At 43.2% G+C, this 121896-nt stretch overlaps 1 protein-coding gene across 1 annotated transcript; it reads left to right on the plus strand.

Moving 5' to 3' along the window:
* The first annotated feature begins 53467 nt into the window (after positions 1-53467).
* SMPX (small muscle protein X-linked) lies at positions 53468-104284 on the plus strand. The gene is made up of 5 exons (XM_059051157.2): positions 53468-53687; positions 57767-57823; positions 68617-68703; positions 74792-74940; positions 103855-104284. Exons 2-4 carry the CDS (start codon positions 57785-57787, stop codon positions 74924-74926), a joined length of 261 nt encoding a protein of 86 aa, XP_058907140.1. The 5' UTR covers positions 53468-53687; positions 57767-57784; the 3' UTR covers positions 74927-74940; positions 103855-104284.
* The last annotated feature ends 17612 nt before the right edge of the window (positions 104285-121896 follow it).

A 121896-nucleotide genomic window follows, 5' to 3' on the forward strand; every position in this document is an offset into this window, starting at 1 on the left:
TAGTTGCCAATAAAGAGCGGACAAGAAGGCCGATTAAGGAATTGAAAGTGATTGGCTGGTGCGTGGTGTGGTGTGGGAGGGTAGCGGGGTGCATAGTGGGGATGGGAAAAGTCATGGAAGAGACCCAAATCTTCCAGGGTCCCAGCATATGGATTTGTTTACTTCGAGAGGTAACTGCCAGCTGAGGCCCATGTTCTTGCAGCTCATTTCAAATTCTGATGATAGAGAAATTATTCCTTTTTCTGATGATGAGAAATCTGATCCAAGTTGCATAGGCTTAGAAATGTCTCTGCTAGTAATTTGCTAGATTAAAGGATATAGGATTTCACAATTAGAGTCTCATTTAAGAAAAACCATCTTGCTTATTTAGAGAATTAGTCTTTTATTAGTCAAAATGGATTTGCTTCTGAGGCCTAAACTACTTGGACTCATTTCAGGCAAATGTTTTCGAAGAGCTGAATTCTTAAATTGAAAGAGAAACATAAGCCAACACAATAACATATTTCATGAACTGCATGAATGCCTTGGAAAATTCCCATCCTGGCCAAACAGTAGAACAGAAATCACAACCGAAGGTGCCAAATAGCTCCCATTTTCCCCAAAGGCCCAAATCATCCTAGCTCACGGCACCGACTCATGCATTTATTGATTTTTTAAAAATTTTCTGCATTTCTTACATAAAACCTGATCCTTTAAAAACGTGGCCTGGGGCTTCCCTGGTGGCGCAGTGGTTGGGAGTCCGCCTGCCGACGCAGGGGACGTGGGTTCGTGCCCCGGTCCGGGAAGATCCCACATGCCGCGGAGTGGCTTGGCCCGTGAGCCATGGCCGCTGAGCCTGCGCGTCCGGAGCCTGTGCTCCGCAACGGGAGAGGCCACAGCAGTGAGAAGCCCGCGTACCGCAAAAAAATAAAATAAAATAAATAAAAATAAAAACGTGGCCTGATTGTTCTAGGCATGAGTGGCAACACTGAAATGTTTATTTCTCAAATGAGATCAGTAATCCCTTTGGGCAGAGCGTGTCTGTTCGTGTTTATGTTGGGGGGTGGTGGAGATGGTTATGAAGAGACTTTGAAAACTTTACCTTATACGCAGGAGCAGGGATCTGGAGAACTCTAGACTGTATGATTAGCCTCTTCCTAAATGTATAATACCTCGCATCCTTTGTGTTACGACCCTTCATCTCCCAATTATTTCAAAAATGACCGCGAAACTCTCCGCATAGCTAGCTAACAATGGCCTTGGGGAACTCTGCCCATTTACTCACCCACAGGACAGTGAACCCTCAAAGTGGAGGTGGGAATTGTTCTGGTGTCCAGAGAGAGGAGCCCAGCAGGACAGGGCCTGGGTGAGGAGTGGCGGTGAGGGAGAGTGGGCTGAGGGCTGGAGGGAGGGGGCAGTTCTGGGAGGATCATCATCTGTAGGGTGAAGAGATGACTTCTCAACACACACGGTACCTAAGTTCCGGGGAGAAGCCCTGGAAGAAGAATGTCCAAGGATGGATGATCTGCTGCTCATGCTGTTCTGACTCAGCCCCCTAAATATGACCTAGTCCTTGGGGGTCTCTCCCCAGCACTCTTCGAGCTCTTGTAAATGAATCTAAGCCAGTGTGGCTGCTCAGACATTGCCAGGTTTTGGGGGTAATATAGGAAAAGACTTAATGATCAGACACAGATGAGAGTCCTGGATCTCCTCCCCTACAACCAGGCGGGATATTACTGTGAAAGCATGTCACAGACCAAATTCTGCCAAACGTACAAGTAACCTAGAGCCAACAGTCCCCAAACAGGCAACCTGTTCCTATGAGTTCCATGACCTTACTGTCGGTTCCTTAGTCATTCCGACAAGCACCTGGCCTCAAAGGTTTAATCCACGTGGACTCAGCACTATTCCGAAGACAGGTGAGCAGGTCTTTTAGTCAGATCAGGCCACACTGTCCTTTCTGAAGGAAGCAGGACACCAGTTCAAGCAGAATGCTGTGCCAACATGTTAGGCTGCCGGGTATATGCTGGCTTCTTATTTTCTCACTACGCAAGAGCTGTGAGCCTCATGCAGTCTTTCTAGCCCATCACGTATCTCGAAGATCACTCACTTCACCAATGAGAAATTCTTTCTGACACCCCTTAAGTTAATATAAAAGCCCCAGTGCAGATTCACATGGCCATGTCTGCATAGCTACCCCAGAGGGTGGATTATTGATTAGAGCCTTTCAGTGTTCACTGACGGTCCCTAGGGTGCAGATTAAAGAACATTTTCACTCACAGATTTAGCAATTCCTGTGCTCCTCCCCCCGCCCCCCGCTAATCCCCATAAGTGATGTTATAATCTACGTTCATTGAAAGACGGTAACTCAGTAGAACCCCTGCCACTCAGAGGAGAGCAGTGTGCAGGTTATTAAGCCATTGTTTCTCAACTCCGAACTCTTCTTTGTGATGCTAGGGCCGGGGGGCGGGGGGCGGGGAGGACTCTGCAAACATCTCTGCTTTGCCAGCTGTCCCTGTCAGGCTCTGTCCGTAGGGGCACTGGAGAGAGACTGCAAAGCTGGAAGACTGATGAGGGACTGATCCTTCTGAGTCCAGCATCAGCCGGCGACTATACTTCACTTTATCAGTAGCCGTGGCTTCCAGCACCAACTGGTTCCACTTTCTAGGTTGTTTATAGCACTCCTGGAGCCTCTCGTCATGCTCTCCTCAGTTCCACGAGGCTGTCTTCTCACACATCTGAGGCACCAGCACCAGCCAAGCAGCTGCCCACTCAGGGTCCCAGCTCCTCTGAGCTTGGAGGCTCCAGCAACTCTGACGTCTTTCCTTTGTTTCCTCAGCCCCAGGGCTGGTCCCTACTTCTTGCAGTTATTGCCTTTGTGTTACCTCAGTGTTCCCCTTTGGCTTTTCCAACCCTCCAACACCTGCTTGATTAAACCCCTATATTAAATTTTCCCTGTTAAAATAAGTGGCCTGGGTTCTATTTTCAAACTGGATGCTGAACAATACCGTCAGGGTCTAAAAATAAGAACAGAAGCAGAAAAAATATTCTAAGAGCTTTACAAAGAAAATTTCAAACCAAAAGGTTGGTTTACAAGGAAAGGACTAGTAGAATATGATTATCTTTGGATAGCCCAAGATCTAAAGTGTCAATATCGTAGGCCTGCATGGATAATTAGAAGATTTTCCAACATCTAGTTATCACAGTGATCTGACAGCAGATACTGGGGACGCAGGCACTAAGTGCCTAGGAGTTATAGACAGTGTGCTAGCTAGTCTCCAAAGACGGCCCCAGTAACTCCTTCTCTCTCTCTATGCACATGCTACTCTTTACATCAAGGGTAGAACTTATTTCCCCTCCCTGTGAATCTGGGCTGGCCTTTCAACTGGCTTTACGCTGACATTCTGGGAATTCTGAGTCCAGTCATTAAGAGGACTGGCAGCTTATGCTTCTTCTGGGGTGGCTCATTCTTTTTTTAAAAAAATAAAATTTTTGATTTATTATTTTTATTTTTGGCTGCATTGGGTCTTCATTGCTGCATGCGGACTTTCTTTAGTTGCGGTGAGTGGGGGCTACTCTTCGTTGCGGTGCGCGGCCTTCTCGTCGCGGTGCTTCTCTTGTTGCGGAGCATGGGCTCTAGGCGCACGGACTTCAGTAGTTGTGGCACACAGGCTCAGTAGTTGTGGCTCACGGGCTCTGGACGCGCAGGCTCAGTAGTTGTGGCGCACGGGCCCAGCCGCTCCGTGGCATGTGGGATCTTCCCAGACCAGGGCTCAAACCCGTGTCCCCTGCATTGGCAGGCGGATTCTTAACCACCAGTGAAGCCTGGTTGCTCATTCTTGAGACACTCCCTCTCATAACCCAGTCACCATGCTATGAGAAGCCCAAGCCACATGGGGAGGCCATGTATAAAGGAGAACTGAGATATGCTGGTCAACAGCCCCAAATGAGATCCCACTGGACAGCCAGCATTTACTGCCAGCCACATGAATGAGCCATCTCAACTGTTTCAGACCACTTGGGCCCCCAAATGCCTGCAGTCCCAGATGACACTATGTGGAGCAGGAGAACCACCCAGCTGAGCTCAGTCAACCAAGGGACTGGTGGTGAAAGAGAAAGAAATGGTTATTTAAGCCCCTAGGTTTTGGAGTGTATTGTTCGCAGCAGGAAAGAACCAAAACCGATAGGAAACCCATTCCCCAGATACTGGGAGGCTAAGATCACTGATACGAAATTTGATGACACGGTTACTAAGGTTGGTCAAATCCATCCTAGCAGGAGTATTTGTACCTCTACCAAATGATTCCTTTTAAGCTAGCACAGCAGGATGAAAATTTGATTATATCAGCTGCTACCAGAGTGTAGGGAAGGGTCTAAGTCCTCTGATAGGCTGTTTGGGAGACGGAAGATGAAGCATGTGGACTTTGAGTGAAAGGAGATAACAAAGAAAATTGCCTACATAGAAATGGATAGGAATTCCCGGAACGAGTGAAGACAGGGAAGAGGAGAAGGGGAAGTTGAGAGCGGGAGAGTAAGTGAGCAAGTAAGCAAGGACTAGGCTGAGAGTGAGGCTGAGAGTGACGGGCAGGGCGAACGGGTCAGGACGCAGCAGGCTGGATGCTTGAGAAATTCCTGGTGGTGGAAGGGGGATGACTTTTAGAACAAGGTCATCCAGTACTTGGTATTTGCTGTAAACTTAGGCTTTTTTTTTTTTTTTTTTTTTTTTTGCGGTACGCGGGCCTCTCACTGTTGTAGCCTCTCCCGTTGCGGAGCACAGGCTCCGGACGCGCAGGCTCGGCGGCCATGGCTCACGGGCCCAGCCGCTCTGTGGCATGTGGGAATCTTCCCGGACCGGGGCACGAACCCGTGTCCCCTGCATCGGCAGGCGGACTCTCAACCACTGCGCCTCCAGGGAAGCCCTAAACTTAGGCCTTTGGGGAATGTTTTCTTTTGAAATTGATATGGCAATGAGACCACAGACTCAGAAATTTTTGAAATAGAAACATTTGACATTTACTAAAACATATTCATGTGAGAAGAAAGAAGAGCAGCTCCAAGCCAGAGCCAGAGATCAATTTGCCTCAGTTCTTTTTTTTTATAATTAATTTGTACTGGAGTATAGTTGCTCTACAATGTTGTGTTAGTTTCTACGGTACAGCAAAGTGAATCAGGTATACATATACATATATCCCCTCTTTTTTGGATTTCCTTCCCATTTAGGTCACACAGAGCACTGAGTAGAGTTCCCTGAGCTATACAATAGGTTCTCATTAGTTATCTACTTTATACATAGAATCAATAGTGTATATGTGTCAATCCCCATCTCCCAATTCATGCCACTCCCCACCTTTCCTGCCTTGGTATCTATAAGTTTGTTCTCTATGTCTGTGTCTATATTTCTCTTTTGCAAATAAAATCATCTGTACCATTTTTCTAGATTCTGCATATATGCGTTAATATACAATATTTGTTTTTCTCTTTCTGACTTACTTCACTCTGTAGGACAGACTCTAGGTCCATCCACCTCACTACAAATAACTCAATTTCCTTTCTTTTTATGGCTGAGTAATATTCCATTGTATACATGTGCCACATCTTCTTTATCCATTCATCTGTCGATGGACACTTAGGTTGCTTCCATGTCCTGTCTATTGTAAATAGAGCTGCAATGAACATTTTGGTACATGACTCTTTTTGAATTATGGTTTTCTCAGGGTATATGCCCAGTAGTGGGATTGCTGGGTTGTATGGTAGTTCTATTTGTAGTTTTTTAAGGAAACTCCACACTGTTCTCCATAGTGGTGCCTCACTTCTTAACAGTTTTACCATTTCTCTTATTCATGAGTACAATTCAGGATGCCCACCCCGCCCCTCCCAACCCTTTCCAGAAATTGTGTTGGGATCCACAGGGAATGGAGACTCTTGTATTCATAAACAAATATATATGACTTTGAAAAGCAATTCAAGTATACATTTTGAAAACAAAGAGAGTCACAGCAAATAGAATGATTGTTCACCTTGAAAAATATTCAGGTGACTATTGAAATAGAAAGAATTACAGTATTCACTCAGAAGAACAGAGGCATTAAATGTTGAGGGAACAGGACTTCCCTGGTTGTCCAGTGGTTAAGAATCCACCTTCCAATGCAGGGGAAGCTGGTTCGATCCCTGGTCGGGGAACTAAGATCCCACATGCTGCGGGGCAACTAAGCCCACACACTCTGGAGCCTGCGCACCACAACTAGAGAGCCTGTGTGCCACAACTAGAGAGCCCATGTGCCACAACTAGAGAGAAGAGAGAATCTCGTGTGCCACAATGAAGAACCCACACGCTGTAACTAAGATCCAGTGCAGCCACATACATACATAATAAATCTTTTAAAAAAATGTTGAGGGAACAAAGCATTAAGGATCTATTTTGTTACTTGGGTTCTTAACTTTTGGGACACATGACATACAGTTCTTTTGCTTTTGCATAGCTGATTTCCTTCAGCTGAATGAAGGACAAGGGGTTGTACTTCCCTCTTGGACCGAGAGGAGAAAACAGAATAGGAAGAAATGTGTGAGTGAGGCTCAGGAAGAGCTGGAAATCTTACCAAGAAGTGGTCAGGAAATTATGAGCTCCAAGGAATTTGCAGACATTTGGGGACAGCACTGAATTTGTCACAAGGTTTGGGGAGACCTGAGCTCCTTCAAAGCCAAATAACGGACCCAGGTGACGATTATAAGAGAGTTTCAAGAGAGAATTAGACCAGGTGTGCTATGGGCACTCATTCTATGTAATGAATTATCTTTCCTGTGCATCTAGAATGATACTTATCAACTCTCTTTGGGAGAAATGAGAACAGAGTCACTTGCATCATCTTCTGTGTTCTGGGGGTTCAGATATGGAAAACCAGTTGAGATATCAGGCTTTTTATAGCCAAATAAGGTGCCTTCTGATAGAGTCCGAAGAGTTTTAGTCTTTATTTATTGATTGATTTTTATCAATTTATTTCATTTATTTATTTTTGGCTGCGTTGGGTCTTCGTTGGTGCGTGCCGGCTTTCTCTAGTTGTGGAGAGCGGGGGCTGCTCTTCGTTGTGGAGCACAGGCTCTAGGCGCACAGGCTTCAGTAGCGGTGGCACGTGGGCTTCAGTAGTTGTGGCTTGCAGGCTCTAGGGTGCAGGCTCAGTAGTTGTGGTACACGGGCTTAGTTGCTCCACGGCGTGTGGGATCTTCCCAGACCAGGGCTCGAACCCGTGTCCCCTGCATCGGCAGGTGGATTCTTAACCACTGCACCACCAGGGAAGCCCCTAGAGTCTTTAGAGAAAAATTTTGGCGATGCGCTCCAGGCCCTGGCTGGTGAGAGGGTCCCTATTATAGCCATCAGGAACCTCTGGTCTCTAAGGTGGATGGCACTTTGAGAGTCATGGACTTCAGTCCCTTATTTTCCTGATTGTAAAAGTGAAGCTCAGAGAGGTGAAGTGACTTGGCCAAGGTCAAGAGTTGGTCAGGCAGCAAAGTTGGAGAGGGAATCCTGCTTTTTGACTCTAAGTCTAGGGCTTTTCTGAGAAATAATTCCATGTACTTGTGGTAGATTGTATTACTGTTCCCCCCAATACTCCCCTTTTCTCTCCCTTCAGTATCCCTCCCCTGTGGTTCGTGATCTCTCTTTTCCTTTTGCCTCAACAGCCTGAGTGAATATGACGTGGAGCAGAGCTGTGATCAACATAGAGTGTGAGTAGACATACCCTTTGCTGGTTGTCAGCCACTGACGTTTTGGAGTTGTTACCACAGGCTAACTTAGCTGACCCTGACTATTGCAGCTTTCTTCTGCCTTGTAAGCAGGCTGTGCTGCAAGTGAGGGAATGTCTTATCCATTGGTCTGCTTGGAAATTACATTTCCATTGTAAGCTATTAATCTGGAATGCTGCTACAAATTCACTTCCTAAGAGCCTGGGTTAGATCTGAATGGATCTAATCAACCTGGTTAACTGAAACATCAGAGCCGGGAGTTTAGATAAGAGACAGTGACCTTGAGGCCTTCCCTGACCATCCCTTCCTCCACTAGAGAGAAAGCAAGGGAGAGAGGAAGGAGGGTGAGGAGAAGGGGACCAGGCCAAGAAAGGGATTTGGGGGATTGCAGATGGGCAAAATTTCCTGACTTCATACTTTTGCTGAGGGCCAATCTTGAGAGTTAACTCTGTACCTGAGCCTTAGAAGTTTCTTCCTTACCTGGTACCATTCCAGGTACCCTACCCTCTCAGAGGAGGCCATTCCTTATCCCTAATTGGGGGCAGAAGGAAATTTTTAAGATGGTGGCTATTGGACTGTATCCTAAATGTTAAATTCCGATTTCCATCTTAGCAGTGCCAAACAGTCTTTATTCTATATTGCTCATTTTTTCATAATCAAATTTAAAATGATCAAAGAGGTTGACTTAGGGTATTCACTGGTTATTATTTATTGCATTATATCATTAATGTCACCCGCTGTGTGTCATTAAAGTGAATCAGCTTAAGGTGAGGTAATGGCAGCCCCAGAATTGGATTATGTCATTAAAGAGTCACCCTTTGGCTGAAAATATTGTATACCTGCCCTGTGATTCACACATCATCCAGAGGCAAATCCCAAACACCAGACTTAGGTGAAATACTATTTCTGAGCTTTTAGAATTTTGGCATTCCCCTCGTCAGACGCTGAGTTACCTAAAGGTGTTGCCAATAAACAGTCCTCATATTTTAACCCCAATTTTATATATTTTATGAAGTCATGAGTAACCTTTCAAAGGAACCCTGAAGGAAATCTATATGTATAAAAAGCCTCCTTAAAATGAATTTTGTATTTAGTACTTCATGGACAAGGAAGGCACAAAGTAATTAAAACAGATAGGAGCAAGCTTTGTGTTTCAAATACTGTTACCTCATGACTCTGGCAGTTGAGACAAAAGCTATTTCATGTAAGCATTCAGCAGGCAGCCATAAAATCTCTCTGAAGTAACTGTGTGAGAAACAAGATGCGTTGTTTATGTATTGTCAGAAGTTCACAAAGACTCCATTATGTGGGAATGTTAAGTATAACCCAAGTGGCAACTCCACCCTAACATATGCCATGTCTGATCTTGCCTGGCCAAGAGCAGCCCAGCCACGGGGACTGCTCTTTTCACAAATATTTGGATTAGATACTGTCTATTTAGGCTTCTTTTTTTTTTTTTTTTGCGGTACGCGGGCCTCTCACTGTTGTGGCCTCTCCCACTGCGGAGCGCAGGCTCCGGACGCGCAGGCTCAGCGGCCATGGCTCACGGGCCCAGCCGCTCCGCGACATGTGGGATCCTCCTGGACCGGGTCATGAACCCATGTCCCCTGCATCGGCAGGTGGACTCTCAACCACTGCACCACCAGGGAAGGCTTCTTATGAACACAGCGTTTCCCTGTCCAGGTGGAGTAGTCCTCACTGCCCGATGGGTGCCACCACAACCTACCACCACAGCACTGGGGAAAGGCACCAGAGCCTGGGGGCCAACGACTGAATGAATGACAGTGCCCGGCATTCCTCCTTCATCCACGTGCTTCCTACTGCCTCCATGAGCTGCACTTTTCAATGTTTGGTCCAAAGGACTGCAAAGTTGACATGGGTAAGAGGCAGTGTGGTAGTTAAGAGCATGGATTCTGGGACCAGGCTGCCCTGCTTCAAATCCTGGCTCTGCCATTTATTAGCTGTGTGACCTTAAGCAAGTTCCTTAACCTCTCTGTGTCCCATTCCCTTGTGTATAAAATGGGTATCATGATTAACAGTATCTACTCACAGGGTTGTTATGAGGATTAAATGTGTTTGGGCATATAAAGGACGTAGAAAATGCTGTTCTTGGCGCATGGTAAATGCTACCTAAGTGTCAGCTGTCACTGGGTAGCTGTCATTGCCTCTGGTTACAGTTGCTGTGATTTGGAATTGCATCTGTCAGGAGAGGGTCGATCTGCTTTATCAGGACATTAGTTGCCAGGACACCTAGAAAGCCTATAAAAGGAACTAATTTGAGGCCCTGGCCTCCCCAGGGATGCCTGAGGAGACCAGTATCTTACGGGACAGTTTTACAAAACTTTGTCACTGGGTAGAGCTTGGCAGCCCCTGCCTGGTAAAGCCTCCCTTCACCTGAGTGGAGTCAGGGCAGGAGTTCCTGACATCGATGCAAAGATGGACAGTGAACTGGTGGCAGCAGTTAAGCTCCTGGAAGGGCGTGATGACGGACTTTGCCATTATTTCTTACACGAAGGGAGTATTTCATGCACATAGTTTTAGGTTAAGAGGATTGTTCCAAAAACATTTGTCTATGCTAAAGACCTTCAGCCAAAGGTTTAGTCCCATACAGGCCCTAAGCCATCTGAACAAGAGTGTTAGAAGCCCCATCCTTACTGGAAATGGGGATCTGGACTTGGTCTGATTGCCCATGCCTGGTGCCTGGGATGCTGCTGAGTGGGGAGACCACAGGCCCCGGCATATTCCGTTAAGCTGCAGCCTACTTGCCATGCTGTGGCAGATGCTGTTGGCTGGTTATCCTATAACCATTCCTCTCTTTCCTTTGCCTACCTCACACTGTAGAAGTGCAAACTCAAATACCATGTGTTCTCGTGGGTAGTCATGTGACACAGCTCTGGCCAAGGAGACACAAGGAGAACTTTTTGGAGAAATATTTTCCCCTGCTTTCCGCCTTTGGGGACAGTTATGTGAGGATATGATGCTTAGAGCTGTGGTGACCATTTTGTGACCATTAGATAGCAAGTCCAAAGGCAAGAAAGCCAATACTACGAGGAATGGTACAGGAGAAGGATGGAAAAAAACCTGAAATCTCTATGCCCTTGTTGAGCTGCTGAACGAATCCTGGGACTGCTTATCTCTGGACTCTTTATTTTTTTATTTTAAACAACAGATGCTCTTAAGGTTTAAGCTACTGTTAGCTGTTTTTCTGTCACTTATAGCCAGAAGCGTTTCCAAGTGATCCCTTAACTCTCACCCTGTATGTCTAGTTTGTGTACATGAACTGCTGTCTTTTCTCCTGATCGCACACCCTTTGGCCCCGAGTCAGGCCCTTGTGTGATCAGGAATTAGTAGCCTTACCAGCTCTTGCATTTCCCGCTCTCCAAGGTGCTGGAGTTGACTATGCTGAGCCACTGGCCAAGACCCAAGGACGCCCCACTTTCTGGCACTCAGATGGAGAATGTGGCCAGAGATTCTTGCCATGGTGTCCCATTCACTGAATTGCACCCCTTCTGTGTTTTCCTTCCAGACCCAAGGCTTCCCTATTATTTGAAACATTGTGATTTGAACTACAGGCCACCCAAGGCAAGGTCAGCTCCCTTGGTCTCAGGCTCGCCCAGTTCTGCCTTATGCATGTCCCCTGATAGACCTTCAAGTTGAGGTGACATTGCAGCATGGCTGACAGGTGGGCCCACGCTGGCTGGGACTCGCACAGCCTGGAAGGTTAAAGCCCAGAAACAGCTCCTCTCAGTGCTGAAAATTTGAGTTCTAAGTGCCTCGCTACTTCGATTTTCTCATGCTGCTGACGTCACTTTGACCTTGGCCAATAAACCTGATCTTAATCCCTGCACTGCATCTGTTCAGCATGGTATTTTGGAAAAGAGGCCTGGATTTTAAGATTGAGGAGGTTTTGGCTCTAGTCCCGTCTCTCCCACAGACAGACCAAAGTAGGCTGCTACTGTTCCCTTCTGGGCTTCTATTTTTTTGTGTACAAAATGGAGTGGCGAACCCTTGCCTGACACTGCTATTTATGTATTTTAGGAAGTGAATTTTAAACGTGGAGATGACACAATAAAAATTACAGAGTACACCTTAAAGAAATTATTTAGACCACTGAGGGACATTTTCATCAGTACTCACGGTGTCTTTCTAAATTTGAGGTTCGGGGAGTATAATGAAAATTTCATTGGAGCCCATCTTAATTTTTTAAAAAGCACACTAATTCTGGTGCCCCCCCCCCTTTTCTTTTTTTTTTTTTTTGCGGTACGCGGGCCTCTCACTGCTGTGGCCTCTCCCGTTGCAGAGCACAGGCTCCGGACGCGCAGGCTCAGCGGTCATGGTTCACGGGCCCAGCCGCTCCGCGGCACGTGGGATCTTCCCAGACCAGGGCACGAACCCGTGTCCCCTGCATCGGCAGGCGGACTCTCAACCACTGCTCCACCAGGGAAGCCCCCCCCCCCCTTTTCTAACACACCAGAAATAAATTACAGAAAGGAGAGGTTAAAAAAAGCACTAAACAGTAATTCTTCCCAGCTGTAAACCTTGTTTCCCATGTGAATTAAGTCTTTGATCCCTAAAAATCCATTTGCTCTTGGACAAATTCCAGAGACACTGCCTTCTTGGGGAAGCACCAGTGCCAGGGACAGAATGGCTGTGTACGGATGAAGTTTCTCCTACGATTGTGCTGATCCAAGAAAGAAGCTTGAGGAACGGGGGTGGAGGAAGGAGCTCTGTGTTCCCACTTTTTGGCATATGCAAGGTGCCTCATCCCTTTTTCAATGTACTCTGCTGCTTCTCTCCGCTGTCTTAAGAAACGCGGGCCCTGATGAGTATATTTGTCTTTGTAAGTCTGCAAGGCCGTGGCAATCCAGCTGAATGAACTCCACTGGAAATGGCAAGGCCTTTAGTGTATAGTCGATTCTATCCTTATGTAAGCTCATCTGTTTTTTAACATCTGAGCATTTCTATGTGCCAGCTACTGTCCACGGATGGACTGAGAGGCAAAGTGGGTGCAGGGCACCAAAAGGAGAAAGCCCATTTGGGATGGCTCATGCTGGGACGGGGACTGCTTTTTTTAAAAAACAGTTTAAAAAATTGTGGTTAAATATATATAACATAATATTTGTCATGTTAACCATTTGTAAGTGTACAATTCAGTGGCATTAATTATATTCACAATGCTCTGTACCCATCACCATTATCTATACCCCCAAATTTTTCATCATCCTCAATATAAACTCTGTACCCGTTAAACAAGGGCTCCTCATTTCTTCCTCCCCTCAGCCCCTGGTAACCTCTGTTCTGCTTTCTACCTATGAATTTGCCTATTCTAGATATTTCATATAAGTGGAATCATATAATATTCATCCTTTTCGGGCTTCCCTGGTGGCGCAGTGGTTGAGAGTGTCCGCCTGCCGATGCAGGGGACGCAGGTTCGTGCCCCGATCCGGGAAGATCCCACATGCTGCGGAGCGGCTGGGCCCGTGAGCCATGGCCGCTGAGCCTGCGCGTCCAGAGCCTGCGCTCCGCAACGGGAGAGGCCGCAACAGTGAGAGGCCCGCGTACCGCAAAAAAAAAAAAAAAATTCATCCTTTTGTGCCTGACTTCTTTCACTTAGCATAATGTTTTCAAGGTTCATCCATGCTATAGTATGTGTCAGAACTTCATTCCTTTTTATGGCTGAATAATGTTCCATGGTATGGACAGACCACATTTTGTTTATTCATTTATCTGTCGATAGACATGTGGGTTGTTCCTACCTTTTGCCTATTATGAATAGTGCTATGAACATCTGTGTACAGAGATCTGTTTGAGTCCCTGCTTTCAGTTCTTTTGGATATACACCTAGGAGTGGGACTGCTGAGTTATACGGTTTTTACATGTGGATACGGTGTCAGTAGTACCAACACAGGCAGTAAGTGTTTGCTAAGACAGGACACGTAGCCACATCCAGAGGGCTAAGGCAAGGATCAGAGCCAAGTGCAAGGAGAAGAAAGGGTCGGAAGATGGACCACGTGGCTCTGCTGTGAGGTGCTGAGATTCATTCAGGCCCACAGTGAAGCCAGAAGTCGGGGCCAGGAGCCAGGTGAACTGTCCCTTTGTAGAAAGACTGCAGGAGCTCCAGGGAGGGGGGAGCAGAGCAGACAGATGGGGAGACTGAGCTGTCACAAAGGCGAGAGGCAGAGGGTCAAAGGGTGGCCATGTAGTAAAGAGCCAGAGAATCCACAGAAACCAAGTGGCAGGGAGAGTAGTGGTCAGGGGCCAAACTACCCATCCAGGAAGCAATATAGGTCCTGGAAACCAACAAGCCTTGATCCTGTGGGCATTCCCCCCAAGCTCGAAAGCCTCTTATATCCCTCCTGCTGATACAGAGAGAATACACTGATGGCTCTTGGTTTGAAAGGGAGGGTATCTAGATAAGGGCCGATCTTGAGCCAAGCCTACTAGTGGGAAAGGATCTTGAATCACTTCCCTTTTGGAGACCAAAGTGAGCAGCTAAAGGCTCAGGGTGATCCATCACCCTGGACTATTACATGAGCAACTATTACAAAACAATACAGTTTTATTATATGTTGCACCCAAGGGTAAATACGTACTGGGCAAAGTTTTCTGCTAGGAGGCCAAGAAACACACATATTAAATTCTAGGTGATGACTAATTCTCAACTACTTGGCTTGAGGGCACAAACCAGGTGGCCTCCTAATCCCCTGTCCTATGGCCTGCTGGGAAGGGAGTTTACACCTCATCGCCAGGTTTATCCCTTGAGCAGGGGCAACAAGAGAAAACGTCATCTAGTGAAGACAGGCAGGAGAACAGCTGCCTGGGACAAATCCCGGGTAGGTGAGAGCGCTCAGCCCAGACCTGTACAGCTATCCACGTTCAGGAGCACCGAACAAGGCTACACAGATCTTGGATGGTACAAAACCTGGTGGCTGGAAACCCCAGGTGGTTTTAGAAGCGGCCTTCTAGACCAAATTACTTCTGGGGTCAAAAGTTGCAAAGCCCAATCAGGCCTAATCTGAGAATCTTCATTGGGACTAATTTATACTATCATTAATAGCACCCAGCTATGATTAGGAAAGGGTCCTCTGCCGCATCTCTGCTACAGAGAATCATACCAGTGCTTCCAGAAAGCAAACAAATACCGCTTTGAATTTGCACAATGTGTAACCCAAGCAGAGAACCTACATTATGAGAGAATTGAGTTCATGTTGCTTCCCTCAAGCATTGTAACATAGGCCTCAGTAGTAATAGGCTCAGCTGTTGCCATTCTGACACTTGGAGAAAAGTTCTGTGTTTCTGGCCTCTGATGTGTTTATTTATGCCAGCCCCTTTCTCTGGTGGGGTCTCACACCCTCCCCATTTGTGCAAATCTGAACTCCTCTAGGGTCAGAGATGCCCTTGCTTACTGCTCCCATGGTCCTCCCCCTCCTCTGAAAACCTAAAGTCACTTTCCATGTTGTTTTAGTTGTGTACCTTAAAATCTCCTCTACTCTGGGAATTCCCTGGGGGTCCAGTGGTTGGTTAGGACTCGGCACTTTCACCCCCGTGGGACCAGGTTCAATCCCAGGTCAGGGAACTAAGATCCCACAAGCCACACAGTGCGGCCAAAACAAACAAACAAACAAACGAACAGTCTCCTCTACTCCATGGTAAACTTCTTCAGGTCACATGTTTTTTTCTTCAGTTTTCCATTTCCCCAGTGTGTCTTGCAGTTAAGACACATGCAATGGATATTTATAGAAATATTTCATGAATAAACTCATGAATATAGAAGGAAATTATATTTAGCACAATTTTTTGGAACCTCTACTCCATAAAGTTGTGTTAGTATATTTTGGGAAAGTGTTCCTAAGTATCTGATTTCGATTTGCAGTGTTTCAAGATGTCTATTTTTCCCTGTCTTTTTCTTAGTAGAAAAAGCACCATCTGCTGCATAGTATTGCTTAAGTAATTAATTAAAGGATTAATTCTGCCCTAAATGCCTCTGCAGCTCCTCCTTCTTCAGGCTGGCCGACTCCTATTCTTTTTGTCCTCCATTTTCTACCCCCGTGCCGTAATTTCTCGGCAGTGAACTAGGTCTGTATGTCACCTCACCGGGTTGTTGTGAGGGCCAAATAAAACAGTGCCAGGAGAAATGATACTGGACCAGGGACTTTGCAAACCAATGTGTAGAATGACACATTTGATCGTATGGGAGAGGACAGCGCCATAGGACGAGTTATCGGTCGTAATGAGCTCCGGGGAGACTGTGCACTGCGAAGAGTGTAGGGAGGAGCAGGACCAAGGACATTTTCTCCATTGACCACGGGACCGAGAACAGAGCTCTCCTGTGTACCCACCTAATCAAAACAGAAGCCAGTAGCTAAGCCACACAAACGAGTTATTTCAAAGTCACAGGAGTCGCCTTACAGAACAAGACAGCCTATTAAAAAATGAGTAATGTGCATTTCTTCCTGGAAAGAGCAAATCAATATCCCTCAGTAGGCCCAGTGCCACCCACCAGCCTCCACAGAGTAGTTAGCCTTTATCCAGAAGACGCGGATGCAAAGGACAGCTTTTCCTTCCCCTCCCTTTGGCTCACCAGTGAAAGCAGCTCACATCTCTCCCCTCAGAGGCTGAGTCTGACGGAAAAGGAGCTTACCTTCCTCCAGTAGTACATTATACACTTCAACTATGATGGATACTCTGGGGGCAAATATTTTCTCCTAAACTCCATGTAGCCTTTAGGCTCAGATCACTCAGAGAAGTACAATTGTTCATTTTGTAGATTCAGCTATAACCCCTTTACAGCTCAATTCAGTTAAACAGATATTTATTTTTAGGCTAATACTTTTGAGTTTCTACTATGCATCAGACACCGTGCTAAGCATTTTCTATGAATTGTCACTTAATTCTCTCTTTGTATAAATAAGGGGATTGACATCAGAGAGGTTAAGTTTTATGCCCAAAGCCACACAGCTGGTAAGTAGGGCAGCTGGGTTTTGAACACCTGAGTCTCTGTGGCTCCAGAGTCCTTTCTTTCAATTATTAGGCTATACTTTCATTTGCTGTGTGGCAAGTACTGTATTAAGTACTTAGGACACAGGAATGAATCAGATTTGCTTCCTGCCCTCAAGTGTGAGACACTGGCATATTATACCTAAATTTAATTTAGAGTTTCCTGGCTATCATAACCCTGTGAGGTGGAAACTGAAGAGCCACAGAGCTGAAGGTCTTGCCCAAAGTAGGGTTAGTAAGTGACAGAATAGGGATTCAAACCCAGGCAATGTAATCTGACTCCACAGCCCACATGCCTAAGCACTGTGCCATATTTCTCCCTGCAAATATTTGTAAATAGATATTCACCCAAGGTGTGATAACTTCTTTAACTGAGGTAAGTAAATGTAGAGTATAACATAACCCCGGCTTGGACTGAGGAGTTAGGGACACCACATTTGGAGCTTCAGTGCTGCCACCAAGGGCAGGAAGGTGTATCAGTGTCCATCACACACCACTCCTCACTTCAGTGCTGCATTCAAAATGACTCGATAGCCCAGACATTGCAGAGTGGTCTCCCAATACCAGAGGTTCGGTTTGTCATTTTTTGGTTTTGTTTTGTTTTTTACTTTTTATTGAGGTTTCCCTTACATGTGGTAAAGCGCTCTAATCTTACATGTAGAGCTTGAATTTTCACATAGGTATACACCCACGTAGACACCACCCAGAGTAAGATATAGATCATATCCACAGCCCCAGAAGGCGCCTTCCTGCCCTTTCCCAGTCAATACCCATACTACTCTCCTGAGATGATCAGTATTCTGACCTCTATTACCTCTATCGGTTAGTTTTGTCAGTTCTTGCATTTTACGCAAACAGAATCATACAATATGTATGTGTTCTTTTGTGTCTGGCTTCTTTTGCTCAACAAAATGTCTCTAAGATTCCTCTGTGTGGTTGTGTGTAGCAGTAGTCAGTTCTTTTCATGGCTGTGTCGCTTCCATTGTATGAATACACCTCAATTTACTCATCCATTTTAATGGTCATGGATATTTGAGTTGTTTCTAGGTTTTGAATATTATGAATAAAAGTACTATGAGTGTTCCTTTACAGGTCTTTTGGTGGACACATGCTCTCATTTCACTTGAGTATATACCAAGGAGTGGCGCTGTCAAATCAAAAGGTGTGTGTGTATGTGTGTGTGTGTGTGTGTGTGTGTGTGTATACCTTTTGGCTACACACACACAAACACACACACACACACATTTAGATTCAGTAGGTATGGCCAAAGTGTTTTCCAGAGTGATTGTATCAGTTTATACTCTAACCTTCTTACTGACATTTGATATGGTTCAGTCTGACCATTAAAAAAATCTTTTTATCTTGAAATAATGATTGATTGAAAGAACTACAATCAAGATACAGAGCTGTTCCATCACCACAAAGATTTCCCTCATGCTATTCCTTTATAGTTCTACCCACACCAGCCCTAACCTTTTGGCAATCACTAATTTGCTCTGCCTCTATACTTCTGTCATATTGAGAATGTTACATAAATGGAATCATACAGTCTTGTGGCCTTTTGAGATTCATCCAAATTGTTGTGTGTATCAACAGTTTGTTTCTTTTTATTGCTGAGTGGGATTCCATTGTATGGATGTAGCACGGTTTGTTTAATCATTCACTTATCATAGAACATCTTGGTTGATTCCAGTTTTGGACCATTACAAATAAAGTTGCTATGAAAAATCACGTATAGATTTTTGTGTGGTAATAAGTTTTCATTTCTCTATGATAGATGCCCAGGAGTAAGATTGTTGGGTCATAAGTTAAGCGTATGTTTAGCTTTTTAAGAAACTGTTTTGCAGTGTGGCTGTACCATTTTACATTCCCACCAGCAATGTAAGAGAGATCCAGTTACTCTACATTCTTTTTTTTTTTTTTTTTTTTTTTTTGAGGTACGCGGGCCTCTCACTGTTGTGGCCTCTCCCGTTGCGGAGCACAGGCTCCAGACGCGCAGGCTCAGCAGCCATGGCTCATGGGCCCAGCCGCTCTGCGGCACATGGGATCCTCCCGGACCGGGGCACGAACCCGTGTCCCTTGCATCGGCAGGCGGACTCTCAACCACTGCGCCACCAGGGAAGCCCTACTCTACATTCTTGAAAGAAGTTGTTGTTGTCACCTCTTTTGTTGTTTTCTGTTTGGGCTCTCTGTGGTTTTTTTTCCTGTCTTCCTATGAGTTACTTGAACATTGTTTAGAATTCCATTTTGAATGGAATTATTTGTTTTTGTGATTAATTTGTATTTATTTGATTTATTGTTTCTGAGTGTATCTCTCCAAATAACTTTTTAAATGGTTGCTCTAATTACTATGTTACGTGTATATAAATTATCACACTCTACTAGTTTCAGCGTTTTACCAGTCTGAGTGAAGTGTAAAAATCTCACTTCCCTTTATGTTCCTTTATACTCTCCCATTGATAATAAAATCGTGTTAAATATTTCCTATACATACACTGAGAACTCCAGGCAGTATTATAATTTTTGCTTCAACTGTAAAACGTAATTTAGAAAACTCAAGAAGAAAAGGAAGGTGTATTGTATTTATCCATATTTTTATTCTTTCCATTATTCTTCCTTCCTCTCTGATATTCCAAGATTTCCTTCTTTTATCATTTCCTTTCTGTTTATAGAATTTCCTTTAGCTATTATTTTAGCATAGGTCTGCTAGTGACAGATTCCCTTATTGTTCCTTCATCTGAGAATGTCTTTATTACCTTTTTTATTCTTTTTTTTTTGGTTGCGTTGTGTCTTTGTTGCTGCGTGCAGGCTTTTCTCTGGTTGCGGCGAGTGGGGGCTGCTCTTTGTTGCGGTGCATGGGCTTCTCATTGCGGTGGCTTCTCTTGTTGCAGAGCATGGGCCCCAGGTGTGCGATATTCAGTAGTTGTGGCACATGGGCTCAGCAGTTGTGGCTCACGGGCTCTAGATGCGCAGGCTTCAGTAGTGGTGGCTCACGGGTTTAGTTGCTCCGCGGCATGTGGGATCTTCCCGGACCAGGGCTCGAACCCGTGTCCCCTGCATTGGCAGGTGGATTCTTAACCACTGCACCACCAGGGAAGTCCCCTAAGTCTTCTTATATTTGTTTTATATATAATGTTCAGGAGTTTTCAGCTTTACTTAGAAGGTGGGGTCATGGGGTTCTGGGGTGTTACCTCAGAGGCTTCCATGGTGAGGGGAGGGGGTGGCAGAGGGGGATGTGGAGTGGGAACTCCCTCACCTATGATTTAATAGAGCAGCTTCACTTTCATTGATTTTATATATTTGGGTTCTATCTAAGATCTCAGGGACAAAAGTGTTCTGCTGCTTAAAAGAAGTTAGAAACTGCTACCATAAACTATTGAAATGTCTTCAAATTCCAACATTTTGGTTTCCTAATTACGTCTCTCTCACTGTCTTTCACACCTGAAAGAAGTGCAAAAATCTTTTGTCGAAACCATGTGTCTATGTTTTTAATTTGGGCAACATGGTAGCCATAACCATATGCCATGAAAGCAAAGTGTCTAGGAAAGTCCCAGATATCTGCACACCTAACACAGATGTTCCATTTTGCTGTTTCTTTGGGTTTTTTTTAGCTAGTGGGACAGGGAGAAGGATTCAGCCTCTGGAGTCAAAATGCCTCGATTTGAGTCTTAACTAATTCCTAGCTGTGTGATCTTATATAAGTGATAACTTCTCAGAGCCTCCATGTCTTCATCTGAAAACAGGCGTAATAAGGTCTAACTTATGCAATAACTTGTTAAATGCTAATAGGCCATACGAAAGACACTCATTTAAAGAGCTGGCCTCTGCAATGCTGTCTGATACAGCGGCCACTAGCCACATGTGGCTATTGAGCATTTAAGTATGACTAGTGCCGTGAAGAATTGAATTTTATTTTATTTGAATTAAAATTTTAAAAATGATACTTGAGGCTTCCCTGGTGGCGCAGTGGTTGAGAATCCGCCTGCCGATGCAGGAGACACGGGTTCGTGCCCTGGTCCGGGAAGATCCCACATGCCGCGGAGCAACTAAGCCCGTGAGCCATGGCCGCTGAGCCTGTGCGTCCGGAGCCTGTGCTCCGCAACGGGAGAGGCCACAACAGTGAGAGGCCCGCATACCGCAAAAAAAAAAAAAAAAAAAAGATACTTGATTCAGTTATTGGAAAACTTTGTAGTATATTTGGAACAATTTAGATGTGGGTAGTTAGAACACCTTTGAGTATGGAATAGCTGTAAATGTTATGAAATCTAAACACACGTCAAGTATTTCTGATGAAAATTTAGTGCCTGAATTGTGATATGCTCTAAGTGTAAAACACACTGGAGTTTGAAGACTTACAAAAAAGAGAATGTAAAACTGTAATACTTTTTTATATTTACTACATGTTGAAGTGAAAATATTTTATTGGATTAAATGAAATACATTATTAAAATTAATTTCACTCAGTTATTTTTATTTTTTTTCTTATGGCTACTAAGAAATTTAAAATTACTTAAGTGGCTTGCATCATATTTCTATTGGTCATTTACATATGAAGTAGGTAAATTAACATCACATGCTTTACACATTGGTGAGACTGAGTGACTCCTTTAGGTAGTTTTATCTGCTTAAGCTATTAAAATATATTTTTAAAAATAATTGACCATTTATGGAATATGTAGAATTCTTGCCTCAAAGTTAGCTGACTGAGGTTATGAGAGCTCTTTTCATTATTGGTGGGAATGCAAACTGAGGTAATCCTTACCAGATGATCATTCATTCATTTATTCAAGAAGTAGTTTTTAAGCTTCTACTATGTGCCAGATGCTACACTGTGTCTACAGACACAGAGGTAAGCAGATATGAGATGCCTGCCCTTGTAGAAGTTACTGGCTATAGGGAACATCTGTGTTAGGTGTGCAAATATCTGGGACTTTACTGAACACTTTTGCTTTCATGGCATATGGTTATGGCTACCATGTTGCCCAAAGTAAAAAGATAGACACATGCTCTTGACAAAAGATTTTTACATTTCCTTCAGACTTAAAAGACAGTGCGGGAGATATAGATTGGAAGCCAAATTGTTAGAACTAATTGGGAAGTCAGTCATTTGAAAAATAATTACAAGAATTGTCATTTAGTTATACTTGTGGCTGGTTCTACAAAGTTAAAAATGCCCTTTTAAAAAACCCTTTTAAAGTAAACATACTAGGCTTCCCTGGTGGCACAGTGGTTAAGAATCTGCCTGCCAGTGCAGGGAACATGGGTTCGAGCCCTGGTCTGGGAAGATCCCACATGCCGCGGAGCAACTAAGCCCGTGCACCACAACTACTGAGCCTGCGCTCTAGAGCCTGCAAACCACAGCTACTGAAGCCCAAGTGCCTAGAGCCCGTGCTCTGCAACAAGAGAAGCCACTGCAATGAGAAGCCTGCTCACTGCAACAAAGAGTAGCCCCTGCTCGCCGCAACTAGAGAAAGTCTGTGCGTAGCAACAAAGACCCAACGCTGCCAAAAATAAATAAACAAATAAATCAATTTTAAAATAAAATAAAATAAACATACCATTTGTATAGAAACTCCCTTCTTAGGAATTTATCCTAGAGAAATAAATAATCATGTTTGTGCCCAAATGTATATATAAGAATGTTCCCTGGGCTTCCCTGGTGGCGCAGTGGTTAGAGTCCACCTGCCGATGCAGGGGACATGGGTTCGTGCCCCAGTCCGGGAAGATCCCACATGCCGTGAAGCGGCTGGGCCCGTGAGCCATGGCCACTGAGCCTGCACGTCCGGAGCCTGTGCTCCGCAGCGGGAGGGGCCACAACAGTGAGAGGCCCATGTACCGCAAAAAAAAAAAAAAAAAAAAAAAAGAATGTTCCCTGAAGTGTTAAAATAGCAAAAATATCTAGAAACAACCCAAATGGTCAACCATTTGAAACTATCTAAATTAACCATTTGATGGAATACTATGCAGCCACTAAAAATCATATTCAGAAAGATACTGAATGACTTTAAAATGTGATCACAAAACAATAGGTATACTATGATTCTGATTAAATAAAACACACAAATGTGTAGAAAAGTATAGGAGTGAACTTCAGTAACATGTTAATAGTGTTTGCTTCTCTACTGGGGTTATGAGTGATTTTTCTTTCTTCTTTGGCCTTTGTGAAATTTCTACATTTCTTCTACAAGGAACATGTATCAGTTTATTATTCAGAAAACAAGATAAATAAAGTGAGCTGATTGAATCATGCTGTATATATCATTTCATAGTTGTGTTTAATTGGGACACAAGACATGAAATGGAAAATGGAAGTGTTAGCCCTGTAGGATTTAATAGTTAATTTAAAAAAGTTATGACATGTTTATTCTATATTCATTGCTAGTTTTGAAACAATTAACATAAGGCAAAAGGAAATTTAAGATAAATGAAAAAGATAGGAACCTCAGCAACCTGAGTGGAATAGGAAATGACTTTTTCTTCTTGGATTTGTCATCATGAACCAGCTTTCTCTGCACAATTTACTTCCTCAGGAGCCGTACTTTGTAAATGCAGATGCTTCATAAATTCACAATAAAGGCTTTTAAGCAAAGCTGGGTTTTGTTCTATTTCAGAGATTAAAGGTCCCCTTCAACAAAATGGAGATTACTTGGGGTTGATACAGAAGCTCCAAAATAAGAAGCAGTCTCTGTTTTTTACCACCTGCCGGGTACCACTTGGCTCAACCTGTATTTTTCGGGACCAGGATTTTGGTTCGCCCCCATTTCACGCATTCCTTGGGTCGCTCTTTCGATTGTCCAAGCAAAAGACTGAACAGCCTGTCTAGAATAGAGATTTCACCACAACACGATCTCCTAAAGCAACTGCTTGGAAGACTTTGTCTTAAGCAATGATGCTGCTTCCTTCCCTCAGATAAAAATACTTGTATTTAGTCAATGACTTAAAGGAGTTGGTAACAGTTAAAGAGTGCCAGTGGGGGAAAGAGTGCCAAAGGAATCAGGGAGAGAGAACTTACAGTGAGGACCAAACCAAACCAGTGTGCCTATCTGCTGTATTATGAGGATGATAAACATTTCTAATTGCATGTCATGTGCCGTGGGGTAGAGAGATAACTATGGTCCACTGACTGAATAGTTGACATGATTTTGAGGACATGTCTAGTCAGTGGGGACAGGGATCAGTGAGGGAAGGTCATGAGGTCCTAGGCAAACAATAACACACCAATAACAATAACAACTATATTAACTGAATACCTCCTTTCAGCCAGACACTGGCTTAGGTATTTTAAACGTTATTTCATTTGCAAATTTATTCTCAAAACCCTCACAAGGTGGGTATTATTTTTCACACTTTACCAATGAAGAAAGTGAGGTTCAGAAAGGTTATTAAATAATATCAGTTAAATTTAATAATAAATTTAATAAATAATAATATTTTAAAATAATATTACTACTGCTACTACTGTGACTGCTGGTTAATTTGAGCAATTGCTATGCCCTAGGCACATGCACTGTATTTCTTTATCTCATTTAATCCTGGCAACAACTTAATGAAGCAGGCACCAGAACACACACCTAGTAACCCGAGATTCATATCCAGGTGTGTTTGACTTCTAAGTCCATCTCTTTTCATTGCACCATACAGTGTTGTTCACCACCGATCGTCTTTAGAATGGTAATCTAATGATACAAGTGAAGAATAACTGAAGAACGAAAGTTAACGTGATTTTTCTTCTAGTTCTAAATTTGCTGTGGATTTCTTTTGGGGGGGTGCTAATATGTTATATGTGCCATTGATTTTCATCCTCCTCTTCAAGGAGATGAAATTTGGGGGACTTGCATTTGTTGAAATGTTTATTTCTATCCCATTCCTTAAAGTAAGAACACTTGGCTCACTCAATGATGATTCCTGGGGCTGAGCCTCTATCTATTCCCATCTTGAGTCTCCCTGCCAACCCAGTCCTCAACAAATATTGACCAGTGTCATTATTTTCCTTAAAAGTTTGTCCAAAGTCAAAGAGGAAATTAATTTCCACCCCAAATCAGGACAATAGAGATCATGAATACATGTCTTGTGGTCTACTGGATTTGGCCCCAGTGAGGTAATCAGAATTCCCAGAGCTAGCCATATGTTCTCTCTTAGGCGCATTTGTTCTATTCATTTCTCGTGCAAATCCTGAAGATCAAATGCTTATAAAAATTGTCTTTTGCAAAAACTAGACCACCCTGAGGCCAGCCTCAGCATAGTTATATATTTAAAAGAAAAACCCAGTCTAACCCAAAGCCTTCAAGAGTAATGTAGATCTAAATGATATGACTGCTGAGGGATTAATATCCAACATATATAAACAGCTCATACAACTCAACATCAAAAAACCAAACAACTCAATTAAAAAATGGGCAGAAGAGCTGAATAGACATTTTTCCAAAGAGGAAATGCAGATGGCCAACAGACGCATGAAAAGATGCTCAATATTGCTAATCATCAGGGAAATGCAAATCAAAACCACAATGAGATATCACCTCACACCTGTCAGAATGGCCATGATCAAAAAGAACACAAATAAGAAATGTTGACAAGGATGTGGAGAAAAGGGAACCCTCTTACACTGTTGGTGGGAATGTAACTTGGTGCAGCCACTGTGGAAAACAGTATGGAGGTTTCTTAAAAAACTAGAAATAGAACTACCACATGATCTACCAATTCCACTCCTGGGTATATATCTGGAAAAAAAACAAAAACAGTAACTTGAAAAGATACAACCACCCCAATGCTCATAGCAGCATTATTTACAATTGCCAAGATATGAAAGCAACCTAAGTGTCCATCAACAGATGAATGGACAAGAAGATGTGATATATGGAATACTACTCAGCCATAAAAACGAATGAAATTTTGTCATTTGCAACAACATGGGTGGACTTGGAGTGTATTATGCTAAGCGAAATAAGTCAGGCAGAGAAAGACAAATACTGTATGATATCGCTTATATGTAGAATCTAAAAAAATACACCAAACTAGTGAATATAACAAAAAAGAAGCAGGGTCACAGATGTAGAGAACAAACTAGTGGTTACCAGTGTCTGGTGGGGGAGGGGCAGTATAGGGGTAGGGGAGTGGGAGGTACAAACTATTGGGTGTGAGGTAGGCTCAAGGATGTATTGTACAACAAGGGGAATATAGCCAATATTTTGTAATAACTCTAACTGGATAGTAACCTTTAAAAATTGTATAAAAAATAAAAATAAATAAAGTAACCATTAAAAAAAAAAGAGCAATGCAGATCTCTATTTGTTACTCAGTTAGCTTTCCTTTTGTTTCTCCCTCCTTTCTCATTCATTTTCAGCCACTCACTCTTGCAAGTATACATTTCTACCTATTCCACTGATCTCAGTGATACAAATACCAGAGCAGCACAAAGCAGGAGTTGGAGGTTCAGAAGAGTCAGGAGACAGGTGCTATATATTTATAATTGTTAAGTCCCTGTCACTGTCTTGAACAGTGTCTTTGCCCCTTCAAGGCAGTGGTTCTCAACCCACTGCACATTTGAATCACATGGGGAATTTTTATAAAGCACCAAATGCCTCCCAACCCCACCCATACCAGTTAAATAGGAATTTCTGCCTGGGTCCTGGGTACTGATTGTTTGTCTTTTAATCCCCTCAGGTGATTTATATGTGCAGCCAAAGTTTAAAACCTCTGCTTTAAGGGATCTATGGTTGGATTCTTTTGTTTCATCTCTTCCAGTATTTAACAAGTTTCCTTTTCATCTTTTCTTTTCTGCCTGTTATTCTTTTATTTTTCATATTCACTTTTTAACCTTTTACTTTTCCATTCTCCTTTATTCCCTCACAGCTACTTTCTTTCTAATCAACCTATGGGACAAGGATTCAAGTACAAGTTGTTTCTTTGGGAGGTGATCCTAAGAAATTCAAACTGGGGAGTGGGGAAGTAAGACAGGGCAGGGAAGTCAGCTAATAAAGGATGTGTTATCAAGGGTGCCCCCTCTGGGTCAACTACAGCTTAATCTAGGTGGGAAGGTAAAACACATATCTCAGAGTTATCCCACCCAAGGAGGAAGGAAGCTAGAGTATTTATCTACCAATTCCTGCCAGTCTTTGGTTGAGGAATGCTCCCAGACATTCTTTGCCATTTCTAGCCTGCAAGCAGAGTGGGCTATAGCAATCAGAGCAGGCCCTGCAGTGAAGGGGTTAGGTGCTGACAGTTGGAAGTCTGGCCAGTATCCAGCAAAGTTAAGCTTACACCAGACTCTTGCTCTCAACAACGGGTAAACAGATTCAGGTTCAGCACCTTTACAACTTCTTCAGTGTCTGCATCTACTCTATTCTCCCTCAGCTTTCACCTATTTTTCGCATTATCTTACTTCACACCCATGATACCTCATACTTCCTCTTTCCTTATATTTCCTCTTTCCTGCCTGGCACTCTCCTTTGATGTTTAAGGCAATGATCTTCTCCCTCCTGGGCAAATCTGCATGCACACAGTGGTTGGGGTTACTGTAAAGAATGAGGGAATGGGCATGATCCACACTGCTGCCAGACCTAAACACTGATGTGTTTCCAAAGCACATATTTAATCACATCATTTTATCAACTCTTTGTCCTCAAGATCTAGCCTTTCTTCCCTTCATGCCTTTACCAGATTTTGCATCTGGCTAACTCATCCTTCAATACCTAGCTCAAATATCACTTCCTCTGTAAAGCCACCTTGAAAAGCCAAAGTAACCTCCCCTTCCTCAGTGTTGTCATAGTGTTGTGTGTAAACCTCGGTGACAGTATAGTGCTCATCACAAAACATCCTAAGTATTTATTTATATGACAGTTTTCTCACACAAAATATGAATTTTAGGAAGACAGAAGTTATTTCTCTTTGTAATCCTTTCCCGAGTGTTCCACAAAAGTATGTGTTCCAAAAATGTTTGGAGGATTATACCAAATTCATGTTGACTTGAAGTTTGTTTTGGAATATGGACATTGTTTTACACGTGTGCTCACAAACTAATCAGAGAAGCTTTAATCAGAAATGAGACTTGGTAATTGTCCTGATACTGGAAGAGTGACAACAAAAGTTAGGAAGGGACTGAAATTTGAGGAAATACAATTATATATAGCCAACCTACACCTTGGAGGACAAATAATGAGAACATTCATTATGTTAGAATCATGGTCACAGTGAACTCTTATTTGTATGATTAACATAGAATATTAATCAAAGGTACATGAGTCATAACAGTTTTCCACAGCACAACAAGGTAGTGGTGCTGGAGAGAGGTACTGGGAAGTCTTTGACTGAAAGAATGGTGTAAAAGGAACACCACAGAGAAGAATTTGAGTCAGATTCTCCATTGAAATAAAGCTATTTTCATTTCAGTCCTGTCCTATAATTTTGCCTCTGGAATTCTACCTTCTTTATTTTATCATCAGCTCATTAGTAATTTAGTGTAATACTTTGCTTCCCCAAGATGTTATTTTATTTATCTTGGGATTTTTTTCAACATTAAGAATTTTTTTTTGTTTATTAATTTTGTATCCTGCAACCTTACCAAATTCATTGATGAGCTTTAGTAGTTTTCTGGTAGCATCTTTAGGATTTTCTACGTATAGTACCATGTCATCTGCAAACAGTGACAGTTTTACTTCTTTTCCAATTTGGATTCCTTTTATTTCTTTCTCTTCTTTGATTGCCGTGGCTAGGACTTACAAAATTATGCTGAATAAAAGTGGCAAGAGTGGACATCCTTGTCTTGTTCCTGATCTTAGAGGAAATGCTTTCAGCTCTTCACCATTGAGTATGATGTTAGTTGTGGGTTTATCATATATGGCCTTTATTATGTTGAAGTAGGCTCCCTCTGTGCCCACTTTCTGGAGAGTTTTTATCATAAATGGGTGTTGAATTTTGTCAAAAGCTTTTTCTGTATCTATTGAGTTGATCATATGGTTTTTATTCTTCAATTTCTTAATGTGGTGTATCACATTGATTGACTTGCGTATATTGTAGAATCCTTGCATCCCTGGGATAAATCCCACTTGATCATGGTGTAGGATCCTTCAAAATTAATACAAAGAAATCTCTTGCATTTCTATACACTAATAATGAAAGATCCGAAACTGAAATTAAAGAAACAATCCCATTTACCATTGCATCAAAAAGAATAAAATACCTAGGAATAAACCTACCTAAGGAAGCAAAAGACCTGTTGTCTGAAAACTATAAGATGCTGATGAAAGAAATCAAAGATGAAACAAACAGATGGAAAGATATACCACGTTCTTGGATTGGAAGAATCAGTATTGTCAAAACTACCTAAGGCAATCTACAGATTCAGTGCAATACCTATCAAATTACCAGTGGCATTTTTCACAGAACTAGAACAAAATTTTTTAAAATTTGCATGGAAACACAAAAGACCCTAAATAGCGAAAGCAATCTTGAGAAAGAAAAACAGAGCTGGTGGAATCAGGTTCCTTGACTTCAAACTACACTATGAAGCTACAGTAATCAAAACAGTATTCTACTGGCACAAAACCATAAAGATAGATCAATGGAACAAGATAGAAAGCCCAGAAAAAACCCCACACACCTATGGTCAATTAATCTACAACAAAGGAGGCAAGAATATACAATGGAGGAAAGGCAGTCTCTTCAATAAATGGTGCTGGGAAAACTGGACAGCTACATGTAAAAGAATGAAATTAGAACATTTTCTAATGCTATACACAAAAATAAACTCAAAATGAATTAAAGACCTACATGTAAGACTGGATATTATAAAACTCTTAGAGGAAAACATAGGCAGAACACTCTTTGACATAAATCACAGCAATATATTTTAGGATCCACCTCCTAGAGTAATGAAAATAAAAACAAAAATAAACAAATGGACCTAATTAAACTTAAAAGCTTTCGCACAGCAAAGGAAACCATAAACAAAACAAAAAGCAACCCACAGAATGGGAGAAACTATTTACCTCCAAGGGATTAATTGCCAAAATAGACAAACAGTTCATGAAGCTCAATATCAAAAAAACAAACAACCTAATCAAAAATTGGGCAGAAGATCTGAATAGACATTTCTCCAGAGAAGACATACAGATGGGCAAAAAGCTCATGAAACAACATCGCTAATTATTAGTGAAATGTAAGTCAAAACTACAATGAGGGGACTTCCCTGGTGGTGCAGTGGTTGGGAGTCCGCCTGCCGATGCAGGGGATATGGGTTCGTGCCCCGGTCCGGGAGGATCCCACATGCCGCAGAGCGGCTGGGCCCGTGAGCCATGGCCGCTGAGCCTGCATGTCCGGAGCCTGTGCTCCGCAACGGGAGAGGCCACAACAGTGAGAGGCCTGTGTACCGCAAAAACAAACAAACAAACAAACAAACAAAAAAACCTACAATGAGGTATCACCTCACAGTGGTCAGAATGGCCATCATCAAAAAGTCTACAAACAATACATGCTGGAGAGGGTGTGGAGAAAAGGAAACTCTCCTACACTGTTGGTGGGAATGTAAATTGGTACAACCACTATGGAGAACAGTATGGAGGTTCCTTAAAAAACTACAAATAGAACTACCATATGATCCAGCAATCCCACTCCTGGGCGTATATCCAGAGAAAATAATAATCTGAAAAAATACATGCACCCCAACGTTCATTGCAGCACTTTTTAGAATAGCCAAGACATGGAAGCAACCTAATGTCCATTGACAGTGGAATGGATGAAGAAGATGTGGTACATACATACAATGGAATATTAATCAGCCATAAAAAGAATGAGATAATGCCATTTGCAGCAACATGGATAAACCTAGAGATTATTTTACTAAGTGAAGTAAGTCAAACAGAGAAAGACAAATACCATATGATATCACTTATATGTGGAATCTAAAAAGATGATATAAACAAACTCATTTACAAAACAGAAACAGACTCACAGACATAGAAAACAAACTTATGGTTGCCAAAGGGGAAAGGTAGGGGGGTGGAGGGATAAATTAGGAGTTTGGGATTAACATATACACACTGCTATATAAAAAATAGATAATTAACAAGGACCCACTGTATAGCACAGGGAACTCTACTCAATATTCTATAATAACCTATATGGGAAAAGAACATGAAAAAAAAGGATATATGTATGTGTATAACTGAATCACTTTGCTGTATACCTGAAACTAACACAATATTGTAAATCAACTATACCCCAATATAAAATAAAAATTAAATTAAAAAACATTTTTCAACATTCTTGATTCAGGAGGTGGAAGTTGGAGGGGTGGAGGTGGGTGTTCTGAGAGGGAAAGCATTGTGTTGTCAAATGGTTTGGAGGTGGCCTAAGTAAAATTTCAGGATGTCCTGGTAGAGACACAATTTATGAGTTAGGAAATCTTTTTGTATAAGGAATGGATAAGATTATCTCTGTCTTTCTTCTAATTGAATTTATTAGCTACCTTAACCATCTCCACTTTAGATTAAATAAATTCCTTTACTATTTATTTACTTTTAATTTTGACAAAATTTTAGAGATATAGAAAAGTGCAGAGACCAATATAATAAATACCTTTGTAGCCATAAGCCATAATTGCTAATCTTATCAAATTTATTTATTATTTATTTATTTATTTAATCTTATCAAATTTATTCTTTTACACAGAAGTAAGCATTATGGATAACCTTGAAATCTCTTTCCCTGTTTTTTTCTTCCCCTTTCTACAGGCAGTTATTTTCATACATTTTATATGCATCTTCTCATCTAATTTTTGGATTAATATATTTAGGTTTACTTTTCAAATTTTTAATTAATTTTGTTTTCTGAAAATTGTATATCTCTAAGCTGGAGTGTCTTCTTCCAAGCTTCTCCACTTGGAAAACTACTCATCCTTCAGGACCCAGTTCAAAAGAATCATTATCTTTTTGAAGTTTCACCTTAATCCCTTAAACAGATTAATGGTGGGTTCCTCATTACTTCTACAGCTTTCAGTTCCTTCCTCTATTGTACCACCAGTCTGGTTAGGCTTATCTGTCTTCCTCACTATGAGGCCCTCAGGGATCAGAACAGGTCTTATTTATTGTTGCATCTCCAGGTTGAGTTCACTGCCCATTAGAGAACGGTCTCAGTAAATATCTGTTGAACAAATAAATTGAAGTTTAGAACATCTGAGCAGGTAAGGATGGAATAAAAAATGCTTTTGCTAGAGGAAGAGACCTTATGGAGTGGGAAGAAGGAACTTGATGTATTAGATGGTCTTCAAGGATTGGGACTCATTTGACTAGAGTTTCATTTGAGAATTAAAAATGTTTACACAAAAATCAAAGAAGAAAACTAACCTAAGTTTGGTGAAGTTTACAATACATTACCTGTTTGAAATTTACTGTGCCTATTTCCTCCATGATAAAAATGGAATTTTTAAGCTGTTTCATCTAAGGGAGATATGTAAAAACATGGAGAATGGAGAAATTATGAATATTCATGAGGGAGTATTATTATATTAATAGAAAAATGAGTCAGGCCCAAATTTTGTTCAATCTAGGTCATTATTGCCTGATGACATAAAATATGAGCTCTAAAGACAACTGCCATTAAAATTTTTATGAAAGCACATTATCCTTCAAAATATTTTAATTAAAAGTACTCAGGATAACACTTAGAGCAAATTCAAAAGTTTTTTCCTCCTTTTTTTTTCTGGTGGGGTGGTCAGGAAGAAAGCAGGTCAGAAACAACTCTGGAGATGAAGGACAACACATCTCACACCAGCCTCAGAAGTGCCACTTGCAATTAACATCTCACAAACCACACAGTTCACACTGTGTTCGCAAGTGATTTTTTACAGCTGAACTTTCACATTCCAAATTTGTAGGGAGTTTAGGTGTTCCTGAAATGTTCCCGAAGATGCTTTATTTTTACTTTTCAAGGAGATTCTGGGCATCTGTCTAATGTCTGACCCTGTTCCCAAAGACTGTGAGATGACCTTGGACCCTGAAAGAGACAGGAGCCACTGGGGCTTCCTGGGAGTCAAGTCATGGCATTCCACTTCATGGAATGTGGCACAAACGTGTCATTTTTGTTGTGTGTGTATGTGTGTTTGTACGAGCTATTTAACAATTTGTGTGAGTGACATGATAACTATCTTCTAAATTCTATCTTCACCAGGGCTGCTTCTTATCCTGGAGTTCACTCAGGGGGCTTAAGGACTTCCATCTTTCTTTTCACTATCCTCTAACTGAAACTTAGTAGCTATTTCAATTATGAATATAGGCAATGAACCACAGTGATATGAGGCATTGATCTGTAACTTCACCGCCAATGGAACAGATATTTCCCAAGGACATTATCATTGTTGCAACTGTTGAAATATTGTTTATGCTCATCACTTGGCAATTATGATAGTTAACAGAACTACCTCTAGACTTTAGTTTTTAATGCACTAATAAGCAAACACATATATTATTATTTCAGATTGATTTTAAATATTTTGATACCTGTATTTCAAGATAATCGACTAGCTTTATAGTACAATGTATTTTATTTTATGCATTAAAAACATTCTGAGGGCTTCCCTGGTGGCGCAGTGGTTGAGAGTCTGCCTGCCGATGCAGGGGACGCGGGTTCGTGCCCCGGTCCGGGAAGATCCCATGTGCCGTGGAGCGGCTGGGCCCGTGAGCCATGGCCGCTGAGACTGCGCGTCCGGAGCCTTTGCTCCGCAACGGGAGAGGCCACAACAGTGAGAGGCCCGCGAACCACAAAAAAACACCAAACAACATTCTGAGAAGGTACCCATAGGCTTTACTAGATGCAAAAGGATCCATGGCACAAATTTAAGAATGCTTGGTCTACAGAAGGATTCAGCTTCCTCAAATAAAACACTGTGCATGCAACTGTGGTATAGACACCAGTGTTTCTGAAACTTTGTAAAGTCATTGAGCCCCGTCTTCAAACAGTAGCTCATGTGGAAGGCCAATATATACAGAAGATCAAAGCATGGCTGCCCTGTTTGAGGGACCCTTAGCCGAAAGCCCCATCTTCGTGGTCTGTCATTTTGAAGTTGACCCTGGGCAATGTCAGAAAATGGAAGTCCATGAAGGACTGTGGCTGTAGCCTCAGATGGAGTCAGAAATAGCAACAGAGAACAGAAGTTGGAGAGAAAAAGAAAGCAGACTAACAAAAGATAGGGGGAAAGACTGGAAGAAAAATTATTATGCCAGTGGATAGAAGGATATCTTTGACATAGCAGAGACAGCTAGCCCTCCTTTCAGTTTTGATATTAGTTGTAGTTTTATTATGAGAAGGCTGTTTGCTTTTAGAGTCAAAGGGAAAGGCACAAAAGTTTGGTCTTGCTGCATGAGAGCAGACTTAGAAAAGATGGGGAATTCTCTCAGACCCACACTGGAAGTTCAGGGGAGGATTCTTGGTGGAAATAACATCTGAAAAGAAACTTGTTGTAGGACAACCTATTTAAGCCTAGTGGGTGCTGTTGGTGCCCCTCCCAGATCTTCTTTACTAGTCAGTGCACTAGTCTCCCAGCTGCTGTGAGTGTTGGGGACCCCTTCTCCAAGGAGTTGCCCTTGGCCCAACAGTAGCTTCTCCCACCCCCAACCTCCTAGAAAAGAAATGGGGGTGACAATGCTGATGCCTTATTGGCATGGTGCCATTTGTACTCCAGAGCTCTCCACTGCATCAGGCTAAAGCTTGTCTCCAGCTGAGACCACATCTACCCCTTCCTATCCTGCTTCTCTCATGCCCCTTTCTCCCCAGAGCACTCCCACAAAAGCCACATGAAGAAGAATCCTTGTCTCAGGCTCTGTATCTAGGGAACCCACACTAGGATTCTTCATCTCTCTCTCTCTCTTTCTTAACTCCTAAGGTTGGTTTTATTGAAGAGAGGATCATAAAACAAGAGACACCATGACATAGAACCTAAGAATCACTGGCTTCACAATTTTGCCTTGCATTTGGGACAGGGATTAATCTCTTTTTGTATAATCAGTACCTTGCCCTAAAAGCTGGTCAGTTGCCTTGAAAAGCAAGAAGTCTCTCCTACTTATGTCATATATTTCCTTGGTATCTGATCTTATTAATGTGAAGTACATCCAGAATCTTTCCTCATGAATTCTCCATCTTTAAAAGCAGATAACTCCTACCTCTCAATTGCAGCAAGAATTTTAAAAGATGGTGGACCTATTAGAAAATATGATAATTAAGTGCTTCTAAGAGCATTAAAAATCAATTTCCTCAACTCTTGACCTCCAATGTCTTTAAATGACTACAGGTTTTTTGTCTTTAAAAAAAATATTGCCTTCCACTTCCCACATGCAGAAGGAGAAAAGTAAAATATAAATGTGTATGTGCCGGAATGTTGAGAGGCTGTATCAAAGAGGAGTTAGTGTGTAGCCTGTGGAGTCAGGCTGCCTAAGTGTCACTCCTGCTCCACCAATTATTAGCTCTGTGACCTTGGGCAATTAATTTCTTGATGTCTCAGTTTCTACATTTATAAAATGGGGAAAATACTAGTACTACCTACCTTACAAGATTGTGCAGTGGAATAACTGACGTCACTAAAGCACTTACCACATTCAATATAGAAAACATTATTATGTTTTAATCATATTATATGTACATTCTTTTCCTCTTTACTCATGACTCATGGATTTGAACATAGTCAAAGTCTCCAAATCATTTTATCTCACAAAGTTGACTATTATACTTTTGTTAGGATTCTTTTAGTACCTCAATTTTATGTTTTAAGAGAGAATTTGAATAATTCACATTTGAGGTTTTTTGTTTGGTTTAGTGGAACAAAACTCTTCAAGTATAGAGATTTGGTAGGTCCTTGTATATTAACTGTTCATCAAGAGAAAAATAATGAAACAAATTGAGATCGTATATTACAGGTAACTGTACATATCCTGATTTAGAAAAATATTCAGTGAGTATTCTGGTTTTTTGTATTTTGAAACTAACAACTTTATTTTAAGGTATTATGTTTATTTTAATCCAATGAGGGGTAAAGAAAGAATGTATGCATTGTTTTTTTTTTTTATTACTTTAGTTTGGAAACCAGAAGTGAAAAACTGATAAAGCTAAGGAATAGCTGCTTTAGTAGAGAAATGGAAAAGTGAACTGAATGTTGCTATAAAGAGGAACAATAATCTATATACAGTTGACTGGAGTTTTCTCCAGAGTGGTCTACAGAAGGAATGAACCTGGGGGAATACCTGTGATCTAGAGCGGTGCTGTTACAGATGTATAGATGCTGACTGAGAGTTTGATGGGGACGCTACTGTATTGGTTTTCTAGGGCTGCCATAATGAAGTACCACAAATTGGATGGCTTAAACAACAGAAATTTATTGTCTCACAGTTCTGGAGTCTAGAAGTCTCCAGATCACGATGTGGTCAGGGTTGGTTCTTTCTGAGGGCTGTGAGGGAGAATTTTTTCCATGCCTTTTCTCTAGCTTCTGGTGGTTTGCTGGCAAACTTTGGCTTTCCTTGGCTTGTAGATATATTACCAGGATCTCTGCCTTCATCTTCAGATGGCATTTTCCCTGCATGCGTGTCTGTGCCCAAATTTCCCCTTTTTATAAGGATGCCAGTCATACTGGATTGGAGGCCTACCCAACTCCAGTATGACCTCATCTTAACTGATTACATCTACAACGACCCTCTTACCAAATGAGGTCACATTCTGAGGTACTGGGGGTTAGTAGTTCGACATATGCATTTTGGGGGAGACACAATTCAATCCATAACATTTAATGGGAAAAGTGCCAATTATGGTTTTAAAGCTTGGCTGTGCCCCAGAAGTAGATTGCTAGTGGGTAAACTCTTCTCTTCAGATAAAGTGTGGACAAAAAATATATATTTTAAAAAAAAGAAAGAAAAAGAATGATAAAACAAACAAACAAAAATATATTCAGAATTAGCAAGAATCTTTTTAGCACTTTTCTCTAGCTAAACAGGATTCTTCCTTTCTTTGGCCTGAAGATATTCCTCTTACCGACTTTCCAAAATCTTCTCATGTTAATGCATATGTTTCACTCTAAGCCCTTTCTTGGCCTAGGCTGCTTCTTCACTTCTATTTTGGGACAACATCAGCCTTCACAGCAGGTGACCTAACACTTCCAAAACCACTCAATAGATGGTGACTAGAAGAAACTATTAGAAGAGAAGCCAAGGACTAGGGGAGTGATGTGCCCAAATGGCAATAATGAAAAAGACTGTGAATATTAAGTATGACTATCTTTCAGGTTTTCAAAGCTGACATTTGCCTAGTTCTTATTTCTTCAGAGCCTCAGAAGTGGTTTCCTAAGGTCTAGTTCAAATAAACCAAAGGCTTTTTCTCCCTAAAACCTAATTCAAATGTTAAAAGATAGCAAACCTGTTGGTCTTAGGTGGAATGATGATTTTTAGAGTATATATGAAGTAATTCTTGGCAGGGCAAAGGAAAGTTCATGTTATCATCTTGATTAGGCCACAAGGTTATTGCTGAAGGTTTTTGATGATCACAAATGGCTATGTAGGATTAATCCAAGCCAACTAATACCTTAGTTTCTCAAAGGGTTTTTCACTGCTTGATATTTACTATATTCAAAGATTAAATGGTAACTGAAACCAACCTTGGGTCTGATGCAGCTGTCCCAGAGTTATATTTCAGTGTTTGTGTGGGCTACATTCATAATACACTTTGTAAGAGCTTAATATAAATTCCTGGAACTCAGATAATACCTCTATGTCTATTAAAAGAAGTTAGAACTTTGGGATTTAAGGTGATGTTGCTTGGCAATAATAAAACAGAATAAAGCAAGGCACCTTAACATAAAGCAATTATTTCTTCTACAAAACAGACTGTCACAATTTAAGGAAAAAAAGCTTTCATTTTTAAAAGACTCGAAAGAAGAAAGTTACCACATTGCAGAATACATTTTTCATGAATAAAAGCAAAATTTTACTTCTAATAATTCAGTAAAATAGAAAATAATAAATAATAATTATAATTTGTGTTAATCATGCTATATAATATATAATTGTGTTTATATATTAATATAATATAAATATATTATATTGAGAATATACCATGATGCTTTTCACATGATGTTAAAGAACATTTTGAATGAGGGTGGTCATTTTTACACATGAAAACAGTTAGGGACTTCCCTAGTGGGGCAGTGGTTAAGAATCCGCCTGCCAGTGCAGGGGACACAGGTTCGAGTCCTGATCTGGGAAGATCCCACATGCTGCAGAGCAACTCAGCCCGTGCGCCACAACTGAGCCTGCGCTCTAGAGCCCGTGAGCCACAACTACTGAGCCCTCACGCCACAACTACTGAAGCCAGCATGCCTAGAGCCGGTGCTCCACAACAAGAGAAGCCACCGCAATGAGAAGCCTGCATACCGCAACAAACAGTAGCCCCTGCTCCCTGCAACTAGAGAAAGCCCGCCTGTAGCAATGAAGACACAACGCAGCCAAAAAAAAAAAAAAAGAAAAAAGAAAATTGTTATTCCCCACCAAGGAAAAGAAAGAAGATTCAAGAGAATTGAGTGACTCGGGGAATATTGGAATAACATTATGTATCAGGAGTTGGCACACTTTTGCTGTAAAGGGCAGGTAGCAAATATTTTAGGGTTTGGGGGCCGTGCTGTTTCCACTACAACTACTCCAGTCTACCTTTGTGGGTGAAAAGCAGCCACAGACAATATGTAATGAACAGGGGTGGCTGTGGTCCAATAAAACTTTATTTATAAAAACAGGCAGCAGGTCATAGTTTGCCAACCCCGTCTATACATCATTAGGGAGACCATCGTGATCAAGTAATAAATAGTGAGAATCATATAGAATGCAGTGCTTTATAACCTTTCAAATAATTCTACATACATTTTTTTCATTTGGATCACTCCAGATTTCAACTCTTTTCCTACCCCTGAGGGGGAAAGCTCTAGTGAACATTGTATGAAAGCCTCTATAAGCTGTGAGTGCCTTGAAGACATGTTTCATGCCTTATTCTCCAGCGCCGGGCAGTGTATACTGAATTGACTTAGTGCATTTCCTCTGACTTCAATGTACATACTCTGTTTCCCTGCCTACTTCACTTTCCCTGTCTCAATGCATTTCACCTTTCCAACAGCTGTTCCCTTGACCCTTGTACACATTTGGAATCTTCCATATTTAAGCTGAGTATTTATACATGTTCCTAAGGACATTTCAGTTGACCCAAAGCATTAGGGTGGAGTCAAAGGCCTTTCCTCCTCGTATCTAACCCATCTGCGTGGATGAACCTAATTGAGCATCCATCACTACACACATAAAAAGGAAACAAGGACTATTCATTTGGGCACAGTGGACAGAGAAGGAAAAGATAGAATCCCTTATTCTGCTATTCCCTTGACCTTGAAAGCAAGGCAGAATGCTTTCTTGGTCTGGTCATGCCCTTGAGATGCAAGAGGCTGGACAGAATAAGATGTTAGTGATCATTTTTGGACCAGGTTGTGACTGCTGCTGGCCCCCACTTTGAGTCATTTATTCCTAAGCAGGACATATTTGAGCTCACTAAACTGGATCTCAAAAGCATCATCTAAAAGAGAAGATATGTTCTGCAGCAGTTTCTCTAGGTACCTCCCTAGGCCTTTCTATTTTTTGCCTTCATAGTAAATTGAAAAACATGGCCACACTATTTTGCAGCTTCTTCCATCAAGAGGTAGTCTTAGGGCTAAGAATTTTCCTCTGACTGTGCACTGTTTTCACTGTGGTTAATTTATAAAGGGGTTATAATTGTAATTTTGATTTTTTTCTTTGGCCCTCAAGTTATTCAGAAGAGTACTTTATTTTTATTTTTTATTTTTTTGGCCATGCCACACAGCTTGCAGGATCTTATTTCCCCAACCAGGGATTGAACCAAGGCCCCTCAGCAGTGAAAGCACGCAGTCCTAACCACTGGACTGCCAAGGAATATCCTTGAATAGTATTTTAGTATTTATTTTCCTAACATTTCTATTTCTTTCTCTGTGTTGTTAAATTCTAGTTTTACAGCATTCAGGTCAGAGATTGTAGAATATGCAATTTCTAAATTTGGAGATTTAAGGTTTTGTCTCATAGTGCCTTAAGCCCTTCTGTAAGTATTTTGTGGCAGTAAGAAATGAATGTTGAATTAAAAATTTATGTGTGTACATAACATGTAATATATTATACATATACATCATGTATTATACATATATAATCATGTATGTATGTACATCTATTCAATAGAGTTTAAAAACTGTAAAATTACAATATTTTATATCCATATTTAACTAGATGGTTTTCCAAATTCTGAAGAGGTGGGTTTTTTTTTGTTTGTTTTTGTTTTTTTTGCGGTACACGGGCCTCTCACTGTTGTGGCCTCTCCCATTGCGGAGCACAGGCTCCGGACGCGCAGGCTCAGCGGCCATGGCTCTCGGGCCCAGTCACACCGCGGCATGCGAGATCCTCCCGACAGGGGCATGAACCCGTGTCCCCTGCATCGGCAGGCAGACTCTCAACCACTGCGCCACCAGGGAAGCCCTGAAGAGGTGTTTTTTCAAAACTTTTTTTTTGTATTTATAATAGTCTCTGCTCTCTATATTTTGACGAAAAGTTGTCAGTACTTAGAGATTCATGACTGATATATTTGGTGGCTTGTATTTGTATTAAAAAATACTAATTTATTAGAAAAATTTAAAAAATTCTTAATGAATGAAAGAGGAAATAAAAACTGAAATACACACTATTACGAAATTATTAACAATAAAAATAACATATATTCAGATGAAAACTGATCCTGGTCTCACTTGAAGTTTATGACCTACTACATTTCCAGAGCAATTCCCACTCCCTCTCTGAGAGGGCTAGTTTAAACCTTCTAAAAACTCCAAAACTTCTTCCTCACATTTTATTCTCAGCTGCCAAACATGCTTCTCTTTTTATTTTTAAAAATATTTCTTTATTATTTATTTATTTTTGGCTGCGTCGGGTCTCAGTTGCGGCACGTGGGATCTTTGTTGCAGCATGTGGGATGTTAGTCCCTTGACCAGGGATTGAACCCATGTCCCCTGCATTGGAAGGTGAATTCTTTACCACTGGACCACCAGGGAAGTCCCCAACCATGCTTCTTATTTCCCTGAAAAATTAGTTTCGATCAGAAGAGCACATCCTTACCCTCCCCGTGGCAAGTGGACCAACCTCCTCACCTCTGCATCCACAGGCCTTCTCCCCCTCCTGTCACACCCATCAGCTGCCCTTGCTCCTACATCTCTCCGTAAATCGGATCCCCACCTCTTGTGGCTGCTCTGGGCTTCATGCCCCTGTGACAAGTGTCCCTTCTCTTTCTGTTACCGAGTCCAAGCTCGCTCTGCTCACCACACGACAGGCCAATAAATCGGGAGACAAGGTGCTGAGGCAAGGAATATGACTTTATTCGGAAAGCCGGCAGACTGAGAAGATGGCGGACTAGTGTCCCTGGAAAAACCACCTTATTGGGGTCTGGATGCCAGTTTCTTTTATAGAAGAGAGAGGGGGAGGAGGTGAGGAAGTAAAGTAAAAAGGCCATTTATCTTGCAAAATAGGAGGGGATGTGTTAATTTCTTTTTTTCTGCAGCCATTCACAGGTGGGCAGGGTCAGACTGTCTCCCTTTGAGCGGGAACAAAGGCCTTTTAGTTTAACATTCAGGCAGAGGGGCAGGGTTCCCCGAGGGAGGCCATTATGTATGATTATAATAACAAAAGAAACGAAAAGCAAAGATTAAAGTCAAAGAAAGAGATCCAGCCGTGGAGTCCCATTTAGCTCTTCCCTGTTACATTTCCTGCCTCATCAATGTTTCCCCCTCTGTGGGATCATTCCAGCCTCAGGCCTGATATATGTTGTATTATCTTTCCTCTTAAAAATAAGACTCCTTCCTGTGACCACTTCCAGCCACTGTCCTCATTTTTCTGCCACCTGAAAAGTTAGCTACCCTTTCCATCTTGCCTTCCTCACGCCCCATGTTGTCTTTGAGCCCAGTTCAAGCAACTGTTTGCTGCCAACTGCTCTGCTCTCAAGGTCACCACATTGCCAAAACCAAGGATTAACTCTGTTGTTTTGTCAGCAGTATTTGACCTCCTGCCTTCTGGAAACACTTTCACTTGGGCTCTTTTTAAAAAAAATTAATTAATTAAATTAAAAAATGTTTGGCTGCGTTGGGTCTTTGTTGCAGCGTGGGCTTTCTCTAGTTGCAGCGAGCGGGGGCTACTCTTCGTTGCAGCGCACGGGCTTCTCATTGCGGTGGCTTTTCTTGTTGCAGAGCACAGGCTCTAGCCGTGTGGGCTTCAGTAGTTGTGGCTCGTGGGCTCAGTAGTTGTGGCTCGCGGGCTCCAGAGCGCAGGCTCAGTAGTTGTGGCTCATGGCTTAGTTGCTCCGTGGCATGTGGGATCTTCCTGGACCAGGGCTTGAACCTGTGTCCTCTGCATGGGCAGGCGGATTCTTAACCACTGAGCCACCAGGGGAGTCCTCACTTGGGTTCTTCTATGCATTTGTCACTCTCTTTTTTAAAAAGTTGTGGTAAAACACACATAGCAAAATTTACCATCTTAACCATTTACAAACGTACAGTTCAGTGCCATTAAGTACATTCACATCGTTTTGCTACCATCACCACCATCTGTCCACAGAACTCTTTTCATCTTGCAAAAGGGAAACTCTGTACCTATGGAACACTGACCGCCCCCCACCCCCCAGTCCTGAGTTTCTCCTTGACTTCTAAATGTTGTTGTGCTCCAGGGCTCAGCCCTTTGACCCCATCTCTGCTCCAGTTACACTCCTTCTCTAGGAGACCTCATCTAAATCCCGGTGTTAAATACCATCTCCACAATGGTGACCCCCAAATTGGGATCACAGCTGGACTTCTTCCTTGAATTCTGAACTCATCTGCACATCCAACTTCTTCAACTTCTTTGGTATCTCCATTTAGAGATCTAATAGGCATCACAAAGTTAAGATGATCCAAATCAAACTTTGTTTCCTACTCCCAAACCTGCTTCTCGCACAGGGTCCCCACCCCAGCATTTCCTACCTCACCATTCACTGACTGCTTAGGCCTAAAGCTGGGGGTTGTTCCCAGAATATAAGATCCAAGAGAGCAGAGATTCCTGTGTTTTGTCTGCTCAGGTGCCTCAAGCACCTAGAACTATTGCCGGCACATGGAATGTTCTCTAAGGCTCTACCTGATCTAACTGTGGCTATGTCTTTCCTTCCACCCTCCGACTTGCTGCTCTAAAGCCATTTGGTTCAGCGCGCATGCATGCACCCACCTTAGAAATGTTACAGTTATTACTTTTCCACTGGGTTCTGGGGTGATTTTAAGAATGTGAATTTAAGAGAAATTTCCTAAGGGAATTCAGGAATATCCAAATTAATCTTTTACTAGTCATTGTCTCCTCAACCCCACCCTGTATGTGGTCCTCGAGGGAAATAGATGCATATAGGCAGCAAACCAGGCTCGATAAGTTCCCGGGGCTGTGGCTCCCAACCACGCTGCCAATTCATAGACATGATGGAAAACTCCTTTTCCTTGGCCAGGTTCCCCTGTTTGAAAAACCAGTCTTCTCCTTTTCAAAGCCCAAACTTAAGTTTAGTCTTGGCCCTACTGAGTGAGGAAGGCCTCACCTTCCCACCTGTGCAGGAGGAAATGGGGTGAGAGAAACTCAGCAAATGAGCATGTTTGTCTCAGGGATGAGAGCTGCCACCCCATACTTTTAAATGCAGGGACCAGGGGCCCTGGGGTGGGCTGCCCCAGTGGAGAGAGAATATAAGGAGGGAGACCAATAAATTGGAAGGAGGAGTCACAGGGTGGGAGAAGGGGAGGCAGAGATAGACACTTACAGAGACAGATGAAGAGCGAGAAAGAGATAGGTGCAGACAGAGCCACAGACAGAGACAACGACAAAGAGACCTTGGGAGAGCGGGTCAGAGAGAGCAACGTGGCAGAGCACAGAGCCCGGGGAGAAAGGTAGCCATGCAGCTTCTGTTCTTTTTCCTGGATTACTTGCTCTTGGAGCCCCGAACCTCCATGTAAGAAGCCAACTACCCTGAGGCTACCGTCCTGGAGAGGCCACATGTGGGCATTCTGGTTGACAGTCCCAACTGAGCCAGCCTTCCAGCTGTCTCTGCCAAAGGGCATCAGACATGGGAGTGAAGCACCAATCTTGGAAGTGGGTCCTCCAGTACCAGCGGGTGCAACTTCCAGAATGAGGGCAATAATTCCTTGAATAAGTCAAATAATCCTAGGTTATGTGTCAGTAACAAGCCCAAATTTCTTAGCTTTACATAGTAAATGTTTATTTCTCACTCATGTCAGAGTCTGACGTGAGTCTAGTGATCCTTTTTCATCTTGTAGCTATGATATCTAAGACCACTGGCTTCTAACGTTGCTACAGACGGAGAAGAAAGAACTGGATTGCACAGGATGTTCTTAAGGGCCAGGCCTGGAATACCTTACAGCAGTGCTTCTCAAACTGAGGACCAGGTTTTTTTTGTTTTTTTTTTGTTTTTGGCCATGCCATGAGGCATGTAGGGTCTTAGTTCCCCAACTAGGGATTGAGCCCATGCCCCCTGCAGTGGAAGCACGGAGTCTTAACCACTGGACCATCAGGGAAGTCCGAGGACCAGGTTTTTTAAAAAGTTTAATCCATCACAGACCAATACTTTTGTTAAAATGCAACAAAAATGAATTACTAGAACAAGGAAATGCTGCTTGGATGCAGAGACAATGTCAAACTGCTGTAAAAGTCCTTAACTGCTTATTTTTTTTGGCTGTGTCGGGTCTTTGTTGCTGCGCGGGCTTTCTCTAGTTGTGGTGAGCTGGGGCTACTCTTTGTTGCGGTGTGCAGGCTTCTCACTGCGGTGGCTTCTCTTCTTATGGAGCACGGGCTCTAGGCGTGCGGGATTCAATAGTTGTGGCGCACAGGCTTAGTTGCTCCGTGGCATGTGGGATCTTCCCGGACCAGGGCTTGAACCCGTGTCCCCTGCATTGCCAGGTGGATTCTTAACCACTGCGCCACCAGGGAAGTCCCCTAATTGCTTACTTTTAAATTTCTGTATTAGCTCATTGCAAACTGGTAACATACAGTTTGCAAATGGCTGCTGGTGCATGGACCACACTATGAGTAGCACTGGCTTACAGTAATTGGGGCCCACATCCTATTGGCCAGAACTCAGCCAGGTGACCCCAAATGCAATTGTGAGTGAGCCTGGAAAATATAGCATCCTGTGTGCCATAAAGAGGAGACAATGGCTGAACTTACAGCATTGCCCCTGTGACCTGCTTTAAGTTAGGGTTTTATTCTTTCTTTTCCTCTAGGAGGATCCAAATGTTTACAAATTTATTGTCTCATTTATATTTATAGTTCTCACTTAAAAACAAAAACTTTGCAGGGCAGGAGGAAAAGGAGACAGGAAATTGCCCTGTATAGTATGTGGTGCCATTGTGATTCTCCCTGGTTTTACAGATCCTGACCTTGGGTAAAATTCTAGTTGGGTAAAAATTTCATTCAGATGGTTGCAGTGATGTTTCTGTAACATTCCAGATCTCTGGTGCATGTGCAGATGGCTACTGTTTCTGCTTCAGACCCTAGAGGAGGACTGTGCCCCATCTACCATGTGTCACCAAAGGGACTAGAGTTACCTCATTTTTGGAAAATATCCAGCTTACAGAGGTTTCATATGACAGTGCAGGAAAATGTAACTCCAAATAATTTTGTAAGCTGCCAAAACCCTGCAAAAATAGTCCCTTTCCACACTCATTAGAAAATAGCTAAAAAGAAACAGAAGTGCTCAACATTGCAATCATATAACTTTGTAAGATTGTTCCAAATAAATTAGGCTTTTTAGAAACAAGATGCTAATGTATTGGCAATGTCCATCAACAGAGGGATGGATAAAGAAGATGTGGCACATATATACAATGGAATATTACTCAGCCATAAAAAGGAACGAAATTGGGTCATTTGTAGAGCTGTGGATGGACCTACAGACTGTCATACAGAGTGAAGTCAGAAAGAGAAAAACAAATATCGCATATTAATCCATATATGCGGAATCTGAAAAAATTGGTATAGACGATCTTATTTACGAAGCAGAAATAGAGACACAGATGTAGAGAACAAATGTATGGATACCAAGGGGGGAGTGGGGGGATGGGATGAATTGGGAGATTGGGATTGACATATATACACTATTGATTCTATGTATAAAATAGATAACTAATGAGAACCTACTGTATAGCTCAGGGAACTCTACTCAGTGCTCTGTGGTGACCTAAATGGGAAGGAAATCTAAAAATGAGGGGATATACGTATATGTATAGGTGATCCACTTTGCTGTACAGTAGAAACTAACACAATATTATAAAGCAACTATATTCCAGTAACAATTAAAAAAAAAAGAAACAAGATGCCAATGTGTTGGCAATATTTCAGAGCAACTTTGCTGACGTCTATGTGCCATCAGGGACTGCTGTGTTGGGGCAGACAATAACCAAGCTCAGCCCCGATCCCTTCAGGTGCCACTTCCCGGTTTGTTGCCTGCTCCTGGCTTCAGTGGGCATTTGCTTCCAACACCTCGGCTCTGTTTTGGAGGCCTGCCCTAGGGCTTCTGTAGCCTGCCTTTCCAGCTGGTAAAGAGAGCCCGAGTCCCTGGGAAGTTGTTAGCCTGGGCAGTCCTTCTCCAGTGATGGACAGGTGCAGGAATATGGCAGCCCCACTCCTTTGCCTGGGTTAGGGCAAAACTTTATGGCATAACTTATACTCCAGAGCTCCCCTGCAGGATCAGACAGAAGATGCCTTCTGTGGGACTTGAGATCGCTCCTCTGTTCCCCAGTTTTCCTGGAAACACTTTCTTAATAAATCACTTGTACACAAATCCTGATTTCAAGATCTGCTTCTGGGAGAACCCGACCGAAGATATGTGTTCTTTAGAACCAACACCCCTGCAAAGCAGTCACCCTGTTGATGGAACAGCTATCTCTGAGGTGGCAAGGTTTCCAGCCTCAACTGGACCCTCCACACTGTTGGGCAGTACTTCTGGCTCTTTGTTCACTACACCTGGTTTCCTCTTCAAGACCCTCAGAAAGTTGAGGCCAGCCGTCAGGTGGCCTCTGTTCTCCCCATTCCACCTCCTCCAACCCCACAGACCCTCTTACAAACTTTTCGGCCTCAGCCTTCCACCTCAGTGGGAGAAACATTTGTTCCTACCTCAATCCCTTCTATGGACCTTGCTTGTCAATGACCTCCTCTTGACCTTTATCAACTTCTGCACCTTGGCTTCTAAACATGTTTAAATATTATTCAGACTGAAATAACATATAGCCAAAAAACTTCTCTCCATATCGGAAATCTCCAAACCCAGGCACTATCCTTTTTATCTACTCTTCATCAAGGGTCTAGAAGAGATAGGTCCACTTGCTGCCTCAACCCTTCATGGTACAACCTGCAGTAACCTGGTTTTTGAAGCAACCCCTCAATCCATTGAAACTCTTCTCTCTGAGTCAACAGTGGCTTTTAATTCTTCATGCCCCATCTTAAGACTTTGCTGTGTGCCAGGCCCTGTGTCAAGTGCTTTAGATGTGGATCTCATTATTGTCACTGCTACCTTTGCTCCTTGCCCAGGGACCATGTTCCTTCATGCCTCATGATCCAAGTCTGAAACTTAAGAGACACCCTCCATTCTTCTTCTCCATTGTCCTGCATCCAATTCCTTGGCAAGGACACATTTGACTCTATTACCAAAATACACTTTGAACCTCTCTTCTTGTCTTTTATCTCCATTGCCAACACCTTTGTGCAGGTCAACATCATTGCTAAACCTTTTAAACATTCTACGCTCTTCCTTGCTTATTCTATTACAGTCCATGCTCCACATGGCAGTGACAGTGACCTCATCAAAGCTCAAACCAGGCAACTCTACTGCTTAAAATCTTCCAAGGAGTCCCACTACACTGAGAAGAAAACCAGCACCTCTTGCCAAAATGGCCTACAAAGGCCCAGCCAGCCTCTGCCTCTTTCTCACCTCATGTCATGCCACTCTTCTCCATGTTTAGACTGCATTGTTTTTCTGCGAGTTCTGAGGACATACTTTCTCATCTCAGGGCCTTTGCACATGCAGTTTCCTCTGCCTGAAGTGTTCTTTTCTCACTCTATCAATCTCAGTTCTTCTTGCAGAGATGCAGCTCCTGCCACTCCCCCTCTGCCCCAGTTTCTCCTCAGTCTTTGTTTTTTGTTTTTCTTTTCTTGAGTTCTAACCACTGGACCGCCAGGGAATTCCCATTGTTTGTTTTCACATTACTTTTTATTTATTTATTTATTTATTTATTTATCATTAGTTTTGGCCGTGTTGGGTCTTCGTTGCTGTGTGCGGGCTTTCTCTAGTTGCAGCGAACGGGGGCTACTCTTTGTTGCGGTGTGCGGGCTTCTCATTGCAGTGGCTCCTCTTGTTGCGGGGCAGGGGCTCTAGGTGTGTGGGCTCCAGTAGTTGTGGCGTACAGGCTCAGTAGTTGTGGCTCGTGGGCTCTAGAGCACAGGCTCAGTAGCTGTGGCACACGGGCTTAGTTGCTCCTTGGCATGTGGGATCTTCCTGGACCAGGGCTCAAACCCGTGCCCCCTGCATTGGCAGGCGGATTCTTAACCACTGCGCCACTAGGGAAGTCCCTGTTTTCATATGACTTAACAGGATTTATCTTATTTGTTTACTCAGCTTTGTCCGCTACCCACTCCCTGTTGAAAGCTCTGAAGGGAGGAACATATGCTTATTCACTGTTTTCTCCCCAGAGATGGTGGGGATAGGACAGTCCTGGCATTTAGTAAAAGCGCAGGACATTGAGGACAAACATTCCTTCTCTGTGAAGCCCTCAGCATCGTGGGAGAGTTAGGGGCACCTTCTTCTGAGTTCCTGTAACAGTTTGTCTATAGCACGTAAGTCCAATAACCATGCACTTATTTATTTGTTTGTCTCCTTGACCAGGCCAAGGTGAACAGGCTTCTGGAACACAGAACTATATCTTACTTATTTTTAAACCCTCTGCGTCTAGCGCTATGCCTGGATCATAGTAGGCACTTGATACAATGATGGCACATGATGAATGAATGTATGAATAAATGAGTGAAATAGTATTCTCATGGGAAAGGATGACTTAGCTAAAAGCTGGGAGTAACTGAGAGCTGGAGGCCGGCAATTTTTCTGAGGACAGAGGAGCAGATACTGTGCTTTTGGAGATGAAAGTCTGGATTCACTTCTGAGGCTAGATAGCCCCTTTATTTGGGCAAGGAAAATACTTTGCGGAAAAAAAGCTCTTGAGCTGTACAAAGGTGAAACAGAGGTCTCTTTTTGAAATGAGAAAGCTAAGTTCCAAGGAAGGAGACAGAAGCATGGCCCCTGCATCATGGCATATGACAGGGGCTAAGGACAGAAGTGGCTTGGCTAACAGTCAGGTAAGGAAGGAAGTCATCACATAGTATGTACCTCAGGGGACCAGCCTTGTCACCTGCTCTCCTGCATGAAAAACAAGCATTGATGTGTTCATAGTTATGGGGTCAAAAATTTAAATTTAACACAGAAGTGAACGCTATGGGAAAATAGACTGTTTTCAAAGGTCATAGCTAGTTTCTTTTTCATAATTCTTTTTTCCTAGCTAATCATTCTTCATTTGCTAATATTTTCTTCTGTCAGCCTACACAGTTTTTTGGTGGTTTTTTGTTTGTTTGTTTGTTTTGTGGGGAGAGGTTACATGTTTACACACAATGGTACAAATAGTTATCTGTTAATTCATTTAAAAATGTTCATATTATGATTTATTTTCCTCTTTGCCCAAACTGTAGGTGGGCCCAGGATAGAGAAGAACTGAGCAAAGAGGAACATGAAAGAAGCCTGTAATTTGGGGTACATGATAGGAGTCTTAATGACTTAATGCCTTAATGCCCACGAGGGCATTGAGGGACTGGGCAATGTTATGAGCAGCTTGGCTCTCTCTGTTGGCTTGTATGTAGAGGAACAAGGGGAAACCCATGGAATTTGGACCCTGAAGACTTAGATTTGGGTGTTGAGTTGGACATTTGTTAGGCACGTGAGGTTACCTTTTTCAGGATGATTTGTCATTTATAAAATGGAGATAAATAAAAACAACATCTGCTTCACAAAGTGGTAAGGATTAAATAAGATTCTGTGTGTGAAAGCACATTTTCCACTATAAAACACTGTATGTATGTGTGTATCTTGTCTACATAACTACCATTCTCTTTCGTCTTCATTGCTAAGAGCATCCTGATTTTATACGAGATATTTGAGCTTAGCTAATCATTTCTATTCCATTCACCCTCCACCACTTATTTATTTTCTTAGCCTCCTTTGCAGCCATGAGACCCAGTTCCAGCCGACGAGATGTAAGGAGAGGTCTGCTGGGGCTTTCAGAGAGTTTCCTCCCTGACAAGAGGAAAGCCCCTTTTCCCACCATCACTGCCATTCTGTATTGTTTGGATGCTAGTGAAAGATCCTGATTCTCGGAGCTGTGGCAGCCATTTTGAGAACATGAGGTAAGAAGCATGAGGATGAAAAGCTGACTTGTAGAGAGTGGCAGAGCAGAAGAACTGGAAATTGCCTGGGTCTTTTTGACTTCATAAAATTTCTGAACCAATCTGGAACTACCTCACTTCAGGTTTCTAGGTTTGTGAGATGGTTAAATGACTTTATTGATTGAGCCACTGCTAGTCAGGTATTCTGTTACTTGCAAATAAATGCATCCTACCTGATACCATGCGCATAGTGCTTATGTGGGAGCGTGCATGTGAGTGTGCTTCCTTGAGGACTTTGGTGTAACAGGTGAGAACACTAAATATGGGAGTCAAAAAGCTGGGATAACTGGCTCTGAATTAACACTCTGAGCCTCGACTTACTGATCTATACAATGGGAATAATACCACTTAACCCACAGTGTAGCTGGGAGGGCTAAATGAAATATATAATAACTACAAATGAAAACGCTTTGCAACTCCACAAGGGCTATATAGACCTAAGGTGTTCTTAGATATCCTCCTGCTGTTTGACTATCGTGGAGGAGGGATGAAGGCATGCAGGTAGAAATGACTTAAGTGAATTTGGTTTTTGCCAACAACCCTCAATGCTGCCCGTCTTTCATGATCTCCACTGAAATATTCCCAAAGGTCTCAAGCTGTCCCCTCAGTGCCCAGTACTGTCTAGTTCTCCATTTCTCATACTTAAAGATGCTTTCTTATTCCTTCTTCTCCCATTTCAGCTTCCCCAATAAGACACGGACTCATCTTGTGCCTGTCACCTCGGGCCCAGTTCATTGTTGCCCACCAATGCAGTTATGTGTTGGTGTGTGCCCGGGGCTTTCTCTGTTATACAAGGCCTTAAACTGATGGTGTGACAACAGTAGATCACGGAAAAGCACTTGGCTTCTTAGTGCTTTTTGGGGACCTCAGTTGGGAGGGCTGTTCAGGTCACAACTATTCCCCTCTATGGGAAGGACCTCCTCCATAGGTGTGCACCCCAATGGCCTCCTGTATGCTACGTGACCTGGCCGGGAGTTTGGTGATTAACTCAGGATAGGGCAATCAGAACCCTGGGATTTTAAAAACTGGAGTGGGAGAAATAGATTTGGCACTCTCTAGTGAGGTCTGAGTTCTTGGTTCTGGTTATTTCTGAGGCCCACCTGCACCCCATGCCTTTCCTGACACACTATGAAGCTTTCCCAGTGAACCCCCTCGTCTTGGTTTGGGTTGCATCCAATCGAGACACGGAGACAAGGACTTGGTCTTGTCTGATTGGTGGTGTATTTGGGTGATGATCCCAGAGAACGTTAAGTGAGGGAGTGGGGAAGTGAGAGAGGGAAAGGAAAAAACCAATAAGGGTGTAATAATGAGCAAGTCGTTTCCTGCTGTGGGCAACTGAGGCTCAGTCCTGCTGGGGACCTCTGGAAACTGGACCATATCTCACAGTCATTCCACCAGACGATGGGGAGGTGGGGCGTTTATCACCGACTTCCATCCCCACCGGCTGAGATTTGTCCCTGGGGGTGTCTGTCTGCTCCCTGGCACTTCTGGGTCATGCCTGCAGCACACCCAGGCAACCTGCCTTGGAGATGGAGAGAGCCCCAATGTGGAGAAGCAGAGAGATTCAGCTTTTTGAGGTGAGAAGCTGACAGTGTCCTGAGGACTGTCTATAGCTGCAGAACTCAGGTGGGCAGAGCAATACTGAGAAAGACATCGACAGTGTCTGCCACACCTCCTCAGGGCTTAAACTAGTTCACTTTGCATGTCTGTCACTTATGGCTCCAGAAGTCCCGATTATTGAAGCTCGCCTCAGTTCTTCCCACAAAAGCAGCTACGTCCGTGTTGGGCCAGCCTTGTGTACAAGGCACTGCCGCCAGGAGCACTTTCCTTGACATATGCCACACCAGTAGCTAGTGAGGGGTCAGTGGGGGCAAAAGGACTGTGGCAAAATGTATGGGTTGGCTGCAGGGCCAGGGGTCAAAAATGGCTCATTGTTGTCTGGTGAAGGGCTCTGAACGCAGAGAAGCAGCCAAACATCTGGGGAAATATTAAGGTGCCTACCCTAATCTCTTCCCCAGTGTGTAAAGAACTCACTTGTGGTGCCATATGATCTCAAAGTACAATGTCTAAACTGAATTTTGAAGACACAGTTCTTTTAAACAGCACATGAACAGAACTGAACGGTGAGCCCCAAACTGAGATGATGCACAATTATCTGCTGACCTCCTAAGTTACTGGAAAGTTGGTTTTCTCTTTACTGACCTGAAAGGAATGCATTCAGTTGCACGGAACTGACATCTGACTTTAAGGGCTCATGCAGATCGGAGCTTCTTTGCCTCACATAACGAGAGGACTGGTTGCTGGTGATGGGTCGGCAGCTGACCTTGCTGTCAGGGACTCAGTCATCCCTCACTTTCATCCACTGGATGAATTATAAGTGAGCCTACTCTGTTTAGTCCTTCTACTGAAGGGGAGCTCTATGCAAAGGTAGTTTTAGAGGCTAGAGAAGTAAAAAAAAAATAAAAAAATTTAAAGTAGCGTTAAAAATAATGAGCATGTGCTTTAGGATTTGTCAGTGTTCTCTTTAAAAAGTATTTTGCCTCCTACCTGGTCCTGGCCCTTGTCATACTTCAGACAGGTATTTTCTCTTTTGTTTTGTTCTGTTGCCTCATGTGCTGTAGGGCCAAAGTCACTGCCACGAGTAGGGGCGGTATAGAGCAGAGAGAGCAAGGACTCTGGGCCCTGGAACCACACGAGTCAGTTGATCTGTGACCATTTTTGACCGACGAAAAGGATGATATCTGGTAGTTCATCATAATGTGACTGAGTGTTGATTATGAAGTAACTTTCTCAGCTCCTCAGTGACCAAGCGAGGACTGAAACACTGTTTGTGGTGCCATGCCGCCTCTCTCCAATTTTTTTTGAACACTTTGGGTCTTCTCACCTCTGGGTAATAAAGCTAAAGACAGAAACTTTTCCTACTTTGCAAACTTTCCTGCGCGCCCTCAGAAGTTGTGAGAAAACACAAGCAGCATCTTCTGGAAGATTAGGAAGGCAGTAAGATTCCGGAGCCACCTTCCGGCTGACATTTGAGCCCTGCTTTCAGCACGGTCAAGCCTTTTGGAGGCAGCGTATGGCTTGTATCAAACTCTATATTTAGGAAGAACAACTGTGAGCTATGACAGGAATTCTCTTTAACACTTATCCTTAAACCGAGTTCCCCTCCAGCCCCGAGCCAGGAGCAGCTCTCAATACCGGGTGAGGCACGGAGCACTTGAGCTATTTCAGCCACATGAAAAGCATCGGAACGGAGATCGCAGCTCAGAGGACACCGGGCGTCCCTTCCACTCACTGAGGAGCCTTGTATTCTTGCACCTGGCTGCCTGGAACTTTCCTCAGGCAGGAAACAAGTACATAAACCAGGTAAGCAGGAGGACCCAGCTCAGGCAACTGGGCTTTCTGAAGGAAATTTCCTTGCTACCTAACTTGAAGAGGCTACTTGTAACTTTGTAGGATTGTAACCAGTGGGTGTAGCTTCCTTGTAAATTCACTGTTCATTGGTGATGTTGCTGCTTCTGTTTTATAAATTGTTGGGGGGCGGGGAGGTTGAAAGAATATTGAACTAAAAGTAGTTTTCATTGATAGGGACATTAAGAAAATTTCCACGGTCCAGATATGATGACTGTGACCCTGAACATGAGATCATTTTGATTCTTATGGCCAGGATTACAGTCAGTCAGCGGCAGACTGATTCGGGCTGTAAGCCTAGAAATAATCAGGAGAATTTGGGTCAGAGAAAAGCTATAACGCTAGCTCTTTGGTTTACCTAAATGCAAATTATTGCCAGAGCTGTTAACACAGTACAAGTTTAAAACGCTTTTCTCCTCTCCCTAAGCACCAGGCTTGGCCTCAGTGATAAAGTTCTATCAACCTATAGATCCATTAATACTCCAGACCCATCTTTTTGAAAGCCTCACTTCAATCGCAGTGTTCCCCATACCCAGCAGAGTAGAGGGCAGCAGCCCTGTCTCTCCCTATGTGGGCACCAGATTCTGATACGTGGCAATGCTGTGTCTCTTCCCTCTCAGCATATCTCAGGCAGAGTTGAATAAAGACTTAGTTCAGACAGCTGAACATCTTTCTACACCCTTCTTGGGAATTATTTTTAGCAGCAGACAGAAGATAATTCCCTGTGAGACTGAGCTGTAGCCACTTAATTGACCTTTAAAAAGAACAAGCAAAGCTCCCTCTCTCCATATATTGATTTATTTTCCTCTGAATCCCTGCTTATTAAATTAGCGATATTAACGTTGACAAATTTTTAGTAAGTGAAAGAGTCTTACTTAGAAGTCAGATATTAGATGCTGTCCAATCAAATACCAGCAGAGGTATATTGTACATGACTCAGCATACGGACCATTAAAGATCCCCACTGACTTGCAGAACTGCCAGGAAAACTCAACTGTGCGAAGCCAGCAAGCATTTCCATTGTAGTATAGGCTTTGTAAAAGTCAATATATGCCTGGTAAAACTTTCCATGTTCTCAAATTGTAGCCAGAACCAGGAGACACAGTAATAGAGTGCTTTAAAGAGTACCTCTTTGGATGAAAAGCTGTGGCCCCGGTGTGAGTGGAGTTGTGCATCTAAGGCATAGCTTTCTTTTTTGGTCCTGGGATGAGGCATGCAGATATAGAAGGAAGGTGCATTCTACACCCTGCATCCCTAATGGAGGTGAACGCAGGGCCAGGGAAAGAGCCAGGGAACGCTGTCTATTTTTATTCATCAGTGTGCTTTGCCCTGATTTCTCTGAGAATAATGAGGACAGCGGGAACGGCTGCAGAAATGATTTACACAAACGTTATCTAGCCCGTTTGCAAGGAATGAGAGCTGGGATCTGACCAACTTTCTAGAGGAGTCTGTCTCGCAGACTGACTATATGTTAAAAAGGAATTTGTACGCAAATGAGATTATACCAATGCTATACAAGGCCCAAGGAATATCCATCCGCTAGGCTGAGAGGTCCACAAAATACAAAGCAATCCAGGACTTTAGCAAAAAAACAAAATCAGCCTAATTAAACAAAAAGTCAATGTGGTATAAATAACACAATCATTCATTGCCTGATTTCTTTCCACATTTCAACTTGCTATTGTAATAACATAAAGAAATTCCTAATCCCCACATTTCAAATTGACATACAATAAATTTTTAAAGTTCCCAAGTGATATTAGTTAAACTTTAATTGTACACGTACAGAGAATGCTATATGATGAGATATTTAAAGTCCTGTGAGAATTATTGCTTTGCATGTCTTCTAATAGCTTTTGAGGAATAGAAACATTAAAAATTAAACTACCATGGGCATCCCTGGTGGCGCGGTGGTTGGGAGTCCGCCTGCCGATGCGGGGGACGCGGGTTCGTGCCCCAGTCCGGGAAGATCCCACATGCCGCGGAGCGGCTGGGCCCGTGAGCCGTGGCCCCTGAGCCTGCGCGTCCGGAGCCTGCGCTCCCCAAAGGGAGAGGCCACAACAGTGAGGGGCCTGCGTACCGCAAAACAACAACAACAACAACAACAAAAACTACCAAGCTTTTCCTTTTGAAATTGAGCTGTGTGTCCTAGATCCAAAAATTAAAAATCCTTCATTGACTTTTTGACACTGCAGGAAAGACAGCAACCTATCTGAAACATATCATAGAGCAAAAATGCATTCCTAATTGTTCAAATTGTTATTGCTTTTTAATTTTTTAACCATATTAAAAAATAAATTTATTTATTTTTGGCTGCGCTGGGTCTTCGTTGCTGCGCTCGGGCTTTCACTAGTTGTGGCGAGAGGGGGCTACTCTTGGTTGCGGTGTGCAGGCTTCTCTTGTTGCCGAGCACAGGCTCCAGGTGCCTGGGCTTCAGTAGTTGTGGCACTCGAGTAGTTGTGGCTCGTGGGCTCTAGAGCACAGGCTCAGTAGTTGTGGCGCACGGGCTTAGTTGCTCCGCAGCATGTGGGATCTTCCCGGACCAGGGCTCGATCTTGTGTCCCCTGCATTGGCAGGCGGATTCTTAACCACTGCACCACCAGGGAAGTCCCTAATTATTTAACCATATTGAAAATAATTCTACCTAGACCCTTATGCATGGAGGCTGTATCTATATATTACCAAAACATTCAGGTGAAACTTAAAAAAAGAAATCCCATTGTTTTCATGTATGTGACTCCAAGGACTATACGGTTGAGTATACTAATTACAGAGATTTAAAAAAATTATGTAATTGTTTAACTTCGTATAATAGAGCCTAAGACTTTGAAGACCTCAGGAAAAAAAAGGAAGTTTTTCAGAGTTCTCAGTACAGTACAGTTCACAAGGCATTTTCAGGAACCTTATGTCATTCTGAGTCGTACCACAACCTGTAAAGCAGGTGAAATTTAAGGAAGAGGAAACGGGCCTAGAGATGTTGACTGACGTAGTCCAGAGGACCCCGGACGTGCAGCAAATGCCAACACGGCTCTCGGTGTTCACTGACTCACCAGTGGGCCCACACACTTACACCAGTCAATTGAGGAAACTCTAGTCAACCCGGTTTATCATTTGGGTTTAAAAAGCAGCGTGTTTTTAACTCACTGAATTTCAAACTTTTTCACTCCATCGTGTCGACATTTAATAGACCAAGCTATAACATCACTTGTACAGAGCTGGGCTGTTCCCTGCTCCCTGAGCCCCAGTAAACCTCGGCCACTAGTCCCTGGGCTCTAAGTCAGGTCTCACGAACTGAAAGAAAGCAAAGGTCCTTTGGGAGGGAAGCACTGCTACCTCTTAGGGATCTGACATGGTCACATAAGTCCTATTTGCCTTCTGAGACTGATTCCTTAAAAGAAAAGAAGACAGAGGTGAGGCTTGCCTGCCAGCTGCCTGGTTTACAGAGCCCAGGCTCTGGACGCCCAGAGCAGGGAGACGTGGCCCACGTCCCCCAGGTCTCTGTGCAGAACAGACACGTGCACAGCGAGCAGGGAGCATCGCAGTAGTAAGAATGCGGTACGGGCCACTTCTCTTTGGGTGTTTGACGGAGGCGAGGCGGTCCCGAAGGACTGACGTGCAGCCCTGGCAACAGCTCGGTTCAGATCAAAAGTTCAGTTTCAAGCAGAAAGCTTCTGAGGCCCCAAACAAAGGTGTTTTATTCCCACAACCTCTTTGCTTTGCTGTTCTTGGCAGGGGGGCAAGAGGGCAGGGAAGGAGATGATAGCGCCTTTCAAGTTTCTGATTGCCTATCATGAGCATCAGGGGCGAGGCATCTCAGCGTTTCTCCTCCTGAATGATTTATCCGGCGCTCTAGGGTTCCCTCTCCCTAAGGCATTAGGAAGGAGAGTCTCTAAGTAACCGGAAACTGAGACTGAAAGAATATACGCCCAGTGAAAGGGGTGACTGCCCAGTTGAATCATGAGTTAAATTCAAATTTATCACGATTGAGAATCTGAATGCCGCCACCTCTAACAGTTTCTTACCTGTTTTTTTAGGGATAAGACCTTGTCGATATGTCGAAACAGCCAGTTTCCAATGTCAGAGCCATCCAGGTAAGTAGACATATTTGTGTTTTAACATCAGCAACTTCCAGTCTGTTTGCTTAATAAATCAGACTTTTTGTGACTGTTCACCCCAACTGATGATTCACTTCAAAAAGAAAAGAAAGACTCGTGTAAGGTACAATTAAGGAAGGATATAAGGCTGGTAATGTACAACTGAGAAGGGAGAAGCTATTTTTGTAAGGGAGTCAAAGTTTATAAATGAGAATTAAATGGTCTTGTACAAAAATGAAGTGTGTATGTTCTTTGATATGCTTTTTGATGTGTAAGTTTTTGATATGCTCATCGATCGGAATTTAAAAATTCAATTTCCATTTTTATATCCAATTGAGTTTGTTGACTCATCTGTTTAGAATACATCTTTCTTTAAATAACATCCTTTTCTTGTCAAGTGTTCTTCCCAAGGCTTGGGTATTTATCTTTTAAGGTCCATATGCTATTATGTCTCCTCATGCCCTCTCAGCAAACAAATTCTTCGGTTGTTTCATCTGACTGAAGTGTTACCCACAATAAGGGGAGGGGGAAGCAGGCATTTTAGAACACAAATACAATTACGGAGAAAATTTTAGTATTTGTTTTGACTCAATACTAAATTTGTTATTTCTCTTAAGAGCTTGGTGTTTAACTCTCAAGTGGCTCCCACACTGAGACGGTGGGCACGATGCTTTATTGTAAAATTCCATCTTTCCTTTCCATCTAGATGGAGCCATTTGTACTTTCTCTAAGGGAACTTTAAAACCTTTTTTTCCCCTGGGCTTTCCTGAATACTGCACAGCATATGGTAGTTTCTGAATACTTGGGGTCTGATGCACCATCATACATACACCTACTCATAAGCAACTGACTGTATTTTGAAGGGACATGCATGTGGTCAGATTGTGGGGTGAGGAATCCTAGCACACACCGGTGGTGGAAGTGGGTGGAGGGACGCATCTTTACCCATCATGACTAATGCATAGCCTTAAATGGATGGGGTTCTTAAGTGGTAAGATATATACCAACCTCTGGAAACCTGTCACAGAACAAACCACCAAGGAAGGGCCCATTGGCAAGGATTCAACTCTGCATTGCCACGTTTGGCCCTCTGGTGCCCACCTACTGAGTTTCTGATGTACGTACCCTGACAGTGGTAGTAGAATTCATTTTGCCTCCCAGGCCTGTGAGCATCCTTGAGCCTTTGAACCTTCTCTTTTACCCAGTGTGTACAGCTGTTAGTGGCATGCGCTGTGAAGCCAGATTAGTGGGGTTTGAATCCTTAATCCATTTTGTACTGGTGTGGGATCACGGGAAAACTAGTTTACCTACTTTACTTCTCTGCCTCTGTTTCCACATCTGTAAAATGGGGACAGTACTCACCTCCTAGGGCTACACGTATAAGATGCTTAAAACAGCACAGTAAGCCCTCATTAAGGGTCACATTGTTACTATAATACTTATCATTCCGGAATGCTCTGTGTTAAAGTGACAAAAAATAATACCATTTAATCACTGCATTTGAAGCTCTCAAAGTGCTAAACATAAAATTTCCTTTTTATTTTGCAGGACACAAAAACATAGTCTCTCAGGCTGCCTTTTATTCTGTTCCTTTTATAGCTGAAAGTGTGTTGATTTTTCTTCCTTAGTGCTTCCTGGCCTCCCTCAAATCTACACTGAAAATTCACCGGTATTTTATCTATTAATTTTGACCTTGATATATTTTTAGGTCTGTAATATTTAAAAAGCTGCTATTGACTGTTCTCAATAGCTGTTATTATACTGCATTTAAAAAAAATCCATCTACTCTTTACCAACAAAGGCACTGCTTCCTTATGGATGTGGTATTGCCTCTTTCAATATATTTTATGCCAGACAGAAAGCCTAATTTAATGCACCTTCAAATGAAATACTATTTCTTGTGGCTAAATAGGATCTGCACTATCTGATATTTTCCTATCATTTGTGCATTAAATGTAGGGTCTATTAAATAAAAAATGAAAATGGTTACTCTATACAAAATGCTTTGTAGTAGGAACATTATCTAGGCTATGGTCTTGTGTGGAACAAATAGAAACCCCAGCTGATGAAGGAGTGCCCTCGCTGTATAAACACTAAAGATCTTAAATGTTCCATTCAACACACTCTAGTCACTTCTTTTTATTAGGATCTCATTTCCAATTCAGTTCAACTGTCACATTCTGGGTGCATACTTTGTTCCAGGCACCATACTAAGTGTTAGCTATGCAAAGATGAGCTGAAACCTGATCCTTGAGTTTGAGGAGCTCATGGTCTCCAGGACTCACTAGCTATGTGACTTCGGGCAAGTTGTTTTATCCTCTTTGTGCCACAGTTTCCTCATCTGTCAAGTGGGGAATTAATAACATGTGAGCTCATAGGATTGCTGCGAGGGTTAAATGAATCAATACTTGTAAGTGCTTAGGCCAGTTCCTGGCTCATTGTAATTGCTCAATAAATATTAGCCGTTATCATCAATCATCATCATCGTAATCATGTGGTTCAACAGTTCTCAAAGTGCATCTCCTGGAATAGCAGTTTTATGGGATGCTGTTAGTTAAAGGGTTCCATGCTAAAGTGTTTGGGAACACAACATTAAGCAAAGTTGAATAGGATCTTTACTGCAGGATTTCTCAGAGTCCATAACTTGCTAATGTCTTCATATATTTCCAAGAAGGCGGTGATGTATACAATGTTTTCTAAACATATTGGACCTTTTAAATGAGTATCTTGTAGGATAGTAGTTGGCCGGGCAAACTTCTAGAAGTAATGACTTAGATCTCTATTTTGTCTGGATTGAGCAAATTTAAGCCTCTGTCAACCATATTTCTAACACTCAGGCATAAGTAGTTGAATTACTGCACCGACATACACCAGACAACGTGGAGCCAAATGGTTATAAATCACTAACTCTGTGACCTTAGTTCACCCTTAGTTTACCCTTCTGTAAAATGAGGACAATCATACTACTTAACAGGTTTGTTATAATGAATAAAGAAAATAATGTATGGCAAGTACCTAGTTTACAAGCACACAAAGTCCTTAAGAGATGGCTCTTCTAATTATCCAAGTAATGCATGGAATGGCCTTGTTTTCTCTTCAGCTGCTTCCATCTCCTCCCTGCCCCAGAATAAGCGGGAGGCCAGAATCAGACCCACCCTCAGAGGAGACGGACAGTTGTCTTTCACATCCACACTGAAGAAGAGATGGCCTTTGAATTGTAAGGGGATTCTATCTAAGTCTGCATGACTTTTCAGTTGTATTAGTGAAATCTCATTTATCCCAGGGACATAAAAATATCCTGATGGAGTCAGCTAATTCTTCCATAGTCTGGAGAGGGCCTTTGTCTCCTAAGCAGCTGATAAGTCTCTAGACCAGACGTTGGCCCACCTTTTCTGTAAAGGACCAGATAGTAATCAATACTTTAAGATTTACAGATCACTGGGCCTCTGCTGCACTATTCAGCTCTACTGTTACAGCACAAAAGCAGCCATAGGCAATACATACATGAATGGGTGTGGCTGTGTGCCAATGAAAGTTTATTTACAAAAACAGGTGGCAGGTTGGATGTGGCCCATGGGCCGTAGTCTGCTGACCCCAGTTCTGTGCTCTGTAGGCTGCTTGTTAAACCCCACTGTTGATGGGAATGGAGTTGCAACCAAGGTAACATCAGCACACTAGGCACAGTGGGTCTGATCCCTTCAGATGAAAGAATTTGACATGACAGCTGGTGGGGAAAGCTAGAGCTGCCGGGGAATCTAAGCCCATCAGCGATCTGTCTGGTAAGTCTAATGAGACCAAGTGACACTGACCACTGGCAGCACCTGCCTGTCCTTCCCCTTCTTCCTGAACACACCCCTTTTGGCAACTGCCATGGGCCTCCCCAGGGCCTCAGCCCACCCAGAGCCAATGTCCTCTGAGTCGTCACTGGCCCTTTCTCTTCACCATTGATCAAAGTAAGCTGAGTATTATTTGTCCTTTCCCGTGAGATCTGAGAGTTTCACGGTTGAACGGAAAAGAGTCCTGTGCCCTAGTCATAGCTCTGCTCCGTGACTTCACCCCCCGGTCCTCATCAGCTGCAAAGGGCAGGGGGCGGGGATGTTGCATTAAATGACCGGTGAGCCTCTGTCCAGCTTCTAATAGTCCATAAACTTCTGGAGAATAATTTCTAAGGTTTATTATTAGCACGATAATAATAGTCAGTTTCTTCAGGGTTTACTATGTACTTGGCACAGTGCAACTGGATTTCCATGGATTATAACGAAAGGTTTGGAGAAGCAAAAAAACTCACCCAGGGTCACACAGCCTGTGAGTAGGAGAGTCAGGAACTGAACCCGAGCTGCCTGATCCCAAGGCCCATGTTTGGAACCATTTTGCAACAGTGACTAGTCTCACTACTTACCATCTCCTCCCCGGCACCGAGAGTGAAGATGGAGGAGTGGGTGCGGAGCAGCTAAAGTGTAATCATAACTACCAAGGCTACTTGAAGGACAATTACCATTTTATGGATGCTGGGTCCTCCCTTTGAAAGCCCTCAACTGACATTCAGAAAGGGTGCCAGCATTTCAGCAGAAGCAGCTAATAGCTTACACTGATTAAAGTCATCTTACATGTAAGTTGGCTAGGAGTGAAAAGTACAAAGTAAAGTGACTCAGTAACAATGGCCACTGAATCCCATCTCTCTGCTTAATTGACTTAATCAAGCTGCGCGTGAGACTAAAACTAACTCCTTTATCATACATTTTAGAGGAAGGATTACGTGAGCCTTGCATCATTACTTAGTGTGTGGCTTCCTACCATGGGAAGTTTCCATTGTCACCCAATCCACGTGTAGAACAGAATATCTTGATGCCCCGAGTTTTAGTACTTCTTTCCCTTCCCCACCCGCTACCATTGCTCTTCCACTCTCCATTACTCAGGGCATAAGGGCTCCGTGGAAGAAGAAAACAGCCCGACAAAAATATTTACAGGCAGGTGTTAGGGGCTCTAATTCCATCTAGGATTTCCAGTTTAAAAAAGATTTCAGGTATATGACAATCCTTGGTACAGAGGAACAGACTATCACCACCCATGGCTGGTCTGTTAATCAAATACATTTATTAAAGCTAATAATCAATAATGAGACATACCTTCCTTTACTATTGCATTTAAATGTGAAAGATAAAATACGAACTTTCACTTGTCACATGTTTTTCCTGTGACCTTGGATCTACTGCTTCTTTCTTAGGTAAACCACTATAACACATTGTTTATGATTTCCACTGCTAGTTTCTTTGAAGTGTAGCCAGAACTTGAAATGTAGCAGTTTGACTCTAGAGCTACCTCCAGCTGGTGGTCTTTGCTGCTCTGCCAGGGCTCCATATTGGTGACATATACTGACTAAGGGATGTCATTTTTTGAGGCTGACATTCACAAGTAACTTCAGAAATATAACCTGCCTTCAACCGATTGTAGACATTCTCTTAATAGCTGTACGGTACATTATTGAAATCTACTTTCCCCTGGATGACAAGACTACAGCTGAGTCACTCAGGAAATTATTGAAGAGAACAAAAAGTGTTGAGAACAGAGGGGAAAAAAAAACCACCAACCTTTCAGTATGAAACATCATGGGTGAAAAACAGTGGCTGAGTGGGAGTTTCTCAAAATTGTATTGAGTGGGAAAGTTCTGTGTGTTCTGAATCTATTTCACATTTCAAGAATCCCTAAAGACAAAGAAGTTATGCATTCTAGCGATACAGAGTTTTATTTTTAAATGGGTTGGATATATTTTAGTTGGTGTGTGTATGTGTGTATGTGTATGTGTGTGTGTGTGTGTGTGTGTGTGTGTTTGTGTGTGTGTCTGTCTTCCTAATTTAGGCTAATATATCAAATAAGAAATCTTTTAAAATTAGCTATTGGGAAAACACCCCTCTTTCTGAGAGTCTTCTGTGAAGATGCTAGAAATCTCAAAATGCCATATCGTGCTCCATTCAGAGAAGGACTAGGCCTGTAAGAATAGGAAAGCACGGAAAGAAATACTGTAAAATGCAACCTTATAGGGGTTCCTCCTCCAGCGGCTGGGAGAAAGGCATGGGGGAGGCTATAGGTTCTGGCAGGTGCTGCTGGAGACCTTGGAAAGCTAAAGATAGAACCCGTGGGGAGTCATCTGAAACAAATATGCAATGGGAGGAAACTCCAAAAGCCTGAGGGCTAAAAGGAGAGACGGAGTGGGGACGAAAAGGGAGGGGGAGATAAGAGAACAAGGGCTCTGGAAAGCAAAGTGGAGTGGGATTGTCAGTATCCAGTGGCTCGCAGCTACAGAATCCAGCCCACTGGGGAAAAGATGCCATTGCACTGTAAGTCACACAGGAGTGGCTGTGGAGGGAATACTGTTTCCAGAATTCTCGGGCTCAAAGCCTGGAGCCAAGCTAGAGAACAATACAAATAATTAAGGGACTAGTGGAATTAACTTACAGGGAATTCTTTCGGCTTTTCTTCACCTGGTGAGATCAAGTGTAGTATTCATTTCACATCAGATAGGTCTATTATCAGGGAACTGTATCCTGTTCTGGCAAAAGATGATCTAGTAGATTTTTTCCATTCCAACTTTGAGGATGTAACAAAGTATGTATAGCTTGGGAAAGTGATGCACTGGGTCTGCTGTGTCAGGGGCATATTTAGAAATATCTAAGATGAATAAATCTCAAGGAGGGAAAAAAAAGCAAGGGAAGGTGTTACAAAAGGAAAAAACAAAAGCCTGCTTCCTTTACACTTATACAGAATCTATACCGAGAAGCAAGTCCAACCTTATATCAACTCCAGGTCATTGATTTCTGTTTGTTTATTCTTTCATAAAAACGCAGCTCATATTCTAAACCCATTTTGGGTAGTGAATACCATGTTCAATTTGCAGATGGAAAAATCGAGTCATTGAGAAAGTATTTTGTTTGTGTTCAAACAGCAAGTCAGTGAAAGAGACAAGAATATGACACCAATCCTCTGGCCGATGGAACAAAACAGAGAGCTATAGGTCTACACATTTCTATGAAATTCAAGTTATAAGGAATTTTTATGGTTCTAATTTAGCCTATAATTTGTCACTGAAATATCACCGCCCTACAATTACATTAATGAATCGTCTCTAATCAGTTACAAAGCAATCCTCTGACACTTCCTTAAGGTGTTTATTAATGATTGGATACTTGACACGTTCACAGGCTGCTCTGGATCCTGTCAATATTTGCTGTCAAAAAAACCATTTAGGTTCCGGGTTTCTTGAGTCATGCCTTAAAGATGAAAAAGCATCAGGCCAGTGAGTTAATGGCTCATTTTTCAAATGTGGCTTTTTTTGATGCCTATTCTAGAATTATCCATTTGGTGTGCCCCTTTTCCAAGGCCATTCTCAAGGTGTACGTTTGTGTGGCCTTGAGCAAATCACCTAAGCTCTTTGAGGCTCAGTTTCTTTATGAGTAAAATGAAGATGATAGTCTGCACCTCAGAAGTTTGTTGTGAGGATGAAGGTGTTATGACAACCTAGCTGAATCTTGGGGTTTTAGGGTGGATAAGGGTGGTTTGTGGTGAACGTGGGGAGGGGTAGTTACTGTTCCACAACCTCACCACCAGGTCAAGATGAAAGTTAGTCCCAACCCAACTCTGCCACTTTGTTAAACACGCATTTGTTAGCAAACAAGCAGAAACCATCCATACAGTCTGTCTGTGCGCCTGATGAAGCCTCAGCTCTTGTCCCTTTAAATGCTCTGAGCGACTGCCAGTTTGCATAAAAGGTTCATGGGAGGCAGGTGGGGATTCTGTTGCCCCTAGTTGGCAGCAGCCAGCTAGAAATCCTCATTATCAATGACTGGAGACAAGCCCATGTAGGGACCACTCCTCTGAGCTCTGTCTCTAAAGATGCAAGCTATAGGCATCAGATTCTTCCACTCTGTTCAGCAGGGCGGGAATTGTCTCTAAAATATTTTAACCACTCTACATATCTTAACCTCCTCCACCTTCATCAAGAGAAGCCATTTCTAATAGTCATTCCATTATTTCACTGATTATTTTGCCATTTATGAAAACATTAAAGCCTCGGTTATTGGTGGAGATAAACCTAACAGAAAACACTTGAAGCGGCAATCTGGGGAATGTGGTCTTAGTGATATTTTACCACTTAACCACCCCAGGAGGATGAACTCCCAGTGAGAGCAACAGTGTTCCCTACAGTTGTAGTTTAAACCAACCTGTGCGTATAAAATATCACACTGTCTATGCTAAAGTCGTATAAAGTGAATTACAGACATCTTAACAGTGGGCGGAGTGAACATTTTAAATGCACATCAATACTCATTCACTTAGGGGTGATCTCTTTCTATGGTTGTCAGATTTGGGCCCCCAAGTTCCTTGGAACTGCTCATGGTCCGGGGCTTGGGGGAAGCAGATGGGGTCTGGGCTCCCTACAACCTTAGCCAGAGCAGCTCCACCTCCACCTCGCTTGCAGTTTAGATATTCTCACAATACTTTACTTAAAAGAAGGCTTCCATGGCCAAGAAGGGTTCCATTAGTGAAGCCTAACATTCACATTAAACAAGTGGGGAAGACAAGACCCAGAGCAGTTGTCACTCTTTCAAGTACAGAGAATCTATAGCCACTCCTAGCATTGGGCTCTTTTCACTACCATAGCCACCTAAGTACCATGGAGAGGCTACATGCATTGCTAAAATCAATCTCTGAGCAAGAAAAGGCAGTATTTCCATAGCATGTGCTTTACTGAATACATCATCCTGGATGATTTTTACATGTTCCATTACCGAAAACTACAACCCACCATAGAGCACACACACTTGATTAAATGGGTTAGTTTAACAATCATATCTTTCAGAAACAGTACGTTAACTTGAACTTCCCATTAGGAAGACGCCCTCTGTAGATGCTTAATAAATGGGTCAGGGTAGTGGTGATCTAATTAAACTTTTAGCCAGTTAACTGTCTTCCAAATAGTCCCTATATCAACTTTTCCCCTCTTTCATCCAAACTGTAGTAATGGAAATAGTTATTGGTTCAATATACATCACCTTCAGTGAGTCTTACTTACATTGTTTTGATCTTATTTCAGGACCCCAATGATATTTCATCCTATCTAAGACACTGTCAATTGTAAAATACCAGTATTTTATGTCCTAAGAAATAAAACAAGCGTGCCCATTAAAAATTTAAGATACCATTGACTGTAAGACACGTTCTGATTTCAGAGATATTAAAAGAGGTGCATCTTGGACTTCATGAAGTATGCTACCATATTTGCCACCACGGAAGACATGTTTTCCCCCTTGTCTTATACCTCCTCCTCCCCCAACTCTAGGCCACCTGATATTTTCATTAAACAGAGGAGTAGCATAGAAGGCTCAGCCTTAGTTTTCCCAAAATGCTTCCCTCTAAAATTGTGCTGCACTTATATTTTAGCATATATGATACATACTGACCCCAAATACTTCTTGGCTTGTTGGCCCTAGGAATGGTGATGTACCTGTCTTGATACCCACTGCAAACACTTTGGATCTGTCTCCTTTCTGTGGGATCATCATTATTCTAGTAGGGAAGAAAGTTTTAAAGCCCGATGTGGAAAAAGTCACTTCCTGTTCTACAGAGCAGAACATAGGTCCACCATGTTGCATGAACACAGACACCGGATACTTCCTGTGCCTTGAGTTAAACATTCCCCTGGCAACAGAGCTCATATCAGGCAGTTCCAAATACCACACTTCCTAATGATTTTGTTTGGTGTGGTAACAAAATTGCCCAAACTGAGTCGTAAGGTCACAAAATATTTTGCTCCTTTTGCTCGGGCATCATTTTCATTCACAACATCAGAGAACAATTTCAACTTTTCAAGCCCACATATCCAGCTACTCATAAGGAAACACTTTATCTCAAGCGGAAAAAAAATACATTCTGCCTTTAAAAAAAAAGTTTTAATGCTTGTTTTATGTGAGTGATACTCCTGGGTGAATATGTTTTTGGTCTGCATTAAACATTCTTGCCTTTTGATAACAGATGAAGTATGGACAAAATTCAAATTTACATATTCTCTTTCCCAAGTTTGAACTACTATGTCGGTATTTTCCTTACATAATTTAATGTTTAGCCTATTTCATGTTTTCTAGAAGGTATTTTATGTTTACTGTGGGTAGAAATTGGTATTGCATCTTAATAAAGGACAAAAATCTATGAACTGTGATACCAATGAACTTGATTTTCCAGCACTTTCCTTACGCACTGACCCACACAGTGGGGTGTCGGGGAGAAGGTCAAAGAGTGTCAAATTACAGAGACCTAAGGCAGTGCTAGAATAGGTAGGACATTATGGGAAGAAGGAGTGGTTTGGGAGGCATGATTGTCTCCCTCCCATGCTAAATCTGAAGGAAGCTGAAGGAGAGCTAAGATGTGGGATGGTTACTGCAAATGCCATGGCCTCCTTTCCTATCATTATGTGTTCTTTCCTCATCCCAGAGAGCGGAAAATATTAGGCACCACAGGAGGGCAACAGCCAGAACAAACTGTCTTCCAATTCTTCCAGCCAATAGGGAACTGTGAAATCACTGCACAGACCTAAGGATGAGTACAAGAAATCTGGAATAAATGGAAGTCAAATTTTCCTTGGCATATTTTTGTACTGACATTATAGCAATTTTCTTGAGGTAAAAAGCTTTAAAGACGTACTTTTCAGATTTGTTTTGCCTCACAATGATTACCATCTCAGAGTGTCATTGCAATTTCTTACTTTCCTTAAGCTAAATCTTCCCTGTTTTCTCTTTCAGGCAAATATCAATATCCCAATGGGAGCCTTTCGGCCAGGAGCTGGGCAACCCCCCAGAAGAAAAGAATGTACTCCGGAAACGGAGGAGGTGAGGAAAACTGAGCTGGCAGAGCTCAGCACCATGTTTCTCCTCCAACATCCTGACTAGAGGAGGGCAGAGGCAAAGCACGGGCCAGCTTTGCAGGACAGGGAGGGCACAAATGGATGTGGGTCAAGGAGTCATCATGTAGTACATACATTTCTTTGGTTGTCTTGTTCACTCAGCCGCGAAACACACTGACCCTTACTTCCCTCCAGCCGAATCTAAGTGCCTGGCCCAGGTACTTGAAGATGCTGAGTTTAGCATCTAGTTTATTGATTGTGTGTGTGTCTTCGTGAGTGTGTGTGTGTGTGTGTGTGTGTGTGTGTGTGTGTGTAGGGGGAAGGGGAACCTCTCAGATGCTCTTGGTTCAGCAACAGTCAGTAGCTTGCTAAGTTTTCACTCTGAAGCTTTTATTCAATCTAGCTGGATGTATGTAGTACAGCTTCTGATGAGTGATGAACCCCGGAGGGAACGCAGGTAATAAGCATGTGAAATTACTTGCAGATTCAAACAAAAAGCCCCAATCTCTGGGTATTTCCTTTGAAAAGAGGAACTTGCAAAGGAGTCTATCAATTTCTGTATTTTTCCCTCCCTTTATTTCTTTTCCTTTCCTCCAAATTCAGATACCCATTCTTCTAAAATGGGGGTTAAAAGTCATGATGGGTGCAATAAATATAGTTCCCTGCCCAAATGTTTATATTTTTTCCTCAATTCTGACTTTTCTGGCAAAACCTGGAAGGTCTGATTCTAAAAAAAAAAAGTTAAGGTCTTGGAGCAATAAAGCCACAGGGCATTGCAAACTGTATTTTATCCTTTTTAAAAGGTGAAAAGGCTTTTCAAACTTTTGTAGGTGACCTTTTTGGTATTTGCTAATAAAACTGGTTGTCCTGCATCTAACCTTTTTCTCTCATAAATAATTCCTGATGTGGTCCTAAGTTAGTGGTTCCAGCCTCCTATAAATAGAAAGATAATTTTTGAAAGGAGGAGATAGAGTATTTGAGTGACATCACCAAGTTCTGGAGTTTCAGCCACTAAGTCACCCTTGACGAGTAACAAATTTTCAACACACAAGCTGCAAAGACCTGGCCCTACTGGGCTCTGATGGTACATAATTTCAAGTTCCGCTGCTGCTAACTTGGCCACCCAGTTAGCTCATGATCATGAGCTCTCCCTCTGGGACTGTGGTCAAGTATCTGAGTCTCGGTCTGCAAAATACGATTCTGTGCATTCCTCAGAGGGTTGCTGTGAGGAAAGAGTCATGTATTCGATAAATGACTGTTCATCGATTGATCAAATTATCCAATATTGATGAAGGACTCCTGGGCCTATTATTTCACATGTTGTAAGAAAAAAGCACAGGGAGGTAGAAGGGAGGGCAGAAAGGCATTCTTTCTACATCTCCATTCGTCTGTAGTTAGGTTTTCTTCCTGTGCCTCCCCGGAAGCTGTGTGTCACCGTGTCTGGCAATCAGTTGGAAGGTAGCTTGACTCTCTTTTCACACTAAGCTGACTGATATGACTGTTGTTTTGGAGGCGTGCATCCACCTTCCTCTGTGGTAGAGACGGCCCTCGCTTCTTCTCTACAACTGGTACTTTCCTCCACACAAGTATCCCAGTTAGGAGCTTGGGAAGGCACTCTGCTTGTACTCTTGCCTTGTCCCCAGCCTGATGGTTCCAGCACATTCTAAAATAACTAAGAGCTGATACAGCCTGGGTTTTGAAAACTTACTTTATGACCAACCACATAAACAAACGGCCAACCAACATTCCTCTCAGGATAGAGGGAGCGAGGTATCCACAGAGATCCAGAGACCCCAGGAGTGTTTCTTGAATTGAGCTACAGCTTTCTTGTGGGGCTCACCGGTCGGGAGGGTGGCGAGGGGTGGTATTCCATTATTGTGAGAGCAGGAAGGGAGTCTCAGGACTTGTGGGGTCTTATGGAGGGGTGGGATCGAATGACTCAAGTTCTGGGCTGGACCTTGCAGTAAGTTTCTCATGGAAACCATATTGCAAGGGGAGCAGTTAGGCAGCTTGGTTTGGCTACGAGGCCCCAGCCACCTTTGGTTGCATAATTTGAATGGGAAAATGGAATCTGAATTCAAATAACCTGTAGAGCCCCGCTTTTCTATTACTATCCAGTTTAAATTGCTGATTTTCTTAGAATTCAGATTCATTGCTTAGCTTAGCATTGAGATAATCACTGTCTAAAGTTGAGGGCATAACAAACCACTCCTGAACAGAACAGGCCACCTCTATCACAGCCAGGGGCTCCCCCCATCTCAAACCCGCCACCAACTCAGACATGTAGAAGAGGGACCCTAGCAGGAAGCCAGGACGGGCCGTCTGACAAGGCCTGTGAGCACTGGCTGGGTCTCCCGCCCACCTATGGTCTCTGTAAGCCCTTGCTCTGCATAAGACAAGGCAGCTGCTTGATTAAAGTGATTTGAAGCATATTGACAAGTTCCTGCTCTGCCTCCCAAATCTCTCAATTTCATCATTATTAAGCCACAAAACAGCACATTGGGATTTTCTGTTAATTATTTCCCTCTCCACCTGATCCCTTCACATGATGCAAATACACTATTTAATTCTAGTCTTGCTACTTCCTAGCTGTGAGGCTGTGGGCAAGTTTCTTAGCCCCCCTCACCTTGTGCCTCAGTTTCCTCAACTGTAAAATAGGGATAATAATGATAGCAGATTGGGAATTTTTAAATTAATTAATTAATTAGTTAATTAATTATTTCTTGGCTGTGTTGGGTCTTCACTGCTGTGTGCGGGCTTTCTCTAGTTGCAACAAGTGGGGGCTACTCTTCGTTGCGGTGTGCAGGCTTCTCTTTGCGGTGGCTTCTCTTGTTGCAGAGCAAGGGCTTTAGGCGCACGGGCTTCAGTAGTTGTGGCACACGGGCTTCAGTAGTTGTGGCACGCGGGCTCAGTAGTTGTGGCTCGCAGGCTCTAGAGCGCAGGCTCAGTAGTTGTGGCGCACGGGCTTAGTTGCTCCGTGGCATGTGGGATCTTCCCGGACCAGGGCTCGAACCCGTGTACCCTGCATTGGCAGGTGGATTCTTAACCACTGCACCACCTGGGAAGTCTCACGGATTGAGAATTCATGTGAGGATTAAATGAGTTAGTAGGTGTAACTTAGAAGAGCTAGCAGTGTGTTTGTTGTTACTATTAAGTCTCCAGTGTATGGGCATAAGAAGCACATCAGGCTGTTGTTTCGTACAGAAGAGAGTTTAGGGGAAAACTAAATAGGGCATCTGGTAGTAAAGAGGGAGATGAAGGTGAGATAGCTGGGAAATGGTTCACCACTTTGCCAAATTTTACAAATACTCTGTCACCCCCCAAGGGGAGCATTTCCCTTTGACAATAGCCATTTCTGAAACTGGGAATGGCGCGGGGCTGATAAGCCTTCTCTCAAGCTTTCTTTATCTAAAACCAAAGAACATCTTCCATATCCCTTCTCAATTCAAATATCTACTTACAAAAGAAAAGAGAGCATACTTAGCCAAATGGGGCCATCTGGACCCTGCCTGTTCATGCCTTAATGTATTATAATTCTTATGATAACAAATTCATAGAAAAAATGGAATCTGATTCGCATTATGTTTTAAAAGATGAGAGAAGATTCAGTTAAGAATATGCACCACCACTAACCCCCTCCTGAGTCAATATCTTAAAACCTAGTTCTTAAATATACCCACTTTTAATTTTCCATTATATGTGACCTTACCAAATAAAGTGTTAAAAGTTTTAGCTTGATAAATAAAAAACACAGTGCATTGAGGTTTTAATAAATTTAAAGGAAAGTGCCTAATATTAAGTATTTTCATCCTTTAACTGTGTACGTGTGCACAGTAAATCTTTGCACACAGACACATAACTACACACGTTGGTTTTCTGTGTTAACTGTGCCAATATAGCACATTTTGATATTAGAAAGATAGTGTTTATGACTCACCCAGGAACCTAACAGAAGGGATTGGAAATATTTTTCTCCTTCATACTTCTTTATTAAGATCTACCCACCTAACAACCATTGGAACATTTATAAGTGAGGAAACATTTTTCATTTCACCACTACATATATATATATATATATATATATATATATATATATATATATATATATATTTTAAGAGCACTTTATAGCCTCATTTAAAATTTCTTTCCAAAAGCCCAACAAAGAACATTTTGGAATACCATGTCCTCCAAGTGGATGTTTAACAGTTTTAACTATTGCTTCTAAATCTGCATTTATAAATGATGAATGTGCGTGCATGATGAAAGGAAGCTGAGCCTATGGCTCTGTACGTTGACCCGGGGAAACATTTTCCAGATATTTACAACAGGTACAGTCTACATCGAACTACTCTATCATTTCGTGTGGGTGACGTTAGCTATTTCATCAGCACTGGGTCAGATTCAAAGAAAATGACTATAGGAAAAACCATAAGCCCCTCAAATAAGCAATTTAAAAACGTTTCTGTAAAGGACACATCTACCAAATAATTTGTTAAAGTTTGGGAAGCTTGAACATTTTCGGCCCTTTCCCTTTAGGGTTTAGACAATTTGAGAACTAGATGTAGGAGCCAGATGGGGGCTAAAGCACGACATTGGCTTTAATACCCAAGTTATAGGGCTGCATAGTTAGGCCGGCAACACATATGGGCACAGGGCTTGCACCTGAGAAAAACGTGCAGTTTCTTATTCTTTGTCCCAGAACTGTATTGGTTCACTCAGTTGCTGGCCCAGCAGGTGGAGCTCTGCCAGTCTCACAGGCGGCCTGTTAATTTGGGTCCTCCCAAGAAGCAGATCCAAAGATGGGATTCGATGGGCAAAACATTTATTGGAGAAAACGCTTGTAAGGAAAAATGAGAGGGTCCTCAGACCATGATGCAAGTGAAGGAGAGTGGGACAGAGGGTTGGGTGGAAGCATCTTAGACAACAGTGCCGTTCTAAGAAAAATTCTCGAGGCCAAGTCCCTCCCAGAGGAGTCCCAGGTCTCCCAGGAACAGGCCCGCCTTAGGATCCTATGACACTCAGTCATTGGCCACGAGCAGCCGTGGGAAGTGAGACCTCAGCGTGGTGATGGGCGGGTTTCAGGGTGAAGCAGCTGGGCCTGTCATTCAATTATCCTCCCTGCAGGAAACTGATCCGAGAGGCATGCTCCTGTGGCTGCCACAGAGATCAAATGTCCCTCCAACATCTTCGTTCCTGGCTTCGTTCTGTATGTGGTAATGAACTGGAGTTCTAGGAGCTACACACCGCAACGGATCTTACTGTTTCACAGCCACTGTTAATACGTGTGTTTGGTGTATGCACATAGAGGCATAGATTTGTCACTATAGCACATTCTCAGCCTTAATCAGCTAAACAACCATCAACAAGTGTGCCTGTGCATTTCTGCACCAGGCATTGGAGGAGCCACAGAAAAAAGTATAGGATATGGTCCCGCCCTAAAGCCACGACAACAGAAAAACATAAAACAATAGGAAACGTAAAATACTTTCCAAAGCAGGCGGGCAGAGCTCTGCCATTCCATTCTATCCCACCCATATTCAAAGAGGTTTTGCTTATGTCAGTTTCAGTTTGTTTCTGCTTCCCAGAAATGTCATTGGAATAAAGGCCGGCAGCCACTGCACCCCAAACAAAAGAACGGAAAACTCCTGGACCAAGTCATTGTTAGAGGTAGTTGGGCACTAACAGTCTACAAACCTCTGCCTTTCAGGCGTCTTATGATATTATGATACCAAATTAAATTTGATCTTGTAAGATGCTTCTCTTGGAAATACAACACAAATCCTTTTAACTAGTGGTAATTTTTATTAGCTATCAGACACTGAACAGTACTCTTGTGTTTTCTAAGTGATGCGGAAATTACTTGTTTTCTTCTTCCAACTTTATTCCTCTATAAATTTCAGGAGATCTTCTTGAAACTCTGAGGGTATCCCAACAGCACAAGAAAAAGTCACTCTGCTAGAATTACTCTCTGACATTATTTTTGCTTTAACTGTTTCCTGCTTCACGTCTATGATCTAGAGAGACCAAATGTCTTTTTCAGTGAGCTAAATCTTTCTCCTTTTTGTTCTCTTCAGGGTGCTCCTCCCACTTTGGATGAGGAGAAGAAGCCAATTCCAGGAGCTAAGAAACTTCCAGGACCTGCGGTCAACCTATCAGAGATCCAGAATATTAAAAGTGAACTGAAGTATGTCCCCAAAGCTGAACAGTAGTTGGAAGAAAAAAGGTGAGTGAAAAGCTATTTTCTTTGTCTCAAAAAGACCACTAAAAAAATGGTTTATGGAAGCCTTGCACCAAAGGAGTCTGGAATTCCAGAAGTGTTTACTAAGGATCAGGACCTTCAAGTCAGGTCAGTATTTCCGGCGCAAAGTTTTTCTGGTATGTAAAGCCAAGCTTTTAAGCCTATCTTATTCCCAAACCAGTCAGAGGACCATTGAGGATGTTTGCCTGCCATCCCCTTGCTGGTTACCTTCTTGGTTGGGGAAGGGTGGGGTTGGGAGAGGAAAGATGCTTGGGAGGGGGACCTTGAGGAGCTTTTGACCTTTGGCGGGTACAGGTAGCCCCCCCATCATTGCATGCCTCAGTTTCCCCACCCAGATGCCCCAAAGAGAGATGAGCTACTTCTGAGCTGGAGGATCAGAAGGGCAAGTTGCTGAGGAGTTGCTGGAGGTGGTAACCCAGGTGTGTGTAAGGCAGACCAAGGGGACCTGGTAATGACTCTGTAAGTAGAGGAGGGAAAGGTAGGCTCAAAATTGTACCTGTCACCCGAAGAGGCGCTGCAGGCAGGGCCTGTGACTTTATTTTCATTGGCTCTGTTCAGTAATGATCCCCTGGTGAGGGCTCAGCGCAACCCTTCACTGCAGACCTGATGCCTGCAGGCTGGTGTGGGATTTCTGTCAGTAGTGGGCTTGTGGAATTGGCCCGAGTCATGGCTCTTTCTCCTATGAGACCCTGGGAGCTTTATCCAACATTACTGAAGGCCACCACGCACAGTTTATTCCATTTCTGACGCAGAAGTTTAAGTCTAGAGGAGAGGAATCTATATTGGCAACATAAAACAGGTATTTATCTGGCTGATTGTCCATTCATTTGTTCATTCATCCAGTCATTCGTTTATTAAACCAATATTTATTGAGTATCTGCTATGTACTGAACACGAGATACTTAGTATGTGACAGATACGGTGCGAGGAGCATTCTATCTATTGTTTGTTAAGTTTCATGATACACTCCCTGTGGGTATTAGGGTGACATCTTCTGACCACGTAGATGGCAAAGGCAAGCACAGCTATGGGGCCCTACAGTGTCTTCTGTAAACATAACGAAGAGCAGACGTTCTGTGAGACAATCCCACGCGTGATGGCAAAGTTACTGGAGTCACGCTTATGCTGACTTACTAGGACATTTGCAAGTAAGTTCTGCTGAAAAGGTTTCTTCATAGCGTAGGAGCCAGTTTGAGTTAAAAGATCAGAACAGTATCTAGTGTTTTCAGCACAGTTACATGAAAGAACAAAGGAGTAAGAATAAAACACAGTGGATTCTATGACCATAGAGTGAATCCCAGGAACCTGGATGGGGACAGAGTGACGTGAGCAGGAACTGACCTGAAGCATGGCCACACACACTTGGTATTAATTATGACAGAATGAAGCAAACTGATGACTATTATTATACTCAGTCCCGCTTGTGTCGCCAAGCTGAGATGAAATATTCTAATATGCTTGGGACAAAGCTACAGAACTTTCTTGTGAGAAAGCCCACGGAAGTGAAATGAACTTTTGGGAATATTTATTATCATCACCCAACCAAGGCTGTTCATTACACGTGAATTTTTTAAAAAATTAATTTATTCTTGGCTGTGTTGGGTCTTCGTTGCTGTGCGCGGGCTTTCTTCAGTTGTGGCGAGCGGGGGCTACTCTTCATTGCGGTGCGCAGGCTTCTCATTGCAGTGGCTTCTCTTGTTGCGGAGCACGGGCTCTAGGCACGCGGGCTTCATTAGGTGTGGCACGTGGGCTCAGTAGTTGTGGCTCACGTGCTTAGTTGCTCCACAGCATGTGGGATCTTCCTGCAGCAGGGATCGAACCCATGTCCCCTGCATTGGCAGGCGGATTCTTAACCACTGAGCCACCAGGGAAGTCCTGACACATGAATTTTTAATGCAAATTTTAAAGGGTTTTGCTTTTATGAAATCCTTGTCAACCTAAATTTAATCTCGGTTCCAGTTTCAGAAGAATTTGGTTTTGAAGATCCAAAGGAATGCTGTTTTAAAATTAGTTCAGAGAGGCGATGGACTTCCCTGGCGGTCCAAGGCTTAAGACTCCACGCTTCCACTGCAGGAGGTGCGGGTTTGATCCCTGGTCAGGGAACTAAGATACCACATGCCGCGCAGAGTGGCCAAAAAAATAAAAAAATAAAATAAAATTAGTTCAGAGAGAATCTTGCGGTGTTATTCAGCAGTGAGGCTGATTCTGTAGCCTTGGATCTCTGGTTACAGTAATGGGGAACAATACCAACTCCATAAAATAGCAAAAAGGTACTAGAGTATCCAGAAAACATTTTTTGTTACTTCATTTTCTCACAGAAGACTTTAATGATTCTTCTCTCCTGAACAAATTCTAATAATGCAAAACCACTTGGAGAGGCCTATTTGCCCTTATTCTATAGGAATGGGAAAACCTAAGTTGTCCAGGTAATTGATCTGAATTCCCGATGAGGACAGTCATTGTTTTGATGCAAGGAGTGATCTTTATTTCTTTTTTTTTTTTTTTTTTAAATTTTTGTGGTACGTGGGCCTCTCACCGCTGTGGCCTCTCCCATTGCAGAGCACAGGCTCCGGACGCGCAGGCCCAGCGGCCATGGCCCACGGGCCCAGCCGCTCCACGGCATGTGGGATCCTCCCGGACCGGGGCACGAACCCGTGTCCCCTGCATCGGCAGGCGGACTCTCAACCACTGCACCACCAGGGAAGCCCGATCTTTATTTCTTGTAGGAGAGGTAGTGAGCTGGTTTGTTTTTGACTCATCAATTCTTTTCCTGCAAATCTGTCAGATTTTGAGAGTTCCGTGGTCATGGTTTATGGTCACAGAGGGAGAACATTTCTTAACGTTGATTGATTCAGCGGAATCATAAACAGTAAATGCCCTGAACCAGCCATCATTTAGCCCCTCACTGGCTGGACTTGATTTTCTCCTTTTTGGACCACCACTTCATCACCTGCCCTCACCATGTATTGTTCAATGATTTAATCAAACAGGTCGTTGTTTGAAGACTGAGTGAGTAAGTCCATAGTATCAAACTATGAAAACCACAAGACTTAAGGCTCAAAGTCTAGGATATAACTATTACAATATTTTAGACCTAAGACAGAGCAGCACCTCCTTCTAGCTAAGATCAGCACTTCCTTTCAGCACTTCCACAGCACTTCCTGTGTCATGGCTAGAATTGTTCATGAAAATAGATAAAAAACACTATAGGACAAGAATCGGAAAGGCCAACGACTAGCCAGTTAGAGATCAGTAATCACGGCTGGTGGCAAAGGAGTTAGGGCCTGGACCTCATCAGGAACCAGAACCAGGCAACACAGAGGCAGCACATACCAAGTTAAGACCAAGAGACACGGGAGAATCCCAAATGGGGCCCTAATCCACGCTGGAACAGGCTGGGGCAGGGAAAGGCAGGTGTTCAGCCCCGTACCTCTCAGGATTCTCCTGGCTGTGGTTGAAGGTGGCCAAATGGTGATTCAAGCAAGCCCAGTAGCCAGATGAAGAGACAGGACCAGCAGCAATGTCTGAAAACCAAGAACCCTCCCACACTCGCATGCCTGCTTGTTTGCTGCATGATCAGGAATCCCCCACCCCATGTCCACCGTCAAAAGCCACTGTCAGCTTGTTTGCTTGTAGCTGCAGGAGATGCCACCTCAGACTTCACGGACAGGGGTCTGGGGAACCTGGAGGACTGCTAAGGGCGGGTGTCCAATAGATTCTGTGTCCACTCTCAATGCCCAGATCAGACCACAGGTGCCCAGTAACGAACCTTTGTAACTAGCTTCTGTACCATAGGCATTTTCTTCATTCTCTGCTGTAAGATATATAGATGTCAGACTTGGTCTCTGCTCTCAGGATACTTAGGTCTTGATGGAAAGATAAAAATAAAATACTTCAAAAGATAGGTAACAATTCAAGAACTAGATAGCAGCTCAGTGATTCAAGATACCCCATGGTTGTTTATGACCCACTAACAAGTAGGCAGTAGAGCAAAGCAAGGTTATGACTTATGAGAGGGGGAACTCACAATGATTTGGCATCAGGGACAATTTCAAGGAGGTGGTGGGAATGGAATGGTTTAAACAGAGGCTCAGAGATAACCCCTGGATATAGGGAATGTCCAGAGCATCATTACTGGGCCAGCCTGCTGATACCAAACAGTTCCTCTAGGGCAATACTTCTTAGACTTTTGGGGCAGAACAAAACAAGATTCCACAACCTGCCTACATCATCTCTTCTCTTTTTCCAGCAGTAAAAGAACTCAGTGATAACAAAGAATTAGAGAGGAAAAAAATAAGTATCAAAGTAGCAGCAATGCAGCAGTTATGAGAAGAATGATTAACAAAGATAAACCCTAAGAAGAATTCTACAATTACGTTAATGAACACAAAGATAGCAGCAATTGAAAGCCCTGAGAGTGATGAAGTACTAGAAAGAAATTGTCCTTCTGAAGTGGCAGGAATTACTCCTCTCTGTGTTGGACATTGCAGCATGGCCATGTGTTGTGCGACAGCCAGACTTGATGATTATGTACTAAACCAGGGTTTTAGAAAAATGCAAAATTGTGGTGATTCTTAATAACTCACTTAGTAGCTTTTGGCCATGTATATAACTGAAAGTCTATGGAATGAATCTCCATTTTGTTGTAAGAACTGAGGAAAGCACCTGTATTTTGGAATCAGGAAGTCTTTTGAAGTCACCCAGCGGGCATTGGACCATACTTTGAGAAAGACTGCTATAGTGCAATAAGTGAGAGTGAATTGGAATGATCTGTAACTCCTGTACACCCATACGCTGCCCCATGGTCTCAAGTTAGTCTCTATCCCATACCCCACATTGGCCAACCAGCCTTGATTCTAGATTTTGTAGTTTGGAAAAGAACCACCATAATGCCCTGTTGAGGGAGGCATGCCTTCTCCATCCAGCACTTTGCTCCAACTCTGGCATCTTCTGTTTATGCTGTCACAATCCTTACCAAAGTGATGTATTCATTTGCTTTTAAAATCTTCTTCATGATGCCAGCATATAGCTTCTTAAAGGCTAGGGCACATCTGAGACATCTTGAGCACACATACCTTATTACTGGTGCCCTGACCACAGCAAGCCTGGTGTCCCCTAGAAATGTGTTCTTGTAGACTTTCCAAGTCCTTGCATTCTCAGAGAGATTACTCCTTAAAAGCAAGACTAGCTTTTCTGTCAAGGACTGAAGGTAACATTGTTGACTGTGATCAGTAAAGGGCTCAGAAATTTGACTTTAATTCATTGATTATAACTTTATTCCTCTGGGAAACTGAATAATTAGGGAAAATGTCAAGGTTGGCTCATTTTCCTCAAAAGTGGAGAAAAATATGTAAATCCAGAAGAAAATCATTTAATTTTCAAGAATTCCTTTGGATTTCTTTTTCAAAGAACGTCTACGTCCAGATAAGACATATTTACCAACCAGTCATCAAGAAAGATGCCATCTCTGATCGAGGAGAACATAAGGTGTTCATTACTCTTAAATGTTAAGCATTACGCATCATGATTGTTCTTGCTGATTCAAAGGCTAATTTTGACAGTGTTAGCAGAAGGGCAAATTGATGTACTCAGACTCTTGATGAAGTGTGTTTAGCACCTAACAACAGACTCCCAAAATACATGAAACAAAAACTAACAGAATTGGAGGGAGAAATAGACAATTGAACAATAATAGTAGGCAACTTCAGGGCTTCCCTGGTGGCGCAGTGGTTGAGAGTCCGCCTGCCGATGCAGGGGACACGGGTTCGTGCCCCGGTCCGGGAAGATCCCACATGCCGTGGAGCGGCTGGGCCCGTGAGCCATGGCCGCTGAGCCTGCGTGTCCGGAGCCTGTGCTCCGCAACGGGAGAGGCCACAACAGTGAGAGGCCCGTGTACTGCAAAAAAAACCCCCAAAACAAAAAATAAAAATAGCAGGCAACTTCAATACTCCACTTTCAATAATGGATAGAGCAACTAGACAGAAGATCAACAAGGAAATTGTCTCAGTCTCTTTGGGCCGGTATAAAAGAATACCATAGACTGGGTGGTTTATAAACAACAGAAATTCATTTCTCACAGTTCTAGAGGGTGGGAAGTCCAAGATCAAGGCACCAGCAGATTTGGTGTCTGGTGAGAACCTGCTTCCTGGTTCATAGATGGCCATCTTCTCCCTGTGTTCTCACACAGCAGAAGGGGCAAGGAAGCTCTCTGGGGGTTCTTTTATAAGGCACTAATTCCATTCACGAGAGCTGCACCCTCATGACCTTTTCATCTCCCAAAGGCCCCACCTCCTAATACCATCACACTGTGGATTAAGCTTCAACATATGAATTTGGTGTGGGGGGACACAGACATTCAGCCTACAGCAGAAATAGAAGACTTGAATAACACTATAAACCAACTAGATATAACTGACATCAGCGGAACACTCCACCCAACAACATCAGAGTACACACTCTTCTCAAGTGCACATATGGCACATTGTCCAGGACTTGTTTCATGTTAGGCCATAAAACAAGTCTCAATAAATTTAAAAGGATTGAAATCATGGCAAGTATGTTCTCAGACTACAATAGAATGAAATCAGAAGAAGAGAAAGAAGTTTGGGAAGTTCACACGTTGTGGAACTTAAACAACACTCGTAAATAACCAATCAATCAAAGAAGAAATCACAAGGGAAATTAGAAAATACTTTGAGACAGATGAAAATGAAAATACAAGATACCAAACTGTGGCATGCAGCAAAATCAGTGCTTAGAGGGAAATTAATAGTTGTAAGTGCCTATATTAAAAAAGAACAAAGATCTCAAATCCATAAGCAACCAATCAAATCAATATTAGCAGCTCCATATTTGGGAACCAGGCCCTTTATCATCTTAGAGTAAGCTTAACCCATATCTACATAAATGGCAAATGATTAAACTGATGCATGAATGGAAATATCAGCCCTTTTAAATGGTAAAATGTAATAAGCTAAAACAATCTATTTACGTAAACAACACTGTAACAACATAATAGAAGCTGGGGAATAAAAAGTAATCACCTGTAAGATCACCATTTATCATAATACTCAAGTTGATATCTTCCCTTCCAGTTTTCCGCTTGGGTTTACATATGGAATGCAATACAACTAAGTTGCTAACAATATGGGGCTTTAGCTCATGAAGACTTAGTCTCATTACCTTCTACCTTTGCAACTGTGAGTTCTATGCCTCTATTCATCGTTTCATAAAAAGCAGAAAATGGTGTCTCCCTCATAGGGTTTAGGATTAGGGAGATGTGAAGGATTACGGAGAGGTATTTTAAAAAGTACATCCAGGCACAGCACCTGGTACAGAATAACTACACATAAATGGAAACTGGTTCTCCTTTTACTTTTTTTTCCTACAGAGCATCATTCATAGCACATGTATGGTTTTGAATTTTGCTTTTTCCACTTCACATTTTCCCATAAGAATATCTTTCCAGTTTTACTGAGAAATAATTGACATACACCACTGCCTAAGTTTAAGACATAGAGCTGGATGGTTTGACTTACATATATTGTGAAATGATTATAGAAATGGGTTCAGCTAACATTCATCATCTCATACAGATTCAATAAAAAGAAAAGAAGAGGAGAAAAAAGAAAAACATTTTTCTCCTTGTGATGAGAACTCTTAGGATCGACTCTCTTAACAACTTTCCTGTATACCACAAAGCAGTGTTGGCTATAGCCACTGTGTTGTGTTGTATGTTATATCCCTAGTACTTCTTTGTCTTGTAACTGGAAGTTTGTACCTTTTGACCCCCTTCTTCCAATTCCCCGTCCCCCGCTCTGCCTCTGGTAACCATATATCTGATCTCCTTTTCTATGACCATGTGTGTGCATTTTAGATTCTACATAAGTGAGATAGTATAGTATTTGTCTTTCTCTATCATAAGAATTGTGTATGCTGCTTTGTAGCTTTCAGAATTAAGATGATTTATTTTTCATAGTCTTTGACTTATGATTTCATAACCTTTTCCCTCTGCCAGAAGACAGAGGACTGATTTATTGTTTTACACAGAACTAAACTTACCCAACAACTTCTCCAAATGTCTTCTCTGTGGTTTGCTGGAAATTTTTGTCCTCAATTTTGGAATGTTCCCTGCTTTGACCCAATTACAGAAGCTCTACTCATTTTGTTTGAAGGAAATGGTTTTATGCTGAGATTTTTCACTCTCTAGTGAAGCCACATTTCTTTTGATTTGCGATGCTCTTTTTTTTTCCTGCTCCCCACTTGGTTAGGATAAAGATGAGTTTTGCAGTGGTTCTGAACTGCATCAAGGTTTTATTCATTTGTTAACCTGCCTGGCAAAGCTACTGTTCTAGGCCCTGGTTACAGCCTGTGTGGGTGTAAAGTACTCTTGAGGGCGAACGTGAGGAGCCTTTGAGCTGATCGTGGCAGTTGCTTTAAGGGCCTCTCTACAGCAAACACACAGAAGCTACCTGGATGGTTTCTATTAAAACAGAGATCTGGAAGGCCTAGTGTGTGAATTCTCAGTAGGGATGTGGAATTGGTGAGAACAGATCTGAGCCCAGAGAAGCACATCTGCTCCGGCCAGCTCTCTAGAAGGCAGAGGTGACTCAGGACCAAATTTTGTAGAACCTTGTACTCTGGCATGTAGATTTCCACGGGCTAAAGGGCAGTTACCACTGGCATTTGCCCTGCTCCATGGAACTCATTACCCTAACCCAGTGGTTCTGGGGGCAGAGGGCCATGTGTAGATACAGTTTGAGTTGTCACAACTTGAGGGAGGTATGGGCTGCCACTGTCACCTAGTGGGGAGATGTCAGGGATGCTGGTCAATGTCCCATGATGCCCAGGACAGCCCCCACCCCCCACAACAAAGAATTATCCAGTCCTAAATGTTAGTTGTGCTGACACTAAGTACCCCTGATTGATCAACTTGAAAAGTTGATGTCAGGACCAACTTGCAAACGTTCCTTTCCAAGCAATCAATGCACTGCATTTTACAGAAATCAAAACATTAATAAAAAGAGGATAGTAATTAACTGCCCAATATTTATAATCTCTTCACATTAATCAGAGACTTAGGAATCAACCACTCTTAAATATGATTCTCTTGTCAATTGGTAAACTAAATATATTTATGGAATATGGTACATATTAGGCCTTAAACACAACTATTTTTGGTAGGTTATTTTTTCACCGCAAATGTATCAGAAAGCAGTAGGTTATCTCAGCAGCTCATCAAGTCTTTTATTTATTTTTTAATTAATTAATTAATTAACTATTTATGGCTGCATTGGGTCTTCGTTGCTGTGGGCGGGCTTTCTCTAGTTGCGGTGAGTGGAGGCTACTCTTCGTTGCGGTGCATGGGCTTCTCATTGCGGTGGCTTCTCTTTGCTGCGGAGCACGGGATCTAGGCACACGGGTTTCAGTAGTTGCGGCACGCGGGCTTCAGTAGTTGTGGCTCGTGGGCTCTAAAACGCAGGATCAGTAGTTGTGGCACACGGGGTTAGTTGCTCCGCGGCACGTGGGATCTTCCCGGATCCGGGCACGAACCCGTGTCCCCTGCATCGGCAGGCGGATTCTTAACCACTGCGCCTCCAGGGAAATCTCTCATCAAGGTTTTAAAAATATGAATGTTAAACATTAAGTATTAGTAATCATCAGCACTAACATCAATGTCACCATTTTATTGTCATCGTTAGCATTTATTATGTGTTCGTGATATACCTGACACTGTGTCTTGCACATCACATACGTTATTTCATTTACTCCTCATGCTGACTGCATGGAGTATATACTGTGACGCCCATTTCATTTATGGCGAAAAGAAGGCTGAGAGAGTTTGCGTAACTTGACCAAAGTCATCCAGCTTGTAAGTCACGGACGTGAGATGCCAAGTGTCATCTGTCGCATTCCACAGCCAGTCCTTTTAATCGCTAGCACCCACTGCATTCTTTTAAAATGTTATTTAACTGTAGTCATCTGGGCTTTTCCAATATTTCACTGTGTTAGGTCACAGTAAAAACAAACAAGGGCTTAAAGAGGCTGCAGAAGCTGTTACCTCCACAAAGAGGTGACACCACAACTCTGACATGTTGGTTTGTTTACTCGTTCATTTGTTTCCTCATTCATTTATCCAATTCATGCATGCATTCAGTCAGTCATTCAACAAGTATTTAGTGAGCATAAAGCATGCACCAGGCGCTGAGGTTGTCAGCTTTGGGGATTCAAATACACATCAGGGAGTCTAGCCGGGGTCAGGTGAATGGGCAGAATATTGCCTGGAAGCACAAATAATTTGCTCTCTTTAAGGGTCTTGGAAAAACAGAGGGTTCATTAATGTCTGTAAATATCAGAGAAAGCATGAGAGAGACACTGAGAGAAAGGCCAAGGCAGCGAAGGAAAGGAGGGGAAGGGGAAGGAGAGGGGATGGAACAGCAGCAGTGGTGGCTGCGCCTGGGATGCCGTGGCCCCGGCCCAGTGCTGACAAAACTGCAGCAGAGGAAGGCCAGCCCTCTGCAGAGCCCTCCTTTGCTCCTGGGCTGAGCGAGGGCTTGGCAGGCGTCTCTGTGTCATCAAGAGGCAGCCGTCTCCTACCCATGAAGCCTTTTCTTTCATTCCTTCTCACGCTGTGTGCAGCCCACGTAAAAAACTAGGGAAGTGAATTCCAGGCTGTCTAATGAGGCTTGGCTGCATCGTGACAACGCTGCTCGTTTTAACTCCCTCCGCACGTTGTGGCATTTGAGAAGGAGAAAGAGTCACGAGGGGGAAATCGAGACTTGCACATTTAACTTGTACTCCCTCGCCACGGCTCCCTGCCCGGGAACTGATCATTCCACACCCTCCGGTTTAGGGCTTTACGCAGATGGCGAGGTGGTGGCTGCTTTAATCCCAGGCAGGGACAGTCAATTGGCTTCTCACCGAGGGACAATTTCTTTTAAGCAGCGGACAGACCGGAGTCGTTTTCGACCAAGCGGGTGGCACAAAGACTGCTCAGAACCATTCATCTTGACTGCTGGAAAAACAGCAGAAAGCAAGCCTGTCTTAACACCCAGAAGTCACTGGATGCCTTCTAGAAAGGACAGTGGCACTTCCTTCCGTGACGTGTCACAAGCGCAGCCGAATCCTTAGCACATCATACACATTTTTCTGCCTAGGTCTTGCCTGCCGCCCAATTTTAGATACAAATGATAGGAATCATGGCTGCTCTTTAGTTCCAGAGGCAGCAGTTCCTGAAAACTTACCAAACGGGGTTATTAAATTCTGAGTGTTCAAACATCCCACTTATTCAGACTCAAGTAATTTTAATTTCCTAATCATTTTGTACTTGGGCTACCTGGAATTTACTTTGGCCAAATTAACGCTTTTCTCCATAAAACAAGTTAACAGCATGAACTGAGAGTTTGAACAGAAAGGGTTAAAGTACTGGAATGAGTTCACTCCTTTATTAAGTGAACATCTGGGCACCTACTCCATGCCAGGCACGATCACACTAACGGTAGGCAAAACAAGACAATGTCCCCCGAGGGACTCCCAGTCTAGTTGGGTGTGAATGTGAGAGGGGACTTTAGCACATAATAGCTGCAGCAGGAAGGAAGAAACAAGTCATGGCCTTTGAATACAAGTGACAGAGATTCTAGACAGGATGTTGGAAAACAAATATTCTACTGAAAGAAGGCTGAAGATCACACACTTTAGAGGTGATGCAGGTGTAGGTTCAGGCCCTGGTTTTGTTATTCTCTTGGTCTGTGATTTGGCTTAGCACTCTGTTTTTCTGAGAAATGAGAGAAATGCCTACCTCACGGGGGCAATTTTGCTCCCCGTCCTAAGGGACATTGAGCAATGTTTGGAGACATTTCTGGTTGTCAAAACGCACGGTGGGTGCTATTGGCATCTAGTGGGTAGAGGCCAGGGATGCCAAAACGTGCAGGAAAGCCCCCCACAAGAAATGTCAGGAGTGTTGAGGGTGAGAAACACCGAGTTAACATACGTGGTGTGTACAAAGTCCCCAGTGCAGTGGGAGCTATTATTATTACTAACGATAGCATGTTACCAACTTAATTTAAGACACTGAGCACTGCACGCGCTGGATGTAGTGGGACACACTTGCGCTCTACTTCCGGCTATGTCACGTAGTAAGTCTGTGACCTTGGGCAAGTTCCTGACCATTCTGAGCCACGACTATCAACAGAAAGGATAATCCCGATCTTCAGAGGCAACCCTCAAGACAGTGAGTTGACTCAGATGGGGCACCTGGCACAAAGTGGCATCCAGAAAATGTCCTTCCCTTTGCTGTCCCCACAACTTGCCCATGCCCTCTGCTCTCAGCCCCTTTCCTCCAAGGCCAAGCGTTGGTTGGTTGGTTTTTAAATGAAATACTCTCTGAAGGGTGGCTCTGCATATTTCCCCAGGGAATATGAAAAAGCTCACTGAAAAAGAAAACTCATTAATTGTCTGTGACTAATCTGAGCTCACTGAGACCCTTGTAAGTACCTGGGAGGACCCCTCCTTGAAGTATTCCTGAGATGATTTCTAACCTGCAGTTGCCATCTTTCTCCTGGAGGAGGCACTGCAGTTCCATTTTTCAAAACCTGCAGCAGCTCCTATTTCCAAAGCAGGCAAAATGACAAGCATTTCACTTCAGCACTTTCATTTGATTTTGCAGACTTCAAGGGATCTCTACCCCCTTCCCAGCCACTTTTAGCTACCAAATATGTCCGGTTTGCAATTTCTGATCTTTCTCTGAAGAAAATCAGTTAAAGAAATATTTAAAGAGTCAAGCTGCCATTCTCTTACTATCAAGGAAAAGTGAAACAATGCATTTCAGACACCATTTTACTGAGCATTTTGAACGGGCCTGATGGCCAAACAAAGAGGCATCTCATCTTTTTAGTAATCCTTTGTACACAGACTGTGTACTATTGAGGTCTGGTCCAGAAACTAAAAGAAGATCCATGTCGATCTAAACATCCAGAAGTGCCCTTGTGTCTGCTCCATGACATCCTGTCCTGGCTTATGCCCCATTCACATCCAATCTCCCCATCTTATTATTCTCCAGGAGTGTTTTCACCCTCTTTCTGATGTTACTTAATTTGACAACTAAGTCATGTCTACTTTGTAATAAGAGTGAAACAGGTAGGCAGTCAGCAATAAATACAGGTGCCACAAAACATGGCAGCTTGGAGACTCTGTGAAATGGCCACTTTAGGGGGAGCCATGAACTTGGCAATGAGGAAACAGAGGCCTATTTAGAGTTTTATGGCAACTTTTAAATCCCATCTTTTAACTAGAACCTACTTGTAGTAATAATATTAACAAGCCCTTCCCTTGATTTTAAGAATTCCACCATACTTCTGTGTTCATTCTCTTTCAAGGCTCACAACAGTTCCATGAGACAGGTAGAGCAGGAATCCAATTTGCAGTTCATTCTTATGTGACTTCCAACTTCACCCAGGGTGGAAGATTGTGGGATGTGTCATCAGGTCCCTCAAGAGGAAGTTTGTTCTAAGACTAATTATTAAGTCTAGTAAAGTCCATCTGTAGAAAATAAGTGTGATCCCTTTTAATCAGAAAAGTAGGACCACCAATGCAGTGTGCAGCAGGTGCCAAGGAGGGGTTAGTTACAAACTGTGCTGTGGTCCAGAACAGGACAGGTAATGGCTCTGCTTACACCCAGAGGGACTTCTCTCGCTGACAGAGAAAGAGAGCTAGGATTAAGCTACTCACTTAGATCTATACATATATTTCAAAGGAAAGGTACTATCTCAATTTCCATTTCTATTTACTGTTTTCTTGTTGCCTAATTAAAAAAACATACTGTATCATTTATATATATATATATATATATATATATATATATATATACACACACACACACACACACACACACACACACACACACACACATATTTGATCATGGAATTTGAAAATCTGGTTGAAATGTCTTAATTTCAGAAAGACCAGGTGGCAAACCAATGGGCCTCGGGAAAACTTCACTTTAAGATAGCCCCAAACCATCACCCTAAAGGTCAACTCTTCCGGAAAGCTCTCCATTGTCAGCAACAGCCAAGAAATGACATCCCAGATTCCCTGCAGAATTATATACGAAGTTAACTTCTGGATATCTGTCAGGGGAGAGACAGCCTGGGAGTCAGTCTGAGCCAAATCCAATCCAATTATGGGCCAATTATAGACCTGCTTCCACTGCCAGGAGCAGGCTACACCACCGAGCTGGTCTTAGAGCCCCTGGCTGGCAGGGAATCCCAGTGCATGGGAAGAGCACGTGGCCCAGTTAAGACAAAACAGCTGATAATGCTCAGAGACCAGAACAGATGGCAAATGCAGCTGCATTAGAATGACCCCGAACCTCCCCACCATCTCACTGCCATCCCTTCATAATTGACTGCAGACTCTGTTTTCTCCTGGCTGGCACCCTTTCTCACTAGGTGATCAAATTATGAAATGCCAAGAGGTGATGGGCAGGGCTTGGCTCCTGTACTCAGGGTCAACCTGCTGCGATCCTACGGTCCTGGCCAAGGTGCTAACTAGAAATGTGGTGCCTGGATACCCACCATCACTGCTCACAACCTCACTGAACATGTAGCAGTTAAAATACCAAGAAACTTGAGTTAGAAATTTGCGTTAGGTAAAAATAAAGCACTATTAAAAATCACAACAACTTTGCGAATTTTGGCTGGCACTTCCAACCGACTGAGATCATTTCAGGTCCACATTCCAGCATGCAACAGTGTAGTTATCCCTGCAGGCTGGCTTTGCGTCTCTGATCTGGTAATTTGAGAAGCAAGCTCGCCCCTATATTTAACTGAGGTCTTGAGGAGAGTGGGGACAAGGCAGCACCAAGGACAGCATCCTGAGGGCTGTGGCAATGGAAACTCTTCACATTGGCCTAGAGTAGTGGTTCTCAAACTTTCTCATACCTCAGCATCATCTGGAGGGCTTCCTGAGACTTCGATTGCTGGGCCTCACCTCCATTTTCTGATTCAGTAGGTCTGGGGTGGGCCCGAGAATACGCATTTCTGACAAGTTCCCATGGACTGTTGCTGCTGGGTTAGGGGCCACACTTTTAAAACCACTGACCTAGAGCCATCAATCTAGATTGTTTAGGTCTGGGCGTTCCAAATCCCCTAACTATCCCATTGTCTGGGCCACGGTTTTACAGCTAGTATCCAAAGGTATAGTGAGCAACTAGGCCAAATTTTCTTGCTGAAATTCAGATACATAATGCATCAATGAAGCAACGATCATTAGTGCTTACAATAGGGCTTCCAAGGGTCAGGCACTGTCCCAAGCACTTTGCCTTGTAATTTTAAAAAGAGTTAGTATACATAAGAGTTTCATTTTACAGGTGAGAAAACTGAGGCACAGAGAAGTTACATGACCTCCCCTAAGGTGGCACAGCTAGACGGTGGGGCAGCCAGAATTCAAATCCAGGCTGTCTGACTCTGAACCATTGCCCCAGGCTGATTCTCCATGTGGCAGATAAAGTTCCATGGCGGTGAAAGGTACTGTGTAAATTATGAGGGAAAGTCCTAATAATAATGCATGGGGAATGCTAGTGGCATCAGCTTACCTACCAGTCACTTAATCTCACTGATACAATATTGATTTCTGTAACTGTTAAGTTCTAACACTGCTACAGTCCAAGGGTTGGCAAACCAGGGCCCAGGGGCCAAATGTACCCCACAACCTGGTTTTCTTTTGAAACTTTTTATTTTGAGATAATTTTAGATTCACATGCAGTTGTAAGAAATAATACAGAGACCTCTGGATGCAGAGGTTGGCAAGAAAGAAGAGGAGTCACTTTTCCAATCTCTGTAGAAATATTTCTAAGGAAGGCCCCGCCAAGTTTCAAATATATGCAGAGACCAAAAAGCCAGGTTTGATCATCTTCATTCAAGCATACTGCTATGGATGTCCAGGTAGTGGAAATAAAACACAGAAGACGTTCTAAACTTGAACATCTTTCAAGTCCAATACAAGACAGGACCAGGATTCCAGCTACCTGGCTGATTGATAGGCAGTTGTATAGCTTTTCTCAAATATTATGGCATAAGAACTGAAGCCAGTTTCTGAACAACTGAGTTGTCCAGCCTTGGGCTTTGGGTGAGAATCACTTATTTTTACTCTAGTTATCTTAGTCCTGGAGTCAGGCAGCAGCAAGTTGCTGGGTACAGTTAGACCATCCACAGTGCTGACTGCACACACTAGGATCACCTGGACTTGCCCAAGCCCCACCCTGACCCATAATTCCTTGAGGGAAGGGTATGTTTCACAAGACTTCCGGGTGAGTCTAATGTGCAACTCAGGTCAGAAGGACTGAGTTAGAGAATGTTTCTCAGATCCTCCACGGACAAACCAAACTGCAATCTTTCTTGTTTGGAAAAGTATTTCTTCGGTTGAATGTCAAGGTGGCTGGGATGAAAGCCTCTAACCATGGAAAAAAGCCACACGTTCTTGGAAAGCCATGCAGCATATATGTACATTTATTCAGAGGGTGATCCAGTGGTGAGCCACAGCCTCTGTTTGGGACAGGACATGGGGAAGAGATACTAAGTTATCCAGACTGCCACATGAGTCCAAAACATACCTTAGAAGGGCTTAGAAGGGGCTGAAGACACGCTGGTTCCCCCTAGTGAGTGTGCTGTGCCTTGTTAGTGTCATGATGTGTGTCTATCCCAAGATACGTAGAGTCATGTTCTCACAGGTCAGGGCATCATCAAGGCCACTTAGTCTAACCAAGGTCCAGGCCCATGCAGAGGTCCTCTCTATACCCCCTGCTTTACAGATATGTCCCCCGCCCTGGAGAGTCCCTTGAGTTTAACCATGAAATCAGCAACTTTTAACCCCTATCCCAATTCATCTCACACTAAAACCTACTAGGGGTGTTGTTCCCTCCAAATAACCCCAGTTGCACCCTTTGGAGTGACTCATTAAGAACAGAGCCCAGGTTAAGTCCCCATTCCATTGAAGTTTCTTTTAACAAGTTCACTGTCTGGGTGTAAACATAATATAAGTGGGATACGTTTTTGGTACGATGTGCTAAGGACTAATTGCTGGGTGCTGAACTATCACACTGTAAGCTTTGGTTCAAGGTCAGCCAGCTGTGTTGGCCTGCTTCCACAAAGTTGAATCCATGAGTTCTCAGGACGCCAGGTCTCTAGAGACTGGCTACTCATCTTTTTAGAAATGCCCGAAGCAATACAGTCCTACCCTGCAGCTAGGATCTGGGTTTTGACATAAATGAAATGCCAACTTTTCAGGATCCCCAGAAATAACACCTATTCATTGACATATAAAATATAAGAGCTGGACTTGGCTTAAGGCAACCGTATTAGTTATATATTGCTGTATAACAAATTACCCTAAACCTAGCAGCTTAAAACAATAATATTATCTCAGAGTTTCTGTGGGTCAGGAATTCAGAAGTGGCTGAGCTGCATGGCTCTGGCTGGCATCCCTCATGAGGTTGCCGTCAAGACACTGGCTGGGACTGCAGTCATCTAAACCCTTGACTAAGACTAGAAGATCCACTTTTAATTTGGCACACTCATCTTAAAGGTGATCAGCTAGCCGATTGCTGATGACTGTTACAGGAGGCCTTGGTGCCACTAGGCTGCTTGAGTGCCCTCACAACATGACAGGTGGCTTCCCCCAGAGCCAGTGATCCAAGAGAGAGCAAGGCGGAAGCTGCATTGCTTTTTATGACCCGTCTCAGAAGCCACACTCTGCCATTTCTGTAATATGCTATTGATTACACAAGTCAGCTTTACTTGGTGTTGGACAGGTCTATACAAGGGTATGAATGCCGGGTGGCAAGACTCACTGGGGGCCATCTGGGAGGATGCTTACACCACAGCAGCCTACCCCTCTTTCTTTCTTTCTTTCTTTCTTTTTTTTTTTTTTTTAACAGATGAGAAAACTGAGGTCTGGAGAAGTGAGGTTTTGCCCAAAGTCACATAGCCTTAACATTTCAGTATGTGCTTTTCTTTTAACTTTACTGATCCTCACCATCCACAAGTTCTTGTATTTATTTAAAACACCGAATGTTGTTTATCTTTGGGGAGATTAGAAAGATTATTGCCAAATGTGAAGCCAGTTTCCATGATGTTTTTAACAGCAGAAGCTTTTATAAAACAGACAACATATAAGAAAAGTGCAAACTCTTGAGCACTTGGGAAACGTTTTCCTTCACTTCCTTGAGTCATTAGGGAGGAGGTGCTCCAAAAGGAAGGAGAAGAAAGTGGAACCTCTTAGGGAGGGCAAATCCAGAAGTAAACTAAAAAGTCAGGGTTGGAGGGATAAATCTTAGCTTGTGTACTATTCCCTCTCCTCGCTTTGTTCTCCTATTGTGATAGTTTTCCTGTTCTCTCTTGATTTCCGAGGGTGAAAAAAAGTAGAGAGTAACACCAAAAATCAATGGAAAGGCCACCCTTCTTAGGAGTTGCTGTTTCATTAATCCCAAATGAAAGACAGTGATCAGCCATAGGGACTCCCTAGGAGAAGCACAGAATTTTTTTTCAATAAAAACTTATGTTTCTGAAAACACATACACACGGGTTTTTAAGCACAAAACTCAAAACTGTGATACATACTATCAGTTCTTTTCTTTTCAGGATCCTCTTTGAAACAGCCATCTTCTAAGAAGGACAACCACCAGAAAGAAACCTCTTATTCTCTATCCCTTTTCAAACAGTTAAAAAACAACAAGGCTTGTCATCTCTGATCAACGTAACTATCATGAGACAGGACGACTTTCTCCCCGCCTGACCTGTTTTGCCTAATGGGGCCCACTCCTTCGCCCTCGGACAACCTACCTTCTCTCCTAAGTTCCATTTATAGTAGGGTTTTATTAATGGTTAAATCGTTGGGAATGGGTCCTTCTTCCTCCCAAGGCTTATTTCCCCTGTTCAACAAATTAAGCCATGGGATCGGAGAAACTGTCCATTTCTGCTTTGTTTAAGCTCAGATTCTTGCTAGCCCACCAAATACTGCGCACTGCCAGGTGAGAGCCCTCCCGGCAGTCTGTGGTCACTTGTGATTTGTCTCGTATTTAGTTCTCCAAGTAAAGCGGGAGGCCCGTGGGAATTTTCCTAAGCCCCTGCTGGAAGTCTGAGATCTGGAGCAGAGATCCTTCGGTGGGGAGTCCCTGGGCCTTTGCTGATGGTGAGGGGCTGCCTTTCCCAATCCTCAGGCGAGAGCCCTTGGATACGTGCTGTGAGTTTCTGAAATGTTTGACCTCTCTTTCACCTTGAAAGAAGGTTTGCAAACTCCATTCATCCACCATGCTTGTTGCTGCCACGCACACGACCTCACCGAACAATCGGAGCATAAATAGCCCACAGGTGTCAGAGTGACTGACACCTGTGACCTTCACTCCTTAAAGCCTTTTCTCCTTCGTTTTTCAGTCACCAGAGCCCTGCAGTAAACAGGTTTTTTTACAAAGTAAAAACACAAAACTTGTCATGTCACTGGCCTGCAGAACGGGCCTCAGTGGCTCCCCACTGCCCACAGGGCCTGCACCAGCTGGCTCAGACTCACCAGGTTCTCCCAACTGGCATTTCTGCCCACCCAGGGCATCCCTTGCTCCAAGCCAGTTCAGGGAGGTGTCATGCTGACTCTAGGCCTTTATACATGCTCAGAATATTATTTTCCAATCTCTCTTCTTCCCTACCCATGAGCAGGCCAACTCCTACCCATCATTCAGGTCTCAGTTTAAATACAATTTTGGAAAAGCCTTTCCATAGCCCCTTAAACTGGATAAAGCATCCGCAGCTGCCTTTGTCCCATCACAGCTGCACCCATCACCATGGAGGAATGGATTGCCATCACTTATTTTCTTGTCTGACTTTCCTTCTAGATGTTCAGTTCCATGAAGGGGGATAACTTGCCCACTAGTGTATCCACAGTGCCTACCTAATACATTTTCTGGCATGTAATGTAACCAAACTAAAACCAGGCATCTGGGTTCCACCTTTAAGACCATTTAAGCACATTTAAGCACAGAGCCTCTTCCAAAAGAAACATAAATTGATCATCGAAAGCGGTGTCAAAAGGGAATGCAAATCTTCACCTATGATTAACATTGTAAAGTGACCTAAACATTCTTGATTCATTATCAGCCTGAAAGTCCTTCATCCTAGAGACTTCTTACCCCAAATGTCTCTTCATTCTTTCCCGAGAATCCGGTTATCCGATTGCCCCGGCCCTTCTTTTTTCTGTAATTTCAACTCAATTCACTGCTTTCAGCGCTCTCTGCCCATTTAGACCTCCACCAACCATCAGCGCCACAAAGAGCTTGACGCCAAGACGACAAAGACTCAGTCTTGCTTGGACCGCAGAGGAGGAGGGCAGGCACGTAGATCTACAAGCTTTTTTGGGTCTTCAGCTTGGAGTAATAGTAACAGTTCACATTTATCGAGCATTTACTATGTGGGAAGCACTCTGCTGAACACTTTAATGTGTTATCCTCACAACAGCCCTAGGAGTTTGGTAGTTACTTTCCTGTACTTAATAGAACACTTAACCCAAGGTGAAGCAGCTAGAAAGTAGGATTGCTGGGATCTGAAAGCAGAGTCTGCACTACAATGTCTCCACAGAAGGCACTCAGTAAACAGTTGAATTTATAGACAGGGTCCACCTGGGAAGCAGCTTGGAGGCTGGCAAGGCAAAGGGTGTTGAAGCAATTTCTCTGATGAATTCATTGCCAGCACATGTCAAAGCTTTATTTCAAAGCTGCTTAAAGAGGCTTCAAAAAGCCACTTCAAAAACTTGGAATAGGAAAAAATGTGGTTAGATAACATTGTTAGACCGGGTACAAGTGGTCTTTAAACTCTGTCACGGGCTTCCCTGGTGGCGCAGTGGTTGAGAGTCCGCCTGCCGATGCAGGGGACACGGGTTTGTGCCCTGGTCCAGGAAGATCCCATGTGCCGCGGAGCGGCTGGGCCCGTGAGCCATGGCCGCTGAGCCTGCGCGTCCGGAGCCTGTGCTCCGCAACGGGAGAGGCCACAACAGTGAGAGGCCCGCATATCACACACACACACACACACACAAAAAAAAAAAAAACAAAAAAAAAAAAACAAACTCTGTCACAAGGCTAATTTAGTGAGGCAGGTAAATCGAATTTCCCACAAGGGGCTCTTAATCTCATTAAAGTTGATCAGAAAAAAATCACTCATATGTTTTATCAGAAGTGCTTCTCAGAAGGAACCACTCATCACACCAGAGCAGACAGCCTTCCAGCTCAGGTTTGGTATCATTTTTGTTCACAGAACCAGTCCCCTCCAGAGTGGGGTTTCTCACCCTCAGCACTATTGACATTTGGGCCAGATAACTCTTTGGAGTGGGGGTTGTCCTGGGGCCTGTAGGCTGTTTAGCACATCCCTGGCCCTACCCACTAGATGTCAGTGGCACTCCCTCCTCCTGGTTTTAATAACCAAAAATGTCTCCACATATCGCCAAATGGCCCCTGGGGGGCAAAATACCATCCCTTTCATTGAGAACCACTGCTCTAGACACTCAATTCTCAAAGTGTAGTCCATGGCCCAACAGCAACAGCATCCCTTGAGAGGTTGCTAGAAATGTACAACCTCAGGCCCCATCCCAGGCCTCCTGAGTCAGAATCCGCAGTTTAACAGTTTCACCAAGTACTTCCTCTGGACATTAAAGTCTGAGAAGTGCTCGTAGGCCAACGGTTCGCACCCTTGGCTGCACATCAGAGGCCTGGGAGCTTTAAAAAATACTGAGCCCACCCCCAGAGACGCTGATGTCATTGCTCTGGGGCAGCGTGGGCCTCCGAAGTTTTAATAACTCACCAGATGATTCAAATGTGTAGCCAAGTTTGAGCTCCTGTTCTGGGGGGTTTAAAAAAAACTCACCCCCCTCCCCAACTTTAGGAGTGATTTACCACAGCTTCTAAATAAGACCCCACATCTCCAAGGCGATGCTTTTCTTTCCATGAACATCCTTCTTTTTTGACCTCTTATCACTTTTAAGGTGATAAAATTAAAGGCCTTTGATGATGGCTTCAAAAGGGAGGATTTGGCTATAACTAACTTTAAAAATAATGGTTGGGGGCTTCCCTGGTGGCGCAGTGGTTGAGAGTCCGCCTGCCGATGCAGGGGACACGGGCTCGTGCCCCGGTCCGGGAGGATCCCACGTGCCGCGGAGCGGCTGGGCCCGTGAGCCACGGCCGCTGAGCCTGCGCGTCCGGAGCCTGCGCTCCGCAACGGGAGAGGCCACAACAGTGAGAGGCCCGCGTACCGCAAAAAAAAAAAAAAAAAAAAAAAAAGGTTGGAATGATTTGGGGAAAAAAATGAAGGCATTGATTTAAGCTTGTCCAGATAGCTTTTAAAAGAAGAGCCATCAAAATCATCCCTCAAAATCTCGCTAATTAAAAATCAATTCCATACTTGAAAAAAAAACCCAAACATTAAATGGTGAACTCTATCAAGAAAACTGTTTTACATGAAGTGTACAATTGTATAAAGAGCCCATGCAAATTGGGAAGCAAAACATTAACACCTTAATAGATAAATAAAGGAAATGACCTCACAATTCACAGAAGTAGATGTATAATTAGTAGAGAAGCCATGAGAAAATAAGCCTCACTAGTATTCAAAGGGGGATACTCAATGAAAAAAGAGTTAGCAATTTTTCTCTTGTAATATTCATGAAAATAAGTGGGAAAATGATCATGAAATAGACACTTGCTCATTCCCTCAACAGATACTGTCTTCTGTACAGCAGGCACTATGCCAGTCTAGATGATGAGGGTGTGGGGCTTAGTAAATGGAGAAAGAATCCAGCCATTGTGGATTTGTATGTCCTCCAACCCACTTAGGCCTTGATGGACGCCATCCTAAAGAAAACGTGTGGGAAAAGTTTTGTTCACTTATGATAGCAAAATTGATTAAGAACCTGTGTCCAACAATAGGATTACGATTAATTCAACTCTCATATATCCACCTGATGAAACAGTATGCACACTATCTGTGCTATAATGAATGATAAATGAAAAAGAATACAAACAGTAGAAAACTGGATAAATGATACAGTAATCAAGTAAATTTTGAAATGCTACATGCTATCATCCTCACACCCCATATACACAATATATATTTGTATATTTAAAGCTCTGAGGAGCTCTAAAACTAAGAAAATGGTTTATCTGTGCTTAACCCCGTATTCCTCAATTTATCTGACCATGGAAAGATTTCTTTCCCTCCCCTTCCGTCCCTTTCTTTCAAAGGTGAAACTTGCTTTATCGTCTCTTGGAACTAGTATTTCTCAAACAAACAAACAAACAAAACCTTGATGATATATTACTGGCATACAGGGTAGTATTTAAGAGTTATGTAAAAAAAAGAGCCATACATGGGTATATACATACATAAAAAAATTCATGAAGCTGTTCATTTAAGATCTGTGCATTTTACTCTCTAAAAGTATTTTAAAAACTCTACTGAATTCTGACAAGGCAAAAATATCTTTTGAAATTAAAATTGGATGTTCATTAGAACAAGTACAAGAATGCCAAGTCAAATTATTTTTACATTACAGATACATTTCTGTGTATCAGTTGTTCATGCAAGGTGCCTCTAATACTGTCAACATGTAAAGATTTATTGTAGGGGCTAAGAGCTCCAGACAGGCTTTTAATCCTGGACCAGCCATTAACTAGCTGTGTGACCTTGGACCTTCACCTTGGATTCAACCCCTATGGATTTTAATTTCCTAATTTCTCTCTCTCTTTTTTTTTTTTTTTTTTTTTTGGCCGTGCTGCGCAGCTTGTGGGATCTTAGCTCCCTGGCCAGGGGTTGAACCCGGGGCCCTCGGCAGTGAAAGCATGGAGTCCTAACCAGTGGACCGCCAGGAAATTCCCTAATTTCCTAATTTATAAAAGGAGGAGCAATAAGAAAACTCAAGTTCCATTCATCTTCGAAAACAGTTTTACTATTTTAGAGGATTATAAAGCTTTTATATCTGCCTGATGGTGTACCAACGGCCAGGATTTTAATTTGAATACTGAGACTATGGACCACTGACTACCATAATTGTTACTGTAAAAATAAACAAACAAAATGTCAGTCAGCTCTAAGGGGATCTCTGTGACAATGTGCTTTCCAGGATGTCTTATTAGAGAGAGACAGGGAGGCCTACATTTATTTCATATGTTAACTTTATGTCAAGAAATTGCTTTTCCGTTTGGATGTCCTAGGACCTCTGACTGCCAGAGACTGTGCCAGACAGTTCTAAGAGGATACTGGGTATTTCTGATGTAAGCGCCATTGTCCCTAGGTCTCAAATGCTCAAGCCTAAACAACATAGAAGGGTTTTGCCATCTTTGGAACCTCTTGTTAAGACAGCAGTCTACTCGACTTGTTCATTACTTTGTCTACCTCTGTGCGTTATCGAGCTCTGCTTTACTAGGAAGCCTCGGGCCAGTGTTTCTCCAGTAAAATCTGTGGCCCCTTTAGAAACAGGGTGGTCTGTGCTCTGACAGATGGAGAAATTGACCACAAAACTAGCAGCCACCAGTGGTGGCTGGTCTTGGATTATACCCCTTATTCCACCAAGATCTCCCCAAACAAATTCAATGTTGTCTCACTTGCCGGACCCTGACTTGATATCCAAGGCAACAAACTCTCAATACAGTAGGATTAAAAAACCCCTTTTGAGCTTATTTTTAATGATTTGACCTGGACATGCAATTTGCCTTCTCCTTAAGGTCACTCAAATTCTCCTCAACCAGCACGTAACACTGTTGACTCTGGATTTTAGGTGCAGAATTTTACCCCCAAAATGTCCTGCTCTTTGTGTCTTTCTGCTCTTCCCTGCTTTTACTAGTTATTGGTAGAAACACTTCCATTTTTATTTTAGCCACCAAAGGCTTCATGACACACAAAACCCAATTGGGGGTGGATATTTTGCAGTTTAAGAAAAAAGTTTTTACTTAGAGCTTTGTTTCTTTTACTTTATGAGTGGCTGGTGGGGATAAAATAGTCTTGGGTTTGGAGTTACCCAGGTGCAGTTTCATGCCGTGCACTTCCTGTGTCCCCGACCTTGGTGTGAAGGTGTGCTAGGAGTTGTAGGGGACTCCACAAATGCCCTCTAACAAACTCCAAAGCTTCAACCAGTTTGCTCTGGGTGCCTGGTCAGTCACTGCATATGGAACCAGATGGAACACGAGGCACGGCCTTTGTCTCGATTATGTGTGAGTGCCGCTGTGTTTATGGCTCTATGATTTAGCACCACGTAGGAGGAAGTAATCATTGCACTGCCCCTGAGTGTCTGGTTAAAGGACCAAATGCAGAGCAGTGTTGAGTGGACTCCATTTCCTAAATGATGTATGTGGGGCTGGGGCAAGTATGAGTAACACAGCTATAAATGGGTCGGGGCAAGGCATAAACATCACATGCTCCTCAGCCTGGACCTAGAGTGACACACGGGAGATATCTGGTGTATCACCCTTGCACCAGCCAAGGTGTGCCTTTCCCAATGTAAACTTTTTTGCTTTGGGTACAAAAGGGGTGTGCGGTAGCTGGAGAGTGACTTTTTCGCAGGGGGCCTTGCATTCGCCATCATTCTCACCAATGTCCCCGACAGGAGAACAGGACACAGGAGAATAGCTGACAGCTGTTGTCTAGGCAGCAAAGGAGTGTGGCCCGGGACACCGCCCAACACGCTTGCATTCCAACACCCCGACAAACAAGTGTGCTTTACAGCAGGGGCAATTTTAGCTCTGGATCCCTTCCCATTGTTCCCATTTTAAAATTCGAGCCCTCACCCAGGTCTCTGAATTCCTGGATTCTGGTATTCCGGTAACATAAACGCGTTCTGAGAACACCCGGAGTCCCACCAGGCCAAGGACGGAGACTCTGGTCCTCTCGGGGCCTTGCACTCCTGGAAGGACCATCTGTGACCTTGGCTATCAGCAGTGTCCTGTGTCCAGGGCTGCGGGGCCCTCTCAAATTCTCCTGGGATCCAGGAGGGAGAGGGGAAGCTGGGGGAGGGAAGGGTGGTCTGCAGAACGACAACTGCAGTGACTCCTCTGTTCCATCAGCTGCCTCCTGCCCAGTTCCTTCTACAAGGATGACCAGGGCTCACTTTGTAGATTAAATGAGGTTACTGTGTAAAGTCAGTGGTTCCGCCATCCCCGTATGAGGCACAGTTCCCCTGGGGCTAGTACTGCATAATGAATTGTGCATTTGCTTTTCCTAAATAATATGGTGATCTCAGTGGCCATGGTGGTCTGGGAAAACTGCATCAAGGTTTCCTTATGTTTCCAAAACTGTCTTAAAGTCAGAGAGGTCCACAAGCTGAAGCCGGTCATGAGGGGCATCTTAGGGCTTTTAAACAGTCACTGGAGGGTCACTGCAAATGGCTCATCCTCTCTCTGTCTCAGTATAGCTATAATTCCACCGATGTGAGACAGATGCGTGGGGGTCAAAGTGCATAACTAGCCTGTCATAGAAATGGTTCCTATTTTTGGTTGCAGATGAGGCTTCACAGTCTGGACACTTCTTGGAGAGAAATGCCACCTCATAGAACAGGCTTCAGTGACAATTTACTATGACTCATCACCCCTTCCATGCCGCTCAGAGCAGCCCAAGGAATGTCTCGATTCCAAGGGCAGCTTGTGCTGGGCCTCTCACCCAGCCAGCCAGACTGGCCACATGTCACCCAGCACGGTGACCACAGCAGTAAAATGGCTTCGGCACACGCTGGCCATGATGGGGCTACGGCTGGGGCCGAGGACAGGTGTGACAGCACAGTGGGGACGCAGCGCAACTCATCAACACCGCCGGTTTCCTGCATCTCCCGCCCCCCACCCACGCCTGCTGCCTCACCACCAGCTCTCCGGTCCCACTTCTGTCCTGCGCTCACCCCTCCAGCGCCCCGCCTCACCAATCCCTAGGCTCCCGCTCTGTGTCAGGCGTCGCTGTGATAGGAAATGGTATGCAAAAACGAATAGGGCGTGGTCATACCCTTCGGGAGGCCACGGCCTGGAGGCAGGACAGCTATGGTGGGAGAGAGGTGAGCGGGGAGAGAGGGTGCAAGTAGGCAACTAATTACACCGCAGCCCATGATGTGGAGAGCCGTGGGGGGAGGGGAGGATTTTCGTCAAAAGTTATCAGGCAAGAGGGAGTGGCCTGAAGGCCTGAAGCACGTTACACAAGCAGTGAGTGTCCGACAAACTCGGTTCAGGGTGTGCGAGGGACAAACAGACGGGCATGGCGGGGAGGGCGCCCTGGTGACGCCGGAAGCTGCTGGTCAACAAAGTACATTTCAGCCAGGAAATCCTGGGCTGGGAAGGAGATGGCATCTCGCTTCTTCCTGGTGAATGACCCGGGCTAAAAATTGAGTTTCTAAAAAAGAGAAATAAATGCTAGAAAAAATACGTGAGCCAGTGCTGACGGCTGCTGGTAACATTTTCAGTTCTGCAGTCAATGATGCCTTCCTACCTTCCCCTCCGGTTCAAGAACCATCCAAACCTTCCCATTAGCGGAGTGGAAGGAGCCCTACAGTCAGGACACAGGAATTCAAATCCCAGCTTTTCTCTTTACCAGCTATGAGACTCTGGGCTACCCACTTGGCTTTGAACCTCTAGGTGTTTCATCTTAACAATGAGTATAATACAACCTGCACCACAGCAATGCTATATAAATGTTAAATAATGCAACATGCTTTGTAATCGCTAAAGAAATACACAGGAAAGCAAAACTTTCTAGAAGACCTCTGCTGCAGAATTCCCCATGGGGCTCAGCGGCCACAGCTGGGTCACTCGGCTGCCCCACACCGTGAGAGAGGCTGGGAAAGAGTATTTGGCTACCAGCCTTTGTAGTAGAGAAAAGCAAGGGAGAAGGGGATTGTGAATGGCTATGGAGAGAGCCAAGTCATAGTGACTGCCGCAGTGGGGGGTGGGGGGGTCCTTGTCTGTGGAGTTTTGTTTCTACAGCCATTGGTACTAAAAAAAGTAAGCATTCTACTTCTTAGAAAAGATGCAGCCCATCCACATAAGTAAACCATGCAAGAAAAGGCAGCAAAGAATAATGGAAAACAAATGGGTGCATAATGTTCAACCATCTCGGCACTGCAAGAGCCTTTAAAAGAAATGGCACCGTATCAATTAGCTATGGCTGCATAACCAACCACATCGCCAAATGCAATGCCTTAAAACAAAAGCATTTATTACTCTGGCTCATGTGTTTGTGGCTTGGCTGGTCTGGCTGGGCTCACTAGCGTATCGGTGTCAGCTGGGGGCTCTGCTCCACATCCTGCCCACCCTTCTCGGGGAACCCACAGGCAAGCCTGGGCATACCCTACTTGTGGCAATGGCAGACGTGCAGCGGGGAAAACCAAAACACGTGATCCCTCTTGAGGCTCAGGCTCAGAACCAGCACACCATCACTTCTACCTCATTCTGTTGGCCGAAGCAAGTCACATGGCTAACCTCAGGCATGAGGAATCCTACCCTACTCATGATGGTAGGAAACTAAAACGTTACATGGCAATGGGGGTGGCTCTAGGGAGGGGTGGAGGATGGGAGCCATGAATGCAAATTTACCAAGGCACCAAAGGTCTTGCAAGTCATAATCATAAGGTTGGCATTATAGTCTAATCCTTCAGAAGGAAGCCATCCTCCTTTAGTTTAGAATTACTCAGATCACTAGAGCCAGAGCTGATGGTCACACCTTCTACTCAGAGTTCACTTTACCTTCATGGAATCGAGAAATGAAGTTTTCAAGTGAAAATGAGGCCTTCAATTTTGACTTGTACCTATCATACTGATTTACAAGCTGTCCCTAAAAGTACGTCATGGAAACTCAACTAACGGTTCCTTTGCTTTTTCCTTTGCAGGCTTGATGTGAAGAATTGAAGAGTAAGAGAATGGATTCAAATGAAAATAGCTCACTGAAAAGTTTTATATATTTGTATGAAGATTATGTACCTCCCGAATGTCTAAGACTCTAGCAGAAACGTCCTGGTTGTACATTTATATCTCTTCCTTCTAACTGGCTGCACTACTTACTTTATCTTCACGTTTGGCAGCTTGCATAGCAAATCAGCTCAAGAATTCACCACTTGGAGGGTGTGGTTTTGAGGAGGGATATGATTCTATGGAGAAGGATATGGCAATATGCATAGCAATGATTTTGATTGAAAGTTCTCTGAGCTACTTCCCACACTATTTTGGTCAGTATTTGGAAATGTATTTTAGTTCTTCATCTTCTAAATTATGTCAATAAACTTTTTATGAGTTCAAATAAATATTTGAGTAAATGTAAAATGTGATCTAGACTACATTAATTTTCATATCTTCAGATAGCTACATATTCCCCCACATGGATAGAAATGAGATGTAAGCGCCAACCAAATTCCACACTGCCTAAGAGGGGGCTTCTCATTCTGAATTACTGGGGACCACGGGTATAGCTCTGTCTGACTTATAACTGCACATGAAGTTAAATAATGCCTGAGGAACTGGGCATCGCTGACATTCCTCCTTCAGGGACAGCTTTTATGGTGAGTGCATTTTACTTTCATAGATGCTCAGAAATTCCCTTTGGCCAGAAGGAGCAGAGTCCATTATAAGGCACAATAAAGTAAAGCTGAGAGATCAGAATGAAAGCGAGGGGCAGCTCATACCTTAGCTATCCAAAGAAAGATGAAATGTGTCTCCTGGCGCTAAGATGGAGAGTCTCTATGAAACAATCACAAGCCAAGAAGAATTAGCCATGCCACGCTAGAGTCTGCTGATCTTCCCAGATGTCCCTGTAACTTCACAATACGAAGATTTGAGGGACCAGGTTCTCGAGATCACACCGTTTTAGAGACAAGTGTATCACCCGCTTGGTAGGCAGACACCCCAACTCCATGACTTTTTCCCTCACTTCACTGCCTGCCATTACAAAAAAAAACAGATGTCCTTTCAAACATCCCAAGCACAAATTAGTCTTTAGCTTTTCTGTTTCGTAGAGATAGGTTTCCAAAAGCAGGGCTATTATTGCACATATGTGACTGGCTGCAGATTAAGGCGGTGCCTGATGAGTTTAGGTTTTGTGAAGGGGCACCCACCTGGCTGTGGGTCCCAGGCACCTCGCTGGGCTGTGGCTTAGCCTGATGATCTAAATCTAATGTAGACACACGGGGCAGGGAGTATCAAGCAGAACAAAATATACCAGATCATCATCTGTCAACAGAACAGATCCTAAGTAATATGGTGACGTGTTGCCTCAGGCCATTACACTCCTTCCCAGTGTTCCGTTTGTTTATATATAAATGATCCATGTTCCATTTCAAAATTAAATTCTGGTTTCATGTTATAAAAACCGTCTTCATATTTTAATGCAGTCTGTCTCCCAAGTCAAATTTGCAGCATAGAGACCAGAGTCATTAGACAAGTTCAATGTATCTTTTTACAGTTTTTCACTTAATATGTACGTTATTTTGTTAAGACTCAAATTCACTCTGTGGGATTTAGCAAGTTCCATAGCCTATCAGTCATTGGACAGTACATATAATCTAGGGAAAGACTTTTTTTTCAATGAAGTTATAATTTGAAAAATTCACACGTCATGCTAAATGCCTCTTTAAAAACTCATATATCACACTGAAGCAGTGTGATTATTTATCTTACAGGCTTGTAAACAACTGATTATTATGCAGCTTTCCCGTGGGGGCGGAACAAGGTACAAGTAGTTGAAGTTTTGTTAGGAGAGAGAGACAAAAAACTAGGAGCAACACTGGTTTGTGTAATTAAAAGCAAGCACAAGTACAATGGTGTTTTTAGTGCGCCTGCTATAAAAGGTCCAACTATCAGCGACTCTGCTGACAGGTGAGGATGTTTGAGGGCAAACCACAGCCCCTCCACCCACCTCAGCTGGCTGCCCACCTTGGGCAGGCTCCACAGGGAGTGCTGGGGGGAGCACGGCGCTGTCACCTAGAACATCCGCTTGCATCTCTCCCCTCCCTGGGACGGGATTTTGTGTTCTGTGCTTGAGGCCCGAGTGAAAGAAGGCCCCACAGGGTCCAGGACTGCGTGGGACACTTGAAAAGCTTCTCCCTCTGGAGCAGAAGCCATCTGGAACAAGCAAGGCTCTCCAGAATCGTGTCAACCACTCACTTTTTAAGATCTTTACATTTCGAGAGCACAGATTGGAGGGTAATTAGCTTTGCTTCCAAGGTTACTTCCTGAGTAGCTGAATGGCACAATAGAATTTTTAAAGTGAGGCCCAGGGCAAGGGGGATGATAATTACCCAAATGTCTCGCTCATTTTGAACTAGAGCAGTTGGAGGATTTACACAAAGCCTCCTGTTATGATTAGGTCCGTAGAAGGAGTGGGATGTGACTGTGCCTCCTACACTCTTGGGCTGACCTAGAATTAGGGTCCCCTCTCCGAGATAAGACCGTGGAAAGGTTCAAGGGGAATGAAAACGGCTCATTTGGATTCACAGACCACAGGCTGATCGATGAAAACTTCCCTTCGAAGGCAATGTGGCATTCTCCCATTGCTTTGCAGTCTCTAGCTTAAAAGAGAAACTGCATTTAACTTGGTAATTGATGTTCCCTTGGCATTTCAATCTGCTGTTGAATAGATGCATCAGTGGGCCCACAGCTCGTTCCTTGCCTCACACACCATCGGTGAAATTTCTGTGCTTCTCCAAAGGAGATGATAAACTGTCCTAACATTCAGACGTGATCGTGTATTCAGTCAACAAGCCACGCACAGTGCTACCATTCAGGGTAACACTACCTGCCAGCATGTTGCTGGGCGAAGAAAACCCTTAGAGGTTCATACGCTGAGTTCATTTTTTTTCTAAGCAAATGACCAAACCTGCTCAGATCCCGCACTGAAGGCAAATCATACTGTCAAAAAACAATGTGCTGATTATAAAAGAGGGAATTCGGCTGTAAAATAAGATTATAGCCTTAACAACACCATCACCTACAGGTGTTCTTCAGAGAAAGAAAAACAACCTCAATTGAGCAATCATTTTCAGATTCTGGGAAGCACTTGGCCTCATATCCCTCAACCCTATGCTTGTTTATTAAAGGAGAAAATAACTCCCATAACATCTGACTTCAGTGCAAAATAATTCAGTGCCACCCCAGACTACGAGAGACGGCACTATAACAAGGCTCTTTTTTATGACCTGCTCTTCCCCTGGTTCAATGAGGATACAGTCAACAAGCAGAGTCCAGGAGGAAAGGGGGCTCTACCCTTGGGCTTCAGATACCTGCAGATGAGCTACAAAGCAAAAGCAGGTCTACACTCTAACATCTAATTCTCAAATCTGATCGCGAGTTGGGCGGTGCGACGGGGAGAGGAGGCGCAGGCAGGATTTCACCCTGGTGGGCGGGCTGCTCTCGACAAACAGAAAGACGGCTCTAGGCTTCTCTGCAAACCCCTTCTGCTTCTTAATATTGCTCAGGACGCTACAGTGCACTAGACAAGGCAGGGTCCTGGAGGAATTTCTGTTCAGAAGCATTTTGGAACACACCGACATTCAATCCACCCGCCCACACAAGCCGCACTGCCTTACAGCTAATGGCAGGCTTTAGGCAAAAACAAAATAAAACCCCACCAAAACAACAACAACAACAAAACAAAAATGGGGAAGGTTTTGAGGTTTATTTACAACTTTGTTTTATATTGTGTTTTCTGGCTCCAGCCACATAAAGATTTTGGGGTTTAGGCAATTCTCACCCTCCTTCACCCACTTCTAGGGGGCTGGACACCCACCAGGGCATGGACATTTCTGCTTAGTATTGGAAATTAGGCCTTTGCTTAGTGTTCTAAAATCATCTGGATGAGTCCAACTTTGTTATAATGTCTTGAAAATGGTATGTTGCCTTTATTTAAACTTGCAGGCAAGGAAACAGGCATAGCCGTCTCCAGTGATTAATAACAATTGTGCATAGACCAAGAGTCTTTAAATCTTAGACGAACACCCCGCCCCAAACTTAGTGTTTTCCAAATCGTGAAGTCATTGCCAGGCATCATGGTTGTGATAATGATGGCTGAGGAGGGGGAGGGTGGGAGCTCCACTTGGAATACAGACAAACCACACACACACACACACACACACACACACACACACACACACACACACACACACACACACACACACACGGTGGGGAATTCACAAGGAGGAAATAGCCAGAGAGATGTCGCTAATGAGAGACCCAATGGGCTCCAAACTCTGTAGATAGATAGTGGTGAACTGCTGGGACCCCCAACCTATAGATTCAACATTGTGACCCTACTTTACTCATTGCTTGCTTATTTCCCTAGACTTCTCCCGACATTTTTCTTCACCAGTTTGGGAAGGGAACCCCACTCTCTCTGTGGCTCTGCAACCTTCCCATCTGTATAACTGGACTCTAGCTGCAGATACTATACCAAAATGACTGTAGCATTAATTTCCTTGGAGAGCGTGCTTCTTTCTACCAGAGGCTTTACCAGTATCTGCCACCCTGGAGTCATTCGTTCCATTTGGCCCCGGATCTAAACAGTAATGCCTATTGCTGGCTGGAAAATAAACCGCGGGAATTCGCACGTTTGTCAGTGAGAGGTCATGGGGAACAGTGCTGGCAGTGGCCCATGGTATCCCCCAGACCTTTCATTTAGAGGCCAAACAGAGGCAATGATCTCTAACAGATGCACCATTAGGCAAGACCTACATCTGAAAGCTTTGTTGATTCAGACACTCAGTAATTAAGTTGTGGGCCAGCGAGCACATTATCTGCAATCAAACATGTCTCCGATCAGCGATTAGATGGGCAAACATGTGACCTCATTGTGTCTGCCGAAGGATGATTATGTAACAGTCTCTCGTCCTCGGACAGCATGGTTACGTGCCAACTTTTGATCCCGGTAAATAAGCAGAAATCACTTGCTGTGTTCTGGGAATCAGATTTTCAGAACGACTGACTTCTCCTCTGGAGGCTTGATTGTACTCGACCTGATTATTGATGTACTAGAAACTCTACAGTGACCCAGACCCAAGGTCAGTGGGTCCAAGAGACATGGGAGCTGTGGGGGCTGACTGGGGGGTGGGGGTGGGGAGTGGGGAACGGCCTGGTGTCACGTGACTTCACCCAAACAAAGACGGTCAAAGCATGTCTGCTTTTAAACTTCAGAGCTGTCTTGCTGTATAAGAGGCAGTAAAGAGAAAGGTTGAGTAGGAGGGAAGGGGGAAGGGAGAGAGAGAATGAAACAACATGAGAGAGGGAGAGGGAGGAAGGGGAGAGGAGGAGAGTGTGAGTGCACTTGCTCTAAAGTAGAGGTGACTGAAGAAGATTCCGTGGCTTCTCTGTGGTCTGGCTGAGGAGGGGAAGCCTACCTGTTTCATACACAATCGAACACTCATCATCTATTTTCTTCTGAAGGGTATTAAGGAGGATGTGTGAGAGCTTTCAAGTGCATGTGGTGAAGCCAAGCGAGGACTAAAAGATAATCTGGCTTGGGGTGACCCGAGACATTTAAATGTCACATAGTCTCAAATGCACATGTGACCTGGAATTGCCCTGGGGTGACTCAGGCCCCAGCCCTTTCTTAATCCCTTATTTGCTCTCCTTACTCCAGCGAGATTAACGCAGCCCTGGCCCGACAAGCAGCTCCGAGCAGCCCTCCCTCCTGCTCTTAGCTTTCAGGGGCCAGTACCCAGGTTTTGCACAGTTAAGAGCTTGGTCTCTGAACTGAGGCTGATCTGCATTTCAATCCTGGATGCTCTAATAGAAAGAGAAACAATCATTTAAAATGCTTCATGTGTTTTCAAAACGAAGCCTACAACCCGACTGATAGGTGATGAGCCTCGATCCAGTACAGGGCCAGGCCCTGTTGGAGCAAACGGTACTGCAGTGTGGAATCCCTTCACTCAGACACTTGCAGAGTTGTGATGAGCATGTTTGAGGGCTACACTGAGTGCCATGTCTGAAGAGTATATGGAGAGCTAAATTATAGGGAAAAAATTATCAACAGTGATTTAGAATGAATCTATCTATCTAGTGATTTAAGTCATGCTTCAAGTCATTTTGATTTAATTTAAATCCCTCACAGTCCAGACTCCTCCAGGGTAATAAGCAAATCAATAAGCATTTCTTTTTGTTTGCTTCTGTGTTCATTTCTTTCCCCAGCAGCAGACTCTGAGACAAGGAATTAAGTAAAGGTAGCTTATTTGGGCAGGGAAGGAAATACCAGCAGGGGCTGGGGAGATGAAATAAGGCAGGGGAGGCAGCTGAAGAAGGAGGCTGTGAAGCTAGTTATAATGACGGGTAACTGAAGCTTAATCCCGCAGGGGAAGCTCTGGGAGTCTGAAGAGAACACATGCTCCAGAGTGGTCCCAGCTCGAGCGAGGGAGCTGGAGTATTTAGGTGTCAGCTCCCATCCATCACTGACTGAGGGCCACCTGCCACAGTAGCTGGCAAAGTACACTTTGCAGGTCAGGGAAAGCCCCGCGACAAAGGTATGTGGTGACTGGCAGGTTGGAAGCTGGGTCATGTGATGAAATGTGGAAGCCAAGAGGATATGGGTGAGGTACCGGGTACAAATGGAAAAAAATGAAATTCTTATTGTAGATCATAGACATTTTCTACTGAAGTTGTAACTGGCTAAATATACATCATTACTTTAAATGAGAAAGTGAATTATTCCTGGTATTTTCCCTTTACAAGTGAGGGGTAGAATATCTTCTGGATAGGGGAGTGGCATCCTTGTTTTTTCCTACAAGGGTAACCATTTTGAAACAGTACTGACGATGAAAATAAATTAACAACTAGAAATTCTACAGGGCGTCCTATGTCAATTAATTTCACAAATATCCCCATTCCTTCATATTTTCCAAACTACATTTTCATCATAACGTTATAGCAATAAAGCCAGGGAAGCCTATATCTATCTATAGGAAATATAGTTCTATATAAATATATAAATAAACATACCTATAGATACCTATAGATAATATTACATGATTAACAATACTTGCTCTCCATATACAGTTAACACACAAGATTACTATCACTATGAGGGCTTTTTATTTTTAAAATAGATGTATCCCTAGAAATCAGTTGATTAGACCCAGATTTCCCTTTTCTGTAAAAGCAGCATGTTTTCATCTATTAGGATTTTTTGAAAGCTCCAATAAAATATCCTCATGGTTAAACCCCATGACCCCAAAGCACTGGAGACTGTCAGTCTTGTTTATGTAAGTCATTGCAAAACTGTACACGACTTGGGGCTTAAGTATCAGTTCAATAAGAAAGCACCCTTGAATAAATTGATAAAAAGAGCAAAAGAGAAAGAGAACTTGAATATAATGTGTAATCGATATCAATGATTTGGTAGCCTGCTAGGCTCTGCAGTGAAAATGGCAAATGAAGTAATAGCATCAAGAAGGCACAGGATACCACACACACACACAAAAGAAGGAATAGGAAATGAAAGCACCAGCAATGGAAATGTGGTTGAGTATATCATTATATGATATCCTGAGGTGCCCTGAGATTGAAGGGTGGCAAGCAAGTCTCTTCCATTGAATGGCTTCCCTGCCACGGTGATTTGGGGGGTGATGGGAGCACAGAAAAGGGAGAAGGTAGTTTCACCTCTGTAAATGTAAAAATGTCTTGAAAGTGGCAGAGAGAGGTAGATGTCCACTGATACTCACTTTCCTTCCTCTTCCTCCGTAATGAAACCTCTGAATTTCAACTGGCTGCACAACTACTCTTCTTGCAGCTCACAGTGGCCCTGCGACTAAATTCCGGCTAAGGGTCATTAAGCAAAACAGTGTTTATAATTCGTGGTAAATGTCCCTGAAGGGAGAGGTCAGCTACTTCTTTCTTCCCCTTTTCCTCTCTCCTAGCTGCAATGCAGATGTAACGATTGGAGCAGGGGTGGCCATCTTGGACCATGAGGTAGAAGCTGCATGTTGTTAGGAGCCTAGGTTCATAGAGCCAAAATAGTAGACCTGGGCTGCTTACATTTCTGAAGGAAGAAACCAAAACCACTTTCTTGTCCTTTGGGGGTTTTGTTACTCAGAGCTGAAGTTTATTTGACTAATATAAACTATTAACTATATATTAATGTAAACTATTAGCTATATACTAATATAAACTATTAGTATATAGCTAATATATACTATTAGCTATAAACTATTTTGGCTGTTCTTCCATGGAAATGAATATGGGATCCTGCAAGTTATTTACTAGAAATAGATTTCCCTCTTTGACCAACAACCGTATCCAGTTCTTCGTTTAGAGGTGCAGTCCTTCTGAGTCTCTCCCTGCCTCCCACACAGAAAGGATAAATACTTGCCTCCATAGGGAGCTAGAGTGTGGGCTATGTGAAGGCAGGCCATTTGAGCATGGAAAAAGGAACAGTGAACAGTTTAGAAATTATTTAGAAATCATTCTAGATTGATGGTAGTGGCTTGCCCAGTCTAACGGCAGCAGTGTCTGAGGCAAGGCTCAGAACGGGGCAGTGGTACACTGATGTCCTAACCAAACTTTTCTATGGCATGTTTTTCTGCCATGCTCACCTCTTTCTCTTACTGTTTTTCCAAGCCTGTTTCTCCAGCACTGCCACTGAATATGTGAATTATCCAATATCCTTCCAGTGATGGGCCAGTATCTACTGTTTACAATCATAAACCTTGACTCACACATAAATTGGTATCTGGGCATGAGTTTCAACAAATAGCCTTAGGGAAATGGAGGTTATCTGAAGGGAGTTATTTGTCCTAGTTAAGTCTGAAGGCAGTGTTAAGGGGTGGGACTGTGGCAGCCACTGGCAAACGAGCAAACTACTTATCTAGGGTCACCTGGAATAATGTCCTCTTTGAAGGTGTGCTCCTCCTTGGACTGCCACATCTCCATTGGCAGCATCAAGAGTGAAACCCTCCCTCATGAGGGGGAATCATTTCTCTCCTGGCAGGAGAGATGAGGCAAGCAGTTCTAGGCCCCCAGCTCTCTCGCCCTCCTCTCACTCACACCCCTTTACCATTATCTGCCTTAGGACCATCGGGGCTAATCTCACTGTGTCCTTCATTCACCACAGGAAGCCCAGACCGCCACATCACCCTCATCTTCTGTGCTTCAGTCCCGCACGGCTCTGCATATCCCCTACTCGGATCCCACCTTCTACCCCTTCCCAGCTCCTTCGAGGTGCCCTCTGTAACCACTAGTTGGTCATCGGCAGAACCCCCTTGGCTTCAGTTTCTTTCCTGAATGACCCCTTAGCACAGGGTTCCCCAATGGAGCACAGGGCATGTTCTAACAGAAACTGTTAGAAAGCCTCGGGGCTTTTGCATGAGTACACTGCTTCCTCTGCAACCCTTTCAAATGGTGGCTGTTTTTATTTTTCATCCCCATCTTTCATACAGCACAGGGCATGGAGATGCCTAGATGTCTTCTCTGCTCCGCGGGGCCAGTTCCAGGCCATTCTTCCTCCCTCTTCCCTCCAAATTGGAGTCTCACATCAGACTACATTCCCGCCAGCCCTCCTTGTTGCGGGTAGCCACTCTCCTACATTTACTGAAGGTTTTATCTCCTGACTCTATTGCTCTCTCTCCATTACTGTTGTCTTTCTGGAGAATTCAGGTATATGATGCATGTGTATTGGTATATTCCTTTCTATATCCTAGTTTCTCAGTTCCTTGACCTCTCTCGTTGTCCACCCTACCTCAGCCACTCATTCTCATGTTCATACACAGACCTTAAAATAGTCACCCAAAATTGCAACTCCTCCATAGTCTGAGATTCAAAGATCCATTCTCTGACCATCACCTCTTGTATTTACAGCTTACTTCCTTTAGGACCCAGACTGCAACAATCCAGCCACATTAAGCTGTGTGAGTACAGAAATGGACTAGGCAGAGAGCTGGGTTTAACCAGGGTAGGTGAATGGAGTGATTGACCAAAGAAATTAAGCTGGATAGGAAGGACAATTGGGACCTAAAAGGGAACTATGAAAAGATGGTAGGATCGCTGGCTGTAGGTCCAGTTAGTTCAGGGACTTGTTTGACAAGGTCATTCCGGTGCCAATTACCCTATTGTCCATTCACTGTCTTCTAGAGCTGGACCCTGTAAACACTTCTCCTTTGCTAGCTAGTATGATCCTAAGGGTTGACAGTAGAGGGGTACTGCAAGTGCACTGCAGGAGGAAGGGTCTTCTCTTCCTGATCCTAGTGTGTTTGCCTTGTTTCTTCAGCATCCAGTGGCTGAAGTACAAGACACCCAGTGGGGCTCACTGTCCAGCAAGTTTCAGTGCACCCCTGCTGGTGGTTTCCAGAAGGTTCCACCAGTATCTCAACAGTTGGCTTCCTACTGAGTTTCACTGACATTCCAGCAGTTGGTTTGCTGCTTGCCCCATCTGACCTGCAGCATCTCAGGGAACCTCTCTGCCATCCAGGACTACAATCATGCTCCCTCCACCAAGGTCTGAATGGCAGGCTTGGTGGATGGAGCCTCTTCCAGATTTGTTCCTTCCTTGGGTGTTCTGTCTTAGCTTAGAGGTAGTGGCTGCTGCCTATATCCACCATTCCTGTATTCTTTAAAGATCTCCATACTATTTAGCACCTAATCTCCCGTTACTAGTCAGTAATCCTTCAAATTTCCCCCCCAAATTACTATGTGGTTTCTGTCTCCTAACTTTCTAAAGAAAGAAACTCAATAGAAAACCATTTCTCACTGTCTACTCCTTTGATCCCTAGAGTCAGATCAGCATGTTCTGGTAGCCAATGATCAACTACCCCAGAAGAAGGCTTATACACCAAAATAATCGTAGGTTGTTCACAAAAATTTGGGGAATATATCTAGAAATGAGGGCACCAGACCAAAAACGGAAAGACATACTTTATATTAGGCTGAATTAATCAATATGGGCCCACTTATCAGAGATTCTGGATGCTGCAGCCTAGCTAAAGAAGCTGAAAGTAGGACTTCCTGGTGGCGCAGTGGTTAAGAATCCGCCTGCCAATGCAGGGCACACAGGTTTGAGCCCTGGTCCAGGAAGATCCCACATGCCACGGAGCAACTGAGCCCGTGCACCACAACTACTGAGCCTGCGCTCTAGAGCCCACGAGCCACAACTACTGAAGCCCACACGCCTAGAGCCCGTGCTCCGCAGCAAAGAGAAGCCACCGCAATGAGAAGCCCGCCCACCGCAATGAAGAGTAGCCCCTGCTCTCCACAACTAGAGAAAGCCCATGCGCAGCAACAAAGACCCAAGGCAGCCAAAAATAAATAAATAAATTTTAAAAAGAGAAAAAAGAAAAATTTCTTAAAAAGAAAAAAAAAGCTGAAAGTAGTTCTAATAGTTTACTTGGTGGACTAAAACCTGATTCAACTGGGGCTCACCTTAAATGAGGTTGAGATGCAAAGATTTGCAAGGATTCTAAAGACTTATGGACATAGTAAAGCTTGAGTTCATTCTCTGGCGTGTTTCCACTAATGTCACTTGAGAACTGCCCAGAAGACAGTCCCTTCCCATGGCCTTGAGAAATCAACTGGTGAGGGGAGTGCTCTTCTCAGTAGGCCAGAATTACTGACAGGAGATGATATGTGGAAATGGGCTTCCCGGTATCAATGTGTCCTACTATCAAGAGGCCAAGGGGCACTACTTAACCATCAGAAGCAAGATGATCATGGTTACTAGAGTGGAAATCAGAAGGGTCTGAGCCACAGGGTTCTTTGGCAGTAGTGGAATGACCATGGGATTGCCAGGTCTGAAGATCACGGGTGGTCTACCAAGGCCCTATTTGACTTTGACGACAACAACAAAACTCCGTATCCACTTAACAGAGGTTAGGCGTGTGCCCCCACATAAAAGTACTGAGTTGAGACCTCTCACCCAGTTCTAAAATCTGAGTCACCCAGCTCCCAGATCAGAGCTCCTTGAACGAAGGAGAGGCTGCATGCACCAAGAAGGAACCCTGCAAAGACTTCCTTAGTATCTCCTGGATCTTCCCTCTAGCCCTCTCAGAGAGATTTCATCATTTACCATAGTAAATACATGCTGGGAAAAGGGACTCACATACATCTTTGGGGGATTTCTGGACACTGGCTGGAAGATAACACTAATTGCTGAGGACCTGGAAAGTTACTGTGGCTCTTTAGTTAGATTTGTCAGAAGATAAATGGATGTTAGACAGGAGTCCACCTCATGGTGATACCTATGAGACACTGAACCCACCCCCAGGTTGTTTCTTCACTCCCTGAGTATTAATGAAACATATTCTCAGCAACTGTGGCAGATTTTATTTTCCAAAGATAGCTGCAATGCTATGTCCCATCCCAAAGGTGCTCGAAAATGTGACCTTGCAAATACCCCGGTAAGAGGAAGAGTCTGTTTCTCTACTGCCTTGAATCTGGGTGGGCCCAGTGACTACTTTGGTTAATAGAATAGGGCAGAAGTGACGCCATGCCAGTTCTACGTATAACCCTTAACTGGCCAGGCACTTCCTGCTTCCTGCCTCTTGGAAGGCAGCCGCCCTGTAAGAAGAGCAACTACCTTGAGACCACTACACTGGGAGAAGCCCAAGTCAACCTGAGATGCCACGTGGAAAAAGACACAGACAAGTCTGATTTGACCAACTGGTTTGACAATGAGGATGGGCTTTCCCACTTAGATGATATGGCAGACACTTTAACTTGAATGAGCTAAAGCTGCAGTTTCAAGCTTTTGGTAAAAATGTAATTAAAGCATGTGCCAATATAAAAGCACTTTATAGTGTGGTGAAAAATAGTTAAAAGAACTTGCTAAACTTTTCTAAATGAGATGCCTGTTGTAGAAATCACACAACTATTAATTTTACTTGTTGTTCTAAGTCATAGTAATGTCTTTTTAGTATACTTTCTGAAATGGAGAAAGTAAATGATGCAAAGAGTAGATGACAATTTCTCAAGTCATATAGTTCTAAGTTTTTGCCTTTAACAAAGTTGAAAATCCTATGAGCTGGGAGCTGGTACATTATTAAAAATAATTTTTGTCGATAGATCACCACATAACACTTAGCATAAACTTGGAAAGAGTTCAACAAGCTGAGTGACATTGGTATGGCAAAACTCTTCCATTCCTATATACTTATTTGTGTGAGTAAGATTTCAGAACTCACATCTATAACAATGAAAAAACAGAATAAATTGTTGAATTGTTGCCAAACCCAGCTTCATTCTAGCAATAAGTCATATTCATCCATGGATACATGAGCTAATTTTTTAAAAGTCAGCCACTTCCATATAACTAAGAAATTCAATTTCAATTACATTTTGCTTTTGTGTCTTATGATTGTCAACATTTATATTTATGTTGTTTTGGTCAAGTGTGTACAAATAATAATTCTAATGATAACTTAATCCAGAAGATTTTTTTGTTTTTTTTTTTTTGCGGTACGCGGGCCTCTCCCTGTTGTGGCCTCTCCCGTTGCGGAGCACAGGCTCCGGACGCGCAGGCTCAGCGGCCATGGCTCACGGGTCCAGCCGCTCCGCGGCACGTGGGATCCTCTCGGACCGGGGCACGAACCCGTGTCCCCTGCATCGGCAGGCGGACTCTCAACCACTGCGCCGCCAGGGAAGCCCACAGAAGAATATTTTTAACACTTAGAGATAATATTTAAAACTTGTAATTCCAGTCAAGATTATACATACACACACACACACACACACACACACACAAATTTGAGGAAATATTGTTCCAATATTTCAAATCTTATCTGATCCAGTAAAGCAGTCATTCATGTCACTGATGAAGGAATGAAGTTCCATTATATATCTTCAATTTTTTTACTTCCATCTTACTTGTTAATGCAAACAGAATGATCAACCAATATCCATGTCAGAACTACACTCATTAGTTAATGACTCAAGCAACTTCCTGACTGAATCAGACAGTATCCAAGCCTTTATTTCTACTCTGATTTTTGTCAAAACATGGTTGAGCTATGACCATAGGCTGGTAAAAACAACAACAGCAATAACAAACAACCCACCCCCCCACAAAAAACCCCAACCATTGAAAATCAATTGGCTATATGGAATCCGCCAGATTCCATATTATAATAAATAAGTATTTATACCTATTTATAGTATTTATAAATAAGTATAAGTATTTATAAATAAGTATAAGTATTTATAAATAAGTATAAATAAATATTTATAAATAAGTATTTATAATAAAGAGCATTGTATATTTTATTGTTAGTTTTAAAGTGTGTGCTAAACATCCTCTATATTAGTAAAATTCGTAATGAATATCTATTTTTCCAGAGAGCTGGTTAAACCTTACCAGCATACCACTGCAGCCAGCCCAGGTGGGGCTGAAGATAATGGGACCATGAAGGGGTAACAGTGGATGGAAGTCACAAATACTCCATCATCAGGTGCAGAAACAAGGACCATAGCCTCTACCCAGATTCTCTTCCTCACTGTGCCACCTATTTATTTACACATTTTGAAGTGATTGCCCTTTCTTTCCTTTTCCTTTACTTCACTAATGCACATAGAGTGTGATGGTGGTGGAGAAGGGATTATGAAGAGAAACAGATATCCCTCAGATGCCCTGGGCGAGGGCTAGAAGAAGTGACTGATGAAATAGCAGGATATTTTCTTTGGAAATAGAGTAGGTTGCATTATTTGAAGTGGAAGCACATTAAAAAAAAAAAAAAGACACATGAGAAGATGAGTCTTCTGAGGTGTTGGACAGCCAGAGGGGTGGAAAGCTCTGTCTACCTTGCACCCTTTTCTATGTCTGGGAAACGGCCCACAGTGTAAGTCTTGGAGGGAAGAACAGTCCTGCCTCCTACTGAGGAGACTCAAATTATGTGCTTTTCCTGACTCTTGGTGGCTGGAATTTTTTGCATGATATCTAAGCTGAGAAAAATTAAATCCGTCCACTTGGGATTTTGGATCTGGAGATAATGGGGAACAGTTCAGAATTCTTTGCAGCTGCAGCCACAGTAGCCAGCTTCCAGAAGTGACAGTCAGGGGGTGGGTGGGCAGCATTGGTGGTTCAGAAGTGGCTTCTTTAATCGATTTTTCCTGTGATGTAATTTTAGCAGTGGATCCAACTGCTTGGCTTCCTTTGTTGACTGCTCATTGTCAGAGCTGATTCTCCAAATCTTCCTGTTAATTCTGTGAACTATTTAATAAATTATTGCAATAAATGCATTTTCTGCTTAGGTACAGTTGGTTTCTGTTATTCGAGTTAATAAAATATGCCCAGATGGAAGCCTTTTAAAGGATCATACCATGATTCTAAAATGCAGGTATTTCCTAATGAGACTCCTGGTTAGAAATCTGTTGCTGGGAAATTGAGAAGAGCATTAAGGCTGTGGATGTACCCAACTGTCTAGCCTAACATCCATGGGAAATGACCAAGATAAATTGCTCAAAAGTCCCTGCTGTTCTCATACGTCTATTACAGGAGAAAATTGTCTCGATGACAGTTAAACCTCTTTTTTCCAAATATGCATTTCATTTTGAACATTTTTTTTTGCCATAGTCATAGCTCTGTGTCATATTTTTACAACAGGGCTGGCCAGGAGTAATAATTTCTGATGCCCATGAGCATTTCCCTTTATTATGTTGGAGGACTCTGTAGAAAGGAACATCATCTAAGTTGTCACCATCACAACTCATATTTGGCAAGTCAACAGTCAGGCTAAATGTTCCAGAAGTAAATTGAACACCCAAACTTGTCAGGTTTCTCATCTTTCAACTTGTGGTTTGTGTTAAACAGTTTTAGTGACATTCACTTTGATTTTTGGCTGGCCTGAGTTCTCTTCCGGAGGTTCTGGAGAAGAATCCGCTTCCAGTATTTAGGTTGTTGGCAGAATCCAGTTTCTTACAGTTATAGGGTTGAGGCCCCCATGTCCTTGCTGGTTGTCACCTAGCAACCTCTCTCAGCCCCTTAAGGCCATCTGCAGATCCCTCGCCACACTGCCTTCTCCATCTTCATTCCGGTGACGGTGCAGCATCTTTTCTGCCTCCACTAAGAGAAGGTTCTTTGCTTTTAAGGATTCGTGTGATTAGACTGGACCCATCAAGATAATACAGGATAATCTCTCTGTTTTAAGGCCTATAGTCTTAACTACATCTGCAAAGCCCCTTTTGCCATGTAAGATAACATACTCAGACGTTCCAGGGATTAGGACATGGACATCTTTGGGGGGACGGTCTGCCTACCACGGTAATTCACCGTCAGTCTTAGCCAAAGAATCCCAAGATGGGGTTTCCCACCACTTCTATTAAGCTGTGGCTAAAACTTCACCAAGGAGGTTAAAGACCTATAAACTGGAAACTATAAAATATTGATAAAGAAAATTGAAGGTGATTCAAATACAGGGAAAGATATCCCATGCTCTTGGAATGGAAGAATTAACATCGTTAAAATGGCTGGACTACCTAAAGCAATCTGCAGATTTAATGCAATCCTTAATACAATACCCATGACATTTTTCACAGAACTAGAACAAATAATCCTAAAATTTATATGGAACCACAAAAGACCCAAGGTAATACTGAGGAAAAAGAACAAAGCTGGAGGCATAACCTTTCCAGACTTCAGATTACACTGTAGCTTTGTTGTGTAAAATAGCATAATATTGGCACAAAAACAGACATTTAGATCAATGGAACATAACAAAGCCCCGAGATAAACCCACACACCTATGGTCAATTAATCTTTGACAAAGGAGGCAAGAATATACAATGGAGAAAAGACAGTCTCTTCAGTAAGTGGTGTTGGGAAAGCTGGACAGCCACATGGAAAAGAATGAAATCAGAACACCCCTTTCCTGTCTCCCTAATGACATCATCATCAGCTATTTGATTATGCCAAACACTTGGGATTCATCCTATTTGCTTCCTTCTCCCACGCTCAGCCACTTACTCAATCATCCCCAAGCCCGGGTATATACCAAATCCTTTCTGTCACTTTCCCTTTACCGCACAGCCGCAGTAACTACTGAGCCAGGCAACCCTGATTTCTCCATTAAATCCACTGCTCCTTGCAGCAGCAAAATACATCTTTTACAAGCTTTAATTGGAGGTAACAAAGCCAAAATGCTGAGAGGTTATTTCTGGATGGTGGGAATGTGGGTGGATGTTATTTTCTTCCTGGTACTTTTTTGCACTTTAAACCTTTCCATAGAAAACTCAAAACAAAATGTTCCATAAAAACAAAAGCAAAAATAAGACCTTACCCTCGCAGAAGGGCTCCCCTCCCCTTCCCCGTCCTTACATTATCATCTCTAATAGCATCCTGTTGTTTTCCTCTCTTGGTCTTTATCACAGTTTGCAGTGGTTTACATTTTATTCGTTTGCTGGTTTATTGTCTCTCGCTCGCTCGCTCTCTCACTAGCTGTAAGGCCATGAGGGCAGCACTATATTTATTGTGTTGATTACGATACACCCAGCACCCAGGCCTATGCCTACCATGCAGTAAAGGTTTAATTCACCCAGGTGCCCCTCATTATCTGAACTCTCACTATCCAGCTACCCACTAAAATTATTTGCAAACACTCCAGATTTATTGTCTGAATCAAAACCTGTTATTGCATACCAGCAAACAAACGCCAGAAAGCCTGTTTAAGGTGCAAGTGAGTCCAGGTAAGAGAATGTAGATTATGTTGCAGTCCTATCTCAGTGGCTGCCTGATATGGATACTTCTTTAAATGTGTACCACCGACATCCAGATGATCAGTGTTCCCATTTATTTATTTATTTATTTTATTTTATTTTATTTTTTTTGCGGTACACGGGCCTCTCACTGTTGCGGCCTCTCCCGTTGCGGAGCACAGGCTCCGGAGGCACAGGCTCAGCGGCCAAGGCTCACGGGCCCAGCCACTCCGCGGCATGTGGGATCCTCCCGGACCTGGGCAAGAACCCGCGTCCCCCGCATCGGC

Source organism: Kogia breviceps, chromosome X, assembly GCF_026419965.1.
Source record: "Kogia breviceps isolate mKogBre1 chromosome X, mKogBre1 haplotype 1, whole genome shotgun sequence".
In the NCBI taxonomy this organism is placed as follows: domain Eukaryota; kingdom Metazoa; phylum Chordata; class Mammalia; order Artiodactyla; family Physeteridae; genus Kogia; species Kogia breviceps.

Excerpts from the sequence above, each read along its gene's own strand:
- SMPX (XM_059051157.2), top strand. The coding sequence starts at position 57,785 with ATGTCGAAACAGCCAGTTTCCAATGTCAGAGCCATCCAG. Across the intron at positions 57,824-68,616 it reads CCAATGTCAGAGCCATCCAG|GCAAATATCAATATCCCAAT; the intron begins GTAAGTAGACAT and ends TTTCTCTTTCAG. Across the intron at positions 68,704-74,791 it reads GTACTCCGGAAACGGAGGAG|GGTGCTCCTCCCACTTTGGA; the intron begins GTGAGGAAAACT and ends TGTTCTCTTCAG.